Genomic DNA, 141,583 nt, shown 5'->3' on the forward strand with positions numbered 1-141,583 from the left:
GAACAGATTATACAATCGGTAAGGTTTCTCTCTGAATAGTCTGAAAAAAAGATTCACCTTCTAAAGAAAACAATAAAGGAGTCTTATGATTTATATAAGTTCACAATAGATACCAATTTTCTTTTACATATTTGAAAAAATCGACAGAAGTGATTCTTAAATGATGTTCCATAGTTTGACATGCACCTTGAAGTCTGATATTGGACTGATATTGGATCTCCAGTCTACTGAGGGTGCTACCACCTTTGTTCACTTGCCTTCTCTGTAAGGAGGTATCATCGTTTGATCATTGTAGCCCTCGCTGTTATCTGCTAACAGCCTGTCAACAATGTTATTGGTTACACAAGAAAATACATATCTTGTGAGGTCATGAATTAAACCTTGATTTACTGAACAATGAAGAAAGACATTAGCATAGTTCATAGCAAATGAGATGGATGACATTTCGTATCACCAAAAACCATTTCAGTCTATTGATGGAGAGGTGACTACTCATACCACTGAATTAAGTGATGTGTTGATAAGTTGCTTGAAAGAAATCATCCCTATAAGCTGCTGACTTCTATAGGACTGATTACTACATCCTTATGCAATGTTACATATGGGGTGTGTTCGAAACGGAAGACAGCTGCCTGCTACCTCCCTCCCTACATAGAGAGCTGTCGCACTAGACATGACTTGTCAGATATCTTAACAGACAGTTGGTTTCGAATTCTCTATTTATGGCGCGGGAATCGTGCCTAAAACCTTCCGACCGTCCATCTGATCAACCAACCGATCGACCAACCGAACGTCATACCACCCGCCTTACTTACATGTATCAGAATAATTGCCTTTTTATAAGCAGCCTACATATACCTACATGAACTTACACGTATCCAACATGTGCCCAGAATTGTTGCAACATGTACTTATTCTGTTGGAACATGATGGATACATGTAGGCTTGTGTTGGAACATGAATACATGTAGGAACGCTGTACAATGTTGAAACTTCATTAAATGAACATTCATTAGTCTATTTGTGTCGTTATTAGTGAAAAGCTATTGCTATTGTTGCTTAAACTATTATGCGTAATAACCATCGGCAAAACAGGACTATAACCATCCGCGAGATATGAGAAATGCCATAGGCTGGCCTTACCACATTTTCTCTTTCTTACATCAATACGTTATGGAAGCATATGAGCCCACTTCAAATCTCCAAATATGTGATTATGTATCCTAGCCTATAGGCTAAGTTTAACAAAGTTTTATGGACAATATCCCTCGGACTGCAATTTGAATAGATTTTGCTGTGCTGTACTGTAAAAGTAGACGGCCATTTCTTAGAGTGCGCTTGAGATTAACATAGCCTAAATACTGTAATGTTGACACTAATAAAGATACGTTTATAAGTGGGCTAACAAATGAAAAGTGTTTTCAGCTGAAATGGCATGAAGGCTATATGTGGACCGACCTTTGAACAAAATATCAGCAGACAGAGAAGCCCTCAATGTAGCAATGCAGACTGTACCTGCTTATCCAACTGTGGGTCGCCAGTCGAACTGACAGGCTTATCATAAATTCGCATTTATTTCAATTTGGCTATAGGCTACGATTAAAGTTCCAATGTTCAAAACTAGGCCTACCTGCAATATGCTGTCGACACTAGTTAAGCACAATTTGTAGCCCTATTGGTCATGTTAAGCGTTACTTGCAATGTGAAAGTAAAATCTAAGACAGTAGAAAATCATGTTTTTAATTTAATTAAGTATTTAAACATAATTTTCTACTGTCTTAGATTTTAGACAAACAGACAAAATGCACCAAAAACAAAACCTCCGGAGAGGTAGCTACACATTTGTTGTTGCATGATAAAGCAATGAACGTGCTGGTAGGCGTTTGACATGACGTTTGATGGATCCACCGGATGGTAGGAAGGGAGGTTTTTGGCATCATTCCCGCGCTTTATCTATTTAGATAGCGACAATGTGTGGTGTCATCACGTCAACGTTGTCATGTGTGGTGTCATCACGTCAACGTTACGTCTGTACCTAAACATTCTATACTACGCTCGAAGATCTTTGGGTCCCTACCGTCAGACGTCCCGTCATTTTCCGACTGTCACCACCACTTTTTGTGTACCGGTACCGTCAGTATGGAGACTACGGTGACTGCCTTGGTCCTTCACCAGCTAATGGAGTTGGAAGAAGAGGAAACCCTCTGCAGACGAGCCCACCAGAGACGTCTCAAGATGCTAGCTGCGTATTGGCATCTGGCGAATATCGAGGTGAGCCCAGCGGCAACTTAAGCCAGAACATTAATGTGAACTCCTGAGGTAAAATAGCAGCTAGTGTAGCGGTAACAGACCCAGTGGCTAACGTTACCTAGTAGGTCAAATATATAGGCTATAGTCCTATGTAATTATGACCGCCGCGCAGCGAAGCGGCGGTCATATAGGTTTAGTCAGATTTTTTTCTTTTTCGCATGCCCAAATTTCCGTCAATGATTCCCGGGACACTGAAAGACCGGGGTACACGAAACTTGGTGGACATGTAACCCCACATGGATAGCATGGAACCATCGTTTTTCGTTTTGATCTGTAGCCCCCCCCGCTGAATTGGACCCCCCGAAAGGAGGGTAGGGCAGACACAGTTTTCTGTGAATATCTCGAAAACCGTAGGGTTTAGGAGGACCATTTTTTTTTGTATGTTGATCTCAAGGGGCCATGTCAACCCATTCCATAACCACTCATTTCATGTATAGCGCCACCTAGTTAAACACAAAAAAGTAAAAATGAGGTGGTGTAATTGAAGGTATCTGTGACCTAACATAGTCAAAACTGCACGAAATTGGAAGTGTAGGATCATTATGACACCCTCTGTATGCACGCCAAGTTTTGTGGAATTCCGTTCATGGGGGGCCACACAATAAATTAATTTATGTTACTATACACCAACTGGCCTGTAGGTGGCCGGAGACAGTTTTCTGTGAATATCTCGAGAACCGTAGGACCTAGGAGATCCACCTTTTTTTTGTATGTTGGTCTTAAGGGGGCATGTCAACCCATCCCATTACCACTTATTTCATGTATAGCGCCACCTAGTTAAAAATTAAAAAGCAAAAAATTAGGTGTTTTCATCTCAATATCTCTGGCTGACAAGGTCAAAACTGCACGAAATTAAAAGTGTAGGATCATTATGACACCCTCTGAATGCATGCCAAGTTTTGTGTACTTTCGTTCATGGGGGGCCTTACAATAAAATAATTTATGTGTACATTTAGTGACGTACACCAACAAGGATTCCCGGGACACTGAAAGACCGGGGTACACAAAACTTGGTGGGCATGTACCCCCACATGGATAGCATGGAACCGTCATTTTTCGTTTTCATCTGCAGCCCCCCCCGCTGGACTGGACCCCCCGAAAGGAGGGTAGGGCAGACACAGTTCTCTGTGAATCTTTTATGGTACTGTATGTTGGTCTCAAGGGCCCACATCAACCTGGCTCATAATCACTCATTTGTGATTTGCCCCCCCCCCCCCCCGGTAAAAAATGAAAATCAGTAGGATTAAAAGAAAGCCAAAATAAATATTCATCATCATCATCATGGCTGCATTTTAAGTATTGGCGAGAAGTAGTCGTTTGTCCACTAGATGGCGCATCGTTGCAGTGAGACGTAATTTTGTTGGAAGTTAAAAGTGGGTTGGAAAAAACAATGGACGCTTCATACAAGGACTGTAATTTACCGCAGCGAACATCTAATAAGGATAGGACGATGTTCACATGAAGTGTAATTCCCATTTCTTCTTGAAGCCGAAATAAATCTGAGGATGTTTATCGGACATGCTTGGTTTTTACTGCAGGTACGTTAATCTTGTAATATCAATAAGGACCTAGGTAATGTTACCGTTAGCGTTGATTGAGTGATGGAGGCATTTGATTTATTGCATTTGTAGAAAACTATAAATGCGGTTATACCAAGCAAATGTATGCTCACTGTTTGTATCTTTCGACTGTCATTTATTGCACGTGCTACAAAATCATTCTGTGCAATGGAAGATTTACCAACGTTACACCGGTCTGATACAGTTTTGCCTATACATGCGTGAGACTGAGACGCCTGTTTATTTTGTTTTAAGTGCGTGCAGGGTGTGAGAGGGGAATCGATGTGCTTTGATTACAGCTTGGTAGTTGTAGTCTGTGAAATTAAAAAGCACGTGTGTGTGAAGTATCCAAACAATGACACCTTCATTTCATTATGGCTGCTTTAGCAAAACATCTTAAGCTACTGTGTAGTGGGTCCCATTTAGAAGTGGCTACTTCATTCGCGCTTTCCTTGACTCATGGAGCTGCGTGAATGTTATTACAACTTTTCGCCACGATATGACAGTTTAAGTCCGCTTGATACTGTAAGGCGTAAGCCATTGGTTTCCAAAGGAGATTTTATTTGTGTCGCCAGCATAGCCTATTGACAATTTATGTTGTCAATAGGCCTACCTTATAATCCTACCTGTAGCTTAGGGAAGCTAACAGCTTTCTATTAGGATCTAGTTTGTTAGTTACCGTTTTGTCATAACTCCCTGATGCATTTTTGTATTTAGAATAGCCAGAGCGTGTATATCTCAATCGGAAAATTAAACAATATCGGGTGCCTATGGACTAGGCTGGGTGAACCCAGCCTGATCTGCCCGCTATTTATTTTTTGATTTCTTAAAAGATTGAGCTTGGTCTGATGAAAGCCAGACTAGCCATGGACCTCAGTTAAACAATGCAAGGGAACATGAATCAGCCTATATTTGCACTAACAATAACGGACAAAAGCTCTTCAACTTTGGCCCGTTAAAATGTGTATGAACAGTCTAGCGACGCATTTCATCAAGGCCCATTTGGACATGTCAGTTATTTGCACCACTGGTTAGATGTAAAACAGCATTTCGTTTCAGACTAGGCTACTGTTACTTAATTTGTGCATTAACAATAACGTTTCAGACTACTGTTACTTAATTTGTGCATTGACAATAAAGTATTACATGAACTAAAGATGACTAAAATCTTATGTAGAAGAAGAAACATTCACAAAAAATCCATCCATCCAAAAATGACCTTTGTTTTTGATAGCTGTTGAAAACGGCATGGAACTGACAGATGTTTTTGTTTAAAAATACATAAAAAATAAATAAATAAATAAATAACTTTATGCTGATACCTTTTGCTTTTCCCAAATACAATGTAGCCTACAGGTGTAAGTGACCTTTCATCAATCTGTGATGAACTGCCCTACTTGTGATTGTTTAGAGATTTTAAAGGTTTTATAACAATTCTACATCTTCTTTGGCTATTCTACAATCTATTCACCTTTTCAGCACCAGTAGGGTACTTTCTGTGCAGCCGCACACACACACTCAGGCATGCCAAACAAGCATACACAAAAGTTTCAAGAGTGGGGGATGGAGTAAAATATGGAGACAAATTGAAGTGTGATTTATTTTCGCGGAACGGATGTACAGGACTGAGCGGCGGTCATATTTTGTACCGCTATGCGGTACATCTAGTTATCGACATTAACAGTATATGAGCGTCTTTGCTAACGATACGCTAGATTTACGCCGTATGGCTATACTATAAACTGTTAATTGTGATGTTTCTGTAGGCTACTGCTTATTGAAGTCAATACTTGGTCGCTTTTAGCCAGAAAGCTCACTGATAAGTATACCACAAACATAGGCTACACTTAATCAGTAAAAAAAATGCAATAGAGGTATGTATAAAACACATTGGTGAAATGATGCAGTGATAGATAGTGATACAGTTATAGATTCAACTGAAGATAACAGACATGTTCACCATAATGGCTAGATACAGAAACAGATAGTAATGCACAAAGCACAACGTTGACTAAAGACATTTATTGACATCGATAAACATCGTTTACATCATTGATTTCATGCCATATTGTTTGCAGAGTCTCACGGTTTATGCCCAGATGAACCGGGCCGTGCCTATCCTCAGGCTCTTCTTTGACGAGGAGAAAGAAACCAGGCCAGACTTTAGGCTGAACAGGGCCTCCATCACAGGTCTGCTGGTGTTGCTGCAGCAGGAGCGTCATCATGGATGGGGTCCAGTGATTGAAGTCCTGGTGTTCTTGTTTTGGTTGGCCAGCGGGTCATACTATCGTATTGTATCCCGGGCATTCGATATGCCTAAGTCTACGGTGCACAATGTTGTGCACCGTGTCTGTGGGGCTATCGTGGCAGTGATGCCACGGGTTATCAGGGTGCCATCCACTGCAGAGGAGCTACAGGAAATATCTAACGGCTTTGCTAGGTTGGCTGAGCATGTGGTGTTCCGTAAGGCCATGGGAGCCATCGATGGCTGCCATATCCGTATCAAGGCCCCAGGAGAACCTCATGCACAGTGCTACAGAAACCGCAAGCTATTCACATCCTATCCATACCAGTAAATATAGGGGTAAACTTGTGTTTCTGTGTGGCATACATAGCATACTCAGATTGTATTTGCATACACACTTTGTCTGCTCTTCTTGGTGTGGTTTCGCACTGTGTGGTTATTCCTGTCTTGATGTGTGAGTGCTACAGTCCATTTCTGCAGTATAAAAACTGTTCTCAGATAGGGAGGGGTTCATTTGCGCCTCCAGCAGCATCAAGACAAACTAAAGACATGACGACCTTTTTCAAACTTCTGATCTTCATTTGCCTTCAGAATGGCGGTATGTAAGAGCAAAACATAAGAAAGAAAGAAATGTAACAACACATTTTATGGAGGTGTCCCACATTACTTAGTTTCTCTACATATGATATGATATGCAGTTTTCAACATGTGGTTTGTAGTAGATATTTGATTTCTTGTCTGCCTCTTGTAAAGGCTGTTTCAAAACAAGATGAGTTGGTACGAGATGATGTCTGGATTGCTATAAGGTAATGTGTTTCTCATCTGCTCTATGTTAGTCACAGCTCGAGTCATGAATGCTGAGAACCTAAAAGCTGCGCCAGAGCAGCTGCCTACAGTGGTATGTCACACATAAGTTTACCTTTTTCTAGATAATGTTACTTCTTTGTTATTATGAAACATGTGGGATACAATCTATGATATATGTTGACAGAAATAAACTATACAGTTTACTTGATATGACAGTGTATATGGATGTATACATTAAGTACAAATGTACAAATGTAATATTGTTGAAAATGTCTCATGTAATATTATTGAAAATAGGCCTATGCATCAAGACAATATTAATTGTGATGCTCACCATTGCTGACGTTTGAAGCCCACAAAACTTATCCTTTTACAGTATGTTTTGAAGCAATTTAAATACGATTAATCGCATCCTTATAATTACAATTGTATTATATTGAAACACTCCACTTCATACATCAGTGACAAATCTGCATGTAACATTTGGTTCACTTGGTTATTGAGCTCGTCTTAATTCTCAAACTACACATTAGAGCCACTAAAAACAAATTCCTTTATGCATGACTGTATTCCTCAGTCTCACTTCTGCTTTGCTGTAGTGTACAATAATGTATTTTTGGACTGATCATTTTTAAGTCTTTAACAAATCACTCTCAGTTTGTCACCAGAAATGACTGGGAAAAATCAGGGAACATGTTTTCAGCATGTGATTGTGAAAAGCATAATAATGTTGAAAAAGATTACACTGCAGTCACTTGCATTTCCAAGTAATTATGGAGATAATGCATAAGTAGACAGTGGTTATATTTTATTAACACTACTAATACTAATAGTTGATGGTCATATTCAAAATTAAGAGACCACTGCAAATTTGAACAGTATCTCAACAACTGTAGGATGACATCAGAAAAAATGTGCAGTGGTCTCTTAATGGTTTCCAGAGCTGTACCAGTATATTGATTAATTTAGACTATGACTTAAATGTATTCATATCATTAAAATGTATTAATATCTTGAGTCACTTTGAACAAGAGCGTCTGCTAAAAACTATAAACATTAACATAAACATATTTGTGTCTCTTCCGTAGACTATTGACACCTGTAAGACGTGCACTGAAATGTTTGAACTTCTGAAAGATCTTATGTCAGATCCTGGAGTTCAGGTAAAATGCAGCACCTTGACACACACACATCCTCTCATCCAGCAATAACAATATATCTTGTCAAAATGTGTACCTCCTCAAATATGCAAACAGTCTAACATCCCTAAGAGAACACACCTGTTTAAATAGTAGCCCTTGCAACACAGTTCCACTTGACAATGCATCAGATGACTTTTATCACTTTAAACTCACAAATACACAAAGGTCTTTATGTTCTTTGAAAATGGCTACTAATTGTCGTGTTTGTAGGAGGTGATCTGATAACAGGGCTTATCCCCAACTGGTGAAAAACGATAGAGTACTTTCAGGTTTGATTCTCAGAAAGCAGAAGTTTGAAGCCTTTCATGGGCTTTCACTTCTGTGGATCACTTCTCCATGCGTTATTGAAAGGTGGCTTGTGGCAGAAGTGATACCCTGGAGATTTACAGCAAAGCCCATGTATCTCATTTAGATTGATGCAGTAAGTGAAGCTGATGAGCGCAAACATGAATATTGTGCAAACAAGCTTTACCTCATGAATTGTTGCACACATGGTCCTTGTGTTTTTACTTGGTGCTAGTTGGGTTTTGTTATTCCACTTATTCATATGCAGAATTGGTACTTATTCATTTATTTATTTCAAGTCATATTGTAGTAACAATCAGGCCTATAGGTGGCGAGGTTTTTTCTTACACTCTTATTTCTTATCTTCTCTTATTCCATTACACGGTTGTGCAAGTTCTCAGGAAGTGAATATACTGTGGCGTGAATTAGCGTCGTAGCGTCACCAGAGTTCATCAGATGACCACCTCAGAATGTCCTCTCCTGTTCCCAGCCTCTCCAGACTTCCTCTCTCACAACACATTTACTTGTAGATAGATAGATAGATAGATAGATAGATAGATAGATAGATAGATAGATACTTTATTGATCCCCAAGGGCAAATTCAAAATAGCAGGCAGAATTCATCTGTATGTGTTTCCTGTCCTAACTTCACCCTGACTCCCTCTCTCCTTTAGGGGATGGTTAAGCACGACCTGGGTTTAATGTGTGAGGCGCTGCGTAAAGGTTTTGGTCCTGCATCAGAGAAAATCTGCAAGGATATGGTGGACAAAAACCTGCCTTTGGCCTTCTCTATCTTCGACAGTGTATTGGTGAGGTTTACATACAGTGATCTGCACCACACAGTTTTAAAACTGCATGCAGTACTGACAGTTTAGACACATACACACACACACACAAACGCACACACACACACACTACAAAAACCAGGGCTGCCTAAACAGCAAATCACATTCAATATAACACTGCACATCCATCAGTAAATCTTGAGTTTTGGTTTATTTTATTCTTTTACCTTTGTTCAAAACTATGCTTACAATTTAAAAGGAGTATTAACAATCATAGGACAGGGATAATACTCTGAGGACCAACAATCACAGACAGTCTGGGCTCTCTTACAGAAACCAGGTGTGCTCTGCTCTGCACTGGGGCTCTGCGTTGTCGAGGTAGAAAACGAGTTGCAAGGTCTGATGGCCAAACTTCAGACAGCTCTCAAATCTCCAGCTCTAGGGGTAAGAGCATCTCCATTATGTAAACTTTCACATCACACATTAACACAATGGTTATGTCTGTCTTGTCCCAGAAGTGACCTGTAAGCATTCTCAACTTTGCTCTGAGGCATAGCTCTAGCATCTTAATGTTACCACCATAACATCACACCACATCAGCATATTCTGATTACATCTCAAAAGGTCCTAATGATGTGTATTTTATGTTATACAACTTTGGTTTTGCAACTGTTGCGCAATATGGAATTCACAGATTTCACACCTGGTTTGTATGGTATCCGTAATACCAATACTGGTCATCTGATGCCTTTCCCTGGGTTCTCTCTCTCAGGTCAAGTCTGACCTTCAGTGTAAGTTCTGTGTCTATCTGATTGAGCTCCTGGAGGGACTCCTGCCTAAAGAGAAGACTGAGGTAACAAAAGCATAAACAATGTGTTCTTGCAAAGTGCAAAGCTCCTCAAAAACATATGGTGCTTATCAACTGAAATGTCTATAGAGAAAAGTTAGCTTATGAGCACACAGTAGGCTACACACAATTACATTGTCAGATTGCATGTTCATAGTGGTTTTGCTCATTTACCAACTTGTAAGTTGGGTGCTAAAAACTATAAAAGTATAGGTTTTGTATAGTCATCATGAACAATATTGTCTAGTAGACCACCTGACACATATGGTTCAAGCACTCCAGCTGTATTCATGCATCCCAACTGTTTTGTCACCTTGGTCCTTTGATGCATACAATAGAGTGTGTAGGTACTCACTGAAAATAGCTTAGAGTTATATTATCAGAATTGGTCTCTGCCTCTAATCCATGTGCTACGCTGTAAAGATGATAGACGATGGGAATAACTGCACTCTCCAGTGAGATGTGCTCATTTTCTCATCTCTTCCATGTCTCTGGCAGGAGGCTATTGCCCACATGCTGGACCAGGTGTGTCACCTCGTGCCCGCCGCATACAGGGACCAGTGTGTGGCCTTCATCGAGCTGTACAGTAAGAAACTGATTGAGCTTCTCCTGAATAAATCCAGCCCCCACACCATCTGCACCCTCATCCATCTCTGCAAGGGCATGGAGACAGCAATCACTGGTAAGGAAACGCACAGTCATCCACCCTGCTTTTACTATCAGGACACATGCTGCAGCTCTACTAAGGCCACAAAGCTTGCCGATGTGGGTCAGCAAAAAGCCCATTCATTCCTATGGGAACCTCACTGTCTGTAAAGAAATGCATTTCCTTGCATTGAACACTAGAGGGCATGCTATTTGGGCATTACGGATACCATACAAACCAGGTGTGAAATCTGTGAATTGCATATTGCGCAACAGTTGCAAAACCAAAGTTGTTTAGGCGGCTCATAAAAATGTAAAGGATTCCTCCTTCGCCCATGCTACACGTTTTCACCAAGCTTCATAAAAATCGGGCTTGTTGTTTTTGTGTAATCTTGCGCACATAAACACATGAACAGTATGTAACAATAGATCAGTAAGGTAAAGCAAGACCCTCATAGGCAGTGTGGATAGAGGTATATGACCCTTTCATATGGCCTATGACTTTAGTAGTGATGTGGGAATTGTTCTATTTTTACCTGCTTCCTGGAAATAAGTAATAATAATCTCCTCTATTTGTGGTTTAGGTGCTCACATGAGTGGCTATGCTTGTGCCATGAGCAGCTATCGGTGCCAGAACCTTCTGACTGCTATGGAGTGTGGGGTTCGTAAAAGGCTACTGTGTTTATAATTGAATTTCCTAAGATAAAGATTTTCTAAGATAAATGTGGTTTAAAACAAAAATTAAAAAGGCTACATTACATGTATTTTGTTGTTGTTTACAGGCAGTGGAATACTGTCAGAAATATGCCTGGTTGTAAAATCTCTGTGCATGGTAAGATGCAACTCTTGAATATTTTTTACTTTTTATACTCATATTCTATTTTATGCTGAGCATTTACCTGGTGTAAACAGTAATCTATATATTAAAATAGTTTTATTGGTTTAGAATGTCTGTTTTTTAATGTTTAATATTTTCTTTTGAGACAGCACGGATTAGGAGAAGACAGGCCTTAGAGGACTGCACCTCAGCTTTCTGTAGTTTCCTTTTCTTGGCTGTGGTCACCATGTGTCAATGTCAGTGATAGCAGCTCTGTACACAAGCCCATGGTGACCATAGCAACCTACAGACACACACCTACACAAATGGGACTGATATCATCAGATTGCTTTGTCACAGTCTGTCGTTTTTAATGTGTGAAAAGCATGCTTTTGGTTCAAGATTTTTGTGTAGTGAGATACCAGTGAAACTTGTAAAGCCATTCAATTTTAAACACTGTTTAAATACACATATAACCTTGAAACCAGAACATTGCAACATATTGTTTTTAAAGTCTTTAAATAAGATCACACCTAATGGCTGTGTCAGTGTTAGTCATGGACGCCAACCAGTCCACAAGTTATGTTTAGCAAATCAAAGCCATTCTAATTCCCTGAAGTCCTTGAATGCAAATGTTCACATACATTTTACTTATAAGAACAGCATATAAAACTGAGAACCCCACAGGCTTTCTTACGTGTTCTATACATGTCACACACACGTCATGTGTGTGATTAACTCTGTCTTTTCCTCTCCGCTATTGCCGTCATTTTTTATTGGTCAATCATACTGAAGGATTTGATTTGTACTTCGAATGATCTGTCCTAATAAATATTTTTCAAATAAAGATATGAGTTGTTTATGAATGCCTAAAATAAAGTGTTCCTTTATTTGCGATTAATACACCATGGCCTCTTCCCATTTCTTGAGAATGCTTTAGCACAAGAGAATATTGACCCAGCTCTGTGCCCCTTCAGAAGTTAGTGTCATACTGGTTTGTTTAGAATGTCTACACTGCATGAATACCTTTCTCTGAGAATATCATGTGTGTATAGCCAAGTATCATGCAGTGGTGTACAGCATATAAGTTTAAATGAAAACATATATATCACTATGTCCTCAATTACTATTTATTATTTTTAGTATTGTATTATTTATAACATTACCCTCAGAGAGATGACAGTTCTGTGTGGGGTTTTTTATGCAAGAAGCATACATCAGTGTGTACTATTATTCTAAGGACACCTAACCAACTTATAAACAGCTTAACTTTTAAATAAACAGCCCTTTTTCAAGTTCAGCTCAACAAGAGTGAGAAGAGTGAGTCTTGAATGCAGAGCAGAGGTATATCTAAACGCCCTGAAAAACGTTCCAGTGCACTGAAAAGATTGCTCCATGAAAACTACCACAATGCAGTGAGCATCAACCATCCACTTTATTTTTTTTAAGTTGTTAAATACCGACTGTGCAATACCTCTGGTGCCCAGTTCACTATATACTGATAAGAACTTGTGAACGTATTGACATTTACTAAAGGGGAGGTCAGAAAATGTGTAGAGCAAAGGAGAAGGCTGAAGCACGTTGAGCTTTGTTAAGGTATTCTTACACAAACATTCAGTTTCAGAATTCAGTTGAAGCAACCCTGTGTTGTAGGCCTTTGGTACAGCCAAGGGTCCTTGGGGTGACAGGGTCCCAACCAGGGTTGAGTTTGTTTACTGAAAGCATGGTTGAAAAAGTACCAAATCATTTTTTAATACTTCAGTTATGGTGATCTTTGCTCAGTGACACTTTTGGTAAATGTAGTCCAGTTCAGGAATCCTGTTGAATAGGTGGCTTATCCATTGTCCTATTATTGTGCATTTTCTTTATGGGTAAGACAGCATCAACATCCACTATACCTCCCTGACTGAAATAAAAAATAAAAATGAGTCATCATTACATATCATCACAGACTTGGACTTTAATTTGCCCAAGGCACAGTATTGAAACATAAAACTTTATTGAAAGGATACCCCCACCACACACACACACACACACACACACAAACATCCCACCCCCCACACACACATGATAGATTACTTCCCTGATTGATTGTATTAACATTCGAAAATGCAAAAGATTAGTCTAGGACCCAAAACGGGATGTGTTTCCTTAGCTTAGGGTCATTGCAGGCAAGTATTGCAGCCTCACACTGAGCAGAACTGAACAGAGAATTGAAAGCAGTGTGAATCTCCATTTCCTGTTTTTTATTCCTCAACCAATTCATTTTTTTTATTCAACTAGAAAATACTGTCCTATCCACACCATTCCCTGGTTACAGTTGCCTGGTCACACGAAGGTAGTATAGTGGCTAAGAAGCCGTTTGTATAGTAGCTTGAAAAGTTGTGAGTTCAATTCGTGACACCATTGTGCCCTTGAGCAAAGCACTTAACCCCAAGCTGCTCCAGGTAGTTTGGCCCTGTAGTTAATTGACATCTGTTAGTCGCTTTGGATTAAAGCGTCGACCAAAGAGATAAGGTTGTCAAATGAGCATTTTTTTCACCATTTCAAATCAGTGACTTTGGTTTGATACAATTCAGTGATATATTGTTTATTGGGGTCAAGCAGAAAACAATGCATAACCACCCACTGTTTCTACCTTTTCTTATAAGCAATTTTGCTTTTGCCATGGGAGTTTATGACAGCCCCTAGAGCCGTATGGTAAATTTGGCTCCCCCCTATGGAGGACAGGCCCATGATTTCTGTGTCTCAAGCACTTCAGCGTCACCATTTAAGTGTATCTGCTTCTCTCTTCTTCTTCTGATCTTCAAATTGGAACAATGTTTAATTTTTATGACTTAAAATATTTAGCCAGCCAGGTAAACATAAAACTGTGTCAGAATATGATGGAGTTTGAACATTAACACTGATAACAATATATTACAGGGAGACGTGTTGCATGAATGAGATATTGCCATACCCCATCCTTATCTTAACGTTCATCGTTTCTTTCGCTTGTATGGATGTATTGCAAAGTTCCTTAAAGACATACGGTGCTTATCAACTGAAATGTCAATAAAGAAATGCTAGCTTGTGAGCACACAGTACATTTTTCAGCACATTATTCATTTGCCAAACATTTTAGGTGTGTTCTGCTCTATAAAAACAGCCACTAGCAAGGTTTCCGAAAGTGGCTCATTTCCACATCAAACAGCAAGAAAAACTGAAGACATGTCGACCTTTTTCAACGTTCTGATTTTAATGTGCTTTCAGTATGCAGGTAAGAGGAATTAGGAGTTAAATTTAATTATATATACTTGGATTAATAGATTAATATCCTCACATATTTACTTGGCTCAAAATGTGGTATATCTTGCTTGATTTTCATTTGTATTTTTATTGTTTTTTACATTCTACATATGAAAGTCTTTTATTATCATTCTAACATATCCAGTGTAGTGTAATTATGTGTAATGTCTGGCCTTTTAAGTAACTTAAACCTCCACTCTCCATTAGTTCCAGCACAAGTCACGGATACGAATAACCTGAAGGCTGTCCCAGGACAGCTGCCACTGGTAATGTGTCTCCTAAAACGTATAGCATAAAGGATACAAATCATAGGAAGGTTTATTTTCTGGAAATAAACAATATTTGACGATATTGCTTGTCAAAAACTGATCAACAGTGTAAGTGAAAATATTTTATAAATTAGGCAATGGTAGCCAATTAAAGTTAAGTGAGATACTTTGTTTTACTCAATTGGGATTCATTAGTTGTTTTTTTTATGTGTAGATGCGCTACGTGGAGGTAAAAATGGGCTTGTTGAGAACACTTGCCATGTAGATCCACAGAATTTAGTTTCAAGAAAATCGGTCACATGATATACATGACTTTGCAAGCTCACATGTAGGCATTCGGTTGAGGTTTTGGAAGCACTTGCCTCGGTTCTCTAGAGTGTTGAAATTCACTTAAATATTGAATGAGTGACCAATCCGATAAATCTAACTGCATGATCAAAACCTGAAACAATCTGAATACAACTTGACCTTTGCTGACCTTATACCTTATGTATTTGTACAGGCAAAGTCCTGTGAGACATGCACCAAGTTATTTGACCTCTTGAAAGAACTGCTTGTGGATACTGAAGTTCAGGTAAAGTAAAGGACTTTAATGTAACCAAGATCCTCTCTTGATTATCTCAAGTGCATACATAACATTCACAATACATAAACTGTTAAAATGCACAAACAGCATAAAACACTCATATGGTCCACATGTCTGATTATATCTGTCTTTTTGTTTCCAATGTCACTTTACTGTGAACCCTCTTCACCTCAGGGCATGACAAAAAGTGACATGAACACCAAGTGTGAGAGGCTCCTTGGGTCTGGACGAGCTGAACTCTGCAAGCTGATGATGGACAAAAACCTTCCTGTGTTCTTCACTCTTGCTGACAAAGTCATAGTTAATAAACCATTTACTCTTTCCCCACTATTTTTCACAGCTCTACTAAAAGGGCATAACTCTTCGTAAGCAAAAACAATATGCTTACGAAGGCTGCTCTGTTGGTGATGCTGTGTGTTGCACATGATGTTGGTTGCTTTATTGGAGATCTTGGTTTTGTTGCGCTGGTGTTTTGGTTGGGCATTCAGGCTACTGGCAGTGCATGTGGTACTGTGATCGCTGCATCCTGGGTACAACATGTGACGTGTTTGCATTGTCGTTGTATCCATGTTGCGTAATGTTAAATAGACTTAGCTGTTGACTGAACACTGTGGTAAATCCCCTACCTACAGCACAATGAAAGGAATTAAACACCTCTCCAGTATATATCTGAAAAAGGACTACCACAAGTTAAAAAAAAAACATAGCCAGACAAACACTGAACCAAACACACACTAAAGCCAGAGGCCACCTCAGCACATTCAGAATGATCCCATGATAACTGCTTTAGAAAATGTCTTATAGTACAAATAGATTAAAGTACAATGCATCGTATCATTGTCTCTTCATGTAATGGGCATAAAAGGGCAGGAGCTTTTCTATAGACGTAAGAATGAGAGTGACTATAATGTGTTTTCTCACAGAAACCAGGTCATTTATGTTCTGCTCTTGGGTTCTGTGTGGACACAGAAAATGAGCTGCCAGGTCAAATGGCCCTTAAAGCACCATATTTTGCGGTAAGAGAAGTATATCTGATATGTACTGAATGCATTCTCATATTTTACTCCACCATCACCTTCATCCGCCATCTGAGTCTTGTCAGGTCCCAGCATCACTGATTCTGATTACTTAGTGATCCTTTATTGATGGATGTTTTTGCACCTGTCCTCTTGTGTCACTGCTCTGAGATTGGTGGAAATTGTTTGTCTCTCTCAGGACACCTTTGGCATCCAGTGTCTGTTCTGTACCCAATTGATTGGCAGCATTGAATCGTTCCTGCCCACAGACGAACTTGAGGTAACAAAAATAAAACGGGGGGGTATGCCAGAAAATCAAAAATCTAAGTTTGTTAATCCCGAGGTGTGGGGAAATTCTACACTTTTCATTCCAGTGACAAACCTGAACACAGACTGTAATGTAGCCCACTACTCATCTACAGTAAATATTGCCAATACTTTATTTTTACTACAGTACAGTTACAGTAAAAGCTGAAAATGAATTATAAAATCATGCTTAACTGTATTGTAAAGGATAAACATTTCCCCAGGAGCTATATGCTCTGCCCTGAATAGTGTATTTTCCATTTTTATGAAGTATCATGACTGCTCAGTAGTGTTTTCATTTTGACTGCACTGCTTTGTGAATGATCTGTTTAGTTTTGAACACAAATCAACATTTTTAAAGTGATTGATTTTGCAAGAACTGTCTGGTTTTGTGAATGTACATTGAGAAAGATGTTTTGGGTTTACAATTTTGACAAAAGGGTGGAAGGTTTAAAAAAAATGTGTTGTGGCAATTCGCCTTATTCACCCGGCGGCCAGAACGAGGGTACATGGTACACTTTCCATTACACTTCAGTCCAGCAGATGGTGGTAATGCACTCTGTTTTGCCAAAAAAAAACCTTACTGAAGGTTACTCTGGCAGGCTAGCGAACCCTTCTTTTTCTGTTTGGCAGTTTGCAGATGGAGTGCATTATCACCATCTGCTGGACTGAAGTGTGATGGCAAGTGTACCCTGTAGCCTCGTTCTGGCCGCCGGGTGAATAAGGCGAATTGTGAAAAACTGTAATGAGGACCTTAGCTACACCCTCTGTAGATCACAAATTCAAAATTGGTGCGGATGTGGGCTGGCTCACTTAATAGCACCAAGGTCCAAAGAATTCTGAGACGGCCAAAGTGGTGTTTGTTCCACACTGCGTGGTTTGCAATGTAATGCCTTAAAATACACAGGGATATTGAAGATGTTTATTTGTATTATTGGCTGAACTTTTTCCTTTGGTTTCTCTCTCAGGATGCTCTTACCATGGTGATGGACCTGGGGTGCAGTGTATTACCTGACTCCAGCAAGATGTTGTGTCAGACAGTAGTTGAAAAAGCCATCAAGACAGTGATGGAGCTGCTTATGTCCGTCCTGTCCCCAGACACCATCTGCAGCCTGCTCCAGCTCTGCACTGACTGATGGCAAGGTGGAGTTACCCATTATGGGTGAGCGACCACATACATCCCCCTGATCTGGTCGAGGACAACAAACAAACAAACAAACAAACACACACCTCCAACATAATGAGATAGAATGACAAATGAGCCATAAACGCAGATATTGGATATTATGACTTCAAGGTGAAAACATGAGAACATTAACCAGTAGGAACGACCAATTTGGCAAGGATATGCATTTAAATTGCTTATGTTTTCTTTTGCGAGATGTAATTTCTGTTGTTTAATGTCTATATTCAATCTTTTTCTAATCTGAGGCAGCATGGATATAGAGAAGACCGTTTCAAAACAACTCTTCAGTTCCCTGGCTTTCCCCCTTCACAGCATTCACTCGTTATCAAACTCAGTGACCACAGATCTGTACACAAGTGCCCTGGTACTGACATTATACCTTTAACATCCCCCTACTATTGTTGAGGTAGGCAACAGGCCTACAACAATCTTTGTAAAATCTTGTTCAGCCTCAATCAATCCTTGAAATGTTCAACACCAAAGAACCTTCAAGAGACAACACATTACTGGAAATGCACCCCCCACCTATGCTGAAATTCCATTTCTAGCTTGTATTATTCTCCCAATAAATTTGTATTCGCAAAGCACTGTTGAAATTGATTGCTATTATACTTTCTCAACCCCAGGGGGAGACCTTGCACATCAGATCACTGCCCAATGTGCTATGTAGTACTCCCAAGTCATGCTAGGATCAATTGTAAACTAGTAAGGCGTGTTCCATAGATCCATCATCTGACTTGTTATGCAGAACAAGCTGATAATCACAGTAAAACAGGTTCAAACCAGTCAGATGTTCTGGTATGCTGCAGTTGGAAGAAACTAGTGTGCATTCTACACCAACACTGGCTCTCTTGTTTAACACATTGATGCGCAGTTTGAAGACTACACTTATAGCCAAGATAGCCTCAATATCTGAACCCTTAAAGGACAAGACATGGATACTACTGTTAAATTATACCCAAGTGACATTCATATGTAGCAGTAAATTGTCAGTTATGTTAACTCCAACACATGGCATTCAATCTATTGGTCGGAAAAATGTCAGCTTGGACCACCCGCTCCAGTGTAGCAACGCCCCTGACGAGGCAAAACTGCTAAGCACAAAATACTTGAAACGAACAGAAATACCTCCTGTCAAGGACAAAGGTCATTTCCATAATCAGACCTCTAGTTGAACAGTCACTGATATCAAATGTGGAGTTCCGTGGTCAAAATGTTCAAGGTTTTAGCACATTTAATAAATACAAATAATAATAAAAAAATGTAAAAAAAAAACAGTAGGAGGAAAAACCTGAGAGGCATAAGTGGCAAAATAATTACAAATCAAAGCCAGAATCTCAAGGACAGACTTTTATTCAAATCACTTTGTGTGGGACATTACCACTTTAGGAATTCATGAGCTCTTTAGGGGAAAGGGGGGAGGGTGTACTAATGGCCCCATGTAAAGGTACATATTCACTGTAGGTGGGGGTTGGGAGGGGGGTGGGGTAGAAGGTCAAAATGAGATTGAGGAATTGGGGAGACGAGGGAGAGAGAGAGAAAAATAACAGAAAAAGGCACTTTTTTACTCTTTCGACGACCAGTCTGACACTCCCATCACTGGTTTGTAAAAAGGTCAAATGAGGAATATAAAAAGGAAGAGGCGGAGCCTCCCAGAGTCCCACATTGAGAGCATGTAAACGAGGCTGGTTTCTCTGTACAACACCAGCCAGACTTTTGCTTCTGTTCGCAAGACTGCAGGGAGACCCCGCCCAATAAAATACTCGTAAAAACAAACAAAACAATTGCGCACATGGTTATTCTCGGTCGTTTATAATTCTTATGTCGGTCAGATAAAAAGTAACAATGGTCAGAGCATTCTTCAGCGAGTGCTGGCCTGGGACAGAGCACCTCATGGCTTTTCTGTACAACACCATGAGAATGCCACAAGCGCAACACAAAGGAATGGGTGAACCCACAATTTCCAGGCAAAACGAGACAACAAAAGAGGTTTAAATCTGTTTTAATTTAACATTGACGGTAGAAAAGGCGGTTCCTCCCCACACAACAGGTCCCTGGCTTTTCTGTAGTACACCAAGGTCCAGGTGTTAGAGGTTGGCCACGCTATTACGAGTTTTTTTTTGTTGTTGTTGAATATTCCTTCAAGTAGTAAATTCAAGTTTTGGGCGAAGGCATTTTCCCTGAGCAGGCAGGCTGGAGGTGAGGTTTCTCTGTAGCTACACCCCACGCAGCCAAATGGACCGCTCAGGGGAGTGCTCTGCCGACGCCCGTGGTCGTACAGTACACCACACACAACGGAGCTACAGCGCCGCAGTTCTATGTGGATTCCTCGCCAAAAAGTCGGGAAAACACAGAGAAACTGGAGAGGTAGGGGTGGGGGTGGAGGGGGCGAGGGTAAACAAAGCCACATCTAAACCCTGCAAAAAGCCAGCCACCAAGGAGACGGGGACAAGGCGGTATTAGCAGCTTCTGACTTCTCTGTAACACGTCAGAAAAACGATGGCGCTTTTGCAGGGGAGAGAGTGACTTGAAAAAGGTGTCCATTTCTTAGAATAGGGTCAATTGGAGACAACAACCCGATTGCGGAGCTTCCGAGTTGCACCCAGGTGCATTCGACAAACGCTTTCACTCATAAGAGAAAGACGTGTGTGCGTGTGGGAGGGTTGCTTTGATCCCGTTTCAAAAATTCAATTCAATCTTTTTAAGCGAACCCAGACTTGTTCGTCTTCTTTTTAAGCAAAACGAATGGGCTTACAGCAGGCCTAGGGGCTTCAGCCAGCGATGCATAGCGTCTAATAAACAATCTTAGTCCTCTGTTGTGCCATCACTAGATCAGAAGGGGTTTGGTAGTAGGTTAGGGCGGTGGGGGTGATGGAGACAGGTCAATGGTAAAGCATAAAACTATACAGTACCAGGGCAAAGACTGGGGCGGGTTGGGGTGGGCACAATCATGGCAAAGGGTGATGGGGGAGAATTGGAGCCTGGGGTCATCAAAGCCAAATCAGCTCTTGGAGTGCAGAGAGACAGAATGACACAGTGTGGGGGGGGGGGGGGGGTGGTTATGCAAAGGAGATGGTGCATCTGGTTTTCCCCTCGCTCGTCTCCATTGGGCCGCCAGGGTTTCTCTGTAGTGCACACACCGGCGGCCCACAACACCAGGAGAGGAGAGGGGGGAAAGCGCAGAGGTTCTTTTGTATGATTGGGCTTTTTTTTTTTCAGTATTTGAGCTTCTTGGGCACCTCCCATGGGAATGAATCGCGGCCAAAGTGGCCATAGCAAGCGGTCTTCTGATAGATGGGTTTCTTCAGGTCCAGCTCTCTGGAACACACACACGTAAAAACCACATCAACAAGTTATGGTGAGTGGCAAACACAAGTTCTCAGGACCTATATATCTAGAGGTGTTCTTAACCAACTTTAAGTACACAATACATATTTGGCTTTACATTAATTGACAAAGGGCTTTAACTATGTAACTGATGTTATGGACTTGTCTAATGGCTAATCAGAAGACAGACTACCACAAGGAGGAGCCTAAATAATACCCATTTCTCTACAGTTGAAGAAAACGGCTCGCTTTCAGGTGTGGCTGAGACCCTTTCACACGCTTCCCCACCAAACACTGTCAAAAGGAATTTCTATTTCTATTCATTTACACATTTTCATTTTTAATTATTTTTTTTACATCTTGGAGTCTGACTACAATTAAATAAGGGATACTGTGTAAACATGTATTAAGATGTGTAACCCACGAGGGATGCATTTGGTTCTGTTAGAAAATAAGTCAACCTGGTTAGTTTGTAGTGCTGTTTGCTTTAGTCACAGACTAAAGTTTGTTTGGTTTGAGTCGATTCCACTATTGCCAAGCCCTCATGCTTTAGCTTGCTAGCTGTACTTAGCCTAAGTCTCCAAATATCTAATTTATTTTGTTCTTACTCTTAGCTTGTCTCACTACACACTCACAAGTTTCTAGAGTGTTGACATGGAACAGTTATTAAACTTTTCCGCCCGATCTATTTCATCAGTGTGCTGTTATTAAGTCACTTGCCAGCCACTCAGAAAAGACTAAGCCAGTTTTCGTTTCAAGGGGCTGTCAATTTCAGCCTTGTTAAACTTCCTACACCATATTCAACTAAAGAGCCAAGTGTCCACACAGGGCCAACAGGCCGCCGCAGATGGAGGCACGCTACCTGACGATAACCCCAGGCCGTAGATCAAAGTTCTTCTTGACGATGTCCAACAGCTCCCTCTCACTCTTCTGAGACGTGCCATAGTGGAAGATAGAGATGGACAGTGGGTGGGACACACCAATGGCATAAGACACCTGGGAATGGAAAGGCAACACAGTAAGGACATGGGCATTCATCTGGTGGAGAGAAGATTCAGGTTATTTTCTGGCCTAGGGTGCAGTTTCACAGAGTGCTGCCAACTCACAGGTCAAGTTAACAACACGTTTTTCCATTCTAGCTGCATTGTCAGCAATTTGCACCAAAGAATTTCACCCTGTTGTTTTTCTTGTGTGTTGCTAATCAACTTAATCACTGATCACTAATTGGCACCAGTCCAAGACTCACCTGGACCAGCACACGCTTGCACAGGTCTGCCTTCACCAGCGACTTGGCCACCCAGCGGGCAGCATATGCTGCGGAGCGGTCCACCTTGGTGTAGTCCTTCCCAGAGAAGGCCCCACCCCCATGAGCTCCCCAGCCCCCATAGGTGTCCACAATGATCTTACGGCCAGTCAGCCCCGCATCACCCTGAGAGACATGGGGCAGCCATTAACATACATGCATATATAAAAGGAACGATGCACAATGATCTTTAGGGCTGAAACGATTCATCGAATTACTCGAATACAAAAATTACTCGAGGCAAAAACCCTGCCTCGAAGCCTCGTTAAATTCCTATGACGCGCACTATACGCGCAGGGATCCGATTGTTCCACACGGACCGTTGTTCAGGAAGCACACCACTAGCGCGTGAATTGTGATACATTCTGAATTTAGCTGGCGCGATGGCGGAGTCAAGATATCCATAAATGGCAGAGAATGTCTAAAGTTTTCAAGTAAAGTTTTGGGATCATTACATACTCAAAAAAGAAAAGAACAAGCATCTGAACCTAAATATCCACTCCATGCTGTTTCACCAAGCGTCAATAAAGTAGGCTAGGCTATTTATCAATCTATCTTTTATCAGTATGTGATTTTAATCACACACTGTATTTGTAGCGACGTCGTGATTGCTTGTTTAGCTTTGATGTTTTTAAGTAAGTAAACTTATTCACGTTCAATTGCAAGACAGTATGCCTAAAAAAGAACCCCTCACACACATGCATGCACACTCATCTATCCTCACGCACCGCACGCGTGCACACACACACACACACAGGTTGCTAGGTTACCATAGCAAATAGGCTCACCCCAGAAATGATTTTTTAGTAGCCTAATGGTAAAATTATTTGTTAGTAGCCTAATGGTAGGCTATGTTTTAGTAGCCTAATGGTAAATGCTGCAGGTGTAGAAATCTACATAAAACAGATATGCATGTTGATGTCAGGTCTAGATTACAGCATGAAACTTGTTGTAGGCTACATATTAATACATTAAATTGCTTTCCCTCTTCTCCCTCCCAGCACTTCACAACATAGTATGGACAGCTTTGTTCGCCCAGCTAAGTCATGCACAAGAGGCTGCAATTTTACAGAGAGCATTTTGAACATTATTGATGGCACTGGCACAATTGATGGCACTGGCACTTAAAAACACTAAATGGGTAAATTGCAATAAATGGGCTTAGTTTTGTAGCCTAATCTTAGAGTTAGAATAAATACCTCTGTGCCAATTGCTTGATCATTTTACAGCTATGTCATTTTCGTTATGCATTGTGTTTTGGTTGTTTAAAAATGCAACAAAAAAAATTATCCGATTAATCGATCGATAAAGTGCTAGATTAATCGATTACAAAAAGAATCGATAGCTGCAGCCCTAATGATCTTTAAAAAAAAAACAACTCAGAAATAACCCACATTGTTTGATAATCCCTCAACATGAACCAGTAGGACAAATGCTGTTGAAAATGCCTTTCCAAAATTCGGAAACTTATAGGGTCCTTCGCCAAACATCTCCATATTAGGCAATAAAACAAACAAACAGCAAGTCGTTACCTGTGGGCCCCCGATGACGAAGCGGCCGCTGGGCTGCAGGTGGTAGACGGTGTCCTCGTCCAGGTAGGCGCTGGGCACCACGGCCTTGACCACCTTCTCCTTCAGCATGTCGCGCATCTCCTCCAGGCACACGCCCTCGTCGTGCTGCACCGACACCACCACTGTGTGCACGCGCACCGGCAGCATGGCGCCGCGGTCCTGCCGGTACTGCACGGTCACCTGCAAGACACACAAGACCACAGTTCACCATGTGGACAGCTACAAGCTAGTGAGATTCCTGAATGTTCTAATGACAGTTGGTCATCACACATAAACAAAAGAGGAGTTTGGTTCCAAAACGCTATATCCACCATGATTTTTCATAAATCATTTATTTTCATTTTGTTTTCCTAGTAATTTTAGTGGACATGTGATTGAATAAAGATAAATCAAATAACAAATGCCCAATCAAAACAGAACTGCAATTTTATTGATATTACCTGAAATACACAATTAAATAACATGACTTATTAATGTTTTCAAAAATGGATTTATAGCATTTTGGAACCAAACTCTTAATATTTTCTTAGCGGTGTGAGTGTGTACAAATGTGTTTATCACTGCACACAAACCTGGGTTTTGGAGTCGGGCCTCAGCCAAGGCAGGGTGCCATTGCGCCGCAGCTCAGCGATCTTGGCATTCAGCTTGTGGGCGAGGATGATTGTGAGGGGCATGCACTCCTCCGTCTCATTGGTCGCATAGCCAAACATCAGACCCTGGAAAACATGCCATGTTAGTTTACATTTGATCACAAAACCATGGTAACGATGGACAAAGATTTAAGTCTATCAAATGCACCTAACATTATTCTCACTTAAATAATAAATGCTACTATAAATATGCAAGAATAATGTTCAGTCCATGTGTTTGAGACTCAAGACTTTGCCCTTCTTTCAAAGTAAGGTCAAGTCTGTGTAGGTCAGATTTTCACCTGGTCACCGGCTCCAACGTCCTCCTCACTGCGATCCAGGTGGACCCCCTGTGCAATATCAGGAGACTGCTGCTCCAAGGCCACCAGCACATTACAGGTCTTATAATCAAAGCCTAGACATACAAGCATTTGCAATAGGCATACAGTTCAGTTTTAACATTTTCATCTCCAGACAGTTTTTGCGAGCACAAAGATTCTATTAATTTGCAAATGTGTGAATTGTTTAACCAATCATAAAATTTAAGGTCATCTCTGCAAACCACTTTCCCGTACTGATAAAGGCAATAGGATAAAACTGTCTGTCAATACTTTCAAAGTAATAGAAACCTTCCAGTAAAAGTGTTATTTAGCTCCATAAAAACATGCACTTATGCCATGGTGTTTTCCAATAAAAAAAATTAAAAAACAGAGTGAAGAAAGTAGTCCTGCACCGAATATGGCTTTAGTATGATTACAGTTTGTGTTTCAAACCAGTCTAGAATAATCTGTACAGTAATTATATCGCTACGGCAGTGATCTTATTTCAGGCAAGGTCCTATTTCAGACACATGAGTGCCTCGTGAGTCACGTCACAGTTCCCAAAGAAGGTTAAGTATTATAACTGATCCACCCCAACTGTTATAAGCAGTCTTCATAGATCCTGGTGAATCAGAAAGGAATGTGCATCTGCATGAGAGGACAAAGTACTCTTCTGCATGTGCCTTCTTTCCAAACAGGAGGGAAGTTACAGGATGAGGATCACAGCGGTCTATAAGTGGTTTACAAATATAAATATATCTTAAAATATATAGCTACAAAATATTAAGCTAAAAAAAAAAAGATGTATAAATATAATGTATTGCCAGTTTTGTGATTCTCTTAAAACCTTTGGAAGAGTCATCATAGCCAATGTTCTTGATGGTGTCCCTGACAATCTTCTGGTAGTCCAAAGTGGCACGGGATGTCACTTCTCCTGCCAGCAGAATCATGCCAGTCTTGGCAACAGTCTCTGGGAAAGGGAAGACCCAGCGGCAGAGTAAGTGAAATGTAGATGGTGTGTATGTGTGTGTGTGTGTGTGTGTGTGTGTGTGTGTGTGGGGGGGGGGGGGGGGTGGGGTGGGGGTGGCTGGGGTGAAGCCTGTAATAGGACACTCACCACATGCTACTTTGGCATCAGGGTCCTGTTTGAGGTGGGCGTCAAGCACGGCATCGCTGATCTGGTCGCATATCTTGTCTGCAGAAACCACAGCAACCAGGCAGAAGACAGCAAGAACAGAACCAGTGATTAGCATATTAACAGTTATTTGTGCAATAACCTTCCCATTCAGGTTGCTAATTGCTTACATAATAGCATTCCTCTGCCAACCACACGTTGTGAGCACAACAGGAATCTTGGTCTTGGCTAACGACATTGCATTAAGACAACTGACAATGGTGACACTGGCATGTGCCAATAAAGTCTGTACTCTCTGGAATAGCCCAACAATAACGACAACGTGACAGACATACAATTGACACCATATAATGAGGTAACTGGTAGCTCTGTTGCGTGTTCCAATTTCTGTCAATTTGTTTATAATTACTTTGCTACAGCAATATCCGACCCGTGTGGCCAGGCAAAAAACGCAGTGTTGGGATATCCTGTTGGTACTGTAGAACTGCCGCCACAGGATAAGAGGGAGTCCTATATTTAGGCCAGAGGTAAGCCAAGATTAACAGATACAATACCCCTCCTCAAGCACAGCCACAGAGGATGTTGATACTGAGCTCCTTTCATTCATGCGCATTAACCCACCACGAGCGTTTCATTGTGATACAGACGCTGCAGTTCTTTTCATTTCGAATTCTACTAACGGAAATGTAAATCAGTCTGCCTACAATTTCGTCATCTACCGGTTACTGCGTGTTAACCTTACTTAACGTTACAGTTTCTTGACACCATCAAAGCTAGACACCGCAAATTAACGCGAGTTAAATTAAATATACGACTGGTTAATGCACCTACACGGTAGACTTGCTACACGTACATTAACGTAGCTGACCCAATTCTTACATTGCAAGACGATGATTGGATTGCATCCAGGTATTACCGGCTGCGGTGAAATACGGCAACTACCGAGGAAAGCTTGCCAAGCTACCTGGCTAGCGTATATGGCTAAGTGGATAAACATTAGCCTACATTCTCTGCGTCGCTATCTGTCTGAGCTAACATTGGAGTACATGTGTGATCCGCCGTTGTGATGCATACGTACGCACCACATATAAATAACCAAAACACACAAGTTACGGTCGAGGGTATAGGTATAGGAAGCACCACAATGCATTATTAGTGTTAAACGCCAGATCTATTATTACTGCTATGACAGTGTTGATTAGAAGTGCGTGGACAGCAACAATTCAAGGAAGGCGGGCCCGTGGCCTACCTACCTACACATGAATTAGCCTAGTCGCCGAACACCAGCACCTCGTGTGGCCTGATTATCCCCGCGTGTTAGCAGGCCTACTAAATCATTCTTACTACCACTAAATTGACATAATTTCTAGACTAACAAGTAATTTATCAATAACCGTCTTGATATTTTGTGCATGCAAAGCTGCCTTTGAGAAAGCCCCACGTTAGTTTGCAACAAGCCTTTGCATGCTAGCTTTCAAGTTAGCTAGCATTAGTAGGCGAACATGACCTTGTTCCGACACCTTGTTTGCTGGGCAAAATCGTTGTAAAATGAAATTTTATTAGGTATATCGACTTAAGGTAAACTCGCTAATGTCACTAACCTGGATGTCCTTCTCCGACAGACTCAGAAGTAAAAAGAAAACAGTCTTCATCGATGAGTGAATTATGGAAACCGTTCATTTGTCCGTTCATCTTCGGAGAACAACGTTATACAGCTATCTAATAGTACAGACGTTTGCGGTGATTGTCTTCTGTAGCTAACTTATTTTACGCAAGGTGTGTGAATTCTTGTTTCTTGACCACAGATTTCGAAGACGTATAAACTGGTGACTTCTAGAGTATTCGTTCACTCCCCGTGGTATGTTAGCCCTACCTCACACTCCGCCAGTTATATACTCGGTTGGCTGGTGAAATCGGTAACGTTAGCTGTATGTCCCGCCCCTACACATAACGTTACGCAGTCGATGGTGATCCCCTAGTTTTTTCAATGCATAACATTGTAGCCTATTGTGAATTCATCCTTAACAGTTTGCTTGAATGACCAATTTTCACGTGAGCATCTTGATAGTGGCTGCGTTAATTTGTTTCACAATTTGTATGAAGCTCTCCATTATTCTTGATATCTTTAGACAACTGAAGGAAAGCTTTAGCCAACAGATTGAATGGTGTGATTAATGTGGACCCGTGGATAAGCCCCCTAGTCACTCTACTGATTGCTTTTCTTTTGCTGTATAGGCTATGAAGGAATAAGAGAGCTTGTGACCAAAAAGGCCAGACCCACGCAATTCTCTAAGATTAAATAACTTCAAAGTGGAATTGAGCCTAGGCAGCACCACAGCACTCATGTAGGCTACAATATTTCCAAACATTTGAGGTAGCCTATTATTTGCGTGTGATTACATGCTCTCCTCTCCTCTGGTGTTGTGAATGCCTTGGATATGATATTGGATAACTAATCTTATTGTCAGTAAATTCTCTGAGTAACTTCCCTACCAGCATGGGTCTAATCAACTCAGTTTTTAGAGTGCTATTGTAAAACAAAATGAAAATATGCTGATATGCATCTCTCTCTGTTGGCCTACTATGTGTGCAATTTATTGTAGAGCCTGGTCTCAGCTCAACCGTTGACATGGGCTCCTTAGTTGTGGGTTTGTTTAACTCCACTTCATCCCTTGCCTGTTGATCTAATTGGAACAGCTTTCAGAACAGTTTAATAGATTCCCTTATGATTGTAGGCGATACCAGTGAACCGCTTTTGACAATGATGAGGATTAAAGTAACCATGTAAAGTTAACACCCAATTGCTCAATTCTATCATGTGTTTTTTGTTCACAGTTTGTGCCGAAGTCATGCAGAGTGCATGACAACCTCTCTCAAAAGGTCAAAGTCTGTATCACAAACAGCTGTCAGTCATTGGCCTTTTGCTCCATTCAGTGCCCTCCCTGCATTGCCATCCTCTGTTTTGATTGGAAGTTTGTCATGCTGGAAACTGCTGAAAATTATGTGCAATTATGAAATAAGTTTGTTATGCAGGGTGCATATTGTTTTTTAGATACTGTATTTATGCATGTCAGACTAATCCAAACATCCATATAGAGAAATCTGAGATGGTTGCTCATTTTGACTCCCTCATCATGCAGTGCTGGTAATTTTACTACAATAACTTAAAACCATTGGATCAAATCCCCTTGATCTTTAGATGGCCCATGCATTGTTTACCCTCATACAGCAGCAAGTATTCCTCTGGTCTGACCAATTAAGAAGAACTGCCCATGCAGGTTCAGTCACTCAACTCTTTCTGTGGTTGTACTTTCAGGCTTGCAAATACAATTAGGTAAATCAGATGTATTTCTTCATAATGTTAAAATCCCCAGATACACAATTAAACAACATTAAATCACTTCAAGTTTCCATGTGAAGAATTAACCAGTCCATTTGACCCAAAGTACACAATGTCCTCCTGAAAAATGTGTGCAACACTAAGTACTCTCAAAGGTGATTACATAGTAGCAGTATCATATGTGCACAATAGGTTGTTGGAAACGGCAATATTCAGTGTTAATTATTGGCTGTGCAGGTTGATATTGCTAAACCATTGACATAATTCATTGTCTTATATGATGTATGTTTGACTTGTGAATAAATGTGACTATTCTAGTTATGAAAGTTACCATGAGGTGATATAAAGAATTTACATGTACTTGCATGTACAACTACCGCCCCGCCCCCACCCTGCTGTTTCTTAATTCATGTACCCCAAAACCCTCCCATCAGTATTACCAAACAAATTACTTAATGCATCTCTAGACCATGTGACTTCCCTCTGTCTCTTCTCAGCCTATGAGAACATTGCTATTCTTTCATAATATTCAAAGATTCAAAAAGCTTTATTGTCTAATGTCTATGCTGCCATGTTAGAACATGTTCTTTTGATTGAAGGCAGAGTGTGTGTGATGTGTCAGTTGCATGAGTTTTGTATTTGTATCGCATTGGGAATGAAGGATTTGTTGTGTAAGGACTTTTTAGCCAGAGGCACTCTGAACCTTCTTCCTGATGGTAATAGCTCAAAACTTGGAGGAGGGGATGGGAGGCATCCTGGATAATGAAGTTGGATTTTCTTTCCACTGCTTGTTTATAAAGATCAGATGGCTGTTTTTGTGGAATGCCTATGATCTTAACGGCTTGCCTGGCTATCCTAGCCAGCTTTCACTTGCATTTGTTTGGTAGGAAGCTGTACCAAGATGTGATGTTGAAAGCGATCTATCAGGATAGAATGACCTGTCTCACTTAAAATCCTTTAAGCCTTCTGAGGAGACACATGAACTGTTGGGCCTTTTTTTTAATTGTGTCAACATGCGTTCCTTTATGGGTATATTCAATTAAGTAGTAAGAAAGTATTTATTTATATAGTGTTTTCTAGCACAATGGGAAAAAAGTCCATGGGCAATGCCGATTCTCTTGGAGTGACACAGGGCACTGTGGGCACACTATTACCTCCATGTGGATTTTGATCTGCTGTGCCAACCAGACCTTTCATATCCGTTTTTATCCAAGGGTTTCATAATTCAATGTAACCCATGGATTTGGTTTTTGGACTTGTCTATCCGGCTGACAGTGATGTTACAAGAACATTCAAACCTGTTAAACCTGACATTGACATAAGGGTTTTTGACACATACACAATTATCCTTGTACATCCTTATCCTTGGTGACGAGATATTCTGACATGCAGTTACACAACAATTTTACCAATACATTAAAGGCACAGTCAGCGATTTCAAGCTCTGAAGCTCATAACATTTTCTGTCACATTCCGCAAAACATCTCATAATCTGCTAGCTGCCCATCCTGTGAATCATGGGCGTAGATTTAGGGTGGGACGCTAAGGACTAGTCCTAATCAAAATTTTAAGATGACAAAATTGTCCCCACCAATATTTTAGCGAACTTATTTGTACTGCTGATCATTCCGACAGCCAGCACGACAATACAAGAAACGTCAGGGTTATCTGACACTCACACTGTAACAAGATTCTGTGATTTTCACAGCATCACTGCTGTTTTTGAGAAAAATGTGTACTGTATTTGTGAATACAGTATGTTGCTGTAGTTTCGCTATGAATTATGGTCAAAAATGGTCAAACTACAGTAATAAAAATTTGCTGCGAATCATAACATAAATCATTTCTTTTACTGTCTATGATCATAACACAGTAATAAATCTGACTCCTCCCTCACTTGTCAGCTTTTTGAAAAATTTGAAAAAACATGGCGGAAAATCAGTTGGGGTTTTCTGTTTTCTTTTTGCACATAAATACAAAGTTAAGCTCCCAGATAGCAAGGTGATATTATGTTGATTTTCCATCCAAATCATCATTTTGAAAAGATATTGAAAAGTCATGGATTTATGGTTTACTGGGAAATTTTGACGTGGTGATTGAAACGTGCACCGCGCGACGACGTTTGAACTGTCCGGCGGCGGGAGATCATTTTTGAGCAACAGTTCAGTCAGTCAGACCAACGGTGTCAAGTTCGCAGCTCCACCTTAATGGTAAGCAAGCATTTATTTATGTAACGTTAATGTTTCATTGTGAAATTGTACTACATTAAATTCGGGCATGTGTACAGTCTATGTACGTTGTACTGTCTAACTTACAAACTCATCCATGCTTGTTGGATCAACTAAGTAAGTAACGTTAGGCTAGCTATCATAGTTGCTGTTGCTGTGAAGGTGGCATTAACGTTAATGTTTTATGTTACGTTAACGTTTTGGCAGTCTCATTTATATTAGGCCTACCTTAGTTCTCAGTAAGTTACAGTTTATTATATTCATATAATTTATATAAAACATTCGCTAGTAGTGCTAGGCCTAGTATGTTACTGTCACAATGTTAGGCTGAAGATGATGTGCTGCTGGTTAACGTTAACGTGGAGGTTTAGCTGCTACCAGCTAACTTATGTAACGTTAACTCATCGTAATCAGTACATATCTCTACGTGTTGCTGCAAGCAAACATCATCAATGAGCTCACCCAGCTGGCTAACGTTAGCAGCTAAATATACCTTGCGAAACTGAGTTATGCTAACACCATCTTCAGCCTGGCATTTTGACAGTAAACTCAAAAAACATACAGTATATATATAAATGATTATTCTAAAGTTTCACTTGTAAGTAGCCTTCAGTTTCAGTTGAAATTGTTATCTAACACTGTTTATCTTTTTTTCTTCTATTTCTGCTAGGTGCTGCTTCACTCTGTTACTGGTGGTGGATCAGGCTGACTGCAACCGTTGGTCTAACGTTTCGCAGCACAGGAAAATTTCTAAACGGGAAAAAGTGAATAAATGTACTTGCTTTTCAAACTGATAACAAGTTGTTAATGGTTATTTATGCAAGTTTGTGTAGCCTAAACCATACCTAGGCCTAGTCAAATTTATCCTGGCTGTAGATAAAGCAGGATATGAATTTCCCAAAATTACTGTATATAATATCACAGCACTGGTATTACTACTGTACTAAGTTACAGTATGATCCATAAGTACTGTGATTAAAAATACGGTAGACAATTCAATACTGTATACATTACAGCACTGGTAGTACTACTGTAGTTTGCATTTACAGTATCAGGCATAGGTACTGTGATTTCATATACAGTAGGTGTACTGTAGAGTGAAATACAGCAACTTGCTGGTTATTTGCTGCCAGCAAGTCGGTGTAAATTTTACGTTAAACTTTTTGGCTACGCATGGAGAATGCCAATGCACAGGCTACTTTGCAGTGGCAGTCAAGCGAGCAGGTGTGTCAACGACAACTGTAAGTTACCAGGGCTGTCTGCCAATACATACCCCATAAAAGGCCAAAGTAAAACATTTTGATATTGAATTTGACTGACAGAGCTTTCAATTCGGCAGCCATGGCCTACTGGTTAGCGCTTCGGACTTGTAACCGGAGGGTTGGCGATTCGAACCCCGACCCCTCATTGCTACCCAAGCGCTGCTGTTGTTGCAGGCAGCTCACTGCGCCGGGATTAGTGTGTGCTTCACCTCACTGTGTGCTGAGTGTTTCATTAATTCACGGATTGGGATAAATGCAGAGATTAAAATATACTTATACTTACAATTAACCACATTATAATCAATAGGCCAAAATCATAATTGTGTATCTGCCAAATTTCGTAATTCAAGTCCAGTGTAGAGCTGAATAAGAAAATCATAAGGCTGTATATCTTGAACTTCCAGTATGTGAGAAACTTGACTTGCCTTAATATCTCCAACCTCAAGTATGCAGCTAATAAGGAAATATAATTGTTATTTAATTAAACAAGGTGAACTTCTCCCCACTGTGCAATGCAGAAAAGGATGCTACAAGGAAGGGAATTCAAACACACTCAACACCTTACCATCTATTGATGTCATTGTGGTTCATTGAGATATCTGACATTTTTTCTGTTAATTGGCTTGGATACAAAAGGACATTGTTGCCTTTGTCGGTGTCCTTGTGAACTTGCACAGGTAACCTTGCTCATCTTTACTTGCGTACGACTTCACACCAGTGCTTCAGGGCAGCCGTGGCCTACTGGTTCGCTTCGGACTTGTGACCGGAGGGTTGCCGGTTCAAACCCCGATCAGTAGGCACGGCTGAAGTGCCCTTCAGCAAGACACCTAACCCCTCCCTGCTCCCTGAGCGCCGCTGTTGTTGCAGGCAGCTCACTGCGCCGTGATTAGTGGGTACCTCACTGTGTGCTGAGTGTGTTTCACTAATTCACAGATTGGGATAAATGCAGAGACCAAATTTCCCTCACGGGATCAAAAGAGTATTTATACTTATACTTATACTTCAGACCAGAGCTGATGCTTCAGCAAAGGCCGTCACTGAAAAGCTGTGAATGTCGTTGAACACAGCTGTTTTCACATTAGCTGATTGCGATAAACATTAACCATTGTTGCCTAATTACCAATTATTCATCAAGTATCTACTTTTTTTAGTGTTTTTCACATAGTATGTTGCAGTATTTTTAAAATACAAAAATACACACCAATAAAGTATTTTGATACAAAATACAGAGCCATTTCCTTCAACCCAATAAAATAAAAATTACAAAATACTATTTTGTATTTGAAATACATATTACATGTTTCAGAAATCTTGACATGTCTAAGTTTTGGGTTGCAATATACAGGTAGTGGGCTCTCTGTTAATTTTAATGAGTAGGCCTAAGCCTAAAGTTACAGCATTTCTATCACAATTGACCAGACTTTGACCTTTGGTCTGCTTTTAACAAAATTCTGGCTATGATTGTTCCTTGTATTGCATCATGAGCCATCACTGTGCCTATTGCATTCTACTGTTGTTAGCCTTAAGCCTAGCTCAGTCATTATGTTATACCACATCACCCTCCTTTAGAAGTGCAATGAGCTGCATTGAGCATAATAAACTGCATTTAGAATTCCAAATTCATATTTCTAGATATTTTGGTGAAAGTAACTCAAAAGTAATACAATAGTAGTGTAATGCCTTACAATTCAGATACATATTATAATGTAACAAATTATTTTGAAATGACAGTAATGAGTAATACATAATACGATTTTGAAGTAAATTGCCCAACACTGATGACAACCATCACTTTCTATGTATGTCTGTGTTTGTGTGTGTGTGTGTGTGTGGAGGGTCAATCAAATTCTGATTGCCACTGATGTGAATGATCTCACAAATCACACAAACCAAGTCAAGTTTTAAAAAAATCGCATAAGTATCGAAATTTAGATTCTTCACTTAGTATTGGTATTGAAACACTAATGTTGGTATTGTGACAACAGGAGTTGGGGATGTGTCCCCACCAAAGCTGAGACCAAACCTACGCCCTTGCTGTGAATACACCATATAAAAAAAATGGTGTCTGTAGGCAGCCCAGGCTCCAAAAGCTGGAAACAATTAAAATGGGGGCAACCTTTTTGTGGAGTTTCTTTGGGAATACTGAAGGGTAAATTGTTGGTCCTTGGTTAAAATAAAATGTACTGTTTTGGACAAAACATTTTTAAAAACGTATTAATAAAGGTATTACATGTAAGACTTACAATTGGCCTAGAAATAGCAAGAAGAGAAGTAATCATTTTGATGTAATGTGATATATCTGCTTTTTACTGCATCCATAACTCTTTGAATATTTATTATCTGAATACTCATTACCTTACTTTATTATTTTTTTATGCAGCCTATTCTCTATTCATGATTAGGCCTCAGTGACTGTAAAGTCCCTTGAGGCAATACTCACTGGCAGTAATGCTGTACATAGACATAGGACTACAATGACTCTTAATAAAACATGAAACCTCAAGTAAAGTCTTTGCATAGGACCTTTTGCAATATGCCTTCTGTCTGGAGATGTTTATGTAGAAAACGTGCCTTAACTATACCAAGCACAAAACACCATGGTTTTCTGTCTGACAATTTTGTGCAGGATTGCAGTAATTTATGTAGCTCTGTTTGTATCTGTGTTCTACACGTGTCACAGAGCTGTAAATGATTTCACAAATACACTTTCCACTTTCTTACTTTACTTTGCCAAGTCAAGGTCAAAACACAAAGATCACTGGTCAGTGGTCATTTTATTTGGCTGTGTACACAGTCCTTCTCCATTGAACACTTAACACATCTGCCCCCAGAGTGTAATGCCTGATGCACACAAGTCACAAAACTGCCACATAAAAGCCATACCTAACCCAAACAGGCACAGAGAGTGTATATAGCCACATTCTAACACAAATGAGCACAAATCTGAGGTGGTCAGGTTACGACATATCTACAGTTGTACATTCAGCCTCAGTGATCACATCCACTCCTATAGAAGGCTGTTAGTTAGGGAGAAGTACTGTGTTTCAGTAAAGCAGGGCACTGTTGCCTATGTTAACATATATTACCATGACACATGACTAGAACAAATAGATGCTCTTTACACTTTTAAAACAGAACACTTTTAAAACAGAAACTCTCTCAAACACACATGTACATGTATACACACACACACACACACACACGGATTCAGTGTCCACATATGGTCGTAGGTGCTGAACATACTTAATATCAAGTGCCATGAATTGCTGAAAGTATGTCATCAATCAGTAGTCCTGAAGCAAAGTTTTCCACATTTGTTGAAGAAATCTCCAACTCTTTTTCATTGTACGACATTCAGATAAATTGGTTTGAATGCTTGTGGGCATTCAGACTGAAAGTATACCACAACGCCTAAACAATATGACCACACCAGACACTGGGCAACACTACCGCACTAGAGAAGCCTTGCTGTCCCTGGGTCAGGATCAGCAGCAGAGGTCCCCTACAGGCCTTAAGCCTCTCCAAAGGAAAAAAATATATACTCTCTAAATATATTGCACATATATTTAATTTGCGTAGTAGAAAAAATATATAGCAATATATTTGAAACCGACATGGGAAGTACAGTTAGCATGAGCATGTTTTGCAGTCTGAGTGCTGGAAAGGCTGGGGATGGGGATTGGGATTGGGGGAGGGGGGGGGTGCAGAGGCTCCCATCATAAGCCTGCGTCTGCAGCTGGACCAGGGTGGACCTGGGCCGGCCCCAGCATGGCCACGATGAGTGCCTCCGGGGTGGTGACCGTGCCGCCGCGGGGGGACAGGGGGCTGCGTGGGCTCAGGGGGCTGATGGGCGAGCAGGGGGAGGGGGAGCTGTCCTGGCACACCAGCCGCTCCTTCTTGGAGGTGCAGGAGGAGGAGGAGGCGGACGAGGAGCCGGAGGTGCGGGGGGCGCGCGGCGAGGGGCTCCGCGTGTGGGAGTCGCGGGGCCGCGGGCACAGGCTGAGGCTCTGCAGGGCGGGCAGCGGCGAGGCGGCGGAGAGGGTGGCAGCTGACCGCGGCGGTGGCACAGCGGGGCTGCGACTGCGCTGCCGGCGCTGGTGGTGGGAGCGCTTGCCCGAGCGCGTCCCCGGGCTGGGGCTGCGCGAGGAGCTGGGGGCCAGCAGCACCAGTGTGCTGTCATCCTCGGAGCTCTCGTCCGAGCTCTCGGAGTGGGCTGCAGGCACCGGGGCTGGCGGGCTCACCACAGGCAGGTGCACCTGCAAGCGGGCGGGAGGGGCGTGAATGACACAACAGGAAGCACCTGCACTGCTCTTCAAGGTCATGGAAGTACCTTTAGGGCTGATCCATGGCCTACACAAGCTACGTAGACGCCAACGCATCGAGCTACGCAAGGAGGGTCAGATGCATACTTGCGTAGCAAAATGTGTCGCCCAAATTTTTGTAATTTTTGCATGCATTTCTGATGAGTAGCTTGTGCAGACTATGAGAAGGCTCTTCAAAACGTGCATGAGTCTTGCATTTGCAACTGCATCCGCATAGCTTGCGTAGACTATGAAGCGAACCTTAAGTTGCCGATAACATAAACAGGCTTCGAAAATTCAAGTAACAATATTCAACAATTTGACACTCCTTTGGGTAATGGTACATGGTCAAATGAACACACCTTTCAGCTCCATTAGCCATTCAGGGGATATGGTCCAAGGCAAACCAATATGCAAAAATACAGTATAAGGAAAGCTTTCACACAACACATTGCCAACTCAACCAAAGACAGAGGCTGTATCAGTGCCAGCTCTGCTGTTGGTGATGTACTGTTAATGACAGGTGTGTTTATCTGTGTTCTGTGTCTGTGTTTATTCAGAAAGTTGGGAATGATAGGTATGCTTATCTGTCCATGACTATATACCCAAAACTTTAATTTAAAGATGATACCAGGACTAGTTGCACACTGTCTCTTTCAATACAGCAACTCCTATCCTGCATGTATTACTTCCACCCATGAGACACATCTGGAGTTTGTTTAAAGCATGTTTTCTTTATCTGCCCATAATGTAGCTTCTGTTTGAAGAATGAATATGCCTATGGCAATGGCAGATCCTGTCCACACCCTTTTTTCAAATATTCTGTTGACATTCTTTATCTGTGCCAGGAAAGCTGGCAGAGGATGCATCCAGGCGGACATGGGGTATCAGAGGCTGGCACTCAAAATGGGGCACAACAAATGTGTGACTGCCATCCAAGTTAAACAAAATGCCAAGTGTGTATTTAAGCCAGCAGGAAACGGTTTTGAAGAATGACGCACAACTCTGCAGATTAAAGATATACATTTTGACTTTGTAACAGCTCAAACACATTTCCAAGTGTTCCTAGCTGTCGTCAAGAGAGCTGTGAAAATTACACATTAAAATGACCCCAAAAAGTACATTGCTGAAAATACTATGAAGTCATAAGTAATGGATGAGTTTTGTAAAAGACATAAGCACCACTTTTTTACATTATAAATCAAAGGGCTGAAATTACAGTACAACACCTGATGTAAAGCTGATGATAGATGGGGCAACGTTTTGAGCAATGTTGCTGGGCAATGTTCCTCAGTAAGTTCAAGTAGTTTAATGTCATGTACTCATAAAAGGAATTATAACTAATGAAATTCTTGTGCTCAAGAGCCACCTCAACATTGCTCAAAAAGCTGCCCTATGTATCATCAGCTTCAGAGTTCTTAATACTCAGATACTTGCTAATCTATGGTAGCTGTTTAGAAGTGAAATTTCTTAAGTAAGCGTGAAAAGTCGGTGACTGTATTGTCAAAGACTCAAGACTTGATCTGCAGGAGGAAACAGACAGGGCAAGGGTCATGACCTGGAAGGGCTCCGTCACTCCCACAATGCTGTTCATGTTGTGGCTATAGTAACCCAAGATGTATTCTCCGGCCTCCCTGGGCAGATCTTCCTCTGCAAAAGTTACCTGAACAGAAAACAAAAATGAGACGAGAGAGAAAGAAATTAACAAAAAAGAAATAAAAGAGAGAAGGAAATATTAAACACTGTTTTTCTTTATTATCTATTTTTTGATTGAATTCACTGCATCAACAATATATCTTGCATCAACTAAGATTCATACCTGAGGCAGATTATCAGACTTAGCCCACACATATGCCACATAGTCTTTGTGATGTTTGAACCCCACCTGAAAAGAGTAATATTACTGATGATAAAGTGTCATTTACTTTGTGATCATCTTGTGGAAAGAATTATGGTATGTTAGCATATCAGTATTATGGAATGTTAGCATATCAGTTCTGAACTATAAGCCCATGTACAATTTACTGTTCTTAACATAATACTATATACAATTGGTTTCCTTACATTTCCAAAAATTCCATTATTGAGTACAAGTCCTAATTTTGCTATGTGAAAATTAAGGCAATGCTTTTTTATTATTATTGTAGTTGTGTACAATGCTTCCACTGGCTAAGCATGCAGATAGACCCTGTTGTTGTCAATGTGTAGACTTCAACTAAAATCCAAATGTTTCTGTTTTTGCTGAAAACTGACACATACTGGTATCAGAGTGTATTGTTTCAAGAGCATAACCAGCTCACCATAACAACAAACTAAAACTCCAGATTAGGAGTTTTTCCACGTTGGGAGGATATTTTAATAAAAACATGAAAACCAGAGGTTTATTTGCACTGAGCCTTATACCTTATAGAGGCCCACCCAGTCCCAGGAGCTTCTCTGGAAGGCTGAGGCCACTTCAAATTGCACAGTAGCATCTGAGACTTTAGTCCACTCCTTCTCAACTTCAAGTGTTACTAAAGGCACATTGACCCTGAAGGGAAACTGCAGCAGAGACAGGGAGCAGAGAGGTGAGGCTAAAAGGAGTCATCATAAGGCTAAAAGGAGTCATCATGAGGGTAAAATGAGACACTGTCCTTTTGAATCAAACTCCTGAATCAAACTGATTCAGAGTTGAATAATGAGACAGACAGGTGACCTTCTGCTTGGTGTCATATAAAGTTATTGTTAGTGTCTGTAGCTATATATAAATATATTTTCTCACATGCAGAGAAAAGACGGCAGAAACGGGCTTGTGATCGCTGATGGTGAACCCCATGTGACTGCGGTAGGAGTGCTGTGTCACCCTGGTAACCCCGCCCAGCCAGGACGTCAGCCCGCGCTGCAGATTTGCATTGTGGGACGGCACTGGTGAACCAGTCCGACGAAGGCGCCACAGGATGCGGTCAGTCCATGCAGGCTTCCTCTTCTTAGCACTGTAAGCATGGGGAGGGAGAGATGTGAGCGGGAACAATGGCACATTTGTGTGGCGTCAAAAGTCCACAGATTTTGAACACCCTCATTGATGAAAGTAAAAAATAAATATAAAATCCCTTTCAAAATGCTTTCAAGTGAACAAGAGCAGTGAAGCAACTACAAACCCTCACCCCTTTCTTGCAATGTAAACAAAAGTAAAACCAAATTCTAGCATTTGGAATGCAGATGATCGTTTAGGAGGAAAAAGGGCTATGAACATTTGTATGAAAATGTGAAGAGTATGAGACCTCTAGTTTTCAAGTTAAATGAGCAGGGACCATAGACTGTATGCAGGAAAATAAACACCCCCCCCCCCCCCCCCCCACACACACACACACACACGTTGCCTATTCGAAGTGAAGGTAATAAATAATAAGGTACATGTTTATAGTCCATTTGTTAGTCACTTTGGATAAAAGTGTAAATTTACCTTGTGTCGTATGTATGAGTTCCCACATCAAACTTGTATGTCGGAGGGAAGTTGAGTGGACTCTCCATGAAACCTTCCAGAATAGGCTCACTGTTTTTGCCCATGTTGAGCTGAAGGGAAAATGTCAGCAGAAATGTTATTTCAAACAAACTGCAGTGATGCATTACACTAGTCTCCAGATAAACTACTAGGCACCTCTCAGATAATTGTCACTCTTGTCTCACATTGTCTTGCTATCTGGCAATCCTTCTAGTAATAATGCACTTTCAACATATCCCTGTATCCAATCAGGTTTGTAAGCACCCTAATGTTGAAAAGCAGCACTTAACATCAGTCCAGCAGGCTTCAGAATGTCCTACTTTTTCTGTGGGGTTGTGGAATTGCCAGTCTGCAGTGAATTAAGCGGACTTCATTCCTGCTCTGGCCTCACAGTTATCGCTTCAGTTGCTTGTGTGGATTAGGCCAGAGAATAGTGCCACACCTGCAGCGTTATCAACCAATCATGCTTTTTCGCATACCAGTCGTTCATCTTGTCTCTAATAACTGGAGGTTTACTCAGTTGCTGCCTGCTCAGAACCTATTTATCTCCCTCCAGGACAACTTGGCAGCTTTGTGAATGGGACATTCTACTGTCTGCTATTCCAATGGATACATGCCCATTATTAATCCTTGCCGATTTTAATATTCATTTGGATAACTCGTCTTCAGTCGACTTCCTTACTCTCCTCATTTAATATCACACATGTCCACAGTCCTCCTACTCACAAGGCTGGTGGTGGATAAATGTGAGACTGACAGCAACTAACACACTGGCTTCTGGCTTCCATTATACTCTTATTTCAAATGCATCTATTTTGTCTTTCCTCAATTATTATGAATTATGAATTAATCCTAATTAGGAATAGCATGAATAACCGTAGCATATTTACTTGACATGTCAGGCAGTTTTACCTCTAAAAGTATCAACATTGAGATTATATTTTTGTTTCTTTTAAGTGCTACAGCCAATTACCTTATTGAATTGCTGCCTCGTGTAATACACACTAAATAAGACTGCACTAATCACCGTAAGAAGAACTGTACTAATCATGAGGGAACCCCAATAGGCCCCTACAGAATTCTTCACTTGCTAATCTTGATAAGCCCTTTGGAGATTACTGTCATGGACATGAAGAAACTAGGGCAAAAGAGCCATGCAGGTATGTGTGAACATTATTGTTGCGATGATGTTTTGTTAACTGTTTACTAACTAAAGATGTTAAAGATTTCTGTAAGATGTCTTATCTGATATAACATCCATGTCTGTGCAAAAGTCTAAAAAGTAAAAACACTGAAATGATTAAATAATGTTTAAAGTTAACTTAATCAATTTAATCAATTCAGCCTGATGATAGTGCCCATAACCTCCCATAATACTTGCATATGCATAAAGAATGGGTTATTCAGCCAAAAAATACCTGCAGAAAAAAACACTCAATATGGAGTTCATGGTATAATGACCAGATTTTCATTTGGGGTGAATTTCCCCAAAGGTGCCTAGCTTTGAAATGTCAGCCTTGCCCTCCAGGCAGCTCAAAAGCTCATTTAAAAGAGATTTGGAGAATCTTAACAAAAATGTATTCAAGAGGCGAGGGTCTAATTTAAATAGCAGTATGGGTGCACCTGTCAGCAATCTGTCTAACATGAGGAATGTGCAGACATTGCCTGGACAACCCAACAATCTGCAAGTACAGACACAACCAAAAAAATCCTGTTAGGTGTCAGATTCTATCTAAATATATTTGGTCATCATTTCTGAAGACAGGAAAATTAAATTTGCTTTGCAATGCAACCTACAAAAAGTTATGGACAAAAAGTAAAAGCCTACAAAACACTACATTTCCCTCTCCAAAATAAGAATGATGGTCTTTTTTTACATGAGAACAAGTATAGATATGTCAAATTTTTACTATGATTAGAAACATAAACCTAACTATAACAAACACTTTTGTAATTGTACCTCTCTGCAACTTGCTGCTTTCTATCTATTTCAAAGCGCCTCTTGTTCTCCACCTAGTGGCTTGATATTGAACTGCAGCCTCTGAGGAAAAAGGAGATTGATGCATTGCACTGATATGACTGGAAATCCCTTACTGGAGACTGACCTGATCTCGCTCCCAGAGTAGAGACAGCTTACTGTTGTCAATGGCGCTCTTCACCACATGAATATCATAGTCTTCAATGCGGAAGTTCAGGTCACCAAACCAGAATACCACGCTGTTGACGAAAAAGACTTAGAGCTATTCACCACGTCCTATTGAATTTGTGTTATAACTCAGACTAAGTGTGAGTGTAATTTTAACTTAAGGCAAAACATGGTATTTTCTATGCATACAAAATATAATGTTTAATGTCTTGATGCTGGTCCCATTTGTTGGGATCGTATCTGATTTATCCAATTTTATTGTGCTGGGTTATGTCAATCCTGTTTCATCTACACACAACTGGTCTGCAGCGAACACAGGGCACTGCTAAACACCTTTAACCTTTAACCTTTGACTCTAACCATGCCCACTCCCAGCCACCCACTCATGGTCCAGCACCCCAGGTGCCGTGCCGCCCTCGAACTGCTGCTGGTGCAGGATGCTCTCAAAGTCCTCCATGCGCTGCTCCAGGTTCCTCATGTGTGCCGGCAAGTGGCAGTTCAGGAAGCAGACCGGGTGCCCAAACACCATCATCCGTGCACTCACTCCACCCTTGTTACCCTGGAAAAAGAACACATTTATTTATCTAGAGAAAAACACTGACTTCATGTATTATGTTACGGTGAATATACTGTATACATATATTTTCATATAATGCTGTTGCCTAAAGAAAAACCTGGATGGACATGTATTTGTATAAATGTATGTATGTATTTGTGTATGTATGTGCTCTAATAGACCTAACATTTATTTTCACATGATGTGGGTAAATGTTTAATCTCTAAAGCTGTTTATTACAGGCTTATTCTGTTCACACTTGTCAGTGGGTAAACTGTGTTAATTAAAAATAGAAGACAATTAAATGTAAGCATTATTAGTGGATTAGTAGAGGATGAGTGATTGTTCCACAGACAAAACCCCCACAGAGTAAAGTGTATTAATATCCCCCTGTTGAATTCATTAGCCTCTCTGCCTCTGTTTTCACTACAGTGATCAGTATGTTGTCACAGGTATTGTTTCTGACTATGAGCCATTTCAACACAGCACTTTTCAAAAACCTCAGCTTAATGGTTCTCATGAACATGAATTCAAAAGCATGTCTTATCAGCGACTAAGCAGTGTGCTATTACCTTTCTCTCCGGCTATTTGACTATTAAGTCATCCTGTCCATCCAATTTGATGGATAATTTTCACCCATTTATTCAATTTGGCTATTGTTATAGGCTCTCATATATAGAAGTCCCAATTGTTCAGATAATAGACTAAATTGTCAGTGAAAGTAAGAAGGCTGGACAAAAGTCTGGCATGACACACACACACACACACACACACACACACACCCAGTAGCCCCCCAGGCCTGTGCGCGTGCTCTGGGTCTGGACACCCCTCAGGAACGGCAGGTGGCAGAACTTGGAGAAGACCAGCAGCAGGACCCCCTGCATGCGCTGCGACGTCACCTACAGAAGATGACACACAACGAGTGACAAAGGTGGAGGTGAGATTCATGTTGATCTGTTTATCTTTAGTACTGTCCATGAAACAGACAAAGATTTATATATGTGAAATTAATGTATGTAAAGTTGTAACTGTAATCTATAAGGTAGTTATAGGAAGAACGGGTTGTTATAGGAAAAATGCGTAATTGCTAGGGCTGCGCAATTTGGGGGAAATATCTAATTGCACATTTTCTGACAGATATTGCAATTGCGATTTGCGATATGATTTGTAAATGTCAATGAATTGATTCAGTTCAATATTACAAATGTCTCTTCAATTAGTGCCACCCCTTATTGGTGAGCGCGCCCAGTGCACAAGAAGCACAGCACCCCCAACTGACTGTGAAGCTCACCAATCAGAATTTCTGTGCCCCTCACACACTACGCACACATCCACCAACCAGAAGTGGCAGTCAAGGAGGATGACATGAATCTAAAAGTCATAAATGTGACATAATTAACTGTGCACTATTATTTGTAGCCTTTGCGATTAGATTATTTGCTTTGGTTCATATTGCGATTGCGATAATTGTGCAGCAAAATTGTGCAACAAAAGGAAATGTCACAAGACATAACATAACACAGATTTTCTTCCAATATCCCAATTACACATGGAAGAGATTACTCTAAATGACATACATAAAGAATGTATTAATTACCCACACTGCAACAAGAGAAAGGAAAACACGTTATATGCTGCATTGCTTTGCATGACCACAGATAATAGAAGTTGGCTGTGATTTAAAAAGGGATTTGTGCTCCGTGAGGCCGTCAAATTTAGATTCCTTTCTGTTAGGACATGCTGCAAAGCAGTCAAGGTGCTTTGGGACTGAGCAGAGAATGGTGAAAGACTTCCGGACATTAAAGCCAGTGTGTCCTATTTATTTAGCCCCTTTCCCAGAACAGTGCGGAGCAAATTAACAGTTCAAGTCTGCTAATTAACATGTGTGCAGATGCCAGGCTGCTTTCCACATTCCACTGGGAACCCAAATCGAGACACAACATTATTATAGGAAAAAAATCGCTTAGCAACTAGATCAGTTAACTCTTCACTGACCAGCACATAACCAAAGCGACTGACGGTCTCCATGCACAGATCACTCCACTGGTCGGTGAACAGCACGTCTTTGAGACGCTTGTTGATCATCGAGTTCATTTCCTGTAGCCTAAAAATCACAGTGAGGAAAAAGCCAACAAGTGTTTATTCATATTTTTCAGTTTCCACTTTTATAACACCATAACTCATAACTTTATAAAAATGCTGTGCACCTTTGAATTCCACTTAATTTTCCTCTGGGAATTAATTAATTTAATTCCAAATTGGGAAATTAACGTCAGAGCTCTTTGCGCAAGAGATTGACTTAATGGGTATTTGTGTTACTAGGTTGACCAAACAGATGTCTCTAAACAAATTACACAAGCATTAGGAGCTATAGAGCACTGGTCGGCGTTTCTGTGAATCAAAAGGTAAACAGATGTTTGTTTTGCAGCCATGCTGGAGACTCACCCTACGATGAACATGTCTATATTCCCGCTGCTCAGATTTGGCCCAAATAAGGAAGTGATGTCGTCAGGAGGCACAGCCGATCCTACATTCCATGTGACGATATGGACCCTGTTCATGTGGAAATCTTATGATATGGTTAAGTGCAAGCATGCACACACACGCACACACACACTTAACAGAGATGAAGTGGGTTTCACAAACAAAAATGCAAACCAACCGGAAAAAAAGAGCCATTAAAAAGACTTTAAAAATAATCATTACTTGAAGAATGCACCAAAGTCCTTGACTGCAAACACAGATATAAACACAATGACTGGTCAACATGTATACACACAGCAAAATATTCTGCAGTGTTATGGGACCTGATTGCGTGAGGAACAGCCAGTAAGGAGTGTGTCTGGGAAATCTTCCAGGAGCACACATTCTGCCTCCAGTCTGTTGCCAGTATGACTCTCACACATAAACAGAGTTGTGTGCGTTGGTTGAGAGAGGAGCAGTACACAAGCACCAGTCGGCTATTATTATTCTGCTTTAACAGCCATAGCAACAGCAATTTCATGAACAAGTCCCTAGCTGCAGAGCTAGCTGTGGGGACCTGTTGTCATGGGGGTGTATGAGTTGAGGTGAGGCTCACCTGAAATCATCCGTGTCCATGCCAGCTTTGTCCGTCCTCCCCTTGGTGCCTTCTGAGAGCGCAGACACCGGTTCGGGACTGACCCTGAGCTGAGAGCTGAGGTATGACTGACCGGGTTTGGGCTGCGGACCAGGGGGAGGACTGATGCTGGGCTGGGCAGTCAGGTTTCTGGCTGGGGCGACCACTGCACTGGGCTGAGATGAGATGTGCGGGAATGCGGCGTTGCTCGGGGGAGGGATGAGAGCGGTCTGGGATGGGGACATCTGCTGCGGGCTCCTGTTGGCCTGCGGACTCCTGTTGGCCTGCGGACTCCTGTTGGCCTGCGGACTGCGGGAGCTCGGAGGGGCCAGGGGCTGCGAGGACTCCGGGGTCATCGGCGTGTGGCCCAGGGAGCCCAACGGGGACACTGAGGCCTTGGGCCTGGGGATGGACTCGGGGTTCTTAAGGGCCTTGCCGGCGGCCGAACCCGTCCCCAGGACCGTGGGCCGGGGACGACTGATGCTGACCGGAGGGGGCAGGCACAGCTCCGCACCTGCAACCTCAGCAGCCTCCGGGGAGAGCTGGATGGCTCTGGTGGCGGCCTGCTGCTGTGTCCTTGGGACGGGCGCAGGACAGAAGCTGGGTGGGGGCAGGCTGGAGAGCCCTGAGGCTGGAGACATGGCTACGCTGAAGGGGTCAGAGAGTCTCGTGGAGAACGAGCAGCTTTGGTTTGGCTGCATTGGATCCATCAACCTATAAAAGAGATAATAATGACAGGAGCATTATATATTAGGAATCGGACTTTGATGCATTTAGTACCAGTCTTCGATGCTGCACAATGCTCCAATGTGTTGCATGGTTATTAAATGTTATTATGGTGTGTGTTTTCTTTAGCTGTATATTTAGCTAAGGTTTCTCACCCGAATCTATTAGTTTAAGATGTACAGTGCATTCAGAGTCAAGTTTCCAAACCCTTTCAAATTTTCCACATACAGATTAATCTTAAAATAGATTGTTACATATTTAATTCTAGTTCTAAAAACATTTGAAGTGTTTTCATTATTAAAAATATAAGAGTGGAATACTGTTTGTAGGTTGACAAGAAAAAATGACTTTGGTCCATTGTAAAATGAGTCGCTTAACAAAATGTGGAAAACTTGAAAACGTCAGAAAACGTTACGAATACACAGTAGGTATTCTGCATCCTCTGGCATCAGTGACTGTATTGAAAGAGGACATGGAGACAATAAGCATCTGATCCGTCAGGGCTGGGCTGACAGATACAGAGATGAGATGAGCTGAGAGACGAGGCAGAGAGGACAGACAGTTTCTGATGGCAACAGCAGTACAGCACAGACTGAGCAACAGTTGCAGGCACATTCTCTAATCTCAAAAGGAGACGAAAGGCTTGTTTGTTTGCCCTTCAATCCCTCCCCCTTTGGGTCACAGCAGCACGTAGGCAGCCACTGTGTCCTGCAGACGGCGACTGAGACGGCGGCAGAGGACAGAGAGAGCCTGCCAAAGCAGCCTGTCACCCACCCACCCGACCCCTCCACACTCCCCCCACACCCCACCCCTCCTCCACCCCCGTGTGAGCTTGTCCCGCTCCCCTCTTCCGCAGCCGTCACTGCTGACATCAACACAATGCCAGCCGCCAGCAATCAGCCAAGATCAACTTTCTCTCCTCCGTCAGAAGACGAACGTGGTGCCCTCCCCTGTCCCTGATCTACTTTTCTGTTGCCAAGCAACGACTCTTTTTTCCCCAGCCCCCACCCTCCCCTCGGCCTGCCCTTCCTCCTCCAGTACATTCCAGAGTAGCTCTCCTTTGACCTCTGTCTAGAGGTGGAAGGTGATTGGGTGTATAGTTGGTCATACTGATGCCACACTATACCACACTGAAGGTTGTCTCCTTGTGAACCGGACCGGTCTTGTTACCTCCATGACAAACATACCAGGGAGGGGGAGAAGCTGAATTCACTAAATTAATTATATGGCATATCTGACACTGTTATGAAATACACAGGTGTAATGGGGCTGACGTCATACAAGATGCAGATCATACTAGAATTTGTAGCACAAGGAATTTTATATTTTTCCTGTATTTAATTGAAATCTCATTTTAATAATAATATAATGCCTTGACTGACAAAAATATATGTACTTAGTGCCATAAGACAATACAAGCAGTATTGGGTCAGATTACTTTGAAATGTATTCCATTAATGAGTACAGACTACATGCCAATTTTTGTAATCAGTAACGTAATCCTCTGGATTACAAAAATAATGGAAAAGGCCCTTGGCTCTGTGTGTGTTTGCGCGTGTGTTTTGGGGTGCAAGATGGCCTACTTGATAGGTAAAATACTTGTGTCCATTGTCTTCTATATTCTGTGTCCATTTACTCCAAATTGGGTCTATATTCATTTGACTATTAACTACACTGCATATTGACTGCATGATATAAAGTTACTATACTATTTTGTAATTTGTATTTTATTGAGTTGAAGAAAATGACTCTGTATTTCCTATCAAAATACTTTATGTATTTTTATATTTAAAAAATACTGCAAAATAATCTCTTTGAGACATCTGTGTGATGATGTCATAAAAGTGCAACTAGAGCCCGCTAATTATTTCAACCAAAATTCTGCCGCGTACACAGCTCATTCAGCATCATTACAGTACAGCAAAAAAATAAAAATGTATACCTTTTACCGTACATCAGTGGTTCTCAGTGTAAGGACCAGCAGGGTCCCAGAGTTAAACTAACATTGGGGTACCAAAGGATCTACTAAAAAGGGGACTACTACAACAGAGGGGACTGGTGGCCAAAGACCAAAGGGGTTTCCTCGGCTCTGATGTATCATCCTTGGGGGGACCTGGGGGAGCTCCCCCCGGAAAAAACTTTTGTATATTGTAATGCATCAATCTGGTGCACTTTGAAAAGAAATTCAGAGGTTGCTTAATTTTATCTATGGATGGACATAATTTGTGCTGTAGCATTTTGCGCTTCAGAATTTTAACCATGCACACACTGGTGGAATAGTTACGATGATACTGCAGTAAGTTCACAACCTCAAAGCATATGTGCTGAGTTTCACATTTCAGAAATGGTCAAAAATAGTGTACATTTCAGCACTCCATGAAATTATGCAGAAGTGGTCACCTGTGTTGTTCAGTTAGTTAATCTAAGATAAGCTAGTTATCTTGGTCATTGTAATGGCCATCTATACATGCTGTATCTTCTTTTTTCAGGATAGCCTGAGCTAACCATATCTGGAAAAGTATGATGTGATAATATTTGCATATGACTTATGTCAGGCTTTATATCAAGAAAAAAACATTGCGTCTCATTACTTTTTTTTCTTCATATTTTTGCATTAATGTTACTAGGAAGGCAAGGAAGCATTCCAGTAGATATATTCATATCTGTGTAAGTAAGATTGTCTGGAATCTGGCTGGCAATTAGAACTATGATAGTGGGATACTCTGTGGCTAAGTAATTAGCATTTACAAATTTACAAAAATCTATAGTTTACATTAAAATACAGTATAATTTCTTATTCTTCCCACCAAATGTCTGCGTCTAATTCAGCTTCAACCGTTTAACATAGAAACTTTGTTCAAACTTTACATCGTAGGTCTTGAAAAGGACACTTGAGGAATGTATTTTTCACTTTTGTAAACTTTATACTTTTTGAGATATTAACAAAAGACAAGCTTATTTTTCCACATAGACTTTGCAATGGCACTATGACATCACAATGGGCTAATTAACTTGAATTGCACCTGTATCAACTTCCAGCTGCTCAACTAGGATCCATCAAAGGGCCGGTTAAACGGATTGCACCTGTATTAACTGCTTTCTGCTCAACTAGGCCAACTCTCTCTGTGTCTCTCCATTCTACAAGGATATAAGGCACATTCAATCCAATTTTTTATCCATTCATCCTCTTCAAACCATTCACTCATCCACCCATTAAACTATCCTATCAACATCCATTTAACTTTCTGTCTATCAACATCCATTACACTATCTACATTTAAACTATATACTCTGTCTCAGGCTTTAAGCATACAATCTGGCTCTCTTAAGACTACAGATACTGTTCAACTATTTCCTCTGCCCACAACTGTTTCAAAATAAATGTCCTCACTACAATAATTCACTATTACATAATTTAACTATTTAAACTAGTCAACTAACTGTTCAGCCATTTCAACTGTCAGTTGTTATCAACTATGACTCCTGCCAACTGTTTCCTCTGCCCACAACTGTTTCCAAATAAAAGTTTGTTTTGCATTTTATGTTAATATACAGTATGTTTTGCATTTTCATGCACTGGTAATTTCCACGAAATTACATTTTCTAGTTGTGATATAGGGTTTGTCATGTTTTGAGTGAAGAGTTTGTGAGATATTTCACTGAGAGTATGTGTATCGGGTGTGCAGAATGCAAATATTATTACATTTCAATGTTCAATTTTCTCACAAACCATTTATCATAGCAACCTGGCGCTAATATGATTGGAAAGCTTAGATTCCGCTCATTCACATGATATGCTGTGTGATATGTAACAAGTGAGCCTACTCTATGAGCAATTAAGTTGAACTGGACTTGAGATTTTACTGGGGCATAGCAGTTCAGTATATGGGAACGTGTCCCAGTAAAAAGGTATTTACCGACTGGTTTGACACTAGGGAAAGTGTGAAGCCAATAAAATGAGTGAGTCTCATGGCCAATGCATGAGAGTTGGCAGCCCTGACCTGGTACACATGTAGCCCCCATTTCCCCTTTTAAACCCAAATTGCGTTTTCATGTCTAAACCTCACTCCTGATCCAGGTCATGGCGCTAATGTCTTGTGTTGATTTGCACACTCGCCCCGCAAACAGCAACACCTTGGAATTGGGAGTTGAGCGTGCTAACAATCGAGCTAGAAGCCCAGGCTGCTGGCACAATTAGCACAACTCTTAAGGCGTTGGGAAGGAAGTTAACATACACAACATACTGCACGGATATGTACCAGCTAGCTACAGTTACTCAACTGGAATAGGCCTCTAAGCAGACATTGGGGGGTGTCCTCATTTTGGCCAATTTGTCCTCACTTTCAGAGTCTGGTTGATGGTCACCCTTCTGCTACACTAGCACCCATGTAGCCTTAACGTCCCCTTTTAAACACAATTATGACTATCAACTGCTCATGTATTTCTGCACAGAACCACTCACAAGAAGTGGGAAAAATAAGTGTCCAAGTGTCCAGCTGGGTCGCGGTTGGTTGTGCTAAAAGGCAATAACCCCTTAAATTATGACATTATGAAATTATGCAAGTTTTCTGCAAATAAATGACAGATTGAGACTTACAAATATAACCATCAACATATTTAAGCCATCTTGCTGTGAAAAAAGATTGCAATTACAAAGCATGATTATCACACATAATGTGACCTGTGTTATTTGACTGAGGGGCCCTGTTTAGATATCAGGGTGAATAATATAACCTATGTTATATGATTGAGGGGCCCTATTAAGACATATCACATAACATAACCTATAATATTTGACTGAGGGGCCCTATTCCAATTTCAGTGCTGGAGAACATAGTAGTGACTTCACGCAGAGGCTTGGGCTTCAGGGATCCCTGAACACTTTGGCCCCTGGGCCTGTTAGGCCTATTCAGTAATCCATCCCTGCTCATACATTTGCCTGTTTAGAACTATTGAACTGTTTTGGAATTTCTGGTGTGTGATATTCTCTATGTACCTATGTACCTTATTCAAGTTTTAATAGTCTAATGCTTGGGATAAAAAAACTTATTTACAAAGTGATTTCATGCCCCCTTGAAAAAAGTATTTTGAGTGTTTTGAAGTACAAAAATACATAAGATAATACCAGTGTAACAATTTAGCATCTAATTTGGTGAGATGGACATTCTGTCACTCAATCAAGACACACACACACACACACATAACCGGAAAAAGCACACACATCCTGTATAGCATACAATTCAGTTTGAGTCCAAAGTTATGCATGAGTCTCAAGCTCAAGGTGGCATAATGTGATTCACCCTCATTTGGGTCAACCGTGCATTGCACAGCCATTCTTTATGGCTGCACTGTCACTGATATAGAATAGTTGATAAATATTATATACATTCTTATATTACATTCTATGTAATATTGTATGCACTCTATTCTATCGCATGATTTATGCTTTGTTTTAGTCCAGTTTCACACATATCACCGAAAGACCACTGTTATGCATAGCGCGTTATACTATGCTTTAACATTTCAATTGTTCTTTTATAGTAAACCAAGTCTGATATGATGGCAAACCATCCATGTGAGTCAGTCTAACCTTATCCTTGCCATGTAGCCTATATCAAGATTTTTGATTTCTTTGTTTCTCATTATTCTTATTATTCTTAGTCCTTAATCATAGGACAAGTGATTGGACCAGTTCACTTATGGTATTTTGAGTGTACTGTAAGTTTACATCCCTGCGGGTTAAAAGCTTTTGAAGCTTGTTGACCCTGGCTGAAGCTAATGTCCGAGGGTAATTAGTTTCTGTACAACTGACAAAATGGGATTAGCTTGAAAAGGCCGTTTCTCAAAAGAAGCTGGAGACACAGAGAGAAGAAGAAACAAAATAGTGGGGAAACTGAAATAAAAGACAAGTGGCCTGGCAATTTATTATTTTTATTTTTTTGCATACAAGAACATTAAGGTATTATGGAGGTCCATGATTAATCACAATTGGCTTTATTGACGGTTGTCAGGTTGGGGTCACAGATATATTTATTATTATATTAATTTATTTATTATTTGCAAACATCTGAAAGGATGCTGACGTCATTGTATTCACATCTGCACACACAGCCTGCATGGCTTTGAACATCAGAGAAACAGGATAAAAAAAAAAAAATCAAGATGCTAATACTATGTGAATCCCTACTACTTCCAGCTATCAGTTTGGCTCGTTTTAATAGATAGAAATTGGGCGGTTTGAGGTTGGCTACAACTGGTGGTGTCTAATGCAAAAGTCAACAGCCTATGTTTTTTGGATAACATATTTAATTTCATTTGCACAATGTGCAAATATGTTTCTGATCTTGGTTAATTATACAGTAGGCTAAAACAATAATGATACCTTAATTTTGTTCTCAAACGTCATTTGGCAATCCATTGCGTGCCACGCGTGTGCACACGTCATTACGATAGTTTGAGGTTACGGGTGGATGAACGAGGATGTGTAGGCTACTTCAGTAAAACTCCGAACAAGGAACTGTGACCTTTCACAGGGTAATTTTCAATATAACCACGATGGAAACTGAGTTTGTTTTAATCAGAAATACTGGACTGGTTAAATTACAGTCAGAGTGCGTCTCAAATATTTGCTCCTACAACTGAGAAAACGAGCAACCAAAACACAAGGTCATCTCAGCACATCATCGCTGGTCCCTCAGCACACGGGTGCAATTGTGTCAATAAAGAAATGTAAGGAAATTCTTCCCCTGGCCAAACTGCAAATACTGTGATCTAATAAAGAAATGATTGATGCTACGGTGAAACGAATAATCAGAAAATGTAGCCCATGCGATGTTTAAAGCAGGCAATATCTCGTGAATGCGACAGCGGACTACCTGAGTGCATCGTAATCAACCGAGTTAGGCTATCTATCCAAACCCCACATAAGTTATGTGTGCATATAACACTCGTGCGGTAGAGACTAGCCTAACTAAAATCTGCACGCTTCATAATGGCTTTTTTTATTTTTTATCTTACCTGTCCTGTCTCGCTCCACCGGTGCGATTGTCCCACTACAGAGGCGTCCACATCATGCAGCCTTGTACGGACGACCAAAAATCAGGAATGACAAACGATGTCAACCTGCGGACGCAGTTGAGCTTCACGTAACGTTAGTTATTGTCGTAAGTCTTCTTCAAACTGATGTCCACAAATCCAGTCGACATCTAAGAGTATAGATGTGATTTAATCCAAGCATTCATTTACCCGCTGCAATTGTAGCCTGAACCGGCATGTGGGGAATTAGAATTGCCCACGCGTGTCCTCCTGCAGAGTAGCCTAGAGCAGCGTCAGTTGGCTAGTGTCAGCTGAAGAAGTGTTTCAGCAGGATACCTTGACCCCCCTAAAAACAGCCTGATCTAATAAGCTTAATTCTTGCGCAGCACCAGAACAATTTTGCTGTCCTCTACGTGCACTGAATTCCCATACCTTGGGGACAGGCATGTCCATCAGTGTTTTGCTGCCTTCTCAGTTTTGGCTCACACTTTTATAGACAGATATATCAGGCATTATTCTACAACTAGTTTTGGCTAATGGTGTAGATATAACTCCTTTAGACACCTCTGTTTAAGAATGAATTTAACAGCTTCCATGAGTGAACATTTGGAAAAAACCTCCCACATAAAATGAATTGACGCAAACCATCTTCAACCCACACATTCTGTATCTGTTTCTTTTCTGCCTACATGTCTATTGGCACGAGCTAATCAGTCAGGTGGCTGTTGCTATGCTGAACCACTCAACCATCATAAAACCTTGCTGTAATTGACTGCATCATGGGCTACAGTGTCTTCAGAGGAGTTTGCGCGTCCAGATTCCCTGTAATCTCAGCAGCTCTGATGTCCATAATAAGAGTTTGGACTTGGTCTAAAACGGGACTGTTGTAGCTCTTAGAGAGAGGCCCCAGCATCACCATAAAAAGCCATTTACATGCTGCACGTCACAAAGTGAGATTCATTTACATGTGTAATCTTACAAGAATGCACTAATCCGGAGTACTGCCCAGCTGTTCCGTCCCAGCCAGCGCAGACACAAACACACTTGCATCATGCAGATACAACCATCAGATGCATTTCTGTGCATACACTGCACACACACACACACAACTACCCAGAATAATCATTCCCAAGAGACTCCAAATATGCACTCATACACACACGCAAGAAATACTGCCTCACTAAAGGTAGCATATCAAATGCATTTTATTTTTAAAACTCGACACAGTCAAGATCGCATTCTCATGAAAAATATCTTTTCCCTAACATTTCTCTCCTTCACCAGTGGTCAACTACTCTCCATGTAGTATCCATCTACGGGGTTTTCTTTTTGGTTTTGACCAGGCCCTTCTCCACCAGGCAGCGGTAGAACTCCTGGATGTAGGTGTACACACACTTCCAGTCTGGCTCCTTCATACGCAGGAGGTCATCCACGTCCAGCAAGGCAGGGCAGCCACCCAGCTTTCTGTAAGACCGACAGTCAAGAATAGATCACACACACACATTCAAAATATATAGTAAAATATGAATACACCAACACACAGACACACACATGCACGTTTGTGCACACAGCACACACACACACACACACACACACACACACAGTAAATGCAGATGCCCTTCATTGGTGAAAGACATACTGAACAGATTACATAAAGCTGAAAAGATAAGGATAAAGAAAATATTGGTGCAGGTACATTTACCAATGTGTGTGTGAGTATCTGTGTCTGTGCTTGCCGATCTGTGTGCTTACTCTGCAGTCTTGAAAGCCTTCTCGAAGTTGGCCTTGCGGTCATAAGGGTCAAGGGTACAGTACTCAAAGCCTTCTGGGAAAAAACGGTGTACTAGAGCGCAGAATGCCAAACCATCCGCCCAGCTGGACGAGAAGTTCTTGATACTAACACCCTTTGGGGCAAGCAAACATAAAACATTACTATGTGGATGTACATACATGCATGTGTGTGTGTGTGTGTGTGTGTGTGTGTGTGTGTGTGTGTCTTATATTCTTATGTGTGTGTCTTATATTTCAGAGATGATGTGGTTGCTGATTAAGGAGAATTCTGCTGATCTTGGTTTTGACATGTACCGTTGTATTTATTGGTACATTGTAAAAAAAGTCATGCCCAGATGATTAAAGCAAACGGCCTGTCAGACTTTACTACTGCCTGCCAGGTCAGTTGGACAATATTTCAGTGAGACTAGGAGAGAAATAGAGGAATCAAGGCAGATCAATAAAATAATAGAAATCTCTGGAATGGTACTATTTGGTGTGTTCTTTCACCTCAGTGCTATCTTCCTTGTGCGTATTTATATACAGACTTTTACTGTTTCACGACTGTTATCCCAACCTAGCTCTGAAAATAGACTGCAGACTTGCCTTTTTAAGTATCTACATTTCATATTCTATTTTTGTACTGTGAACTTTGATATGGCAGTAGCAGAGCTCTCAAGGTGAGTGGGAGAAGTGAGTTGAGATATGTTGAGAAATGTTTGGATAGGTGATACATACATTGAGCGGCACAGCATTACGTCCTTGCTCACCTCGTAGGGTTCTGTCTTAGCCCGGCACCAGTCCAGTAGCATCTGCTTGACGTGCTTGCTGTTGGGGACTGCAGCCTCCCCGAAACAGGGCTGAGCTGTTGGGCTGCCTGGACTGCATGTCCACATGGAACACAGGGCTTGAATCATGTCCACTATCTTGGGCTATTTTAATAATGTTAAAGACTAGTGACTGTATTAAAGAGGGAAATCAAAATGGGAATCAAGAAAAGAGTGGAAGAGTATCAAAACAAACATTGATAAACAGGATTACTGACCTGTCTGGTGATTTAGGGCCAGGGCGGGATGAGGAGGGTGCTGATGCTTTGCCTGTCATCTCTGCACACAACAGGAGATGAAGGGAGAGGAGTTTTGTTTGCGTCTAGTCACAGAGCCCTCATGTTTTGATGGTTGCTTATTACCCTAATTTGGTCATTAAAGCATATTGAATAATATTCCTCTTGTTCAACACTCAAGGTTGCCCAAATCGTACCTTTATAAATAATAATTTTGGAAAAAGGCATCAACGACTCTGCAAAACAAGATAAAAAATGTACTTTTCCCTTCACGGTGCTTGTTAATGATCCAGTGAGCGCTTTGCGTCTGAATGCGAAGTGTTTTGTGGGGCTTTGAAGGACTCACTCTGCTGTGGCTGCTGGGGAGAGCTGAGGCCATTAGCAGCCTTCTGGCCTTTATTCACACTCCCCGCCGGAGCGCCAGGACACACGCCCTGCTGACGCAAGTCCTTCTGCCTCGACCCACGCTCACGATCGCGCTGTTCTGGGTACAGGGCGAATGGAGAGATGGATAGAGGGAGAGAGGGAAGGAGAGAGAGAGGCAAAGAGATAGAGAGGGTCAAATATAGGGAGAGAGGGACACAGGAAGAGAAATAGATGGGGCAGTGGGATTAGAAGGACACAGGATGAGAGAACCATTAGATGAACAGGATAGAGAGATAGAGAGAAAGCAGGAGTAGAAAAGAGGAAGGGAGGGAGAGAAAGCAGGAGAGAGAGAGCAGGAGCAGGAGAGATGCTGACAGGAGTAAGTGATGATTCTCAGGAGTGTAATAGGCGAGCTGAAATTTGAAAGCATGTGAATAATAGTACAAGGCCAGCCAGCATTCCACACTCTCAAGGGGCAACAGCTCTCTGTTCTCTACTGATCACTTTGAGCTTCAAGGCCCAGAACTGATCCTATGTCTAATATATTTTGGTAATCTTCATAATATTGACCAATGTAAGTAGCAGATAAATTACTACAACATTATAAAATATAAATTGCTATTATAATGAGAATACATAATTCTTATAGTTGAAAAGTATTTTTAAAATGCTGGCTAAAGTGGTAGTGGTAATGTTCTAGGTAAAGTCATAGCAGCTGTAGTAGTATTAGTTATGATTCATTATTTTATTTCCAGCTTTGGCAGTACCTCGTTTCCTCTTTAGCAGGTCCCTCATTGCAGCACGAATCATTCGTCTCTGCTCAAAATCCTCAGTCTTGTCTAGCTGTCAGAAAACAGTGTACAGTTAATAAGAGCTTGTACATACTCGGTGAAACATTGGTCAGCCGTCAAGCCATGGAACTGTATGGCCGCTGCTGTCACATGGGAAACACTTGGCCGTGAAGCTGGGCCTGCACTCTATAGAGTCTTTGTGTCCACAAAATGGGAAATGGAGGTGTACAAATTCTAGTACATTCTGCCAATTGTTTTTCTTTTTTCGCTTTTGTAAGTAGGTTTATCTTCAGAAAGCATGTATGGACTAAATATTACAGTGTTTCACATTTGGAGAGGAGGTGTAGATTTGATTTGATTTTACTATATGCACATGTTGTGCATAAAAGTTATTAATTTACAGCATGAAAATATTAATCCATATAAAAAAAAGTGTTCAATTGCTAGATATGTCAGTGCACTTTTTTCAAATGGAAAAAAGGGTGGAATGTCTGCACACTTGCTCCCATCAGGAATTTTTTATGACTTTCACCAGTGTGTAACGTTTCGAGGTTACGCTCTTCATCAGATCTTTTTCACTCATTTCAATCAGCTATCATAAACCATAAAGCTATCGTGAACAAACAACAAGAGAGGTGCAAACAGTAATAACAGCAGATTAGTTATAAACGCAGTAATTCTCCTCAAGACAAACCACATGATGCTGAACACCGGGTGGTGCGAACAATCGCTGTTTGGTGAAGAGGATGTAGTGGCTTACCATGTCATTAAGGGTCTGTTCGTCATCGATGGCTGCAAGCTGTTCGCTGGTGAGTGGGCCACTGCGTGGGGCTGCCTGAGTGCCTGGTCCAGCCTCCATCGCCAGCTACAGCCAGGGCAGATGTCCAGTGGGAACAACAGGGATGGAAATGACATTCACAGATAAGAGCGCCATAATGTTATTTTGTCACAACACTGGATTATGTCACACTAGAAGGTACGTCAGTCTGATTGATGAAATGTAAAACAAGGTATAAAAAAAAGCATTGAACATAATAAACAGAAGATTAACAACAATTCAAAAACAACAGTAAACACAGTGAGATAAATCATGCCAATTCATATAGTCATAATCAGTACTGCAGACATTTAACAAAGATGTACATACTCAGTGTTGGGTCAGATTACTTTGAAATGTAATCCATTACTGAGTACAGACTACACACCGATTTTTGTAATCAGTGACGGAATCAATTGGATTACAATAATGTAACGTAATCTGATACTTTTGGGTTATTTTTGGATTACACAACTCTGTGTGTTTGCGAGTGTGTTTTGGGGAGCAAGATAGGGATACTTGATAGGGAAATGACTGGCATTGTGTCGTCTACATTCCGTGTCAATTCACTCCAAATTGGGTCTATCTTAATTTTCTATTAACTACACTGTATATTGACTGCATGATGTAAAGCTATATTATGTATTGAAAGACATAATCAAAATGTAATCAAGTAATCTTTGACAATGCAACTATAATCTTATTACACATTTTGTTTAATCTGGTCTGATTATAGTTAATTGTTTTTTTTTGTAATCTGATGACGTAATCCAGATCACATGTAATCCATTACTACCCAACCCTGTGTATGCATAGTACATCTACGCACTCACACTCAGACATCAGCCAAATAAATTAATAAATATATAACTAAATAAATAAAATCTATATAAAGGGTGCAGTCTAGAGTGCTGTAAGGAGTAATAGTGTCAGAATTTACATTTATATCTTATATGTGAATAGGTGAAACATAAAAGTGTCATGCTTATAATATATATGTTTGTTTGTAAAACATAAATATATTTCTTTGGCCTGTGTATGCATTCACACAGCCAATTCCACTCATCGGTTGTACCTCTCGGTCCAAGAATGTTGTTAATTTGTAAATCCAGATGGTGTGTCACACCTTCCACTCCTGAACTGGATTACACTCCTCTGTGAAGGGGAAGATCTCTATGAGATAATTTTTTCCATCAAATCTGGACAGGCTTACTGAAGCTCAACAAGTGAGAAGCCTGCATGGACTGAGATGTAACATACTGCTGCCCGACTCTGAACATAAATAGAACATGACATTTGTTGTAAAGCCTCCACTATCAGACCATTAATCTGAGCATAAACACAGAGCATGTTAGTTTGGACTGAAATAAACCATGCTCTCTGATGGATTGATACATCAACCAGAGTGTGACGTCACTCCTCTGCAGCTCACTGGGATATAGAGGGGGAAACAACTCAGGGGTTGAAAAACAGTGAGATTTACAACACAGTAAATATCTGAAATTACGTCCCCAAAATGAAATGAAATCCTAACAACGGTACAATATTAAGTACGTAAGTATATAAGCGTTATGCAAGTTAAGTTAAGTTATGCATCTCCATAGGAGGTCCAATGGTCAAACATTGTAGAAATTGTACCAGTAAAAATGTACAATTTACACTTTAATCAAAGCACTTCATGATGTACGTTTACTTTTCTGTTCAGATTACTTACAGTTTCGTAACACGGTCGTTCCATCTGATTTAACACAAAAAGATAGACGTGTTCTAACAGAATGAAGTAGAGATGGGGAAAGATGGATCCTGGAGTGACACTTACCAGTGGTGATGGTGTCCGCTTTACCTTCAGGAATGGTCAAGCTTGCTGTCCCTAAAAGTTCTGCGTGAACACAAGGGGGTTCAACCAGCTGTGCTGCCCTCTCCGCTCTCCTGCTTGGGAACTGGTCTAGGAGGCAGTTTTCCCCTCCTGAAACCACACCTCTCGTGACCTTGAGGGTCTGCAGCAGTCTCTCCCCAAACAAGTGAGACAGAAAAAGAGGCTCTTGGGAGGTGGAGAAAAGGGGGGTGAGGACAGTTCAACATGTTGAAGAAGAGGTTGTTCTGGCACTCGACCAGAGACATCTTCTTGTCCCCCTCCTCCCATCACTCCTTTAACTCTCACCCTCCTTCCCTCCCTCTCTCTCTCTCCCTCCTGTTCCATACCTTCATCTCTGCAAATAACAACTTTTTGCTTTTAGTGTTTCAAGATTTTTCTCAGTTCCCAGGCAAACATCTCGAAGTAAGGAACCAACGTGAAAGATAGGTACTAGTTTGTGCCTGTGAAATATAAATAGATATTTTATGTAATGACATAATATGTGCTCACGTGAGTGGGAGTGAGTGAGAGAGAGAGAGAGAGAGAGAGAAAAGTAAAGGGTCAGAGTCAACAGGCAGGGCAGACCGGGAGAACACGGCCTTATTAAGGCAAAAGGGGGGAAAGATGTTTCCTAGCGCCATCATCATGTTTACAGAAGCCAGAGCTGTTCTCCTGCACTGTTCCCCTTAGAAAGAAAAACATGTTCATTTGTGATTGGGACTGGGTCTCTAACTCTCTCTCTCACACACACAGTCTCCCACACTTAGGCTATGTAAGGCAAACCATATGAATAAATCAAACAGTGGAGTAGTGGCTCCTATCAGTGGTGATGGAAGGTCATTACCACTGACGGAACAGCTCTAGCTTTTACTTTGTCAGATCTATCTGTGTCTTTCCACTGTTATAAATTCAAAGGACAAACCCTTGCAAACAGAATGTCTTGGATATACACAACAGAAAGAAGTCTGTGCTTATATGGGTGAATTTGAACAACTGAATGACTTGGAGGAAAAATGACTTCCCTAAAACCATCCGTCTGCAAAAAACATGACAGGAGATCCCTCAAAGCCGATGCAGGCAGGCAAGAGAGCTCCACATTTGGAAGAGAAAAGCGAGCGGGTGCTATTTTTTACCCCGTGAGGCATCTGTAATTCTTCATGTATCGTTTTCAAATCAGTTCTAATAGCTGAACATGGGCAGCATAGTTTTATATTTTACTTCACTTGACATACCCCATACCGCATGACTGGACACTCATTAGGCGTCAGAGAGGACAGGGAGTGATTCAGTCAACGCTCAGTAAACCATTTCAATTTAATTTGCTGTTAGCACGTAATGAACTTTACTGTCCCAAGTAAGGACCATTTCAGGCAGGATTAGCTGTGGCAGTGGTCAGTGGCTAATTTACAGATTTATGTGTGGAAGTCTGGTGGTGGGGCCTGACTTATTTGGAATCATTAGTTTAAAGGTGGAGATGGCAAAGACTGATATAATCATATATATATATATATATATATATATATATATATATAAATAAATTTAATTTACTGAATTTGGCTTTGGTTAAGATGTGGCTGGCAACACACCCAGTGCATTTTATAACAGAAAAGCATTGTACTGAACCAACCTTAGTGAATAAGCATTCGACATTCATGAGGTCGATCAATAATTCTATTTTTTTTAGCAGCTTCACATTTCATCGGTTTGCCCATGCAATAACAAAGCCAGCTAAAGAAATTAATTATATATTGAATGTAAAATTTCAAGTCATTCAGGCCAACAGAAGGTGTGCTTTAGGTCCTCATTAGTCAGTACTCAGAGAATATAACTGGGATAAATCACATTATTTTGGCTGCTCTTAGGAGAGTTTTAAATGTCTCATTTCTTCTGATGGAATTAATGGGAGGGTGAGGTTAGAATTAGAACCAATAGCGCAACTTTAGTCTTTGTGCAAATGACAAAAATGGAGCAAGAATCTTTAGATTTCATGTCAAATCTCTAAGACCTTCAAAGACAATAACATGCAATAACATGTGGCTTGAGGAAACGTGTGTTGGATGTAACTGCAAACACAAAAACACCAGACAGAAGAAGGGTTCTTGAACCAGTATATTTAGCCAGCTTTTCATGATTGCAAAATACATAAATATAATTATTTACATCTAACATTTGACTGACATCAGACACCTCATATACACAGGAGCCTATTTTTTCCAATCAGGCGGTATTGTCTGAAATTCGTCAGTGCAATTTTGTGCTGCAACCCATTTTAGTTTATTATGATTTGCCTTGATGGCTTAATCAACTAAAAACAAAAATACAACAACAACAACAGCGTGACCAAAATGCTGTGTTCACAAATTGAGGTATATGAATTTTAACTGACAGTGATCACCCCACCAACAAGGTAAGTGTGTATACAGTGTTGCGGATGCGGCATCCGTTCTGATGTGTCGACCCTGCCTAGGACCTATTGCTGCTTATCCATGCAAAAGCCACAATGCTGTGCTTGTGAACAAAGACAGGAGGCTAATGTGAACAGTGATCGAGATCCTGAATGGGTGGCAATTCAAGTACAAGGTATGAAGTACACATTTGGGTAAATTAACACATAGTAAGTGATAATCCTCCTAAAAGAAGTGCCTTTTGGCTCGGTTTCCTGGATGAATGGAGCCATAGGGTTCTTCTATTAGGAAGTTGACCACTTTTTCTGGGAGAACTTATCCAGGTTTGCCACTAAACCCTGTATTTGCAATACGTGCCCTGATCACAGAAGAAAATGGAGTTTAAATGACAAGGAACCCCTATTGGCACATGTGAGGACTGGAGGGGCTTGCTTGGGTGACGACTGCTCGGACCTGAGAAAGCACTGGAAAAAGTGCTTCTAAACACTCTGACCGCTGCACTGACACGTGGAACAGTTATTTCTGCCACCTGCCCTCAGGACAAGAAAACAAGACTAGCTAGATGTCAGGAGAGCGTAAAGAGAGTGAAACATTGTGATCTTGTTCTGTACAGGATGGAGTAGATATGCGGTCTAAGAATTGTTACGTCACTTATTACAGAAATGCAATTATGCAATCCCCGTCTTCAAGACACTTTTTAAAAAAATTTAAAAAAAAAACGGAAAATTGGAGCAGATGAAGACAAGAGGCTGATTATTTTGTATGATCTGCTTGGTATGTGTACAAATGTGAAACTATATTTTTATGTGCAAAATCCGGTTTTCAATCGTTAATGTGTGACAAATTTGGTCCTCCTTCAAAACATTAAGAAAACCTGTTTTTCAACATTCTCTTAAAAGTATAGGTAGGCTATTTATCATGGTATTTGGATCTCATTGGAGGGTATTAGGACCAGACAGACCTTTGACAAGGTGGTAAAGAATAGTAAAAAACAAAAACAAATTAACATCCAAGACTTAGCGCACAGCTGTGCATATTTAGTCTAAGATAATGTACATTGTTTTTTTTATTTTTTGTCTTATGCGACTAGTAGGCACTGAGCATAAAAAGGGCAAATTACGTATCGTGATGATTTCTGTTTTATAACCACAGCTGTAAAGGAAGATGTCTTTTTCTGATTGCCATTAATGGTAAACATCTCCCCGCATACTTACATCATGAAAAAATAGCTAGGAATGATTGCAAGGATCAAAATGTACTCCTTGAATGTGCTGGACAGCACCTTGAGTACCTCCATCTTGAACTGCCTTTTCTAAAATGTCTGACATGAATTCTTCCAAATGCTTTCTAAATACACTGCTTGATTTACGTTGAGGGCCTTTAAAAGGACCAAAGTGCTCATTCCACCCAGCAGGGGGTGCCACAGCATACGTTCAGCACAGACTAACCTCAACGGAGCCGCAGTGCAAGAACCCTTAGAGAGACACTATTTCCTCCCAGTCAAAAATTACAAATTTCCACACACCAAAATTGGAGTGACTACTTATAATACTGCCTTTTGTTTAGGTCAGATATAACTCTTAATAACAATAAATAATTTAAAAGAAGTAACATTTTTTTTTTCCAATGACAATCAGCACCCATCTAGGCCATGAGAGGTAAGGCATGACGCAGGGTGGTGTTCGATGTCTCCTCTGAGGGAAGCGGAGGTGAGCCTCATTCTTGACTCCATTGGGAAGACTCAGTTTGAAAATGGAGCGAGACCCATGCGACACAGAACTATTAATAAAAGCCTGCGGGCAACAGAAACCCATTCAGTGCTCATGCTTCGTTCCAACGCCACTCAGCACTCAAACGCAAAAAGGGGCTGTTGAGTGTTTCTTCAGGGGTTGGGAAGTTCACTGACAGCAAGCACAGGTGTAACAGGTTACGATAAAGGGACAGGATAAACATGGCTGGCCTTTTAGATGAGAAATATGGACTCCTCGTTTTTTTCCCCCAAGGTTGATGGTTGTTCACATCAAAGGATGCTTGTACCTGCTGGTTGTCCACAGTCATTTAAAAAAAAACAATGCATACCAAACATCGGCAAGCATGATGTGTGCGTCAAACCACGTAATGAGGAACACGTCTCCAACTGTAAACAAAATCAAGACCAAAAAATAAATAAAAACAAAAAGAGTAATAAACAACCGCATGCTCATTTGACATATGGCCTCCCATACTGTCAGCTGCCTCAAGTTAACCTCCCCAGTAGTATGGGGAGGTTTGGTTGGAACAGTACCTCTAATTATACACAATGGCTTGGCATGTCTATTCCTGATGGACCAGTGTGTGTGGTGAAGGTGACTTTGGCCTAGAAAAGGCTGACTGACAGATAGTCAGACTAATCTTCTCCTGCCCAAAGGCGACCTTGGCACACCTACCTGGCACACGAGAGCCCTTTGAAAGCCGATATGCCCACCTGTGCTTTACATCAGCGGCCCCAGTCCCCCGTGAGAACTGATCTGATCACAGGAAGAGGAAGGATGAGTCAGTGAAAACATCATGACTCATCAGGGATGTAACCATCTCGCCTGTTCTCAGATCAGTTCACACATGAGCAAAGGGCCCAAGGCTATACAGCTGAGGAGTGTGAAGACCAGACTCATTTCCTTTTGTCTCAAAGTTCCTCTTTCTTGGTAAACATTGTGCCATTTTGCTTGCTGTCTTTCAACTGAAAAAGTGCGTCAAAATTCTCACTCCTGCCCATGTGGTGCATGCGAAAAAAGGTTAACAGGCAAAAGAAAAAAAAAAACCCCAAAACAAACAAAAAAGGAGTGCATGCTTGCTTCAGCCAATTTTCACAGTGGTATGAAGAGGACAAAGAGTGATATGAGCTCACCACCACTGAGCTCTCTCAGGCTTCTACACGCCCCTCTCTTGAGAAAGTGAGCAGGTTGGGGGGGGGGGGGGGGGGGGGGGGCGGTAGAGTGTACCTCTACTCTACAGTGGACACTTTTGCAAAAAGGCATCTCTATCTGCCAGTGTGCATCAATCTCAGTGCCTCTCAGGACTGACCTCGTCTCCCCTCACAGAGGACGATAATAAAATAAATAAAAGGTTGGCACAGTGAGGAGGTAAGGGGAGGGGTACAGGAAGGAGAAATAAAAAATAAAAAAAAGAGAGAGAGAGAGAGAGAGAGAGAGAGAGAGAGAGAGAGAGAGAGAGAGAGAGAGAGAGAGAGTTCTGAACGCTGTGTGTCTGTCCGTCTGTTTTCCGAGGCATGGAGACGCTTCTCGCCTTGGAGGTTCGTGATGCCCACCTGTGTCAGCATGTGCTCCACTGTGAGCATTCCACACTGTATCTTTCACCATCATTCCGCTTCTGACCGCCTCAGTCCAACTTGTCCTTGTTGCCATCTAAAGTCTCCTCCTTCACCTCTTGCCTCTCGACCTCTGACGTTCCATCCAAGTCGGGAGTCTCCGGTTCTGCTGCTGACTCCTCCTCAGATTGGCTCTCTGTCAGCAGGCTGGAGTCTTCATCCGGCACCCTTGAGCAGCAGTCCAGTAGTGGACGGACCATTCCATCCCTGTCCCTCTCCCCGTCCGCCTGGCTCTCCGTCTGCCGGGCGTGCCGCGCGTCCAGGTAGCCGGCGATGAACTCCGAGTGCTGGTAGATGAGCATGCCGGAGAGTGTGAGTGCGGCGCCGGCACAGCTGAGCGCCGACAGCTGGCTGTCGAAGAGCAGCTGCGAGAGCAGCAGGTTGCCCACCACGTTCAGGTTGCCCAGGATGTGCAGCGTGACGGCCGAGGTGAGCGTGATCACGCAGCAGCTGGCCAGGTTGTACAGCACTGAGCCCAGGCAGCTGAGCAGGATGAAGAGCCACAGGTGCCGGTCGTAGCTGAACGGCGACTCCAGGACGGCCCAGTTCTCCAGCGCCAGGGCTGCCACGATCAGGATGCAGAAGCTGGGGATAGACATGAGGTAGAGGAGGAAGACAGAGTTGATCTTCTCCTCCTGGAGTAGGATGCCTGGGGGGGGGGGGGGGGGGGTTAAATAAGACAAAATAAATAAACAGATAAACAAAGTATGAACAACAAAGTCATGCAAGATGAGAGAAAATAGGTTCATACGGTTGAGGTCGTCAGCAATTAATGTATAAATGCCTTGAGCCTGCTTGGAGTCCACATACAAGTAGATAATTTCTATATGCATAAAGCATGAGGATTTATGAGTGAACGAGAGCACTGTCAAAACTCGACACGTGCCGTGCCAAAGTGTGACACAGAAAGTAAACAACACCACCGGTCTTAATGATTCCAGGAGTGATCAAAAATAGAGCTGCGACACAGGACACTTTTGGGACCGACCTAGATGAGTATTTCAGTCTGGCACTGAGGGAGAAACAAGGGTGCTAATGAGTCAGATCACATGAGAAAACCCAACCCGAAGACATTCTGAACAACTCACCGAAAATGAACATGGATTGGGAAGTTGGAAAAGGTTGGAAAAACATACGGCTGTAATGATTAGGCTAGATTTGAATGGCTGCATTCAATGAGTCCTGCATAGGTATGGAAAGGGGGAAAAAAGGGACCGAATACGCCAGACTTAAACTTAATGTGATGTACTTTGTACCACCCACACACACACACACACACACTAGAAAACATCTTCATTACATAACTAATGAGGAACGAATGAGCCAAATGTCCTCAAGACTAAGAGTACAGAACACATTTCATTTGGTTACATTTACAGCTGGTATGTAAGTAGGCTAAATTATAAGTAGCAATTCATCAAGTTTAAATTTAGCTCCTAATCCCCTTAATCAATAGACCAGGCACACAAAGGGACAGATTTCACCAGTTCTCAGATTAGCTGGTTTTCACCTTAATGGGCTAGTATTATGTTGGCACACTAAATACCAGTTAGTTCTTATCATTAAATAAGAAGGCAGGAAAATATGACGTAGTTTGTGTGGAGTTTGATAACAGTCGAACATGATATTCAGCCAAATACATCTTTTAAGATGAGAAAACATCAGCGATATAACTGATAAAGACTTTCAGGAAGCACTATATTTGCCTTGAATAATAAACCACTTATTCAATCAAGAGTTCTCTCTCGCCCTCAGGATCCAAAACTCAGCCAAATTATTGTGCCATTTAAGATAATAAAGTCCAGCTGACACTCATTCTTGTAAGCAAGACGAAAACAAAACAACTTGTAGACAGCCTCCTTATGATCAGTGTTGGGCAAGTTACTTCAAAAGTGTAATGCATTATTTATTACCTGTTACAGTCATCTCAAAGTAATTTGTTACATTATAATATTACTGTCTTTGAATTGTAAGGCATTACACTACGTTTACATTACTTCACCAAAATAACAGGAAATATGGATTTGGTGTTCTCAATAGATCTCCATGTGTTCAATGCAGCTCATTACACGGCAGGAGGTGATGTGGTATGGCATAATGACTGAGATAGGCTTAAGGCTAACAAAAAAACAATATAATGGTTGCAGTAATGGCTCATGGGACAATGTAGGTAGGCCCCAAAGGCCAAAGGTCACTCACAACTTCATATAGTAAAATATAGCCATAGTGAAATTGTATGTTGACTTTAAATGGTTCTCATCATTGCTGGTTGCCTTTCCTTCCACTTACAGTGGTGTAGACTTAATGCAAATAGTTTGAGAATAATGGCTACGATCTTTGTCTGTAAAAGCAACATTTTAGTTATTCTTACTGCTTGAAATGAGAAGTATAGCCTAACCATGTTAGATCTGTGCATGAATGGCAGAGATAACTCAAATTCCCTTTCTACAGTCATCTAAACAAGGCAATCAAATTCCAGGACCAGCATAGATGACTTTTTTAATTCTTGGATAATCTTCTCTAGTGCCAATTGAGCATTTCTCAATTTTGGATTAAAAAGCAAAGTAACTTCAGTTACTGAGAATTGTACCGAGTAAAATATTACTGAAATTGTATTGGTAATGCCTTACATTACTGCATTACAGCAAAAACCAATGCATTACTGTAATTACATTACTTTTTTAATGCATTACTCCCAACACTGCTTATGATGCATCAACCTGTTAGTACTTTGCATTGGGCATAAATGCAAAAGACTGGAGAATGAATGAGCCTCGAAAACAAACATAGTAGGCAAGCGCTGCTGTTTGCCCACTAAGACAGCTGTAGGGATGACTCAGGGCTGCCACCGAAGTGTTCCAACTATGGACACGCTTACCACAGTGTGGGAAGTCACGGCAACAATTGGAAAGTAGCCTATGACGCGAGAAGTCAAAATTAGTTTCTGATGTCACTTTAGAGGTTGATAAAAGAATATATTTTATTAGAAAACGTGTTATCCTCCTCGACCCAAATGTGCACTCCCATTCCCATAAAAACCCCAGAGGGGGAGCAAATCCTTCTGTTACAACGTGTACCTAACACATGTTTTCATGATGACTAGATTACATCATGGTGTTTACAATATCACTAATGTGGACCAAGGGTGTACAACTGTCTGCATCATAATGTGATCGGTAAATGTTAGCTAATGAATTTATACTCACTCTGTTGAATGGACTTAACACCTCGTAGCATTGTGGCGGCGACAACGAAAAGGCAGCCCGTCTGGTCGAACTGGACCTCGCCCATAATGCTGAAAGAGGCTCCGAGGCAGATTGGCATCATAGCGGTGTATTTTATCATGTGGTGTTGTTTTCCGAGGATCAGAGTAGATATGGCCAACGTGAAAATTGGTGTGGTCGTATAGATCATCTGTGCGAAAGACAACTGGACATAGTTGAGCCCCACGTTCCCAAACGCGATGCTTGCACAAAAAGTTAAACTCAGTAGGAACACCTTGAACTTTGCGCTGGCTGTCAAGTCCTGCTCGCCGACTCCTCGGTGACGGATGACTTTCAGCTTGATCAGCCCGTAGTCCACCACTATTGCGGTGAGCATGTGCAGTGCTGACAGAAGCAGAGGATACCTGAAGTTGTACACGGCAAATATCCATTTGTTTAAGCTGGATATGGTCGTGCCCGTCACGAGCCACACGAAGACAGCGGATAAAAGGTGCAGCATCTGGGGTGGTGTCGTCCCATTGTCCCGCCGAGTCGCCTCACTTTTAGAGAGGCCATCAGTCCTGATCATGTTCTTTGCATCTTTGCGTCTGTAAGGTAAACACATCCTAAGTTCGTATCGCAAAAACAGTACATTCATTTCGTAAAGATATGGCGTGATCAAAAAATAATAGGCAGCTGTCGGTCGCTCTGATTTCCTATAGTTACTGTAACTTTATCATCCACTAATGACTCAAGTTAATAACATATCGTTTCAATCTTTACGAAGGGAGACCGCTTTACGAAGGGAGACCGCTTTTCCTGTTTTGAGAGCTGCTGTTGCTATGTTTTCCCTCCCTGTAACAGCAGACACGTGTTACTGTGTGTGTGCAACAGCAAGGCGCTGTTTTATAACTTGTTCCCACCAGTAATTTTGTCTGGGCAGGCGCGCAATGACGACTGGATACTAGGAAAATTACTGGTCTTTCCCACTCGCTCCACGACTTCTCTCCTGATTGGTTCAGTTCAACATTGTTGACCAACATTCTCAAATGCACTCGGTCTAAAACAGTCACACATATGGATATCTATTATAGGCAAGCTATGAACCCACTGCCCTAGTAACGTAGGCTAACGGTAGGAAATACACTTGTTTTCAATGACGTCGCCTGAAATAGACGGACAGGAACCCGGGCCGTGCGCTCTACTGTCTTTAATAAAGGCTTCGTGTTTTGGCTCGTGATTCCTACTTTGCAGGCTGGCTAGCATAGCTAGTTAGCGGTAGCCAACTAACACAATTAAAAAGATTATTGTTTGTAGGCCTGTAGCGATTCGTTTAACTTAGCAATTTATGCCGAGTCTCGGAGTGATTACACAACACAAACAAAGACAGACAGAAAACAATCATCATTCTTCGAAGAACATATGTTTTAATAGTAACGTTTAGGGCCTGCTTGTACTCACACTTAAAGGATTTCAAGCTTGAGCTGTATCACTATTATTCAGCCAAAGTTCTGACGCAGGGAATAACGTTACCCTGCCTGCCTGCCTGCCTGCCTGGGAGCTAGCACACCATTAGCTGGCTAATACTACAATGACGGGCCCAGTGAACTTGGTTCTTTCCTACAGCCCATCACATGTTTCTCTGTAAATCAGCTGTCAGTAAATAGCGCCTAAGCTGTTTTCTTTCAGAGGTCACGAGAAACGATCGGCTGCCTAAATCGGGATACAAACCCAGACTGCAACCCATGAAAACAGACACCGGTCGGTCGGTGTTCAACCAGACAGTCAATTGACAGCGCCGCAAGACAAACATACTTCACAGCAAAGTACAGAAAACTAGCATACAAAACTATTCACCATGTAATTTTTATCGCGACATTACCTCTCTTATGCTCTTCTGTGTTCGGAACACCTTCACGTGCATTCATCAGCCTTTGTCGATGTCTCTCCACTGCCCTCGCAATCTCAATTGTTGCCAGATCAGCTGTGCTATGCGTAGTCTGCGTAACGTCACCGCGATCACATCCTGTGAAGCCCATCATCACCGACTCTGACCACTCTGACCCTGCACCATATGACAAACGTAGGTCAGCTACGAGGACAAAGTTCACAGATGTAAATATTTACACGTATGATGTACGTTATCAGTTAAAATATTAAGCAGATAATGTGGTTGGGAAGGAAAGTCATATAATCCCGCATTTTTGTCCGCTCGTGAAAAAAAAAACGGTCTCTGTGAATGAGAAATCCACAAACGTCGGACCGAGCCGCAATTCCATCCAGTCAAAAGTAAAAAAGGTAATAATAATAATAATAATAATAACTAGATGTACCGCTCTGCCATAAAATATGACTGCTGCCCAGTCCAGCACATTTTTTCCACAAAAATAAATCACGCTGAAAGGCCTAAAAGATTCTAACTGTCTCACTAAATTGCATTATCCACACTCAATTCTCACTGGTATCTGCTAGACAACAAGTACCAAAACATGATTAGTTCATAGATTTCACATGTAAAATTCATTTTATACAACCCCACCCCCATCTTGCCTGTTCATAATTCTGAGAAATTCTTGAATTGTGTGCATGTGTGCGTGTACACGTTTATGTTTATGTGTGTGGGTGTGTGTGTGTGTGCGTGCTTGTGTGTTTGCCTGCGTATGTGTGTTTGTGCATGTGCATGCATGCGTACATATGTCTACTGTGTGAGTATGTGTCATACGTATGATTACTGTGAATGTATGTGTGTGTGTGTGTATCTGTTTATGCACATGTGTGCACATGGAATGGGTTAACATGACCCCTGGAGGCAAACATATGGAAAAAAATGGTCATCCTAGGCCATCCAATCCTTGACGGAAATTTGGACATGTAAAAAAGAAAAGAAGAAAAAATGCGGCGGTCATAATAATATTTGCCTGGGTGTGGCTTCAACCAATGAAGGGGTTTTAATTAGCCTACAGTGGGCAATATTTTCCCTCCTGGAAAATAAACAGGTGATTGCTTATGACAAAAGGCTATTTGTGCCAACAAATATTTATTTTTTGACCTGGTTTGGGTGTGTAGGACAAGGCTACAGCTGAAACATATCTGACAGGTTAGTTGGGTTCCGTCCCATTTAGTGATTAGGCCTAAACATGTTCATGCTAAAGATGTTCAGAAGTAAAAAAAGACCTTTGTTGTGCTATGGTCTTCAAAAAAAATTGGAATCTGCCAGGAGATGCAACATGTGGTATGGGCCTACTTCAAATCAGTGGGCACCATGGCAGTATAATACTATAGCCTGACATTAAATAGATATTAAAATAAGCCATAGACATAGGCTACATCCCAAGTCATGCTCACTGCACCAGTCTGTGTGTGGGAAATGAGTAATAACATCTTCAAAGGCCAATTGGCTTTTCACAAGCACCCCAGCTTCTTATCTTTTGATGTTTGTAAAGGTCAAAATGGGTTGCTTTATCAGGTTTAGTGTGCAAACATACAAAATACCTCATCGGCCACTGCCAGCTCTTCGCTTCAATATGTCTCAAGTGGCCTAAACAGAAAACGTTTTCATGAGAACACAGTGTCCCATAGCAGTGGTAGCAGTGATAAAGGACAGGGTGTACAGCATACTGTGCACCAGAACACGGTCAAGCCCGGCCCACAAGCAGAAGCATAGGCCTACTGTCATTTCTTATTATTCTCATCAGTACCCCAGCCATAGACAGCATGAGATTGTGTTTTTAAATTAACTTTATGGTTGTAAAAGAATATGCCTAGTGTTGACTGATGTAACCTACTGACTCACTGTTAAGGTTTCCTCTGTGTATACAAGCCTCTTACTAGGCTACAGACAGCAAGTGCACAAGGGCTTATGTAAATTGATACAGGCCTACAGATTTTTCAAACAGTATTTGAATTTGAACTTTGTGACCTACCATGTAGTCTATTTGGCATGCAAATGTATGCTATTTGCATTACAGCAATTACAATAGGCTTCCAGTGCTACATGTTAGTTTGGATAGGTAGTTGAGGTTTTCTCTTTCATTTTGTAAATGTAGAAACCTTTACCTGAATGTTACACTGTAATATTACTTACAGGGATTGTCAGGGTGTGTCAAATTAGTTTTTGTTGGTTGAGAAAACCACCCAACTTCACATTTTTAAGTCAAACTGTATGGTGAACGCCACTCTTGTGTCTGCATCATACTGTGCATCCGAAAGTGAAAGCCGGCATGGCTTTTCCTTGCAAAATTGTATGGTGAATATAGGTTACCTGGATGTGGGTCTGTGAGACCGTTCTCCACCGGCATAGCCAGCACTAACCCCATGACACAGCTTGCATACTGTACTACAAAGGTGTAATAACATTTACATAAGAAAGCAAAACGCAAAGGTTGGGTAGCAATAATGCTTCTAGTCAGAGTTGTGAGGTGAGCATCAATGACTACCTATCACTATTGACCTTATTCAGAATAAGACAATATTACAATTATGGGGTTTACATGAGTTGTTGATAAAATATCCAATTCATTTTCCCGTTTACATGTAACACAGCATAGTCTGATTATTACTAGCAAAAATGGTGGATAGTGCAAAAGTTTCTGCACAGAAAATTCTAATAGGACGTTAGTCAGTTGATAAGTGTGTTCATAGTTTTGGCCTATAGATTTGGTATGGCATTTGTATGACATCTCAGATAGACACAAACGTGAGAGAACAAACTGAAGGCATCTGTATGTGTAAAGCATGTGATAATTTACTGATGATTCCCCAAGTCAAATGTTTCCAGAGAAACATGCAGTAACTAAAGAGTCAAGTTCCTCAAGAGTGGTGCAGCTCAAAGAATCTCTGTTCCCATTATTATGAATAGCCTGCTATTTCTCAAAGTGGAGGATTGGTGTGCCAGCCTCTGACACTGGTTGATTTTTATGCTACAATAGTCTTGAGAAACTGGGGATAAATTATTTTGTTTCAATGCAACAAGTGATCATACACACTCAAGTACACAAACATTTTTCATAATTTACATTTACAGAAATGTCATTGATTGTATGTTTCTCAAACACAGGAATGAGGCATGTTTTTTCTTACAGATCTAGATCAAATTAATTCACCTAGATAAACTTCATATTAAACACTTTCTTTTCTGAAGCCTGGGGTTCAGACTTAATCAAACGTAATTCCATTACATGTCAGACGTCATTTAATAATTCACGTGAAGTGTTATAAATGTAAATAACTGAAGATGCTGAATCACAGTGTGTTTTTTTCCAGCTGTGTTACTTCACCCAAAACAGTTCATATGTGTTGCAGCAACACAGATGATATACTAATGCAAATGTTGTTGCAGGCAGAAAATTGCACAATTGCATCCATATATGATGTGAAAACATTCTTATATCAAACTGGATATGAGGATGTCTTTAACACTGACATGAGAGCTAGAATCTGAGAAGCGCTGACACTCCAGGAACTGCGTCGGCAGGTTTAGGCACTCACCCATTCTAGACTCTCAATGAACTGCTTCACGCAGCGCATGTGTGCCGCCTGTACTGTGTTTCGGTTCCAGTGATTTCAGTGTTTAAGTAAAGTGCTCACGGCTGGCGTCTACAACTTATTTTCATGCAATATTGTTTTTTGTCACACACACAAATGAAAAAAAAAGAACACAGCATACACACGCACACACTCACGCACGCACACACACCTCACCTCACCTCACCTCACTTCACTTCACTTCACCACACCACACCAAACCATACACACTTTGTGTTTGTACAGACTGATCTCAAGACAGAGCTTTTCTTTTGTACAGACAGAGCTCATGAAAGAAAAAAACAACAACACAGTCTGTTCTCAGATGTTTTTAAATGTGTTTTGTTTTGTTTTGTTACGCGCACTTATGTGTCATGTCGAACACACCCACGCAGGCCCAGCATCAGCTCTCTGTGGCCTTGCTGTCCGAGTAACTCCATGACCGCTCGCTGCACGTACTGGCTCCCCCTAAAAGATCTTGGGGCACTGGCTCCAGTCCTGGCTCTCTTTGGCCTCCCAGTAGCCTCCACGGTACACATAGCTGCTGTTCCCGTTGTCAGGGTCTGACCTCTTCTCAAACCACAGGGGCTGGTAACTGTCGATGTCTCGGCCTAAGGGCACAAGAGCAGGGTGGGCAATCAGACAACCTTGACCTTGAGGACCTTGACTGGATCTGAGTGGGATCTGCTCATGGATGGATGGATGGATGGATGAATACCAATAGATAGACAGACAGACAGTCAGACCGACAGACCGGCAGACAGACAGACAGACAGACAGACAGATAGATAGATAGATAGATAGATAGATAACTTTATTAATTCCTAAAGGTTTCAACAGGAAGAGGACAACTGGGACTTCTGGAAAGGTCTCTCTTATGCCCCCCCTCCAGAGCGATGATAGCCTCCCTCCCTCACCCCCTTCTCACCTTCCTCCAGCGCGATGGCAGTCTGCGCTTCCCTCTTGCGTCGATCCAGCCTCTGAGACTCCTCCAGACGCTGCTTGTGGGCGTTGGCCTCGTCCCAGAGCCCCTCCTCCATCAGGCGCTGGTCGGGGCGGAGCCGGCTGTCCGTCGGGGCCACGGCATCCTCGGGCTCGTTCAGAGTCAGTGCCAGCGACGAGAAGTAGTGCATGTTCTCCGCGTTATCTCTGGAAAGAGCGATAGAGTGTAGTGTAACGTAAACAATACAAGAGGAGAGTAATATGAAGGGTCTGCTACAGCTGGTACTCTCTCTGGACAGAACATGAATGCAAGTTGTTACATAATGTAATGCAATCAATGGACGCCAGCAATAAATGTAGTTTTTCAATCATCCGCCATGATCATTTGTAGACTTAATGTCCTCCATTAACATTAATGAGAACTACATTGGATTCCTGCTTACGGCAGTGGGTATTTCTTCCACAGTAGTTTAGCAGGAAGGGTCTGGTAGACGGTCTTCTGCCGAACGTCAGGGCCCCCACAGCCGCCGCCACTGCTGTCAACTATCTTGGCACACTCCATCTTATCGTCCCACGTGCCGGACAGTATGTAGTGGGCTGCGTCCTCACTGTCCATCACGACCCCCGTCACCTGAAAGACAGGAAGGAGGAGAGAGAGAGAGAGAGAGAGAGACTGAAAAAAAGTCATACTAATGTCTGCTATCTTTATCTTTATTAAATGTTGCAGACACTTTTACCCAAAGCGACTTACAGAAGTCAATTAGTTGCAGGACCAGACTCCCTGGAGCAGCTCAGGGTTAAGTGCCTTGCTCAAGGGAACAATGATGGCAGTAACTTTTCAGACTGCTTCATGTCGGCCCCTTCACCACTATGTTACCACAATCCCCTAATAACATGATGCTGTTTCCACAACTCGCTCCATTAATTTCCCCAGGGCTATTCTCAGTATTGAATGCCAAGTGAGAGGATGACATTGTTAGTCAGAGCTGGGCAGTTAGAGGTGGATATCTTAACCAGGAGACAGAAGCACATGTACACACACTTGCATTCAGATCCAGACACAACAACTATAGCTGTTTTTGGCCTGAGGGGAAGTGAGGTTTGGGGACCTCTGTCATGTTAGGAATGCATACTGCTGGCTGAGTGGTAGATCTGCATTCTGTAGCACTTGCTGATTTTTTTTCTGAGAGGGCTGCACTGTCAGACTGTTTTTTAAACCCGAATGTTCTATTATGAAATGTCTTTAATAGTTTAGTGTTGTGGTACTTGATGCAGTACTGCCATCTGATGGTGTGAAGGTATAATCATATGTGTCTGTCTCTCACACACACACACACACACACACACAAACACTCACACACACAAACACTCACTCACCTTGCGAGGGGAATCCCGGGAGAAATAACTGTAGGGGGAGAACTTCAGATGGCAAGTGTCCTTCGTCCGACGATTGACTATTTCAATGTCCCCAGACTGAAAACCAAAGACAAGTCATAAAAAAGCTGTGTGAAGAAAAATCAGCAAATGCATGTGATTTGCATGTGATTTGGAAACAACCTCTATGCGTTCAGTACAGCTCTTTTACAGCTCAGCTTTTAACTTATTAACTCAACAACCAAAGAGAATGTCAGTAATATAACTGTAATGCATAGAAAATATTTATTTGCTTATAAAATCACACAAATATATATATATATTTGTTTGTGGTTGAAGATACCATTGCTTTCCTCTTTATGTTACTGTTACATGTCAAATTTCAGCAGTGCACAACATTAAGCACAATTGTAGTAGCTGGTGCCCTTCCTAAAAATACTTAACTGTTCCAGTCCCAGTGCATTATAATTAAGCATGATTAATACACAATAATATATAATATCTCTCCAGGGATAAGTAAGCTGGTGGTTGAAGTGCTGCATGTACTGGGCCAATGAGAAAGCTCATCACTAACAGCATGAGCTCATCAACAAAACAGCATGAGCTCAAGCAGACCACAAGGGGGAGCTGTGTGAAAAACAATCGCTGTAGACAGATGGCGATGAAGTGAATCAGGGCCCATAGTGACAGAATATTCTACATGCGCATGCAACTACACACAGACAATGTTGCCAACCCATGCTGTCTTGCTCATGCACTACACACTCTCACACACACAGACACACACACATATGGAGGCACATGCACATTCTGGGAAGAAAGGCTTACTTGGTCGATCCAAAGCTTCCCCACGATGATGTTATGCACTGTGGAGGTGACCTTGCCCCAGACATAGTGGTTACCACTGGAGTGGAACTGCAGATGGATGTAGCCTGGAGTCCGGCAGATGAACAGAGAGGACAATTAATAAAAGCTCCAAAACACATTGTCTCGAAATACTGAATACAGGACCCACAGCTTACATCACACAGCAATGTACTTGTTCTAAAGTACACTCAAAGCACCTTTACAGCATTCTGGCATCAAAGTACACCAGCTATATATATCCACAGAATAGCCACCATATATATCAACTAAATGAATCCATTAAAGCAGCGGTCCCCAACCACCGGGGCGCGGCCTAACCGGGCCGTAGCCTACAACAAGAGTTTAAAAAAAATGCATGCAAACTAAATAAACTCAATTTAATTTGCAATAATGTCACATTCGCAATAATACCCACTGACGATGGTGAGCCAGATACCTCAAAGAAAAAGAAGGGGTCATTCAATACGAAATATGACGAGTCATATTTAAAATATGGTTTCGCAGAGACCGGTGACTCGCATGCACCAAGTCCTTTATGTGTGGTATTTGGCGATAAGTTGTCAAACGAAGCAATGAAACCATCAAAGATAATTCGACATCTAGAGTCCAAGCATCCTACACTTAAAGACAAACCCCTTGAGTTCTTTGAGCGTAAGAAACGCGAGCAAGAAGGACAAAAAACTAGTGCGTAAAGCAACCACATCGGTGAACGTGGCTGCGCTAAAAGCCTCATAGTGGCTAGTCGGATTTCTAAATCTAAGAAGCCCTTTCCTATTGGGGAAGAGTTCATTCTGCCTGCTGGTAAAGGCATGTGCAATGAACTCCTTGGGGAGGCTGCAGCTAAAAAAATAGCTCAGGTACTGCTTTCTGCAAGCACTGTCCATAGGCGAATTGATGATCTGTCAGAGGATATCGAGGCACAGTTGTTAGAGGGTGAATGGGTCACCGTGGTACGCTATCCAAGTTGGTTGGTTGCAGGTCACCGGCCAGAGTGTTTGAGTTGCGAGAGCCGCTGCAGAGATTTCTTACAGAAAAAAAGTCACCGTTAGCTGCACATTTTAGTGATGAGGGCTGGGTGTCAAAACTCGCTTACCTGTGTGACATATTCGGGTTGCTTAATGACCTCAACCTGTCACTGCAGGGGAGAATGACGACTGTCTTTAAACTGGCAGATAAAGTCGCTGCATTTAAAGCCAAGCTTGATTTGTGGGTACGACGAGTGGATCGGGGTGTATTTCATATGTTTCAAACAGTAGTGGGGGTTTTGGGAGAGACTGAGAGAGAGGGTGTCACTGTCTTCCATCACCCCCAGATGGAACCTTCTTGTTGCAGGGAAACAAGCACAGGGCTCCCACTGATTATATTCGTAATGCACGTTTAGTTCCCATGTTTTGTTACCATATTTTGTTAAGCATGTTCACACATGATAGATGTAGCTTCAAGTTGTTCAATTTTCATAGTTCATATTTTTCAATTCAAGTTCATATTTTTCACATTTTTAAGAGTTCGTTACCTTCACTGTTCATACATAACTGGAGCTAGTTCTTTTCAAGTAATGCATGCCCAACACAGAACATCGAACCCCCCCCCCACCGGTCCGTGAAAAAAAAATGGGAATCAAACCGGTCCATGGTACATAAAAGGTTGGGGACTCCTGCATTAAAGCACTAACCTCGTGGCATGACAGAGATGTATTTCCCACGGAACTTGCTGTCGATGGTGATATCCTGCCACAGGGTCCAGCCCCGCTGGGACATCACATGATGGGCCGCCGCCGGGGGGTGGTGGCTCACCTGCAGAGGAGCCCATCAGCTAAAGGTCATCACCAGCACGAGCATCACTCACTCACACACACACTCACACACACACACACACACACCATCCATCCACCATCTCATCCATCACAAGTCCTTGAGATAACTTTCATTCAAACACTAACACTAAGTAATAAATTATGATGGTATAGTACACAATAAAAAAGGGGATTTTGACATCTCACTATGTTTCTGTGTGAGAGGAGAGCATTTGTTTGCATATTTTGTGTGCACATGAGAGAGCATTGTGTTTACATGTGTATGACCAAACATGCTTGTGTGGTTGTATATGCATACGACTTAGCATATGAGTTTTTTCCCCTACACCTGGATGTGCACACTCTCTGACCTGCTCGCAGAGGGAGCGGTAGCCGTAGTCCTCCAGGCGGTCCAGCTCATAGGTCTCCCCCAGCAGCGGGTTGAAGGGCTTGCCGGTGCGGTGCACTGTGGTGGAGTAGGAGGAGACAGAGAAGGCCGCCACCAGGCACATCTGCTCCAGAGACGTGGAGCAGTGGGCAGCCCGGTCCAGCAGCTCCGAGTACTCCAGGTCCTCCGTCAGACGCTGGAGCATGGACAGGGGCTCGTTGAAGTTCACCTGGACAGGACAAAGGGTACTATACTGTTTGAAACAGGACAAAGGGTACGATACTGTTTGAAACAGGACAAAGGGTACTATACTGTTTGAAACAGGACAAAGGGTACTATACTGTTTGAAACAGGACAAAGGGTACGATACTGTTTGAAACAGGACAAAGGGTACTATACTGTTTGAAACAGGACAAAGGGTACGATACTGTTTGAAACAGGACAAAGGGTACGATACTGTTTGAAACAGGACAAAGGGTACTATACTGTTTGAAACAAAAAAGGAAAAGAAATACCTTACCATACTTTGTTGTAGGTACATTTACTGTAGACTAGAAAAAACCTTTTCTATGTTCAACTGTATACATATTCTAGACATGCATATAGCACGTATTAAAAATGTATTGCAGACCTGACATTCATCTGGTAGAAGAGAGACTCGCACACATTCACTTACACAAAGAGAGAGAGAGAGAGAGCGCAGGATGCTTACGGGCATGGGGATTTTGGACAGCTCCTTGCCGATGCAGTTCTTCATGATGCTCCATAGGTTGAGGGAGTAGTTGGGCTTGTCAGGGATGCGGGTCCGTCGGGCTCTGCGCAGCTGGCCTGAGTCAGAGGAGTTCTGCACAAACACACACATACACATACAAACACACACACACACACACACACACAAGCTGACATTACACAACAGCTAAGGCTCCACACTGGTGGAGGGCTTGTCTGGATTTACAGTACAGTACAGTTGCTCTGGATTGCAGTGCTTTGTCTACTATATTTAGCATGTGAACTCGCCTCTTACGTGAGGACAATACACCATCACCAGACTCAGGAAATAAAAGCTTGAGCAGGTAGAGCTAGTGTGTGTGTTTATGATCAAGAGCTAGTGTGTGTGTTTATGATCAAGAGCTAGTGTGTGTGTTTATGATCAAGAGGTAGTGTGTGTGTTTATGATCAAGAGCTAGTGTGTGTGTTTATGATCAAGTGCTAGTGTGTGTGTTTATGATCAAGAGCTAGTGTGTGTGTTTATGATCAAGAGCTAGTGTGTGTGTTTATGATCAAGAGGTAGTGTGTGTGTTTATGATCAAGAGGTAGTGTGTGTGTTTATGATCAAGAGGTAGTGTGTGTGTTTATGATCAAGAGGTAGTGTGTGTGTTTATGATCAAGTGAGGGTGCCACTCACATGCTCTTGACTCCAGTCGGTAACCAACCCACCACTCATGCTCTGGCCGCTACTTGAAAGTCTGTGATGGGACACACACAGTTTAGTGGAGTAGCAGAGTATAATACACACACACACAGGCATACACACACACACACACACACACACACACACACACACACAAACACACACACACACACAAACACACACACACTCCCACCTAAATGCTGAAAGCAGTCAGGCGGGAAATTATGTTTTAATTCAGTAATGCCCTTGAGGTTCAGCAAAAGACTGCTGTGTAGCCTGTAATACGGTCCCACTTGTAAAAGCTTTACAGTCTACAAGGTCTGAGCTGACTTGCTCTTTTGCTGTTAGGCTGATGCTTGTATTCAGGTTATTTATGGGTACATTTAGCGGTCATTGTTTCTTCCTGTTCTTTCGAAGACACAGGTCCACTCTGACGGTTCTAGGTTCTTGCCCCTCTGACCCACCTGTGCTTGTTGTGCTCTGGCGAGGTCACTGTGATGAAGGCGGGAGAGTCCTCCATGGCATCAAAGAACTCTGTGTTCTCATCCTCGTCACTCTCATCCCCCTCAGCCCCCTCTGGGAAACACACACACACACACATTCAACAGTAGTGGAGCACAGTCAAACAGTGTGTGTGTGTGTGTGTGTGTGTGTGTGGTTTCACACCCTAGGGGTACAAGGTCACAGTCCTCATTAGTGCCTCTGCCCATAAGCCATCTGGACTTGTCAATTCAGGTCATTCCTGATATGTAGAAATAATGAGCAAAAACAGCTGGCCAAACGCATGGTTGCATTTTATATGGTTTATGTATTTATGGTTGAATACACCTCTTCTGGGCCGAGTGTGGCTAGGAAGCTGTACTTGTGTGTGTGTGTGTGTGTGTGTATGTGTGTGTGTCCTCTACCTGCGTGTGGGTTGGGCGCCTCCCTCCACGCCCGCTCCAGGCAGTTGTGTTGCTTTGCCAGCTGCTCAATGGTTTCCTCCAGGTGGTGGCGCTGTTCCCTCTCGTGCTGCAGAATTCTCTGCCACCGCCGGCTCTGCAACTCCGCTAGGTCCAGGAAGTCCCGGCATGCCTACGGGAGCCGCGCCAGGCGGACAGGAAGGAAGAAGCAGCCTTAATCACGCTCACGTTCCAAACGCTCAGGTAGAAATTAATGCATTTGGCCCAAATTAAAAATGATGGGGAATGCTTCCGCTGAAATTTTGGCACTCTGGGAACTGAAGTCATGGTAACAGATGGCGCGCCACGCGAGAATATCTCCCTCTCAGCCACATTTCAGCCACCTTTAGGATGATTCACCAATGCTCTTGGCATCTACAACATCCAATGGACAAAATTCTACTTGTTTTTATTCATTTTCATTGGACACTGTGCATTGTAACTGGTACACCCTCGTTCAAAAAATAATTGAAACAAGTAGAAAAAAAGCATCCATTTCTCCAGAACAAGAAATTGTACCTGTAAGAGGAAAACAATTCCAGGAGACAATAATGTGTTTATTTCAGGAAAGTAAAAAAGTGTGTACTTTAGCAGGGATTTAAAGGAGAAAGGAATGCACATTAGCTCTTCCTCAGATCTTAGACTAGCTGTGAACTCCTTTCAAGTAATTTGTACAAGGGAGTAGTGTTACAAAATAATCCTTTGCAACACAGTTGATTAACAACACTTCACCGTAACCGAATAAACAACAGTATGCCCTTGTTGATTAATTGTACGTTGAATCTAGTAGCAGTACTCAGTGCTTACTGCACTAAGCCTCCTTGGAACTTTTGCCACCAAAAAGTCCTACATAGCCAACTCTGTTCCGAAGTCTATGGACAGAAGCACTGTACATAATGCAGAATTGCGGCAGGGTAGGGTCAGTTGAGGGCATGGAGCTAAGGTTAGTTCATCAAGCCTGTGGCATTACACTCACATTGACCATAGCATTGCAGGTGATGCGGAAGAGGGCGGCGCGCTCGTTGACGGCCTTGAGCTTGTCACTAGAGCCTTCGGTGGCAGTGTGGAACTCCTCGTACTCTCCCAGCGAGCGCTGGAGGGCGGTGCCGTGCTTGCCGATGAGCTCGTTGCACGTGCTCAGGTCCTCGAGCTTGCTGGCGAGCGTCTTGAGAGCGCCTTGCGTCAGGGTGCGCTCGGCCTGCGAGACGGGACCCTCATCGCCAGAGTCGTCTGTGGCCAGAGGGGGCAGAGGCAACAGCGTTCAGAATGTCATAAAATATGAAGTAGAGCAACTGACACACAAGATTTACTGTGATATAAAAAAAACGCTGTTAGTTCGATTAGAAGATGATTTAGGGAGTCAATGCACAGGACAATTGAATCAAGCACCATTTAATTTGGTGTAGAGCAGACCTCTGATGGAGTATCAGATTAAATGCCATACTGAAGGTCAGAGAAGTTTGTATTCACTGTACATTGTGTTAACCAACTTGCATCATTGTATAAAACAGAGAAAGCTGGAGAATTCACAAAAGCAGGCAATAACGTTTAGGTGAAGGCACTTCAACATACACTTTGTCTATATATATATATACATGTGTAGAGATTGAAGCCTGCTTAGAGAAACATCACTATACTGCAGTAAACACAATTATACAGATATGTGGGACAAAAAAGCAAAGACACAAGATGGAGGAATGTCTGAGTTGGGAAGCAGGAGCAGAAAACCACCATGTTACTGTCTGCTCTCATTCAAGCAGCAGACCCCCAACACCCCCCACCCCATTGAGCACCAATTCTGTGAATGAAACACGGTTGCCTTGGAGACGCAATCCCACGCAATCAGCAGGCTGGCCTATTTTTAGCTGCAGCGGGACAGGGTGAAAAAAATGACGCATTTCAGCCCCCCCCCCCCCCCTCCCTTCCTCTGCTTTCCTTAGGAGTCTGCAAGAGCACAGCAATCACTAGCAAGTACAGCACACACTGAGAGGAAAGGGAGAGAGAGAAATCCAAAACAACCTTGGACACCAGACATTTTACACAATACAATCAGAGTATAGAGCCAGAGCTGCAAGCTCCCCATTAGAACTGCAGGGTGATACACCAGCTGTGGAGTGGCACTACCCACATGACTCACTTTGCCATGGTGGGAAGTGAACACAAACAACTTCACAGGTGAAATTCTGCCTCTATCTCTTTCTCTCGCACACACACACGCACACACACAGGCGCGCGCGCGCACAGACACACACGCACACACAGAACACACACACTAATAATGCTCTTGAATACTGATCAGTATGAATCATGCCAGAGAACTGTAGTCTTGCTCTCTCTGCCCATTTAAAACAAACCGAATGCTACTGGAGATGAGTAGAGTGCCACTGGACACTTAACCTGCAGTTAGTGTACGAGTCACTGACCTGGAGGATGGACATCAGCTGAACATGGCATCAAATGATGCCTTCACATAGTCTTTCCATTGTGTAACAGAGTACAGTGCCTATCAGACATCAGACCACCACCTGGATCCCGCAGACCTGGATCATATAACAATGAACACTATTGTTTTTACTAATGCGGGCCTCTGCATTTGGGAGCAGAGGTGTTGATCTACATGAACACACACACACACACACACACACACCACTGAAACAACAATATGGAAAATCAAGTACTCCAGTTTCAGTTGGCCAAATCGACCAGCACTCAACATGACAGCTAAAATTTATATTGATGACATTTTTAGACTGATGGCATCAAAAAGTACCTTGTTTAACAACCACCGATTAATTATAACTTTCAACTTTCCCAACAAAATCTCATCAGCTAGCTTGGTGAGCTTAAAGCAAGAATTGAGGGGGACTTTGCAACCTAACGACATCAGAGAGAAATAAAACACAATCTGGGAAAGTGGATTAGTGTGGTCTTAGAGGAAGAAGATTAAAAACAGACACAGAGACAGCAAGAGTGATGCAGAAAACAACAGCGTATTCAAAGCTGCCACAGTGGTCCTGTGACCCAAATCTGGCAAAGGAAAGGCGCCGTCATGGACGAGCGTCTCTACGCACTCGCTGTGTTTCACACCAGCAGTGTCTGAGGTGTCTCAGGTCCGCCCAGCGCTCAGACCTTGAACCTGGCCAGTGTCTCAATGAGAGCAGTGCGAAAATTAATCTGGCAGGAGATGAATCATGCCTGTGGTGTGGTCTGTATGTTTGAGGGGAGTGAGAGAGAGAGAGAGAGAGAGAGAGAGAGAGAGAGAGAGCGGGATGGGGGGAAAAGAGAGGGAGAAAGAAGAAAGAGAGAGAGAGAGATGGAGGGGGGAGAAGAGAGAGGGAGAAAGAGGAAAGAGAGAGAGAGAGCGGGATGGCTGTTGATTTACACAGTGATGTCAAGATTGAAAAACACATTACTGATGAGAGCTCTCACCTTCCTGAACCTGACTGGGGTAGCTGTATGAGTCATCTCTGACTAAACTACAGTAGCCTTTGCTAACAGAAACTGAGAAAACCGAGACAGAGAAAATGTCTATGGAAAGACATATAGGGAAACATGGAAAGAGGAAAGGCATAGTCTTAATCCATAAAAAATGGACAGATAGATAGATGCTGTTATTTTCATGATACAACTTAGCGGATAATACATGGGAGTGATTGCTGATGTTGGCTCCTGCTGACCAGACTATCCACTTTATCACAACAAATCCAATTAGCACATGGCCCTTTTCTCAATCCTCCATTCACACCCCTAAATACACACAAAGAAACACATGGTCAGGTTACATTCACAAACTCCCAGAGCTGCAGCCACAAACCTTGAATTTTGCAGTACTTACAATAGCTCTTGCTGTTCTGCCTCATCTCTGTGGGGCTATGTAGGTAAAGGCTAGTGTTTAAATACTCCCTAATGAAACAATAGGAGTCCTGTTCAGCACCAGCCCGGCAAGCCAGAGGACTGTAGACGTAATGGCATAACTGCAAAAACAGCACAGCCTGTCTTCATTGTGCTGTGCAGCTCCCTAAGCTGCAGCATGGTCACAGGGAATGTTAAACCACCTAAATAGGTTCTCACCCCCTTCAAATCCTGCTGAGTGACTTAACTGTAATTACTAAATGTATTTTGCCAGAGAAAAGAGCCAGGAGTGGTTGGCTGAAGGAGGCAGTAAAACAGAAACAATGTGGAGACACACAAGCTCAGAATCAAACCAAATAAACACACATGTTCTGTACTGGTACATACTCTCATAGAGGACACTGTCCGCTACCCTCTCACTGTCCTCTGTGTGAGTTTGTACTAACACAGAAAATGTGCATTCATTTGACAGGATTGTGATATAAAACCATCTATTAACCAACATGTTGTCTTGACTATAAAATGATTTGGTATTGACAACATCTTTAATGCATGTACAACCAATGGCACTGGTTTGTTGACACACACACACACACACACACACACACACACACACACACAAAACACAATTAATCAACATATTCCCACAGTAGAAATGGAATGTTTCGAGCACAACAGTCAATCATCTTGAAAATAATTAATTCATCCCATGTACATTTATTCCAGCTACTATTATTTTTTTAATGATGTGGCCCTACAGAGTATTTCTCCTTCTGCTGTAACAGAAAAGGAAAACATCCAATGTGTGCTGACTACACATACACACCCACAAACCAAACCAGAGACCTCCTTCATGACTATCCAAATGAAAAAAAGAAACAAATACTCACGAGAGAGGATCCTTGTGGCTTTCTGTACAAACACTGGAGAATCTGATGAATGAATGGGTGGAGGAATGCTTTCTCTCTTTTCCTCCCGTACTCTCTATCTTTTACTCTCTCCTTCTTGCTCTTGCTCACTCACTCACTGCCGCCTCCTCCTCCTCTCCCTCCCTCCCTCCCTCTCTCGCTCCCTTTCTCCAGTCACCTTCATCTGCCCCTTGTCTATGTGCCTCTCATTCACAAGCACTCTCTCGCCACCCACCATTCCAGCTCCTAGTGTTTTCCGTCATCATGAAAGAGGTGGAGTTTGGTGCACAAGGGGGCTATTTTAATATAGCATACATACAACATCATAATTCATAGATGATCAGTGTGAGATATGTGAGAGAAAAATAAGAACAACAGCAAGACAGAGGAGAGAGAGAGAGCAAAATACAGGGCAATGGAGATGTAGGGAGAAATAGTAGGATGACCGATGGGTGAGGACATAACACAAACAATGAAGTCAAAATATGGCTCTGATTGGTCTGCTGTTTTGGTAGTGGACACCGTCATGAAATATAAATTCATGTCATTGACTCCCACTGGCTTAACATCAGGAAACTGTCACCCTGATTGTCTGACACAATCCAAGCAAATTCAATGACAAACAAAAGATAAATGTCACCATCAGGAAGCTTAAAATATAACTACCAAATATGTTGACTATAGGGTGTGCAAAGTAAAATTTGGCTTTATGACACTATGTTCTATGTGTGCAGAATCTGAGGGTGAGATATAAACACGTCGCTAGAGCACCTCCCTGTGTTGGACAGAGGAACTGACACAAGATTAATCCAACAACCAAAAGGAATTGCTATTCCTCCCGTTTTCTTCCTGCATCTAAAAATAATGTCTGCTTCCGGAGTCAAGGTTAGAATAGATTATGGTTGCCGCATACATGCATATCTGTTACAGCAGTATTCCTGTGATATACAAGGTTGCCTTAAAAGGGCAAATAGAACCTTAGATGCATGAGTCAGGAACAGAATATTGGCTGCGTCATTCCTCCAAGTGGTGCCATACAAAAATAGAACGTCCCTGACTGTAATACCATTGATGTCCTTGATCTTCTGTGTTATTTCTGCTCAACCGTTCAATTGTGGTTTTCACTTGTTTCTTGACATTTACAAGATAGATGGCCGCTGGAACGGTCACTTATCCATGACAACACAAAAGCCAAGGTTTCACTCACCTGAGTGGTGCATCATGTGAGTGGTGTTGGCTTTGGCCTGCTGGAGGGCAGAGATCCAACGCTGACACTCCCCTTCAGAGCTGGCCTTCAGGTAGTAGCTCCGACCACCACTGCTAAGCACCAGATGGCAGTGGTCGCCCACCTCGATGTGCGTTGTGGCCAGGCTAAGGGTGCCACGACAGGTGTGTGCCATGTCCGCCTGAGTCCTATAGGACAGGGCGTGCACGCGCACAAACACACACCAGGGAAAAGAGGCATCTAACTAGTACTACTTCTACAGACACACAAAAGCATAAAGTTACTTTCTAGGAAAGGGAGTTAAGCGATTGCTTGCCATCTCAGTTGCCTGCATGCATGCACACAAGTGTACACAACAAGCATGCACACACAGAGACACATAAATAAAAATAAATATATAACAAAAAAATAAATAAAAATGTATTTATAAAATATATGCTTATGGACATAGGCCAAGGTCCAAGCCACCACACACACACAACCATTACTCTCAACATGATATTGTTACTGAATATAATTAGTATTATTAGGCTATATACATAAAATGTCTGTGGCAGCAATCATCCATCTATGACCAGTCTGGGTCACGGCCACATGTTCTGTAAATAACTGTTACTAGAGTAGGCTATGCTTGAAAAGCAGACATTCATTTAAAAAAGAAAACTATAGAACATGGCTTGGGGATTGCCCTTTATGCTCAGACGTCACTAGGCTATGCAACTTTGTTACTGCCTGTGCATTCATTTCTTAACGTCAAATCGCCTAGTCAAGGTTGCATACTAACAATAAAGGACTGCTGTAGCAGTCCCTGTGTTTATTTAAATACATTATATTAACAATAGCCCAAATCATTAGTGACCTTTAAGAAATGTTCGCTAGCAAGCTATCCCTAAACTTGACAGAATATTACTATGTTACTAGCATAGCACTGGAATAGCTTTTCAGCTATCCTACCTGTAGTATGACAGCAGGCCGTTGCTAAGGACGAACCACCGCCGCTGATAACCCTTCAGATAATTGGTCCACTTGAAGAGCCATCCTTTGTGGGTCCCCGGCACCTGAACTTGTGTCCCTGAGGAGGTAGGGGATGGCAGCAAGCTCATCCCTGGTTCGCACATTTTTAAATGATACTAGCTAACAAAATGTAGCCAGCAGTGAGTGGATGCAACCGTTTAGTGAGGTGGTGCTGTTCCCTCACCAACTGCCTAGCTGCGGGGAACACCTGCTTCACGTTATTCCTTGGTTTATTTCAGGGATGCCAGACTGAGCAGGGCTGACTCATCGAGGGAGTCAAATAGACAGAAGAATGCCTGCTCCTGCCCCATCCTGCATCCTTTGGTTTGACAGGAGGGTGGAGCCTTTAGCTAGTATGATGGAACATTTATGGGACTAGGGAACACGCTATGACGGAGTTCGAAAACGTCGTGAAGTACACAGTGACGACGGCGCACTTAAAATGACGTGCGATCAAATCTGAAGTGATACGAGTCTTCCTAGCAAAAATCCTGTTACAAAAATACCGAAATATATGAGCTAATGCATTTAATGGAAAACTCCACGAACTCCGCATTCCTTCTCTCTGAAGTACTCCCTTTATCGCTGAAGTTTGCAGACTGCAGCACCGAATTACCCAATAAATTAATAATGGGTTAGGGTGGTGTTTTAATTACCGCACAGTACCACTGCAATTACTGTCGAAGAACAGATGATGGCAGTGCATTCAAGTCTAGGTGCTATAGGAAGGTACATGACCCGTCACTAGAGGGCCTGTGAACTCGCTAATCGACTAATGCACATTCATACCTCAACAAATGCTGCTGCTGAGGACACACACTATAGTCTATACACTTCCCATTCCATCTCACTCCGTTTGCACAGGAAACCCAGACATTTGACCTGCCAGTCCCATGAAATGTACATTAGTTAGCTCTGGGCTTAGAATTACCAAGGCATAAATAATTCAGGGCCAAGTAATGAACATCCACAAGATTGGATGTCAAAAAAAAAAAAAAAAAAAAAAATCGGGACAACATGAACTACTTACGCACACAAGAGACAAGCCGTGCAAACTAGGATCACTGGGCCCATTTAAAAAGGAATCATATGACCTGAACCGTGTGTGATGGTGCATGTGCTCAAAATGTTATGCAACAGCTTTACTTATCTCCTCACATGAGCTGATGTTTTGTGAGACAGAACTTGCTCAAGGGCTACACTTAAAAGCCATCTTTACAGAATTCCACACAATTATTAATGGCATACTCTTGTACGTTTCTACAAGACATCTGCGAGCGTAGTCTGAAAGGCATTATTTTTTAGAATTGTTACTCAGAACCCTAAATCAGGAGTATTATCCCTAACACTCATACATGCGTTTGTTTTTGGACCATACAAAGGGGAACTCAAAAGTAGACAATCCAAATTTATGTTTGTCATTTATTGAACATTTTTGTACATTGGAGATGGGTGAAGAGAATGGTGGATAAAGATTAAAAAAATTGCTTGGGACAAGTTCCACAAAATACATCTCCCAGAAATCTGATTTTGCAGTCGAAATAGCATGCATCTGCCACTGGTTTTACTAGACGTTCTGCACAAACATAAAAAGACAAAAACTAAGAAACTTTAAAAAAGAAAAACATAAAATACAAAAAGGTCACTGTAGACTAGCTGCTGAGCTGACAGTTCCCATACTAACACCTGATATAAATATGGAATTGTGTGACTTAAAATCACTTAGAAGGGCAAATCCTGTGAGGATTTTTACAAGCGTGGATTCTTCAGTAGGGTCTGTCCCTTCGCTCCTGGCGATGCTCTCCTCTGTGAAGACAAATAAAAGGTTGTCAAAATAAAGTAAAGTAAAGATGGCACCTAAACACCACTTGAGATTCAATGACCTACTTGTGCTGGCTTGTCACCAAGCACAATAACTAATGCTCAGGATAAACACAAATCAGTTTGGGCTATTACTATATTATAGACCATTTGTATATTACATTATACAATGGTCCTTCTGCTCTCAGACTGTCAAGTTACATATTAGATCCAGTTTTACCAAAGGTCACACTCACTTCATGTCCATCATCTTGCCAGGTGGTCCCATGCCTCGCCTTCCGCGGCCACCCATGTCATCCATGGGAGGTCCCCCTCGCCCCCTGGGGCCACCGAAGCCACCCCGGTCCATGCCACGACCGCCGCGGAATCCTCCAGGACCACCGCGATCACCTCCTCTGCCTCCCCGGAAGCCACCTGGACCTCCAGGACCACCAGGTCCTCCAGGTCCCCCGCGGTCCATGCCTCGACCCCCTCTCATGCCAGGGCCACCACGGCCACGATCACCCCCTGACAGGAAGAACCACAACAGGTAAGGACTAACATAACATTCCCAGAATTTCACTCAATCACAGTCTGGGCGATTAACTTTCAGTTTAAACCTGATGCCATTGAAATACATGTCTGACCTTGACAGACCAGAAAATTTACGCCATGGCAGACACCCACAGCCACATCCAATTGCTTCAGCATGACTATGGCCAAATGTAATGAGTGGATCTGGCAGATTGAGGCAGTCTGTGCAGGGCTCTACAGTGCGCCCATTTCACTCGCACATGCGAGTAAAAATGATGGTGTGTGAGTGCAAAAAAAATATTTAGGCGCACTGGTACGAATGACTTCCAACCATGTCAATGTTTGTCTACAAAATACACCGCAACATCGAGAAACATTACTGGTGCAAACCATAGAATCACGTCGCGAATGCAGCATAAAAACTACACCTCCCATCAACGTTAGCAGTTTCGCGTTGTGACTCGCTAGTAGTCGCTCCTATCAAATCCATGAGTGTGCAGAAAAAGCGGAAAAGTTAGACTAGCCAGCCAAGATGCAAAGATTGAAGAAATTAGTTCTTCTATCCACCGAATTCATCGGATATAGGAGGAACAGGATGAGATTCTGAGAATGCAGTGAGAGAAGGAAAGGTAACCCAACATGCCTTTTAGCCCAGTTGACATATTTGCTGCAATATGCAAAATATAGCTGTAGCGAACAGGCACAAAAGTAGCCTCCTGTAATACTCCCATTTTATTCAAAGGTAGAACGCTACTGACAACTCCAGGCTTCCACGCATGCTTGTTTGTTTACACTGAATACAAGCTGAAGTGCAAAACGAAAGTAGGTGTTTGAAAAATAAATAATTAAATATATATATTACATACACTTGATAGCCTATGTTGGGTTTTGTGGAAGAAAAAAATGGACCGTTGTAGTATTAGGCAGTATGTAGTCAGATAGGTCACCATGGGCATATTTGGATTAGCTACAGATGGATTCACAAATAAATAAATTAGCCTACATTTGGCAGGATACTTGATATACAGGCTAAATGCAAATATGACAATGTATTATATTATTTTACATTAACAAAATGTAGGAAAATAGAACAGACTTAAAATAAAGTAGGCACTGATCTTTAAAATCCTGTTTCCTGTAGCCTAAATGTTGTCAGTCATTCTTAATATTCGCACTGGCATGTACAGAACTGACTGTGCGCCCAAATTTTTGTCTGTGCTCCTAAATTTTTTAACTTGGGCGCACAAGTGCTCCTGGGAAAAAAATGTTAGTGTAGAGACCTGCTGTGTATGTGCCTCAGACAGAGGGAGAGTGACTCACCTGGAGGTGCGAAAGGAGGGGGTCCAAAGCCCTCTGGTTTCGGGGCTTTGCACTGATTGCACTCAGTTCTCCACGCAAAGTTCTGGTTGCCGCAGCCCCTACAACAGCAAACGCACATCATTAGATCCTAGAACTCAAATCATTCACATGTTGGGTTTTTTTTTTTTTATGTGGTAGAGACATGGAATAGTTGCTTACGCATTGGGGCACTGCCAGTCTCCAGCTCTGGGCTGCATGTTCCCACCAGTGGGACCACCACGTCCCATACCCCTTGGGCCCCCTCGGGGCATAAAACCGCCACGGTCCCCACCACGTCCCATGCCACCACGGCCCATCATTGCTGCAGGAGAAAAAAAAAAAAGAAATATTCAATGACTGCCTAGCTTCTTTCAACTGTGACAATAGAACAGTCTTGAATGACTTCAGAGAACTGAGAGAAATGATTATAATCACTTGAACAAGAATTGTGTGTAAATCACTATAGATTAATAAAAAAAGACTAGGTTTTCCATCCCAATCTCACCTCCGCGTCCCATCATGCCTCCCCTGCCGTCCCTCATGGGCATCTGCATTCCCATGCCCATCATGGGCTTCCTGCGCGCCATAGACACCTTCAACCGTTTGCCTTGGAAGTCCTTTCCTGCAGATACAGAAACGGTGCATGAAAAAGGTCAGTAAGAGGGCACTGCAATTTGGTCAGCAAGAGTTTTGAATATAAAGCAAATAATAATAAAATAATGTGTTAAATAGCTTACCGTCAAACCACTCCACTGCAGCTTTGGCAGAAGGAGGTTCCTCATAGGACAGAGTAGCATCTCCTTTGTTTTTGCCAGAGTCCTTGTCTTTGTAGAGGTTAATGGCGGGTAGACCAGTGCGCTTGTTTATCTACAAGAACAAGCCACAAATTCAAATCCCAATATCTCCAAAAACAGCTCCAACACCACAGGTGACAAAATGTATGAGGGCACCAATTCCAGAACCCCACCACCCTTACCCTGATGATGCCACTGTGCTTGAAGAACTCTGCCATTTCTTCCAGAGTAGCGCCCTCAGTCAGGCCTGTGATGTAGATGGTGCTGTTCTCAGAGTCATCCTGCTCTTCAGGTCGGCCTGCACACAAACAGCAAAGTGGAATGAGTGTCATTCAGGCTGCGGCTTACGGCAATTACTGTTAAAAATACAAGTGTAACTTGCTAATGGAACTTTAACAGATGTAACGATTGCACATACCCATGTCTGAGTCGAATCCTGGTGTCCCAACGAGCAGGAGGAAGATGGATGGAGAGAAAGAAAAGCGACGTTAGTTTGCATGCCTGCTTTGCCCAGTAACCTGACACAACTGGTGCTCTACAGCTCCTGAACCAACATTAACCCAAGGCACTCTCCTCTTAATCTGCACTTTCAAAAACGATATTACCATGAATGTCGTGCCCTTGACATTTTGAGAAAATGCAAATGTTCAGTTAGGATCTACGCATGAGATGACTACAAAAGAATCCCATTTTCATGTGCCATAGTTCTAGCAAGTAAATGCAGAAATAAAAAAAAAAAATATATGGTTTGAGACCCATTTGACAACCAGAACCAAAAAAAATGGAATCCATACCAGAATTCTGATAATGTGAATTATTATAATGAACAGAGGAACAGACTACATGAGTGAAGCTTTGTTAACCAGTAAAATGTTTGGTTGTTTTTTTTCCTGTAGTTTTTCCTTCTCCTTTTTTGAATGTCATAGGTGTCTGAACTCAAACACACCGTGTAATTTTGCATACCACTTCCATTAAACACTGAGGTCAATATGTGCTAGAACCCCTTAGTGAAAAGACAAGACTACTGGCCAGCAGTAGTTTTCTTAAAAACATGTTTTTTTTTTTGTTTTTTAAACCCCCTGAACTAGTACAATACCCACACAGTCAGTGATGGAAAAAAACAAATAATCAGTTTTCAATTCTAGTGTATGCTCTTGGAACTCATTTAAACTTACCACCGGGCTTACTGAAGCCACCTCTGTCTCCAGTGATGCTGGGGGGGGAGTAAGCGAAGATATGAAGGCGATATCCCTTTAAACAGCCACTTCTGGACCACAATGATTGGTAGGGGACTGATGCGACCACACTTCTAACACTAAACCCCCCCAAAACCAGGGCCTAGGCTTAATTCCCCCACTCCAATTATCTGACACTTAATATCACAAATATACTGGGATGGGGTAGTTGGGTTTGTGCTCACTTCACCACGGCCCTGGGCTTGACCCTTTTTACATACATGTTTGTCATCAGGTGGCGGCTGAACAGTTCTGGGGTTATGTCTATGTTTGTAAGGAAAAGGGTAAGGGCAGTCTTTATTACCAAAGGGGGTGGATTATCCCCCTACACTTCTCTTTTACAGAATAGATGAGTTGGAATTGTTTCAGAAGCAGCTCTACTAGCTTCGTATCACCGGCAGAGAAGCATTAGACATGGTGCTACTGCACGCAGCACAACAGCAGAAACACCTGCTGCTGTGTGCTACGGGCCTAAGAGGGATGTGTTAACATTGTGTTACTGAGCAACACACTTCAATACATGTCAGCTGCTTCTGAAACAATTGGCGTACACAAAGCTGTTACATGCAGTTAATCCAAATGAAACACAATTCAATACACCATTTCCTTTGGTCTTACAGAATGTCTCAGCAGAAATAACAAAGTATAAGTGGTGTTTGTAGGAAAGTCCCAAAAAAGATAGTTACATTGTGTTTTTTCCTTTCATAAACAAAAACAAATTATTTTTATAAATGTTATTTGTTATTTAACCACACTTTTTTGTACACCTTTCTTCACTTTAAATGTTGTCCCCTCTTTCTCAATAGGCTGCCGGCCCACACTCAAACTGAGCTGTGGTACTTGTAAAAGTATAGACGTGTTTACATGGCTCTCACTTTGTTACCTGTAGCATATAAATGCGACAAAGCATGTTAAAGAAAAATGTTCAGAATGACACTTCACAAAAAGACAAGCAATCCAGTTCATGTAAAATTTAAATCCACAGTTCAGAAAAATATGTTGCTGTACCCCTAACCTATGTCAGGGGATAAGGAAGGTGAATGCAGTGGATAAGATAGCCCATGTACCAAACCATAGACATAATCCCTTAATAATAATTCCTAAACCCAAAATTAATATAACTCTGTAAATTAACATACACTACACATTTCCTGTATAAACATCCAAGACATGGTGAATTTATAATACTATGCCAAAAACGTTCAATTTTACACCACCACAGCATTCACCTTCAAAAGCAACTCTTAAAGTTAAAATGTGTAAAACGCATAACCATACCCCACTGAATCCTGAAAGACCATCAACTACGAATTATAAATATAGTTTAGATCAAAACGTGTACCCCCAAAAAAAGGACCTCAGTTTAGTTCACTCCCACCCATGATGTGAAAAATGTAGAATTTGAGTGGGTAAAAACAATTTCTAGACCTTTGAAAACACAAGACGATATGTCCTCTGAGTGTTCTGCTTGATTCTACACATTTTGTTTACCTTAAGTACCATTACTTCGGGTATTGAGATTCTACAAATAAACAGGTTTCACATAAGCCACCAAGTTGTAAATCTAACCAAAGACCCCAAAAAGTATTTTTGCAATCAAGAGGGGTATACTACGAAACGAGGGTACTGGCTTACCCAGGTAACTTCAGGAGTTGCTGCTGATCTCAAAACAATGTCACTTCAGAAGCAATACATGCAGTGAAGGGTTCTTTTGGAGATCGGCAGTTACTCCCAAAGTTACTAGGGTAAACCAGTAACCTCGCTCAGTAGTATACCTCAGTAGCACATGAAATTTGGCCTATTTTGTGGGCACTGGTCAACCTAACAAATTAACTGCCGCTTTAGGAGCAGTGACTTATTTGCACAAGCAGCTCCTACACACTCCTCTTGTGAACACCCTTCACTTGGTGAAAAAAACTCATTGAAGATGTTGTATGCACTAACCAAGAACAAAAAAACTGAAGTTATTTTTTTTTTTTTAAAAAGAAAGAAAAAAAACCTCCCATCCCACTAATGCAACTCAATACCAAGTCTACCATCTTACCTTTAGCCATACTAGGGCAGGGCTGAGAGCAACAAACCCAACAGCTCATAAGAGATTTAACAATGGGGTGTCTAAGCTAACTCATTTTGATGAGTAGATTGGAAAAACTTAAAATACTGTTTACTGTAATCTAAAAAGACAAATCCAATTTGTCTGTCACTTTAATTAATACATTTTGTGATGAACGGGAACGTTTGCCCTCAGCCCCAAGTGATGGCTTCACACAGCACCTTTGGGAGAAAAAGTGATGAAGAGGCTGAGAGGGTCAGACGAGCACTTACCCCATGCCTCCTCGGTTCATGGCCCCTCGCATGCCGGGCGCTCCGCCGCGCATCATCCCGCGGTCAAACCCCCCGCGGCCTCGGCCCCGGGACTCCCCCCCACCCATGCCGCGGCCCTCCCCATAGCCACCAGGGTCCGCACCCGAGTAGCCACCTCCGCCCATCCCGTTGCTGTGATCCTGCCTGTAATTACCTGGGGGGGGGGGGACAGGACAGCTTTTAGTCAATCCTTCCAGGTACTAACTACTACAACTAACACAAACAAAAACATCCAACTTTGCTAGTAATGAGCTTACTGTATTGGCTTGGTGGTTTGTACTCAGTCTGCTGGCCATAACCTCCTGCTGCGCCGCCCTGCTGACCGTACTGACTGGCGGGTGGCTGGCCGTAGGAGCCAGCAGGCGGGGCATAAGAGGGGGGGGCCTGCTGTGTTGGCGGAGGGGCCTGCTGCTGCTGGTAGCCTCCGTGCTGGCCGTAAGAGGTCTGCTGGGCGTAGCCGCCTTGCTGGGGCTGCTGGGAGTAGGAGCCCTGTGGGGGCTGCTGGGAGTAGGAGCTCTGGTCGTAGCTGGACGGCTGCTGGCTGCTAGCGCCGTAACTACAGAGAGAAAGCATGATATACCATGTCACTCAGTACACAATCAACTTGGGAAGCGTTTGACCAAGAGAAAAAAAATAAAGGCATGCCAGCAAGAGCAAGCTTGTTTTTGACTGCCAAAGCACACACTTGTGTGTGAGATGTGAAAGTCAAAGGACCAAAACAATTCCAGACAGAGGAAATAAGCACAGTCCGTTTTTTTTTTTTTTTTGCTACTAACGTAACTTAGAACCATTAAATTCAGACGGACCTGGGAGGTGCTGTCGAAGCTGGCTGCTGGCCATATGCAGGATAAGCCTGCTGGCCTCCATACCCAGACTGGGCACCATAGCTGGGCTGGCTGCTGTTGGTGGTAGTGGAGGCAGAAGCGGAATCGTAGCCTGCGGTTCCGTAGGATGGCACTGGCTGACCATAACCCTGGGGAGCAGCAGGAGTGGCATTGTATGCAGCTGAGGAGAAACAGTTTTAGAAATTCAAATAGTGTTTCACCAAACTTAAGAGAAACATGAAACACAAGGAACTTTTTACTCTTTCATTTGTCAGTGACCGCTCAGATCGATAGTTAACTCCTGAGCAATTAACTATGCATTTAAACAAACTCCTCTATTATATGAAGAGTCCTACAGAGGAGAAGGCACTTACCGGTAGCTGGTGGCTGCTGTCCATATGAGGACCCATATGCCTGTTGGGAGTAGGCACTCGAAGTGTTGCCTGCCGGCGGGTAGGCCGATTCAGCAGGCTGGCTGTAGGAGCTGTAGCCCTGCTGTTGGCCATAAGCCTGCTGGCAAAAAAAATGCCTCCGTCAATATAACAGCCAAAACCTTAATTTAATATAAAAATAGGCCACTTTTGAAGTTCATAGGATCAGAAAGGCATCATGAGTAACTCACCTGTGTGGTCTGCCCATAAGGCTGAGAGGGCTGGGCCCCATAAGACCCATACCTTGAACAAAAACATATTACCAAAAAAGTTAGCATATATGCATCAGCAAAAAGTTTCAATGAGGGTAAGATGTTTTGCAATACAATAGGTTACTATCCAAAATATAAACACATTACAAAATACTTAAGAAACTTCACTTGAATAAAGTGGGTAAGCATACTAACCCTTGCTGGCCTGCAGGCTGACCATAGGAACTGTAATCTGAAACCGAAAAAGCAGTCAATAATTAAGTCTCCATATTGTCCACACTCCACAAACAAACACATTCACTTGACTGAAGAAAAAAAAACATTTTTCAGGGAAACTTGGGACAACTAGTCGGGTTATAGCGAAATGTAGCCAGTTGCCACAAGGAAACACTGCAGCACCCGATGAATTCGGAGAACTTCGCTTAATTAATTTAAGAAACTAGACGACAAAGAAAAAAAAAAAATATATATATATATATATATATATATATATATATATATATATATATATATATATATATATATATATATATATATATATATCAATGCTACGACTGAGCGCAATCTTGCGCCCCAAGCCAGACTACATGGCCGGGGCCTCCAACCCTCTTGTACGGAAGAAGTCACGTGTTCGCCCGCCATTTCAGTTTAAAACAACAAGACGCCGTCCGTCAAGCCACAATTATAATATATTTATTTTGTGGATGCATTTAGTACTTTAAATGGTTATACGCATGAGTTCAATAAGAATGGGAATACAAAAGTGTTTACAATGTAAGCCTGAAATAGTGCCGTTCTTAAAGAATGAGTTCTTCGTCTGTCGAAGGATCACCCTCGTGTAGCCTTCGTTACCAGTTACCTAAATCAACCGGCTAATGCAGCTAACGTTAGCTGGCTAGCTCAAGCAGCGTAGAATTTTTGCTAATCGATAACAAACACCGCCGTCTAACGTCTTGGCGAAGTTACCCCATGTGACTAGATTATAACATTTTAAACGGGATCTCGCGTAGTCTTTGCTGAACCCAAAAATGCACCATTTACTTGGACGCGAAGCTGATATATCTTTAGAATGTTACAACCGGCAGTATCCGGTAAGCTAACAAGTAGGTTACCGTTAGCCTGGCGTTCCAATGGCTACAAGGCTGTGGTTACCCCATCCCCCATTCCATACGTAGTACTATGCAACCGACTAGCATTAGCTCGCTTACAAATAAAATGGACAAACACAACTGCATACTTGATTTGCACGACACAATGCGTAAAACGCAACTCAGACAGGGCAGTTACAGATATATTTCTGACATAAAGTGGAAGAAATAGGCAAAAACATGCACATAACAGCCTCACTGTTCTTACCTGCAGCAGACGCCATTTCGCGTGATGTCTGAATGCCACAACCAACTTAGCTAACAACGCGAAGGGTGCGCATGCGTAGTACTTTCTTGGAATGTACCAATTTGATCCATTATAAATACGTCTGAATTTCTTTTCATGTTTAGGTGTTCCTTATAAGCTATACAGTTATCAGAAGATATTATTTCAATAGCATTAACACATACACATATCAGCAATAGCCTTATGGCCACTGACAGCGGAAGTGAATAACATCAATTAGCTCGTTACAATGGCATATGCCAGATGGAAATGGGGGGGGTATTGAAATTAATTAGTAGGCCTATGGTTGAAAAAAAGGTAGGCAGGTAGTGGATTATCTCCTTACAATAGCACCCGTCAGTGGGTGGAACATAGGCCTACTAGGTAGCAAGTGAATATTCTGTCGTCGAAATTCATGTGTTGGAAACTAAAATAACATAGGGATGTGAGCAACTTTGAGAGCCAAATTGTGATGCTAGACAGGGTCTGAACATCTCCAAATCTGCACCTTTTATAGATAGATAGATAGGCCTACTTTATTGATCCCCAAGGGGAAATTCAAGAATGTTCCTGGGATGTTCCTAGTCTGCAGTAACCTACCAAGCGGGCACCTTGATCATCAATTTGGACTAAAGAATTAGTCCAGGTTTTGACAACCATGTTGCATCTAATTGTATATAGGGGATTATCAACAAAAAAGGGCCTAATCGTTATGCGGTGGATAGAAGCACTAATATTGGTACAGACACTCTTTATGATGTATCTCATCATTTGAGAAGGGGTGCCCGAAATGTCTGGTTCATTAGGTCATTTTTTAAGGGAAAATCCAAGATGGCTGCCTAAAACAACCCAAGGATAATAAAACATTACATAGTTGGGCATCATGGTTTATTCTGCTACTTTATTATTTTACATTTGATATATATAGAGATGGTTAACAAATAATATGTGCAAGTAAACCCATGAAAATAATCTTACATGCCTTTTATACAGCTTTAAAAGGGGGGAAAACAGGCTTAAAATGGTCAGAATGACATGGCTCCCCAAATGAATCCTCATCTGAGAAGTTAATTATTTGTGTAGGCATAACATAAATATTTTTTAAAACTTTTGGAAGAATCACTTAATAATTTTCAAAAGACAGTTTATTGCTAAAATGTCCACATGAGCAGAGATCAAGCCCTAAATAGGGACACAACTCATTGACTAAATGTTATGGCAGTGTTAGCGTTAGCATTAACCAATGTAGAACCACTAGCTGGGTTCCAATTATCAAGCTAAATCTAGGCAAACAAAGGCATCCCTAGGCTAATTGTGTCCCCATCACCTGGGGTGCGTATTTGTGAATCTGTGGGGCTTCCTGGGGGGTATTGTACCGTTATTTCAGGAATAACATTAGAAGCTACAAAGATTTGATTTGTACTACAGTAACGATAGCCAGCTAGTATTTAGCTGTGCAGTATGTACATTGATGATACCTTGACGTGCTAGTGAGAGAACTAACAGCCTGGGCTTTGAGCTCAATTACTAGCACGCTCGCCTCCCGATCCAAGGTGCTAGAGAGCAAATATACATTCAGCCAGCTCAAAAAGCGCAAAAAATATATGCTCTGTCTTCCAGAGTATACACTACAATTCCAGCTGTTACTTGTCAACCAAAGGCCATCTTAGTGCCAAAAGTTAACCAAACCAATACCTGTGGTGAACTTAGCATGGGCAATAACAGAGGAGGAAAAGTGGGGTGAGCAAGCAATCAAACTGATGCTTCACTTCAGCCAGAACTGTCTGACCCACCTGCTATAAACTCACTCCTTCCTCTCTTTCATGAAAAAGCTGCCAGCTTTGCCATGGTAAGACATGGTATGAATGTTGTAAAACAATTGGAGGAGCACCTAAATTCCGGCCAGGTCCCAGTTATGGCATTTGACCAACCACTATATACATTTACAAAAATGGTTCAGTGGAGTGATCCAGACTGTTATGGAGAGTGGTTTGTGATGCTTGGTGGGTTACACATAGAGATGGCTCTATGTAACACAATCGGATAACTTTTAGATGGAAGTAGTTTAACAACTGCACTATGTGATAATGGGGTGATAATCTCTGGAACAGCAGACTCCTTCTAAAGGGTTGGCTGCATGGAAACCATTTCCAGAAGTAAAGGATGCCTTCATTGCTATGACAGCAAATCCTTTTCAACTACTTAGCCAGGAATCAAACATGTTTGCATTGCTGGAGAAGTACACGGATCTTGAAAAAGTCAATGATCTCAGGAAGGACCCGGGGACGAAATGAAATGTTTGCGTAAAAGTCTAGTGGGGCTACATACCCACCAAATTTCATGTACCCTGGTGGTTCGGTGTCCCGGGTATCAATGACCAAAAATTCAGGAAGTAGATGACGGGAAAAATTCTTGAATTGTGTGCATGTGTGCGTGTACAAGTTTATGTTTATGTGTGTGGGTGTGTGTTTGTGTGTGTGTATGTGCGTGCTTGTGTGTTTGCCTGCGTATGTGTGTTTGTGCATGTGCATGCATGCGTACATATGTCTACTGTGTGAGTGTGTCATACGTATGATTACTGTAAATGTATGTGTGTGCGTGTGTATCTGTTTATGCACATGTGTGCACATGGAATGGGTTAACATGACCCCTGGAGGCAAACATACGGAAAAAATTGGTCATCCTAGGCCCTACAGTTCTCAAGATATTCACAGAGAACTGTGTCTGCCCTACCCTCCTTTCGGGGGGTCCAGTCCAGAGGGGGGGCTACAGATCAAAACGAAAAATGACGGTTCCATGCTATCCATGTGGGGGTACATGCCCACCAAGTTTTGTGTACCCCGGTCTTTCAGTGTCCCGGGAATCCTTGTTGGTGTACGTCACTAAATGTACACATACATTATTAACATAGTCAAAACTGCACGAAATTGGAAGTGTAGGATCATTATGACACCCTCTGTATGCACGCCAAGTTTTGTGGAATTCCGTTCATGGGGGGCCACACAGTAAATTAATTTATGTTACTATACCCCAACTGGCCTGTAGGTGGCCGGAGACAGTTTTCTGTGAATATCTCGAGAACCGTAGGGCCTAGGAGGTCCACCTTTTTTATGTATGTTGGTCTTAAGGGGGCATGTCAACCCATCCCATTACCACTTATTTCATGTATAGCGCCACCTAGTTAAAAATTAAAAAGCAAAAAATTAGGTGTTTTCATCACAATATCTCTGGCTGACAAGGTCAAAACTGCACGAAATTAAAAGTGTAGGATCATTATGACACCCTCCGAATGCATGCCAAGTTTTGTGTACTTTCGTTCATGGGGGGCCTTACAATAAAATAATTTATGTGTACATTTAGTGACGTACACCAACAAGGATTCCCGGGACACTGAAAGACCGGGGTACACAAAACTTGGTGGGCATGTACCCCCACATGGATAGCATGGAACCGTAATTTTTCGTTTTGATCTGTAGCCCCCACGCTGAACTGGACCCCCCGAAAGGAGGGTAGGGCAGACACAGTTCTCTGTGAATATCTTGAGAACTGTAGGGCCTAGGATGACCATTTTTTTCCGTATGTTTGCCTCCAGAGGTCATGTTAACCCATTTCATGTGCACACATGTGCACAAACAGATACACACACACACACACACACACATACATTCACAGTAATCATACGTATGACACATACTCACACAGTAGACATATGTACGCTTGCATGCACAGGCACATACGCAGGCACACACACACAAGCACGTACACACACACACACACACACACACACACACACACACCCACACACATAACATAAACATAACACAAACAATCAAGAATTTCTCAGAATTATGAACAGGCAAGATGGAGGTGGGGTTGTATAAAATGAATTTTACATGTGAAATCTATGAACTAATCATGTTTTGGTACTTGTTGTCTAGCAGATACCAGTGAGAATTGAGTGTGGATAATGCAATTTAGTGAGACAGTTAGAATCATATAGGCCTTTCAGCGTGATTTCTTTTTGTGGAAAAAATGTGCTGGACTGGGCGGCGGTCATATTTTGTACCGCTCTGCGGTACATCTAGTTATTTGTGGTTTAACGCTTAGGTTAGAAGATTATAGTTTCAACAAGCTAAATCTCTGGGTAGTGTGGTCATACAGTTTCTTATGAGTGTAGCTACACCAGACACGTAACTGAAGCATTCCGTTCGCGTTGCGTCTTCTGCAACAATTAGCTTCCAAAAGGTCTAATCAATGGAAGTAGCTACACCTGGCGCGTGGCCTGTAGGCTACGTTAAAATAGACCATTCCTCTAATGGATTTTACCAGAGCCCTTCCTATTAGACATTCTCTGATTTTACATGTCGTGAACAGAACACTTCAGTTACGTGCCTGGTGTAGCTTCCTGTAATATAGGTTAGCCTAGGCCTAGCTTGTGCCCTTTTCATGCATGCTAACGTGAAGAATATGAACATGCTATTTTGTAACAGTCGTTAGGTGGAAAAGTTTGTTTGTACTTACAGCCTGTGAGCTGGTGGTCGATCGTCGTGACGTACAGGTCCAGGTTTTCAGAACATCGATGCAAAACAACTGTAGGCAGGCACAGTGAGTGTGGTCGAAATGATTGGAACACAGAACTAATGTTGCACTATACTTCGTTGGTGGTGTTCCAACGATAAATTCCAACCATTTCTTTCTCAACTCTTCTTTCTAAGGCAAGACATGCAACATTGATGTGTTATTGCCACAAATAACACAGGCACGAATTTGCTCCGCCATGTTAGCAACTTGCTGTTAGCTCCTACTAACTGCAGAGAGACAATCTCCTGGCCAAAATCTTCCTGTCTTCCTGTGGGCGGTCACAAGTCAAGGTGGGCGAGGCCATGAATAATTGTTTTCCCTGCGGCGTCACAGGGAAGGGCTTTTTCTGATTCGCTTGTTTTACCGTGTATTTTCTTTCATTGGCTAATGCGGGCAATGGGGGTAGAAGATAATTTTCACGTGCAGCATGCATATGCAACTTGGAGTGAGCTATAGTATTTAGAAAGGAACAAGTATTAAACGGTTTCTCGGTGAATGAGACCTTTAAATGTATGTTTTTTATGAGGTCTGCCTGAGGTGCTTGAGTGTCTGTGTTTATAGTATCCTTGAGACAATTGGTGGATATATAGATAGCCATAGTGTAGCCGTATTGTCTGCTTAAAACAGAGACATATCTATAAGACACTTCATGCTTTTAGGAGGTTGTTTGAAATAGCTGCCAATTGTGTGGATAGGCAGTGCAGCCTTTTTCAATTTCTTTAAAAATTCACTTCCCGTTTGAGATTTCTTGGAGTAATCTTCCAGGAGGAACGTAGGATCACCCAAGGGACATATATCAAATTTCAAGCTTTTAGGAGGTTGTTTAGGTCAGGGGTTCCCAAACTTGTCCACGACAAGGCCCCCCAAATACCACTCGGTTCTGGCCAAGGACCCCCTTGATGTGTTATTACCGTATTTTCCGGACTATAAGTCACACTTTTTTTCATAGTTTGACTGGTCCTGCGACTCAGGTGCAACATATATATATATATATGTTTTTTTCACATGACACATTTTTTGACTGGTGCGACTTATACTCCGGTGCGACCTATAGTCCGGAAAATACGGTAAACCCATCGACAATACTACGGCAAATGTAAAAATACATTAAGTTAATCCTAATAATTATTTTAGTCACAAGCACTTCGCGATGGAGCATACAGTGTGTAAAAATTGCATTTGGGGCTTTCTGCTATATGTGAGCTATCACTCTACTATTATTCCCAGTCATTATCATGGAAAATATAATGTTCAGATGTTCAGATATGCGACAAATTATTATAATGGCATTATATAACAAGCCTCATAGTAATAGGTATATTTTCAATTTTTAAAATGTTGCTTTTATTTTTCCTTCCAACTTGCTGAGGCCCTCCTGGCACCCCCTCACGGCCCCCACTTTGAAAACCACTGGTTTAGGTGGCCTCTGAATCAGCTGTCAATTATATGGGTGGCCATTTTGAATTTCTTCAAAATCTCACTTCCTGTTTGAGATATGTTTGGTCACCCCTTCTATGATGTCTTAGGGTCACCCAAGGAATATTGAAGCTTTTAAGAGGTTGTTTAGGTGGTGATTGAATTAGCTGTCAATTTTGTGGCGGGGAGCGCAGCATTTGTCAGTTTCTTTACAAAGACTTCCTGTTTGAGATATTTTTGGACACCCCTTCTAGGATGTCTTAGGATCACCCAAAAAACATACATACCAAATGTCAAGCTTTTAAGACGTTGTTTAGGTAGTGTTTGAATCAGCTGCCAATTTTGTGGCGGGGAGCGCAGCATTTTTCAATTTTATTAAAAACTCACTTCCTGTTTGAGATATTTTTGGGCACCCCTTCTAGGATGTCTTAGGATCACCCAAGGAAAAAACATACCAAATTTCAAGCTTTTAAGAGGTTGTTTAGATGGCGTTTGACTCAGCTACCAATTTTGTGGCGGGGAGCATGGCATTTTTCAATTTCTTTAAAAAGTCACTTCCTGTTTGAGATATTTTGGGCACCCCTTCTAGGATGTCTTAGGATCCCCCAAGGAACAAACATACCAAATGTCAAGCTTTTAAGAGGTTGTTGTTTTCTACACTGTTTTATTGTAGTTTAACATTTTGCATCTCATAAAATTATTATGCCTGTCAATGAAGCTAATTTAAATATGTAATACCTTATGAGTTTAGCTCCCTCCTGACCCATTAGGGCTCATGCTAGTCAGTGAACCAGCACTTTTAGGACACTGGCTAGTGCGTTCAGCGCCCAGTTCCTTTTTTGTGTGTTTGTAATTGAGTGTGTGCAGAGTGTGTGGTTGTTTTTGTGTATATGTGTTTTGTGTGTGTACGTCGTGTGTTTGTGTATGTAGGTGTGTTTGTATGTGTGGGTGCATGTGTGTGAGGGTGTGTGTACTGTATGTGTGTTTATGTGTTTGTGTGCGTGTCGTGTGTGTATGTGTGTGTGTGTTTACGTGTCTTTGTGTGTGTGTGTCTTTATGTATGTGTACATAAATAAATAAAATCAGGGAACCACCTACTCTTTGCGATAAGTGCCATGTGATCTTTAACAAGCATGGTGAGTCAGGACCTCAATTTAACATTGATGCAAAGGAAAACATCTCCTGCAGTACAGTGTCCCTGTCACTGCAATAGGACATTGGGATTGATATTTGTTTGGTGGCTTTTGGCCACAGGGAAGAGTGCAACCTACTGGCCAGCCACCAACACCACTTCCAGCAGGAACCTACTCTTCCAAGGAGGTTTCTTATCCAAGTACTAACTAAGCCTGCTTAGCTTCAGTAATTCAGCAAAGTCAGGGTATGTGTATAAGTAAGTACATATACTCTTTTGATCCCGTGAGGGAAATTTGGTCTCTGCATTTATCCCAATCCGTGAATTAAAAAAAGGGTCATCCTAGGCCCTACGGTTCATGAACGAAAGTCTGCGAAACTTGGCATGCATTCAGAACAGAGGGTGTCATAATGATCATACACTTTCAATTTTGTGCAGTTTTGACCATGTAATACCTCATTTTTACTTTTTTGTTTTTAACTAGGTGGCGCTATACATGAAATGAGTGGTTATGGAATGGGTTGACATGGCCCCTTAAGATCAACATACAAAAAAAGTTGGTCCTCCTAAACCCTACGGTTCTCAAGATATTCACAGAAAACTGTGTCTGCCCTACCCTCCTTTCGGGGGGTCCAGTCCAGCGGGGGGCCTACAGATCAAAACAAAAAATGATTCTTCCATGCTATCCTTGTGGGGTTACATGCCCACCGAGTTTCGTGCACCCCGGTCTTTCAGTGTCCCGGGAATCCTTGACGGAAAATTGGCCATGCAAGAAAAAGAAAAAAAAAATTCTGACTAAACCTATATGACCGCTGCGCGGCGGTCATAACAATGCAACTGAGCTCAGCTGGTATTCTGTCAATGGAATTGAAATTTCTAGTGACCCCAAAATGTTGACATGAGATTGAGCATGTCAAATTTCATGATGTTTGAACCTTAGCTTTATATCACAATATTGGTGCAATCTTGTTTTGTTGGCTGACTTTTTTTGGCTGTTGGTAGGCATTTTATTCAAGATTAAACCTTAGCAGGTGTGAACAAATAATGGCAAGTGCAGCGCCCTCTATGGACTAAATTTGATCAGATTGCATCCAGAGAATGTACGTCATTACCAACCGTCCCGTATTTCCGACCTATTACGTGTGTCACTTAATATAATTTTTTATACAAACCAAGACAGCGGATTTCTAAAGAAACACAAGCACCCACACCATAAGTGTATCTAAATTAGCTATGTACCAAAGATTACATTTACAGTGACTTGAAGAGCTGTAAACAGTGTTTTAAGGGCTTCTACACACAGTTGCGTTCCGTCAACGCATGCCAGTGGGTGTTTCCGACGGTAGCTATGCAAATGACTTAAGGTATAACTGTAATTTCATTGGCTGGTGCCGTCTGTTGTTCGCTTGTTCGTAATTCGATTTGCTGGTGCCGTTCGTCGGTTTCATAATAATAATAAATAATAATAGAATTTATTTATATAGCACTTTTCAAGCACAAAACCACTGCATGTGGATGTGCACATGTGAACCTGTACATTAAAGCAATTAAAGCAAACTATTGAGAGATCCTAAAAGGCACCTATAGCCATTCACAAGGGGACACAGCCTGAACATTTGATCAAAACAAAAATGTATACAGCTTGTCCACTTAGCCTAGTTGATGTAGCCTTCCTAAAACCATTGGGCCAGCTGTATCTGTTCAGCTGTAATTGAAATTAAAGAGTAGGCCCAGAGCCCTATAGGCCTAGATTAAGTGTTCAGCTGCATTGTCAATTAAAACCTGATCAGAGGCTTGGTCACGGGTCTCATTTTAATTGGTGGTAATTGAGAAGGCCTATTTATAAGCTACTGAAAGAGTTGTGAGAGCAAGGTCAGTACAGCGCACTAGTTGTGGCCAACCACGTTCATAGAAATGGGGCTTAAAACAAACAGGGGAGTTGTTTTATTTTTGTGTCTCGTATTTCTTTACATTGGCCAAACATGTGGTATAACCCTTGAAATAGTGCAAAGAGATGAGATGCATCTTGAAAAAAGGTCTGCGAATATTCACACTGGGACAATTACTTTTGGCACAGGTGATATTTCACTGGGTCAAAATCTGGAATATGAGAGACGATATATTGGACGAGAAACTGCAGACGGTGGCTCTGTTAACATCCAAGCCGATGACCCAGGACTGGTGGGTGGACAAAGCGGTATTGATGACTATAGGGCCTGGCATCGTATGCAACCAGATTTATTATGTACTAATGACCTCATGAAGTTCTCGGCACAAGGCCCTGGGTGCTATTCACTCCAGTTAGACAGAGGTAAGAAAAGAATCGGATAACTTGTTTTGTTTTGCAGTGTACACGATAACTCTGATCTTGGTAGCCTAATTCAGCTGATTCCTGGCAACCTTCTCATTTGTGGTGTTTGCATCAGTAACTTGAGACCAGATACTCTTTTTTTTTTCTTTTTTTCTATTTAACAGGTGGCAAGCCTCTCTCGCTAACCCAGCTACCACAAGACTGTGGCTACTCTGTGACAAGGACTGCGGTGGGCCTTGTGTTTCTCGCCTCTCTTGATGGTTGTGATATTGTAAAACAGGTAGGCTATAGTTTTCATGGGACATCAGAGAGGAATGGTTATTAATTTCCATCAGAGTGGGAGTAATGTTAGTCCATAGAGATGCCATCAATCACTACTAAAGGATTTCATCCCTTATAAATGCCTTACTTTTGACCTTAAATATAATTATGCCCTTCTATAATTAAGTAGCTTTTCAGTAGAAATGTGTGTAGATTAAGGCGCAAATCCTGAGTTTACCCCGTTTGTGATTTCCTCCTTAACCCTAATTCAGGAATCCCTGAAATAACACCTTAAAATAAAATTAAGATACTTCAATTGTCCTTGATCACAACAAATAAAGGGTAGCCTTACGCTACACTTTAAATGTAAAGCATTTTAAGGTCTAATGAAGGGCCTATTTTACAAATTAAGGGGCACTTAATGAAGCGGTTTTGGCATGTTTTCAGGGGTGATTTGAGGTAAATTTGAGTGCATCACGTTTTGTAGTGAATCAACAACAAAACCAAGAGAATGCAGTAAATTTAAGTCATGATTTCTTTTTTTTTTGGTCTGTCTTGCAGCCACTTGTTGGTGACTCATTTGTAAAAGTAGGCCTGTTAAAATCCTTGGTTTGCTTGTTTATACTATTTTAACATAAGGTAATGTTGGATAAAGTTTCCTTTGCTATACCAGAAAGTTTTAGTGTTGTCTGCATGGAGCAAGCTCATTTAATAGTCTCTTGATGTATTCTGTTGCCCTGTTCAGGCTTTTTTTGTTGGCACACATTTAATGAATTGATTTCAGTAGCTTGAATTTACAGTTAAGCTTTCCTGGGTGAAGTCCAATCGACTCACCACAGGGGTGGAAGCACAATATTTCTTCGTCTTAGTGTAACGTGTGTGGTGTGGTGCATCCCCCATATTGGGTCTAATGGTGAACATGGTAATAATTACCTACCATTTGGTTTCTTGCAAACAGAAATGCGTGTGAGCGTAGGAAGGGCAAAAGGGCCCCAAGCAATTTAGCTTTTTAATTTATGTGGGACAATTTTGTTGAGCTTGGTGTATGACTGCATTGTTTTCTGTCTTCCACCAGGGCAATAGCCACTTGCTGCAGATGTTGTGGCAAGGCAATCCAGTAACCCTCTCCTGCCCTGTGTCAAGCTCAGACCAAGTCTCTCCAGTTTTATCTACTACTCCAGCTCCAACTACCGAAGCACCTTCTACAGCTGCCAAGATTCCTCCACAGTATCAACAGTGGCCGTATCCCTCCTTTGGAGGCTACTACCCCCCTTTAATGCCGGTGCAGACTCCCCCTCAAACTACAGAAGCACCTCCCACAGCTGCCGACCTTCCTCCACAGAATCAACAGTGGCCGTATCCCTCCTTTGGAGACTACTACCCCCCTTTAATGCCGGTGCAGACTCCCCCTCAAACTACAGAAGCACCTCCCACAGCTGCCAACCTTCCTCCACAGAATCAACAGTGGACGTATCCCTCCTTTGGAGGCTACTACCCCCCTTTAATGCCGGTGCAGACTCCCCCTCAAACTACAGAAGCACCTGCTACAGCTGCCAAGATTCCTCCACAGTATCAACAGTGGATGTATCCCTCCTTTGGAGACTACTACCCCCCTTTAATGCCGGTGCAGACTCCCCCTCAAACTACAGAAGCACCTCCCACAGCTGCCGACCTTCCTCCACAGAATCAACAGTGGCCGTATCCCTCCTTTGGAGACTACTACCCCCCTTTAATGCCGGTGCAGACTCCCCCTCAAACCACAGAAGCACCTCCCACAGCTGCCAACCTTCCTCCACAGAATCAACAGTGGACGTATCCCTCCTTTGGAGGCTACTACCCCCCTTTAATGCCGGTGCAGACTCCCCCTCAAACTACCGAAGCACCTGCTACAGCTGCCAAGATTCCTCCACAGTATCAACAGTGGATGTATCCCTCCTTTGGAGACTACTACCCCCCTTTAATGCCGGTGCAGACTCTCCCTCAAACTACAGAAGCACCTCCCACAGCTGCCAACCTTCCTCCACAGAATCAACAGTGGACGTATCCCTCCTTTGGAGACTACTACCCCCCTTTAATGCCGGTGCAGACTCCCCCTCAAACTACAGAAGCACCTCCCACAGCTGCCAACCTTCCTCCACAGAATCAACAGTGGACGTATCCCTCCTTTGGAGGCTACTACCCCCCTTTAATGCCGGTGCAGACTCTCCCTCAAACTACAGAAGCACCTCCCACAGCTGCCAACCTTCCTCCACAGAATCAACAGTGGATGCATCCATACTTTGGAGGCTATTACCCCCCTTTAATGCCTGTGAAGGCTTAAACCACTGTTGCACCAACTACAGAAGTACCTTCTACAGCTGTTCCACAGAATCAATGAACCACTTATTACGAGTGCCATCAGTACCTTTTCAACAGCACCCCAAAACGGATGCCCTACTCCAAAGCTTTTACTTTGTAACTCCTCAGTCTCTCTATTCTTATATGTGTTATGTAATGCATATATTAAAAGTGTATTTGGAATTAAGTTGTCAGAGTTTATTTGTTCAAGCTACTTGTCATGAGGGGCGGTACTGAAGACTTGCTCATGATTTAGCCAAAATTAGAAGTTTAAAGTTCTACTGCCATATTGCTAATGTGTGTCTGCATGTGCTTGCACAATAATAGAGATCAAGGTTTTAACACAATCCAGGTTGAAGTCTGTTTCTACTCAATGTGCCACAGGCAGGGGTAAGTTAAAATAGTGAGGTGTGTGTGTTTTTCCTACGTCAGTCACAGTATCACTATCTCTAATTGTTTCTGTAAGTATGTTAAATGAGGGAATATAAATGTACACTACCGGTCAAAGGTTTGTGGTCACTTAGAAATTTCCACTGCAGACAGAACACCAACTGAGAACTGTTGTGTTTAATCAGGGCAGCAGTTTTCAGAATGGATTGTGCTTACATAATTGCAAAAGGGTTCTAGACTGAAAAAAATGGCTGATCTTTAATGCAATATATACATTGCCCATTACCAGCAACAATCATTTTAAAAGGCTAACGGAACATTGGTGAACCATTTTGCAATTATGTAAGCACATAATGTAATCTGAAAACTGCTGCCCTGATTATAAACTAGATGTACCGCAGAGCAGTACAAAATATGACCGCCGCCTAGTCAAGCACATTTTTTCCACAAAAATAAGTCGCTCTTGTCAAATTGTGTTCATTTCCTGCTTTGTTCCTTTTTTGTGTGTTTGTAATTGAGTGTGTGCAGAGTGTGTGGTTGATTTTGCGTTTGTGTTTGTGTGTATGTATGTGTACATAAAGAAACTCAGGGAACCACCTACTCTTTGCGATAAGTGCCATGTGATCTTTAACAAGCATGGTGAGTCAGGACCTCAATTTAACATTCATGCAAAGGAAAACATCTCCTGCAGTACAGTGTCCCTGTCACTGCAATAGGACATTGGGATTGATATTTGTTTGGTGGCTTTTGGCCACAGGGAAGAGTGCCACCTACTGGCCAGCCACCAACACCACTTCCAGCAGGAACCTACTCTTCCAAGGTGGTTTCTTATCCAAGTACTAACTAAGCCTGCTTAGCTTCAGTAATTCAGCAAAGTCAGGGTATGTGTATAAGTAAGTGTATATATACTCTTTTGATCCCGTGAGGGAAATTTGGTCTCTGCATTTATCTGAATTAGTGAAACACACACAGCACACAGTGTACACACAGTGAGGTGAAGCACACACTAATCCCGGCGCAGTGAGCTGCCTGCATCAACAGCGGCGCTCGGGGAGCAGTGAGGGGTTAGTTGCCTTGCTCAAGGGCACTTCAGCCGTGCCTACTGGTCGGGGTAAGAACCTGCAACTCTCCGGTTACAGGTCCGAAGTGCTAACCAGTAGGCCACGGCTGTATGTGTCATACGTATGATTACTGTGAACGCATGTATGTGTGTGAATATCTGTTCGTGCATATGGGTTAACATGACCACTGGCAAACTGATGCAAAAAAATGGTCATCCTAGGCCCTACAGTTCCCCGCATGAACGAAAGTCCACGAAACTTGGCATGCATTCAGAGCAGAGGGTGTCATAATGATCATACACTTTCAATTTTGTGCAGTTTTGACCATGTAATACCTCATTTTTACTTTTTTGTTTTCAACTAGGTGGCGCTATACATGAAATGAGTGGTAATGGAATGGGTTGACATGGCCCCTTAAGATCAACATACAAAAAAAGGTGGTCCTCCTAAACCCTACGGTTCTCGAGATATTCACAGAAAACTGTGTCCGCCCTACCCTCCTTTCGGGTGGTCCAGTCCAGCGGGGGGGCTACAGATCAAAACAAAAAATGATGCTTTCATGCTATCCTTGTCGGGTTACATGCCCACCGAGTTTCGTGCACCCCAGTCTTTCAGTGTCCCGGGAATCCTTGACGGAAAATTGGCCATGCAAGAAAAAGAAAAGAAAAATCTGACTAAACCTATAAGACCGCCGCTTCGCTGCGCGGCGGTCATAACAATGCAACTGAGCTCAGCTGGTATTCTGTCAATGGAATTGAAATTTCTAGTGACCCCAAAATGTTGACATGAGATTGAGCATGTCAAATTTCATGATGTTTGAACCTTAGCTTTATATCACAATATTGGTGCAATCTTGTTTTGTTGGCTGACTTTTTATTGGTCAAAATTTGATCAGATTGCATCCAGAGAATGTACTTCATTACCAACCGTCCCGTATTTCCAACCTATTAGGTGTGTCACTTAATATACATTTTTATACAAACCAAGACAGCAGATTTCTAAAGAAACACAAGCACCCACACCATAAGTGTATCTAAATTAGCTATGTACCAAAGATTACATTTACAGTGACTTGAAGAGCTGTAAACAGTGTTGTAAGGGCTTCTACACACAGTTGCGTCCGTCAACGCATGTCAATGGGTGTTTCCGACGGTAGCTATGCATATGACTTAAGGTATAACTGTAATTTGATTGGCTGGTGCCATCTGTTGTTCGCTTGTTCGTAATTCGATTTGCTGGTGCCGTTCGTCGGTTTCATAATAATAATAAATAATAATAGAATTTATTTATATAGCACTTTTCAAGCACAAAACCACTGCATGTGGATGTGCACATGTGAACCTGTACATTAAGGCAAATAAAGCAAACTATTGAGAGATCCTAAAAGGCACCTATAGCCATTCACAAGGGGACACAGCCTGAACATTTGATCAAAACAAAAATGTATACAGCTTGTCCACTTAGCCTAGTTGATGTAGCCTTCCTAAAACCATTGGGCCAGCTGTATCTGTTCAGCTGTAATTGAAATTAAAGAGTAGGCCCAGAGCCCTATAGGCCTAGATTAAGTGTTCAGCTGCATTGTCAATTAAAACCTGATCAGAGGCTTGGTCACGGGTCTCATTTTAATTGGTGGTAATTGAGAAGGCCTATTTATAAGCTACTGAAAGAGTTGTGAGAGCAAGGTCAGTACAGCGCACTAATTGTGGCCAACCACGTTCATAGAAATGGGGCTTAAAACAAACAGGGGAGTTGTTTTATTTTTGTGTCTCGTATTTCTTTACATTGGCCAAACATGTGGTATAACCCTTGAAATAGTGCAAAGAGATGAGATGCATCTTGAAAAAAGGTCTGCGAATATTCACACTGGGACAATTACTTTTGGCACAGGTGATATTTCACTGGGTCAAAATCTGGAATATGAGAGACGATATATTGGACGAGAAACTGCAGACGGTGGCTCTGTTAACATCCAAGCCGATGACCCAGGACTGGTGGGTGGACAAAGCGGTATTGATGACTATAGGGCCTGGCATCGTATGCAACCAGATTTATTATGTACTAATGACCTCATGAAGTTCTCGGCACAAGGCCCTGGGTGCTATTCACTCCAGTTAGACAGAGGTAAGAAAAGAATCGGATAACTTGTTTTGTTTTGCAGTGTACACGATAACTCTGATCTTGGTAGCCTAATTCAGCTGATTCCTGGCAACCTTCTCATTTGTGGTGTTTGCATCAGTAACTTGAGACCAGATACTCTTTTTTTTTTTTCTTTTTTTCTATTTAACAGGTGGCAAGCCTCTCTCGCTAACCCAGCTACCACAAGACTGTGGCTACTCTGTGACAAGGACTGCGGTGGGCCTTGTGTTTCTCGCCTCTCTTGATGGTTGTGATATTGTAAAACAGGTAGGCTATAGTTTTCATGGGACATCAGAGAGGAATGGTTATTAATTTCCATCAGAGTGGGAGTAATGTTAGTCCATAGAGATGCCATCAATCACTACTAAAGGATTTCATCCCTTATAAATGCCTTACTTTTGACCTTAAATATAATTATGCCCTTCTATAATTAAGTAGCTTTTCAGTAGAAATGTGTGTAGATTAAGGCGCAAATCCTGAGTTTACCCCGTTTGTGATTTCCTCCTTAACCCTAATTCAGGAATCCCTGAAATAACACCTTAAAATAAAATTAAGATACTTCAATTGTCCTTGATCACAACAAATAAAGGGTAGCCTTACGCTACACTTTAAATGTAAAGCATTTTAAGGTCTAATGAAGGGCCTATTTTACAAATTAAGGGGCACTTAATGAAGCGGTTTTGGCATGTTTTCAGGGGTGATTTGAGGTAAATTTGAGTGCATCACGTTTTGTAGTGAATCAACAACAAAACCAAGAGAATGCAGTAAATTTAAGTCATGATTTCTTTTTTTTTTGGTCTGTCTTGCAGCCACTTGTTGGTGACTCATTTGTAAAAGTAGGCCTGTTAAAATCCTTGGTTTGCTTGTTTATACTATTTTAACATAAGGTAATGTTGGATAAAGTTTCCTTTGCTATACCAGAAAGTTTTAGTGTTGTCTGCATGGAGCAAGCTCATTTAATAGTCTCTTGATGTATTCTGTTGCCCTGTTCAGGCTTTTTTTGTTGGCACACATTTAATGAATTGATTTCAGTAGCTTGAATTTACAGTTAAGCTTTCCTGGGTGAAGTCCAATCGACTCACCACAGGGGTGGAAGCACAATATTTCTTCGTCTTAGTGTAACGTGTGTGGTGTGGTGCATCCCCCATATTGGGTCTAATGGTGAACATGGTAATAATTACCTACCATTTGGTTTCTTGCAAACAGAAATGCGTGTGAGCGTAGGAAGGGCAAAAGGGCCCCAAGCAATTTAGCTTTTTAATTTATGTGGGACAATTTTGTTGAGCTTGGTGTATGACTGCATTGTTTTCTGTCTTCCACCAGGGCAATAGCCACTTGCTGCAGATGTTGTGGCAAGGCAATCCAGTAACCCTCTCCTGCCCTGTGTCAAGCTCAGACCAAGTCTCTCCAGTTTTATCTACTACTCCAGCTCCAACTACCGAAGCACCTTCTACAGCTGCCAAGATTCCTCCACAGTATCAACAGTGGCCGTATCCCTCCTTTGGAGGCTACTACCCCCCTTTAATGCCGGTGCAGACTCCCCCTCAAAATACAGAAGCACCTCCCACAGCTGCCAACCTTCCTCCACAGAATCAACAGTGGACGTATCCCTCCTTTGGAGGCTACTACCCCCCTTTAATGCCGGTGCAGACTCCCCCTCAAACTACAGAAGCACCTGCTACAGCTGCCAAGATTCCTCCACAGTATCAACAGTGGATGTATCCCTCCTTTGGAGACTACTACCCCCCTTTAATGCCGGTGCAGACTCTCCCTCAAACTACAGAAGCACCTCCCACAGCTGCCAACCTTCCTCCACAGAATCAACAGTGGCCGTATCCCTCCTTTGGAGACTACTACCCCCCTTTAATGCCGGTGCAGACTCCCCCTCAAACTACAGAAGCACCTCCCACAGCTGCCAACCTTCCTCCACAGAATCAACAGTGGATGTATCCCTCCTTTGGAGACTACTACCCCCCTTTAATGCCGGTGCAGACTCTCCCTCAAACTACAGAAGCACCTCCCACAGCTGCCAACCTTCCTCCACAGAATCAACAGTGGACGTATCCCTCCTTTGGAGACTACTACCCCCCTTTAATGCCGGTGCAGACTCCCCCTCAAACTACAGAAGCACCTCCCACAGCTGCCAACCTTCCTCCACAGAATCAACAGTGGACGTATCCCTCCTTTGGAGGCTACTACCCCCCTTTAATGCCGGTGCAGACTCCCCCTCAAACTACAGAAGCACCTGCTACAGCTGCCAACCTTCCTCCACAGAATCAACAGTGGATGCATCCATACTTTGGAGGCTATTACCCCCCTTTAATGCCTGTGAAGGCTTAAACCACTGTTGCACCAACTACAGAAGTACCTTCTACAGCTGTTCCACAGAATCAATGAACCACTTATTACGAGTGCCATCAGTACCTTTTCAACAGCACCCCAAAACGGATGCCCTACTCCAAAGCTTTTACTTTGTAACTCCTCAGTCTCTCTATTCTTATATGTGTTATGTAATGCATATATTAAAAGTGTATTTGGAATTAAGTTGTCAGAGTTTATTTGTTCAAGCTACTTGTCATGAGGGGCGGTACTGAAGACTTGCTCATGATTTAGCCAAAATTAGAAGTTTAAAGTTCTACTGCCATATTGCTAATGTGTGTCTGCATGTGCTTGCACAATAATAGAGATCAAGGTTTTAACACAATCCAGGTTGAAGTCTGTTTCTACTCAATGTGCCACAGGCAGGGGTAAGTTAAAATAGTGAGGTGTGTGTGTTTTTCCTACGTCAGTCACAGTATCACTATCTCTAATTGTTTCTGTAAGTATGTTAAATGAGGGAATATAAATGTACACTACCGGTCAAAGGTTTGTGGTCACTTAGAAATTTCCACTGCAGACAGAACACCAACTGAGAACTGTTGTGTTTAATCAGGGCAGCAGTTTTCAGAATGGATTGTGCTTACATAATTGCAAAAGGGTTCTAGACTGAAAAAAATGGCTGATCTTTAATGCAATATATACATTGCCCATTACCAGCAACAATCATTTTAAAAGGCTAACGGAACATTGGTGAACCATTTTGCAATTATGTAAGCACATAATGTAATCTGAAAACTGCTGCCCTGATTATAAACTAGATGTACCGCAGAGCAGTACAAAATATGACCGCCGCCTAGTCAAGCACATTTTTTCCACAAAAATAAGTCGCTCTTGTCAAATTGTGTTCATTTCCTGCTTTGTTCCTTTTTTGTGTGTTTGTAATTGAGTGTGTGCAGAGTGTGTGGTTGATTTTGAGTTTGTGTTTGTGTTTGTGTGTATGTATGTGTACATAAAGAAACTCAGGGAACCACCTACTCTTTGCGATAAGTGCCATGTGATCTTTAACAAGCATGGTGAGTCAGGACCTCAATTTAACATTCATGCAAAGGAAAACATCTCCTGCAGTACAGTGTCCCTGTCACTGCAATAGGACATTGGGATTGATATTTGTTTGGTGGCTTTTGGCCACAGGGAAGAGTGCCACCTACTGGCCAGCCACCAACACCACTTCCAGCAGGAACCTACTCTTCCAAGGTGGTTTCTTATCCAAGTACTAACTAAGCCTGCTTAGCTTCAGTAATTCAGCAAAGTCAGGGTATGTGTATAAGTAAGTGTATATATACTCTTTTGATCCCGTGAGGGAAATTTGGTCTCTGCATTTATCTGAATTAGTGAAACACACACAGCACACAGTGTACACACAGTGAGGTGAAGCACACACTAATCCCGGCGCAGTGAGCTGCCTGCATCAACAGCGGCGCTCGGGGAGCAGTGAGGGGTTAGTTGCCTTGCTCAAGGGCACTTCAGCCGTGCCTACTGGTCGGGGTAAGAACCTGCAACTCTCCGGTTACAGGTCCGAAGTGCTAACCAGTAGGCCACGGCTGTATGTGTCATACGTATGATTACTGTGAACGCATGTATGTGTGTGAATATCTGTTCGTGCATATGGGTTAACATGACCACTGGCAAACTGATGCAAAAAAATGGTCATCCTAGGCCCTACAGTTCCCCGCATGAACGAAAGTCCACGAAACTTGGCATGCATTCAGAGCAGAGGGTGTCATAATGATCATACACTTTCAATTTTGTGCAGTTTTGACCATGTAATACCTCATTTTTACTTTTTTGTTTTCAACTAGGTGGCGCTATACATGAAATGAGTGGTAATGGAATGGGTTGACATGGCCCCTTAAGATCAACATACAAAAAAAGGTGGTCCTCCTAAACCCTACGGTTCTCGAGATATTCACAGAAAACTGTGTCCGCCCTACCCTCCTTTCGGGTGGTCCAGTCCAGCGGGGGGGCTACAGATCAAAACAAAAAATGATGCTTTCATGCTATCCTTGTCGGGTTACATGCCCACCGAGTTTCGTGCACCCCAGTCTTTCAGTGTCCCGGGAATCCTTGACGGAAAATTGGCCATGCAAGAAAAAGAAAAGAAAAATCTGACTAAACCTATAAGACCGCCGCTTCGCTGCGCGGCGGTCATAACAATGCAACTGAGCTCAGCTGGTATTCTGTCAATGGAATTGAAATTTCTAGTGACCCCAAAATGTTGACATGAGATTGAGCATGTCAAATTTCATGATGTTTGAACCTTAGCTTTATATCACAATATTGGTGCAATCTTGTTTTGTTGGCTGACTTTTTATTGGTCAAAATTTGATCAGATTGCATCCAGAGAATGTACTTCATTACCAACCGTCCCGTATTTCCAACCTATTAGGTGTGTCACTTAATATACATTTTTATACAAACCAAGACAGCAGATTTCTAAAGAAACACAAGCACCCACACCATAAGTGTATCTAAATTAGCTATGTACCAAAGATTACATTTACAGTGACTTGAAGAGCTGTAAACAGTGTTGTAAGGGCTTCTACACACAGTTGCGTCCGTCAACGCATGTCAATGGGTGTTTCCGACGGTAGCTATGCATATGACTTAAGGTATAACTGTAATTTGATTGGCTGGTGCCATCTGTTGTTCGCTTGTTCGTAATTCGATTTGCTGGTGCCGTTCGTCGGTTTCATAATAATAATAAATAATAATAGAATTTATTTATATAGCACTTTTCAAGCACAAAACCACTGCATGTGGATGTGCACATGTGAACCTGTACATTAAGGCAAATAAAGCAAACTATTGAGAGATCCTAAAAGGCACCTATAGCCATTCACAAGGGGACACAGCCTGAACATTTGATCAAAACAAAAATGTATACAGCTTGTCCACTTAGCCTAGTTGATGTAGCCTTCCTAAAACCATTGGGCCAGCTGTATCTGTTCAGCTGTAATTGAAATTAAAGAGTAGGCCCAGAGCCCTATAGGCCTAGATTAAGTGTTCAGCTGCATTGTCAATTAAAACCTGATCAGAGGCTTGGTCACGGGTCTCATTTTAATTGGTGGTAATTGAGAAGGCCTATTTATAAGCTACTGAAAGAGTTGTGAGAGCAAGGTCAGTACAGCGCACTAGTTGTGGCCAACCACGTTCATAGAAATGGGGCTTAAAACAAACAGGGGAGTTGTTTTATTTTTGTGTCTCGTATTTCTTTACATTGGCCAAACATGTGGTATAACCCTTGAAATAGTGCAAAGAGATGAGATGCATCTTGAAAAAAGGTCTGCGAATATTCACACTGGGACAATTACTTTTGGCACAGGTGATATTTCACTGGGTCAAAATCTGGAATATGAGAGACGATATATTGGACGAGAAACTGCAGACGGTGGCTCTGTTAACATCCAAGCCGATGACCCAGGACTGGTGGGTGGACAAAGCGGTATTGATGACTATAGGGCCTGGCATCGTATGCAACCAGATTTATTATGTACTAATGACCTCATGAAGTTCTCGGCACAAGGCCCTGGGTGCTATTCACTCCAGTTAGACAGAGGTAAGAAAAGAATCGGATAACTTGTTTTGTTTTGCAGTGTACACGATAACTCTGATCTTGGTAGCCTAATTCAGCTGATTCCTGGCAACCTTCTCATTTGTGGTGTTTGCATCAGTAACTTGAGACCAGATACTCTTTTTTTTTTTCTTTTTTTCTATTTAACAGGTGGCAAGCCTCTCTCGCTAACCCAGCTACCACAAGACTGTGGCTACTCTGTGACAAGGACTGCGGTGGGCCTTGTGTTTCTCGCCTCTCTTGATGGTTGTGATATTGTAAAACAGGTAGGCTATAGTTTTCATGGGACATCAGAGAGGAATGGTTATTAATTTCCATCAGAGTGGGAGTAATGTTAGTCCATAGAGATGCCATCAATCACTACTAAAGGATTTCATCCCTTATAAATGCCTTACTTTTGACCTTAAATATAATTATGCCCTTCTATAATTAAGTAGCTTTTCAGTAGAAATGTGTGTAGATTAAGGCGCAAATCCTGAGTTTACCCCGTTTGTGATTTCCTCCTTAACCCTAATTCAGGAATCCCTGAAATAACACCTTAAAATAAAATTAAGATACTTCAATTGTCCTTGATCACAACAAATAAAGGGTAGCCTTACGCTACACTTTAAATGTAAAGCATTTTAAGGTCTAATGAAGGGCCTATTTTACAAATTAAGGGGCACTTAATGAAGCGGTTTTGGCATGTTTTCAGGGGTGATTTGAGGTAAATTTGAGTGCATCACGTTTTGTAGTGAATCAACAACAAAACCAAGAGAATGCAGTAAATTTAAGTCATGATTTCTTTTTTTTTTGGTCTGTCTTGCAGCCACTTGTTGGTGACTCATTTGTAAAAGTAGGCCTGTTAAAATCCTTGGTTTGCTTGTTTATACTATTTTAACATAAGGTAATGTTGGATAAAGTTTCCTTTGCTATACCAGAAAGTTTTAGTGTTGTCTGCATGGAGCAAGCTCATTTAATAGTCTCTTGATGTATTCTGTTGCCCTGTTCAGGCTTTTTTTGTTGGCACACATTTAATGAATTGATTTCAGTAGCTTGAATTTACAGTTAAGCTTTCCTGGGTGAAGTCCAATCGACTCACCACAGGGGTGGAAGCACAATATTTCTTCGTCTTAGTGTAACGTGTGTGGTGTGGTGCATCCCCCATATTGGGTCTAATGGTGAACATGGTAATAATTACCTACCATTTGGTTTCTTGCAAACAGAAATGCGTGTGAGCGTAGGAAGGGCAAAAGGGCCCCAAGCAATTTAGCTTTTTAATTTATGTGGGACAATTTTGTTGAGCTTGGTGTATGACTGCATTGTTTTCTGTCTTCCACCAGGGCAATAGCCACTTGCTGCAGATGTTGTGGCAAGGCAATCCAGTAACCCTCTCCTGCCCTGTGTCAAGCTCAGACCAAGTCTCTCCAGTTTTATCTACTACTCCAGCTCCAACTACCGAAGCACCTTCTACAGCTGCCAAGATTCCTCCACAGTATCAACAGTGGCCGTATCCCTCCTTTGGAGGCTACTACCCCCCTTTAATGCCGGTGCAGACTCCCCCTCAAAATACAGAAGCACCTCCCACAGCTGCCAACCTTCCTCCACAGAATCAACAGTGGACGTATCCCTCCTTTGGAGGCTACTACCCCCCTTTAATGCCGGTGCAGACTCCCCCTCAAACTACAGAAGCACCTGCTACAGCTGCCAAGATTCCTCCACAGTATCAACAGTGGATGTATCCCTCCTTTGGAGACTACTACCCCCCTTTAATGCCGGTGCAGACTCTCCCTCAAACTACAGAAGCACCTCCCACAGCTGCCAACCTTCCTCCACAGAATCAACAGTGGCCGTATCCCTCCTTTGGAGACTACTACCCCCCTTTAATGCCGGTGCAGACTCCCCCTCAAACTACAGAAGCACCTCCCACAGCTGCCAACCTTCCTCCACAGAATCAACAGTGGATGTATCCCTCCTTTGGAGACTACTACCCCCCTTTAATGCCGGTGCAGACTCTCCCTCAAACTACAGAAGCACCTCCCACAGCTGCCAACCTTCCTCCACAGAATCAACAGTGGACGTATCCCTCCTTTGGAGACTACTACCCCCCTTTAATGCCGGTGCAGACTCCCCCTCAAACTACAGAAGCACCTCCCACAGCTGCCAACCTTCCTCCACAGAATCAACAGTGGACGTATCCCTCCTTTGGAGGCTACTACCCCCCTTTAATGCCGGTGCAGACTCCCCCTCAAACTACAGAAGCACCTGCTACAGCTGCCAAGATTCCTCCACAGTATCAACAGTGGATGTATCCCTCCTTTGGAGACTACTACCCCCCTTTAATGCCGGTGCAGACTCTCCCTCAAACTACAGAAGCACCTCCCACAGCTGCCAACCTTCCTCCACAGAATCAACAGTGGACGTATCCCTCCTTTGGAGACTACTACCCCCCTTTAATGCCGGTGCAGACTCCCCCTCAAACTACAGAAGCACCTCCCACAGCTGCCAACCTTCCTCCACAGAATCAACAGTGGATGCATCCATACTTTGGAGGCTATTACCCCCCTTTAATGCCTGTGAAGGCTTAAACCACTGTTGCACCAACTACAGAAGTACCTTCTACAGCTGTTCCACAGAATCAATGAACCACTTATTACGAGTGCCATCAGTACCTTTTCAACAGCACCCCAAAACGGATGCCCTACTCCAAAGCTTTTACTTTGTAACTCCTCAGTCTCTCTATTCTTATATGTGTTATGTAATGCATATATTAAAAGTGTATTTGGAATTAAGTTGTCAGAGTTTATTTGTTCAAGCTACTTGTCATGAGGGGCGGTACTGAAGACTTGCTCATGATTTAGCCAAAATTAGAAGTTTAAAGTTCTATTGCCATATTGCTAATGTGTGTCTGCATGTGCTTGCACAATAATAGAGATCAAGGTTTTAACACAATCCAGGTTGAAGTCTGTTTCTACTCAATGTGCCACAGGCAGGGGTAAGTTAAAATAGTGAGGTGTGTGTGTTTTTCCTACGTCAGTCACAGTATCACTATCTCTAATTGTTTCTGTAAGTATGTTAAATGAGGGAATATAAATGTACACTACCGGTCAAAGGTTTGTGGTCACTTAGAAATTTCCACTGCAGACAGAACACCAACTGAGAACTGTTGTGTTTAATCAGGGCAGCAGTTTTCAGAATGGATTGTGCTTACATAATTGCAAAAGGGTTCTAGACTGAAAAAAATGGCTGATCTTTAATGCAATATATACATTGCCCATTACCAGCAACAATCATTTTAAAAGGCTAACGGAACATTGGTGAACCATTTTGCAATTATGTAAGCACATAATGTAATCTGAAAACTGCTGCCCTGATTATAAACTAGATGTACCGCAGAGCAGTACAAAATATGACCGCCGCCTAGTCAAGCACATTTTTTCCACAAAAATAAGTCGCTCTTGTCAAATTGTGTTCATTTCCTGCTTTGTTCCTTTTTTGTGTGTTTGTAATTGAGTGTGTGCAGAGTGTGTGGTTGATTTTGAGTTTGTGTTTGTGTTTGTGTGTATGTATGTGTACATAAAGAAACTCAGGGAACCACCTACTCTTTGCGATAAGTGCCATGTGATCTTTAACAAGCATGGTGAGTCAGGACCTCAATTTAACATTCATGCAAAGGAAAACATCTCCTGCAGTACAGTGTCCCTGTCACTGCAATAGGACATTGGGATTGATATTTGTTTGGTGGCTTTTGGCCACAGGGAAGAGTGCCACCTACTGGCCAGCCACCAACACCACTTCCAGCAGGAACCTACTCTTCCAAGGTGGTTTCTTATCCAAGTACTAACTAAGCCTGCTTAGCTTCAGTAATTCAGCAAAGTCAGGGTATGTGTATAAGTAAGTGTATATATACTCTTTTGATCCCGTGAGGGAAATTTGGTCTCTGCATTTATCTGAATTAGTGAAACACACACAGCACACAGTGTACACACAGTGAGGTGAAGCACACACTAATCCCGGCGCAGTGAGCTGCCTGCATCAACAGCGGCGCTCGGGGAGCAGTGAGGGGTTAGTTGCCTTGCTCAAGGGCACTTCAGCCGTGCCTACTGGTCGGGGTAAGAACCTGCAACTCTCCGGTTACAGGTCCGAAGTGCTAACCAGTAGGCCACGGCTGTATGTGTCATACGTATGATTACTGTGAACGCATGTATGTGTGTGAATATCTGTTCGTGCATATGGGTTAACATGACCACTGGCAAACTGATGCAAAAAAATGGTCATCCTAGGCCCTACAGTTCCCCGCATGAACGAAAGTCCACGAAACTTGGCATGCATTCAGAGCAGAGGGTGTCATAATGATCATACACTTTCAATTTTGTGCAGTTTTGACCATGTAATACCTCATTTTTACTTTTTTGTTTTCAACTAGGTGGCGCTATACATGAAATGAGTGGTAATGGAATGGGTTGACATGGCCCCTTAAGATCAACATACAAAAAAAGGTGGTCCTCCTAAACCCTACGGTTCTCGAGATATTCACAGAAAACTGTGTCCGCCCTACCCTCCTTTCGGGTGGTCCAGTCCAGCGGGGGGGCTACAGATCAAAACAAAAAATGATGCTTTCATGCTATCCTTGTCGGGTTACATGCCCACCGAGTTTCGTGCACCCCAGTCTTTCAGTGTCCCGGGAATCCTTGACGGAAAATTGGCCATGCAAGAAAAAGAAAAGAAAAATCTGACTAAACCTATAAGACCGCCGCTTCGCTGCGCGGCGGTCATAACAATGCAACTGAGCTCAGCTGGTATTCTGTCAATGGAATTGAAATTTCTAGTGACCCCAAAATGTTGACATGAGATTGAGCATGTCAAATTTCATGATGTTTGAACCTTAGCTTTATATCACAATATTGGTGCAATCTTGTTTTGTTGGCTGACTTTTTATTGGTCAAAATTTGATCAGATTGCATCCAGAGAATGTACTTCATTACCAACCGTCCCGTATTTCCAACCTATTAGGTGTGTCACTTAATATACATTTTTATACAAACCAAGACAGCAGATTTCTAAAGAAACACAAGCACCCACACCATAAGTGTATCTAAATTAGCTATGTACCAAAGATTACATTTACAGTGACTTGAAGAGCTGTAAACAGTGTTGTAAGGGCTTCTACACACAGTTGCGTCCGTCAACGCATGTCAATGGGTGTTTCCGACGGTAGCTATGCATATGACTTAAGGTATAACTGTAATTTGATTGGCTGGTGCCATCTGTTGTTCGCTTGTTCGTAATTCGATTTGCTGGTGCCGTTCGTCGGTTTCATAATAATAATAAATAATAATAGAATTTATTTATATAGCACTTTTCAAGCACAAAACCACTGCATGTGGATGTGCACATGTGAACCTGTACATTAAGGCAAATAAAGCAAACTATTGAGAGATCCTAAAAGGCACCTATAGCCATTCACAAGGGGACACAGCCTGAACATTTGATCAAAACAAAAATGTATACAGCTTGTCCACTTAGCCTAGTTGATGTAGCCTTCCTAAAACCATTGGGCCAGCTGTATCTGTTCAGCTGTAATTGAAATTAAAGAGTAGGCCCAGAGCCCTATAGGCCTAGATTAAGTGTTCAGCTGCATTGTCAATTAAAACCTGATCAGAGGCTTGGTCACGGGTCTCATTTTAATTGGTGGTAATTGAGAAGGCCTATTTATAAGCTACTGAAAGAGTTGTGAGAGCAAGGTCAGTACAGCGCACTAGTTGTGGCCAACCACGTTCATAGAAATGGGGCTTAAAACAAACAGGGGAGTTGTTTTATTTTTGTGTCTCGTATTTCTTTACATTGGCCAAACATGTGGTATAACCCTTGAAATAGTGCAAAGAGATGAGATGCATCTTGAAAAAAGGTCTGCGAATATTCACACTGGGACAATTACTTTTGGCACAGGTGATATTTCACTGGGTCAAAATCTGGAATATGAGAGACGATATATTGGACGAGAAACTGCAGACGGTGGCTCTGTTAACATCCAAGCCGATGACCCAGGACTGGTGGGTGGACAAAGCGGTATTGATGACTATAGGGCCTGGCATCGTATGCAACCAGATTTATTATGTACTAATGACCTCATGAAGTTCTCGGCACAAGGCCCTGGGTGCTATTCACTCCAGTTAGACAGAGGTAAGAAAAGAATCGGATAACTTGTTTTGTTTTGCAGTGTACACGATAACGCTGATCTTGGTAGCCTAATTCAGCTGATTCCTGGCAACCTTCTCATTTGTGGTGTTTGCATCAGTAACTTGAGACCAGATACTCTTTTTTTTTTTCTTTTTTTCTATTTAACAGGTGGCAAGCCTCTCTCGCTAACCCAGCTACCACAAGACTGTGGCTACTCTGTGACAAGGACTGCGGTGGGCCTTGTGTTTCTCGCCTCTCTTGATGGTTGTGATATTGTAAAACAGGTAGGCTATAGTTTTCATGGGACATCAGAGAGGAATGGTTATTAATTTCCATCAGAGTGGGAGTAATGTTAGTCCATAGAGATGCCATCAATCACTACTAAAGGATTTCATCCCTTATAAATGCCTTACTTTTGACCTTAAATATAATTATGCCCTTCTATAATTAAGTAGCTTTTCAGTAGAAATGTGTGTAGATTAAGGCGCAAATCCTGAGTTTACCCCGTTTGTGATTTCCTCCTTAACCCTAATTCAGGAATCCCTGAAATAACACCTTAAAATAAAATTAAGATACTTCAATTGTCCTTGATCACAACAAATAAAGGGTAGCCTTACGCTACACTTTAAATGTAAAGCATTTTAAGGTCTAATGAAGGGCCTATTTTACAAATTAAGGGGCACTTAATGAAGCGGTTTTGGCATGTTTTCAGGGGTGATTTGAGGTAAATTTGAGTGCATCACGTTTTGTAGTGAATCAACAACAAAACCAAGAGAATGCAGTAAATTTAAGTCATGATTTCTTTTTTTTTTGGTCTGTCTTGCAGCCACTTGTTGGTGACTCATTTGTAAAAGTAGGCCTGTTAAAATCCTTGGTTTGCTTGTTTATACTATTTTAACATAAGGTAATGTTGGATAAAGTTTCCTTTGCTATACCAGAAAGTTTTAGTGTTGTCTGCATGGAGCAAGCTCATTTAATAGTCTCTTGATGTATTCTGTTGCCCTGTTCAGGCTTTTTTTGTTGGCACACATTTAATGAATTGATTTCAGTAGCTTGAATTTACAGTTAAGCTTTCCTGGGTGAAGTCCAATCGACTCACCACAGGGGTGGAAGCACAATATTTCTTCGTCTTAGTGTAACGTGTGTGGTGTGGTGTATCCCCCATATTGGGTCTAATGGTGAACATGGTAATAATTACCTACCATTTGGTTTCTTGCAAACAGAAATGCGTGTGAGCGTAGGAAGGGCAAAAGGGCCCCAAGCAATTTAGCTTTTTAATTTATGTGGGACAATTTTGTTGAGCTTGGTGTATGACTGCATTGTTTTCTGTCTTCCACCAGGGCAATAGCCACTTGCTGCAGATGTTGTGGCAAGGCAATCCAGTAACCCTCTCCTGCCCTGTGTCAAGCTCAGACCAAGTCTCTCCAGTTTTATCTACTACTCCAGCTCCAACTACCGAAGCACCTTCTACAGCTGCCAAGATTCCTCCACAGTATCAACAGTGGCCGTATCCCTCCTTTGGAGGCTACTACCCCCCTTTAATGCCGGTGCAGACTCCCCCTCAAAATACAGAAGCACCTCCCACAGCTGCCAACCTTCCTCCACAGAATCAACAGTGGACGTATCCCTCCTTTGGAGGCTACTACCCCCCTTTAATGCCGGTGCAGACTCCCCCTCAAACTACAGAAGCACCTGCTACAGCTGCCAAGATTCCTCCACAGTATCAACAGTGGATGTATCCCTCCTTTGGAGACTACTACCCCCCTTTAATGCCGGTGCAGACTCTCCCTCAAACTACAGAAGCACCTCCCACAGCTGCCAACCTTCCTCCACAGAATCAACAGTGGCCGTATCCCTCCTTTGGAGACTACTACCCCCCTTTAATGCCGGTGCAGACTCCCCCTCAAACTACAGAAGCACCTCCCACAGCTGCCAACCTTCCTCCACAGAATCAACAGTGGATGTATCCCTCCTTTGGAGACTACTACCCCCCTTTAATGCCGGTGCAGACTCTCCCTCAAACTACAGAAGCACCTCCCACAGCTGCCAACCTTCCTCCACAGAATCAACAGTGGACGTATCCCTCCTTTGGAGACTACTACCCCCCTTTAATGCCGGTGCAGACTCTCCCTCAAACTACAGAAGCACCTCCCACAGCTGCCAACCTTCCTCCACAGAATCAACAGTGGACGTATCCCTCCTTTGGAGACTACTACCCCCCTTTAATGCCGGTGCAGACTCCCCCTCAAACTACAGAAGCACCTCCCACAGCTGCCAACCTTCCTCCACAGAATCAACAGTGGACGTATCCCTCCTTTGGAGGCTACTACCCCCCTTTAATGCCGGTGCAGACTCCCCCTCAAACTACAGAAGCACCTGCTACAGCTGCCAAGATTCCTCCACAGTATCAACAGTGGATGTATCCCTCCTTTGGAGACTACTACCCCCCTTTAATGCCGGTGCAGACTCTCCCTCAAACTACAGAAGCACCTCCCACAGCTGCCAACCTTCCTCCACAGAATCAACAGTGGACGTATCCCTCCTTTGGAGACTACTACCCCCCTTTAATGCCGGTGCAGACTCCCCCTCAAACTACAGAAGCACCTCCCACAGCTGCCAACCTTCCTCCACAGAATCAACAGTGGATGCATCCATACTTTGGAGGCTATTACCCCCCTTTAATGCCTGTGAAGGCTTAAACCACTGTTGCACCAACTACAGAAGTACCTTCTACAGCTGTTCCACAGAATCAATGAACCACTTATTACGAGTGCCATCAGTACCTTTTCAACAGCACCCCAAAACGGATGCCCTACTCCAAAGCTTTTACTTTGTAACTCCTCAGTCTCTCTATTCTTATATGTGTTATGTAATGCATATATTAAAAGTGTATTTGGAATTAAGTTGTCAGAGTTTATTTGTTCAAGCTACTTGTCATGAGGGGCGGTACTGAAGACTTGCTCATGATTTAGCCAAAATTAGAAGTTTAAAGTTCTATTGCCATATTGCTAATGTGTGTCTGCATGTGCTTGCACAATAATAGAGATCAAGGTTTTAACACAATCCAGGTTGAAGTCTGTTTCTACTCAATGTGCCACAGGCAGGGGTAAGTTAAAATAGTGAGGTGTGTGTGTTTTTCCTACGTCAGTCACAGTATCACTATCTCTAATTGTTTCTGTAAGTATGTTAAATGAGGGAATATAAATGTACACTACCGGTCAAAGGTTTGTGGTCACTTAGAAATTTCCACTGCAGACAGAACACCAACTGAGAACTGTTGTGTTTAATCAGGGCAGCAGTTTTCAGAATGGATTGTGCTTACATAATTGCAAAAGGGTTCTAGACTGAAAAAAATGGCTGATCTTTAATGCAATATATACATTGCCCATTACCAGCAACAATCATTTTAAAAGGCTAACGGAACATTGGTGAACCATTTTGCAATTATGTAAGCACATAATGTAATCTGAAAACTGCTGCCCTGATTATAAACTAGATGTACCGCAGAGCAGTACAAAATATGACCGCCGCCTAGTCAAGCACATTTTTTCCACAAAAATAAGTCGCTCTTGTCAAATTGTGTTCATTTCCTGCTTTGTTCCTTTTTTGTGTGTTTGTAATTGAGTGTGTGCAGAGTGTGTGGTTGATTTTGAGTTTGTGTTTGTGTTTGTGTGTATGTATGTGTACATAAAGAAACTCAGGGAACCACCTACTCTTTGCGATAAGTGCCATGTGATCTTTAACAAGCATGGTGAGTCAGGACCTCAATTTAACATTCATGCAAAGGAAAACATCTCCTGCAGTACAGTGTCCCTGTCACTGCAATAGGACATTGGGATTGATATTTGTTTGGTGGCTTTTGGCCACAGGGAAGAGTGCCACCTACTGGCCAGCCACCAACACCACTTCCAGCAGGAACCTACTCTTCCAAGGTGGTTTCTTATCCAAGTACTAACTAAGCCTGCTTAGCTTCAGTAATTCAGCAAAGTCAGGGTATGTGTATAAGTAAGTGTATATATACTCTTTTGATCCCGTGAGGGAAATTTGGTCTCTGCATTTATCTGAATTAGTGAAACACACACAGCACACAGTGTACACACAGTGAGGTGAAGCACACACTAATCCCGGCGCAGTGAGCTGCCTGCATCAACAGCGGCGCTCGGGGAGCAGTGAGGGGTTAGTTGCCTTGCTCAAGGGCACTTCAGCCGTGCCTACTGGTCGGGGTAAGAACCTGCAACTCTCCGGTTACAGGTCCGAAGTGCTAACCAGTAGGCCACGGCTGTATGTGTCATACGTATGATTACTGTGAACGCATGTATGTGTGTGAATATCTGTTCGTGCATATGGGTTAACATGACCACTGGCAAACTGATGCAAAAAAATGGTCATCCTAGGCCCTACAGTTCCCCGCATGAACGAAAGTCCACGAAACTTGGCATGCATTCAGAGCAGAGGGTGTCATAATGATCATACACTTTCAATTTTGTGCAGTTTTGACCATGTAATACCTCATTTTTACTTTTTTGTTTTCAACTAGGTGGCGCTATACATGAAATGAGTGGTAATGGAATGGGTTGACATGGCCCCTTAAGATCAACATACAAAAAAAGGTGGTCCTCCTAAACCCTACGGTTCTCGAGATATTCACAGAAAACTGTGTCCGCCCTACCCTCCTTTCGGGTGGTCCAGTCCAGCGGGGGGGCTACAGATCAAAACAAAAAATGATGCTTTCATGCTATCCTTGTCGGGTTACATGCCCACCGAGTTTCGTGCACCCCAGTCTTTCAGTGTCCCGGGAATCCTTGACGGAAAATTGGCCATGCAAGAAAAAGAAAAGAAAAATCTGACTAAACCTATAAGACCGCCGCTTCGCTGCGCGGCGGTCATAACAATGCAACTGAGCTCAGCTGGTATTCTGTCAATGGAATTGAAATTTCTAGTGACCCCAAAATGTTGACATGAGATTGAGCATGTCAAATTTCATGATGTTTGAACCTTAGCTTTATATCACAATATTGGTGCAATCTTGTTTTGTTGGCTGACTTTTTATTGGTCAAAATTTGATCAGATTGCATCCAGAGAATGTACTTCATTACCAACCGTCCCGTATTTCCAACCTATTAGGTGTGTCACTTAATATACATTTTTATACAAACCAAGACAGCAGATTTCTAAAGAAACACAAGCACCCACACCATAAGTGTATCTAAATTAGCTATGTACCAAAGATTACATTTACAGTGACTTGAAGAGCTGTAAACAGTGTTGTAAGGGCTTCTACACACAGTTGCGTCCGTCAACGCATGTCAATGGGTGTTTCCGACGGTAGCTATGCATATGACTTAAGGTATAACTGTAATTTGATTGGCTGGTGCCATCTGTTGTTCGCTTGTTCGTAATTCGATTTGCTGGTGCCGTTCGTCGGTTTCATAATAATAATAAATAATAATAGAATTTATTTATATAGCACTTTTCAAGCACAAAACCACTGCATGTGGATGTGCACATGTGAACCTGTACATTAAGGCAAATAAAGCAAACTATTGAGAGATCCTAAAAGGCACCTATAGCCATTCACAAGGGGACACAGCCTGAACATTTGATCAAAACAAAAATGTATACAGCTTGTCCACTTAGCCTAGTTGATGTAGCCTTCCTAAAACCATTGGGCCAGCTGTATCTGTTCAGCTGTAATTGAAATTAAAGAGTAGGCCCAGAGCCCTATAGGCCTAGATTAAGTGTTCAGCTGCATTGTCAATTAAAACCTGATCAGAGGCTTGGTCACGGGTCTCATTTTAATTGGTGGTAATTGAGAAGGCCTATTTATAAGCTACTGAAAGAGTTGTGAGAGCAAGGTCAGTACAGCGCACTAGTTGTGGCCAACCACGTTCATAGAAATGGGGCTTAAAACAAACAGGGGAGTTGTTTTATTTTTGTGTCTCGTATTTCTTTACATTGGCCAAACATGTGGTATAACCCTTGAAATAGTGCAAAGAGATGAGATGCATCTTGAAAAAAGGTCTGCGAATATTCACACTGGGACAATTACTTTTGGCACAGGTGATATTTCACTGGGTCAAAATCTGGAATATGAGAGACGATATATTGGACGAGAAACTGCAGACGGTGGCTCTGTTAACATCCAAGCCGATGACCCAGGACTGGTGGGTGGACAAAGCGGTATTGATGACTATAGGGCCTGGCATCGTATGCAACCAGATTTATTATGTACTAATGACCTCATGAAGTTCTCGGCACAAGGCCCTGGGTGCTATTCACTCCAGTTAGACAGAGGTAAGAAAAGAATCGGATAACTTGTTTTGTTTTGCAGTGTACACGATAACTCTGATCTTGGTAGCCTAATTCAGCTGATTCCTGGCAACCTTCTCATTTGTGGTGTTTGCATCAGTAACTTGAGACCAGATACTCTTTTTTTTTTTCTTTTTTTCTATTTAACAGGTGGCAAGCCTCTCTCGCTAACCCAGCTACCACAAGACTGTGGCTACTCTGTGACAAGGACTGCGGTGGGCCTTGTGTTTCTCGCCTCTCTTGATGGTTGTGATATTGTAAAACAGGTAGGCTATAGTTTTCATGGGACATCAGAGAGGAATGGTTATTAATTTCCATCAGAGTGGGAGTAATGTTAGTCCATAGAGATGCCATCAATCACTACTAAAGGATTTCATCCCTTATAAATGCCTTACTTTTGACCTTAAATATAATTATGCCCTTCTATAATTAAGTAGCTTTTCAGTAGAAATGTGTGTAGATTAAGGCGCAAATCCTGAGTTTACCCCGTTTGTGATTTCCTCCTTAACCCTAATTCAGGAATCCCTGAAATAACACCTTAAAATAAAATTAAGATACTTCAATTGTCCTTGATCACAACAAATAAAGGGTAGCCTTACGCTACACTTTAAATGTAAAGCATTTTAAGGTCTAATGAAGGGCCTATTTTACAAATTAAGGGGCACTTAATGAAGCGGTTTTGGCATGTTTTCAGGGGTGATTTGAGGTAAATTTGAGTGCATCACGTTTTGTAGTGAATCAACAACAAAACCAAGAGAATGCAGTAAATTTAAGTCATGATTTCTTTTTTTTTTGGTCTGTCTTGCAGCCACTTGTTGGTGACTCATTTGTAAAAGTAGGCCTGTTAAAATCCTTGGTTTGCTTGTTTATACTATTTTAACATAAGGTAATGTTGGATAAAGTTTCCTTTGCTATACCAGAAAGTTTTAGTGTTGTCTGCATGGAGCAAGCTCATTTAATAGTCTCTTGATGTATTCTGTTGCCCTGTTCAGGCTTTTTTTGTTGGCACACATTTAATGAATTGATTTCAGTAGCTTGAATTTACAGTTAAGCTTTCCTGGGTGAAGTCCAATCGACTCACCACAGGGGTGGAAGCACAATATTTCTTCGTCTTAGTGTAACGTGTGTGGTGTGGTGCATCCCCCATATTGGGTCTAATGGTGAACATGGTAATAATTACCTACCATTTGGTTTCTTGCAAACAGAAATGCGTGTGAGCGTAGGAAGGGCAAAAGGGCCCCAAGCAATTTAGCTTTTTAATTTATGTGGGACAATTTTGTTGAGCTTGGTGTATGACTGCATTGTTTTCTGTCTTCCACCAGGGCAATAGCCACTTGCTGCAGATGTTGTGGCAAGGCAATCCAGTAACCCTCTCCTGCCCTGTGTCAAGCTCAGACCAAGTCTCTCCAGTTTTATCTACTACTCCAGCTCCAACTACCGAAGCACCTTCTACAGCTGCCAAGATTCCTCCACAGTATCAACAGTGGCCGTATCCCTCCTTTGGAGGCTACTACCCCCCTTTAATGCCGGTGCAGACTCCCCCTCAAAATACAGAAGCACCTCCCACAGCTGCCAACCTTCCTCCACAGAATCAACAGTGGACGTATCCCTCCTTTGGAGGCTACTACCCCCCTTTAATGCCGGTGCAGACTCCCCCTCAAACTACAGAAGCACCTGCTACAGCTGCCAAGATTCCTCCACAGTATCAACAGTGGATGTATCCCTCCTTTGGAGACTACTACCCCCCTTTAATGCCGGTGCAGACTCCCCCTCAAACTACAGAAGCACCTCCCACAGCTGCCGACCTTCCTCCACAGAATCAACAGTGGCCGTATCCCTCCTTTGGAGACTACTACCCCCCTTTAATGCCGGTGCAGACTCCCCCTCAAACTACAGAAGCACCTCCCACAGCTGCCAACCTTCCTCCACAGAATCAACAGTGGACGTATCCCTCCTTTGGAGGCTACTACCCCCCTTTAATGCCGGTGCAGACTCCCCCTCAAACTACAGAAGCACCTGCTACAGCTGCCAAGATTCCTCCACAGTATCAACAGTGGATGTATCCCTCCTTTGGAGACTACTACCCCCCTTTAATGCCGGTGCAGACTCCCCCTCAAACTACAGAAGCACCTCCCACAGCTGCCAACCTTCCTCCACAGAATCAACAGTGGATGTATCCCTCCTTTGGAGACTACTACCCCCCTTTAATGCCGGTGCAGACTCTCCCTCAAACTACAGAAGCACCTCCCACAGCTGCCAACCTTCCTCCACAGAATCAACAGTGGACGTATCCCTCCTTTGGAGACTACTACCCCCCTTTAATGCCGGTGCAGACTCCCCCTCAAACTACAGAAGCACCTCCCACAGCTGCCAACCTTCCTCCACAGAATCAACAGTGGATGCATCCATACTTTGGAGGCTATTACCCCCCTTTAATGCCTGTGAAGGCTTAAACCACTGTTGCACCAACTACAGAAGTACCTTCTACAGCTGTTCCACAGAATCAATGAACCACTTATTACGAGTGCCATCAGTACCTTTTCAACAGCACCCCAAAACGGATGCCCTACTCCAAAGCTTTTACTTTGTAACTCCTCAGTCTCTCTATTCTTATATGTGTTATGTAATGCATATATTAAAAGTGTATTTGGAATTAAGTTGTCAGAGTTTATTTGTTCAAGCTACTTGTCATGAGGGGCGGTACTGAAGACTTGCTCATGATTTAGCCAAAATTAGAAGTTTAAAGTTCTACTGCCATATTGCTAATGTGTGTCTGCATGTGCTTGCACAATAATAGAGATCAAGGTTTTAACACAATCCAGGTTGAAGTCTGTTTCTACTCAATGTGCCACAGGCAGGGGTAAGTTAAAATAGTGAGGTGTGTGTGTTTTTCCTACGTCAGTCACAGTATCACTATCTCTAATTGTTTCTGTAAGTATGTTAAATGAGGGAATATAAATGTACACTACCGGTCAAAGGTTTGTGGTCACTTAGAAATTTCCACTGCAGACAGAACACCAACTGAGAACTGTTGTGTTTAATCAGGGCAGCAGTTTTCAGAATGGATTGTGCTTACATAATTGCAAAAGGGTTCTAGACTGAAAAAAATGGCTGATCTTTAATGCAATATATACATTGCCCATTACCAGCAACAATCATTTTAAAAGGCTAACGGAACATTGGTGAACCATTTTGCAATTATGTAAGCACATAATGTAATCTGAAAACTGCTGCCCTGATTATAAACTAGATGTACCGCAGAGCAGTACAAAATATGACCGCCGCCTAGTCAAGCACATTTTTTCCACAAAAATAAGTCGCTCTTGTCAAATTGTGTTCATTTCCTGCTTTGTTCCTTTTTTGTGTGTTTGTAATTGAGTGTGTGCAGAGTGTGTGGTTGATTTTGAGTTTGTGTTTGTGTTTGTGTGTATGTATGTGTACATAAAGAAACTCAGGGAACCACCTACTCTTTGCGATAAGTGCCATGTGATCTTTAACAAGCATGGTGAGTCAGGACCTCAATTTAACATTCATGCAAAGGAAAACATCTCCTGCAGTACAGTGTCCCTGTCACTGCAATAGGACATTGGGATTGATATTTGTTTGGTGGCTTTTGGCCACAGGGAAGAGTGCCACCTACTGGCCAGCCACCAACACCACTTCCAGCAGGAACCTACTCTTCCAAGGTGGTTTCTTATCCAAGTACTAACTAAGCCTGCTTAGCTTCAGTAATTCAGCAAAGTCAGGGTATGTGTATAAGTAAGTGTATATATACTCTTTTGATCCCGTGAGGGAAATTTGGTCTCTGCATTTATCTGAATTAGTGAAACACACACAGCACACAGTGTACACACAGTGAGGTGAAGCACACACTAATCCCGGCGCAGTGAGCTGCCTGCATCAACAGCGGCGCTCGGGGAGCAGTGAGGGGTTAGTTGCCTTGCTCAAGGGCACTTCAGCCGTGCCTACTGGTCGGGGTAAGAACCTGCAACTCTCCGGTTACAGGTCCGAAGTGCTAACCAGTAGGCCACGGCTGTATGTGTCATACGTATGATTACTGTGAACGCATGTATGTGTGTGAATATCTGTTCGTGCATATGGGTTAACATGACCACTGGCAAACTGATGCAAAAAAATGGTCATCCTAGGCCCTACAGTTCCCCGCATGAACGAAAGTCCACGAAACTTGGCATGCATTCAGAGCAGAGGGTGTCATAATGATCATACACTTTCAATTTTGTGCAGTTTTGACCATGTAATACCTCATTTTTACTTTTTTGTTTTCAACTAGGTGGCGCTATACATGAAATGAGTGGTAATGGAATGGGTTGACATGGCCCCTTAAGATCAACATACAAAAAAAGGTGGTCCTCCTAAACCCTACGGTTCTCGAGATATTCACAGAAAACTGTGTCCGCCCTACCCTCCTTTCGGGTGGTCCAGTCCAGCGGGGGGGCTACAGATCAAAACAAAAAATGATGCTTTCATGCTATCCTTGTCGGGTTACATGCCCACCGAGTTTCGTGCACCCCAGTCTTTCAGTGTCCCGGGAATCCTTGACGGAAAATTGGCCATGCAAGAAAAAGAAAAGAAAAATCTGACTAAACCTATAAGACCGCCGCTTCGCTGCGCGGCGGTCATAACAATGCAACTGAGCTCAGCTGGTATTCTGTCAATGGAATTGAAATTTCTAGTGACCCCAAAATGTTGACATGAGATTGAGCATGTCAAATTTCATGATGTTTGAACCTTAGCTTTATATCACAATATTGGTGCAATCTTGTTTTGTTGGCTGACTTTTTATTGGTCAAAATTTGATCAGATTGCATCCAGAGAATGTACTTCATTACCAACCGTCCCGTATTTCCAACCTATTAGGTGTGTCACTTAATATACATTTTTATACAAACCAAGACAGCAGATTTCTAAAGAAACACAAGCACCCACACCATAAGTGTATCTAAATTAGCTATGTACCAAAGATTACATTTACAGTGACTTGAAGAGCTGTAAACAGTGTTGTAAGGGCTTCTACACACAGTTGCGTCCGTCAACGCATGTCAATGGGTGTTTCCGACGGTAGCTATGCATATGACTTAAGGTATAACTGTAATTTGATTGGCTGGTGCCATCTGTTGTTCGCTTGTTCGTAATTCGATTTGCTGGTGCCGTTCGTCGGTTTCATAATAATAATAAATAATAATAGAATTTATTTATATAGCACTTTTCAAGCACAAAACCACTGCATGTGGATGTGCACATGTGAACCTGTACATTAAGGCAAATAAAGCAAACTATTGAGAGATCCTAAAAGGCACCTATAGCCATTCACAAGGGGACACAGCCTGAACATTTGATCAAAACAAAAATGTATACAGCTTGTCCACTTAGCCTAGTTGATGTAGCCTTCCTAAAACCATTGGGCCAGCTGTATCTGTTCAGCTGTAATTGAAATTAAAGAGTAGGCCCAGAGCCCTATAGGCCTAGATTAAGTGTTCAGCTGCATTGTCAATTAAAACCTGATCAGAGGCTTGGTCACGGGTCTCATTTTAATTGGTGGTAATTGAGAAGGCCTATTTATAAGCTACTGAAAGAGTTGTGAGAGCAAGGTCAGTACAGCGCACTAGTTGTGGCCAACCACGTTCATAGAAATGGGGCTTAAAACAAACAGGGGAGTTGTTTTATTTTTGTGTCTCGTATTTCTTTACATTGGCCAAACATGTGGTATAACCCTTGAAATAGTGCAAAGAGATGAGATGCATCTTGAAAAAAGGTCTGCGAATATTCACACTGGGACAATTACTTTTGGCACAGGTGATATTTCACTGGGTCAAAATCTGGAATATGAGAGACGATATATTGGACGAGAAACTGCAGACGGTGGCTCTGTTAACATCCAAGCCGATGACCCAGGACTGGTGGGTGGACAAAGCGGTATTGATGACTATAGGGCCTGGCATCGTATGCAACCAGATTTATTATGTACTAATGACCTCATGAAGTTCTCGGCACAAGGCCCTGGGTGCTATTCACTCCAGTTAGACAGAGGTAAGAAAAGAATCGGATAACTTGTTTTGTTTTGCAGTGTACACGATAACTCTGATCTTGGTAGCCTAATTCAGCTGATTCCTGGCAACCTTCTCATTTGTGGTG

At 42.2% G+C, this 141,583-nt stretch overlaps 11 protein-coding genes across 18 annotated transcripts in view; 5 read left to right on the plus strand and 6 right to left on the minus strand.

Moving 5' to 3' along the window:
• The first annotated feature begins 1,767 nt into the window (after window positions 1-1,767).
• Window positions 1,768-6,445, plus strand: LOC121690203. Its single transcript, XM_042070630.1, has 2 exons — window positions 1,768-2,271; window positions 5,948-6,445. Exons 1-2 carry the CDS (start codon window positions 2,140-2,142, stop codon window positions 6,443-6,445), a joined length of 630 nt encoding a protein of 209 aa, XP_041926564.1. The 5' UTR covers window positions 1,768-2,139.
• A 119-nt stretch (window positions 6,446-6,564) lies between these two features.
• LOC121690404 (prosaposin-like) lies at window positions 6,565-12,349 on the plus strand. The gene is made up of 10 exons (XM_042070932.1): window positions 6,565-6,712; window positions 6,951-7,012; window positions 8,010-8,084; window positions 9,083-9,217; window positions 9,527-9,637; window positions 9,966-10,046; window positions 10,539-10,722; window positions 11,270-11,346; window positions 11,468-11,517; window positions 11,673-12,349. Exons 1-9 carry the CDS (start codon window positions 6,565-6,567, stop codon window positions 11,501-11,503), a joined length of 909 nt encoding a protein of 302 aa, XP_041926866.1. The 3' UTR covers window positions 11,504-11,517; window positions 11,673-12,349.
• A 7,139-nt stretch (window positions 12,350-19,488) lies between these two features.
• On the minus strand, window positions 19,489-28,345 carry mat2aa (methionine adenosyltransferase II, alpha a). Its single transcript, XM_042070931.1, has 9 exons — window positions 28,040-28,345; window positions 26,421-26,498; window positions 26,151-26,273; window positions 25,286-25,398; window positions 24,927-25,070; window positions 24,316-24,534; window positions 22,727-22,909; window positions 22,343-22,476; window positions 19,489-21,471 (listed from the first exon to the last, which is right to left on the minus strand). The coding sequence occupies exons 1-9, from the start codon at window positions 28,128-28,130 to the stop codon at window positions 21,369-21,371; spliced, it is 1,188 nt and encodes a 395-aa protein (XP_041926865.1). The 5' UTR covers window positions 28,131-28,345; the 3' UTR covers window positions 19,489-21,368.
• Window positions 28,346-36,023: 7,678 nt separating this feature from the next.
• LOC121690400 (phosphatidylinositol 4,5-bisphosphate 5-phosphatase A) lies at window positions 36,024-55,711 on the minus strand. Its single transcript, XM_042070928.1, has 13 exons — window positions 54,593-55,711; window positions 46,832-47,563; window positions 46,198-46,305; window positions 45,748-45,856; window positions 44,535-44,651; window positions 43,580-43,755; window positions 43,156-43,267; window positions 41,012-41,121; window positions 40,331-40,541; window positions 39,973-40,110; window positions 39,389-39,454; window positions 39,128-39,232; window positions 36,024-37,524 (listed from the first exon to the last, which is right to left on the minus strand). Exons 2-13 carry the CDS (start codon window positions 47,557-47,559, stop codon window positions 36,985-36,987), a joined length of 2,520 nt encoding a protein of 839 aa, XP_041926862.1. The 5' UTR covers window positions 47,560-47,563; window positions 54,593-55,711; the 3' UTR covers window positions 36,024-36,984.
• An 86-nt stretch (window positions 55,712-55,797) lies between these two features.
• Window positions 55,798-62,728, minus strand: smtna (smoothelin a). 3 transcript variants are annotated; one of them, XM_042070936.1, is made up of 9 exons: window positions 61,237-62,728; window positions 60,493-60,572; window positions 59,361-59,494; window positions 58,577-58,652; window positions 57,790-57,927; window positions 57,426-57,486; window positions 57,151-57,262; window positions 56,363-56,514; window positions 55,798-56,074 (listed from the first exon to the last, which is right to left on the minus strand). In XM_042070936.1, the coding sequence occupies exons 3-9, from the start codon at window positions 59,457-59,459 to the stop codon at window positions 55,924-55,926; spliced, it is 789 nt and encodes a 262-aa protein (XP_041926870.1). In that variant the 5' UTR covers window positions 59,460-59,494; window positions 60,493-60,572; window positions 61,237-62,728; the 3' UTR covers window positions 55,798-55,923. The 3 variants fall into 3 exon arrangements, with proteins under 3 accessions (XP_041926870.1, XP_041926868.1, XP_041926869.1); XM_042070934.1 differs by having other exon boundaries at window positions 59,361-59,465; window positions 61,237-62,725; XM_042070935.1 differs by having other exon boundaries at window positions 59,361-59,465; window positions 60,493-62,725.
• Window positions 62,729-63,363: 635 nt separating this feature from the next.
• On the minus strand, window positions 63,364-72,275 carry slc35e4 (solute carrier family 35 member E4). Of its 2 annotated transcripts, XM_042070930.1 has the most exons (3): window positions 72,127-72,275; window positions 70,248-70,852; window positions 63,364-67,690 (listed from the first exon to the last, which is right to left on the minus strand). In XM_042070930.1, exons 2-3 carry the CDS (start codon window positions 70,831-70,833, stop codon window positions 67,053-67,055), a joined length of 1,224 nt encoding a protein of 407 aa, XP_041926864.1. In that variant the 5' UTR covers window positions 70,834-70,852; window positions 72,127-72,275; the 3' UTR covers window positions 63,364-67,052. The 2 variants fall into 2 exon arrangements, with proteins under 2 accessions (XP_041926864.1, XP_041926863.1); XM_042070929.1 differs by lacking the exon at window positions 72,127-72,275 and having other exon boundaries at window positions 70,248-71,140.
• A 3,806-nt stretch (window positions 72,276-76,081) lies between these two features.
• Window positions 76,082-90,873, minus strand: LOC121690336 (oxysterol-binding protein 2-like). 3 transcript variants are annotated; one of them, XM_042070826.1, is made up of 15 exons: window positions 90,666-90,873; window positions 90,422-90,572; window positions 89,450-89,655; window positions 84,459-84,712; window positions 83,447-83,615; window positions 83,006-83,117; window positions 82,536-82,596; window positions 81,843-81,974; window positions 81,114-81,359; window positions 80,623-80,743; window positions 78,912-79,015; window positions 78,087-78,182; window positions 77,153-77,340; window positions 76,696-76,916; window positions 76,082-76,378 (listed from the first exon to the last, which is right to left on the minus strand). In XM_042070826.1, exons 2-15 carry the CDS (start codon window positions 90,568-90,570, stop codon window positions 76,236-76,238), a joined length of 2,202 nt encoding a protein of 733 aa, XP_041926760.1. In that variant the 5' UTR covers window positions 90,571-90,572; window positions 90,666-90,873; the 3' UTR covers window positions 76,082-76,235. The 3 variants fall into 3 exon arrangements, with proteins under 3 accessions (XP_041926760.1, XP_041926761.1, XP_041926759.1); XM_042070827.1 differs by having other exon boundaries at window positions 90,422-90,539; window positions 90,666-90,872; XM_042070825.1 differs by having other exon boundaries at window positions 90,422-90,873.
• Window positions 90,874-91,885: 1,012 nt separating this feature from the next.
• ewsr1a (EWS RNA-binding protein 1a) lies at window positions 91,886-101,471 on the minus strand. Of its 2 annotated transcripts, none has more exons than XM_042069816.1 (16): window positions 101,370-101,471; window positions 100,209-100,245; window positions 99,993-100,044; window positions 99,745-99,880; window positions 99,353-99,551; window positions 98,804-99,102; window positions 98,508-98,700; window positions 96,123-96,160; window positions 95,366-95,383; window positions 95,130-95,245; window positions 94,891-95,020; window positions 94,659-94,775; window positions 94,334-94,475; window positions 94,136-94,233; window positions 92,539-92,809; window positions 91,886-92,287 (listed from the first exon to the last, which is right to left on the minus strand). In XM_042069816.1, exons 1-16 carry the CDS (start codon window positions 101,383-101,385, stop codon window positions 92,248-92,250), a joined length of 1,902 nt encoding a protein of 633 aa, XP_041925750.1. In that variant the 5' UTR covers window positions 101,386-101,471; the 3' UTR covers window positions 91,886-92,247. The 2 variants fall into 2 exon arrangements, with proteins under 2 accessions (XP_041925750.1, XP_041925749.1); XM_042069815.1 differs by having other exon boundaries at window positions 99,745-99,883.
• An 8,895-nt stretch (window positions 101,472-110,366) lies between these two features.
• Window positions 110,367-113,608, plus strand: LOC121690466 (extensin-like). 2 transcript variants are annotated; one of them, XM_042071049.1, is made up of 4 exons: window positions 110,367-110,827; window positions 110,992-111,107; window positions 112,164-112,917; window positions 113,146-113,608. In XM_042071049.1, the coding sequence occupies exons 1-4, from the start codon at window positions 110,431-110,433 to the stop codon at window positions 113,406-113,408; spliced, it is 1,530 nt and encodes a 509-aa protein (XP_041926983.1). In that variant the 5' UTR covers window positions 110,367-110,430; the 3' UTR covers window positions 113,409-113,608. The 2 variants fall into 2 exon arrangements, with proteins under 2 accessions (XP_041926983.1, XP_041926982.1); XM_042071048.1 differs by having other exon boundaries at window positions 110,368-110,827; window positions 112,164-113,608.
• A 21,347-nt stretch (window positions 113,609-134,955) lies between these two features.
• On the plus strand, window positions 134,956-138,242 carry LOC121690204 (leucine-rich repeat extensin-like protein 2). Its single transcript, XM_042070631.1, has 5 exons — window positions 134,956-135,415; window positions 135,581-135,696; window positions 136,753-137,375; window positions 137,490-137,685; window positions 138,228-138,242. Exons 1-5 carry the CDS (start codon window positions 135,019-135,021, stop codon window positions 138,240-138,242), a joined length of 1,347 nt encoding a protein of 448 aa, XP_041926565.1. The 5' UTR covers window positions 134,956-135,018.
• Window positions 138,243-141,019: 2,777 nt separating this feature from the next.
• LOC121690205 (mucin-2-like) overlaps window positions 141,020-141,583 on the plus strand; it is a 3,172-nt gene continuing 2,608 nt past the window's right edge. The window contains exon 1 of the mRNA XM_042070632.1: window positions 141,020-141,478. Coding sequence (XP_041926566.1) covers window positions 141,082-141,478 — 397 coding nt within the window. The 5' untranslated portion in view covers window positions 141,020-141,081. The remainder of the gene's footprint in view (window positions 141,479-141,583) is intronic.

Source organism: Alosa sapidissima, chromosome 18, assembly GCF_018492685.1.
Source record: "Alosa sapidissima isolate fAloSap1 chromosome 18, fAloSap1.pri, whole genome shotgun sequence".
NCBI lineage: Eukaryota > Metazoa > Chordata > Actinopteri > Clupeiformes > Clupeidae > Alosa > Alosa sapidissima.

What these genes read in the sequence shown, in the direction of transcription:
- LOC121690203 (XM_042070630.1), top strand. Translation starts at nt 2,140, where the DNA reads ATGGAGACTACGGTGACTGCCTTGGTCCTTCACCAGCTAATGGAGTTG. An exon ending in GGCATCTGGCGAATATCGAG is followed by an intron (nt 2,272 to 5,947) that starts GTGAGCCCAGCG and finishes TATTGTTTGCAG; the next exon opens with AGTCTCACGGTTTATGCCCA.
- LOC121690404 (XM_042070932.1), top strand. Translation starts at nt 6,565, where the DNA reads ATGTGTGAGTGCTACAGTCCATTTCTGCAGTATAAAAACTGTTCTCAG. An exon ending in CATTTGCCTTCAGAATGGCG is followed by an intron (nt 6,713 to 6,950) that starts GTATGTAAGAGC and finishes GCTCTATGTTAG; the next exon opens with TCACAGCTCGAGTCATGAAT. An exon ending in TCAAATCTCCAGCTCTAGGG is followed by an intron (nt 9,638 to 9,965) that starts GTAAGAGCATCT and finishes TCTCTCTCTCAG; the next exon opens with GTCAAGTCTGACCTTCAGTG.
- mat2aa (XM_042070931.1), bottom strand. Translation starts at nt 28,130, where the DNA reads ATGAACGGACAAATGAACGGTTTCCATAATTCACTCATCGATGAAGAC. An exon ending in GGCCCGACTCCAAAACCCAG is followed by an intron (nt 24,535 to 24,926) that starts GTTTGTGTGCAG and finishes TGTGTCTTGCAG; the next exon opens with GTGACCGTGCAGTACCGGCA. An exon ending in TCGTCATCGGGGGCCCACAG is followed by an intron (nt 22,910 to 24,315) that starts GTAACGACTTGC and finishes CATGTCTCTCAG; the next exon opens with GGTGATGCGGGGCTGACTGG.
- LOC121690400 (XM_042070928.1), bottom strand. Translation starts at nt 47,559, where the DNA reads ATGGATCCAATGCAGCCAAACCAAAGCTGCTCGTTCTCCACGAGACTC. An exon ending in ATAGACATGTTCATCGTAGG is followed by an intron (nt 45,857 to 46,197) that starts GTGAGTCTCCAG and finishes TGTGATTTTTAG; the next exon opens with GCTACAGGAAATGAACTCGA. An exon ending in TACTCTGGGAGCGAGATCAG is followed by an intron (nt 41,122 to 43,155) that starts GTCAGTCTCCAG and finishes TTTTCCCTTCAG; the next exon opens with CTCAACATGGGCAAAAACAG.
- smtna (XM_042070936.1), bottom strand. Translation starts at nt 59,459, where the DNA reads ATGGAGGCTGGACCAGGCACTCAGGCAGCCCCACGCAGTGGCCCACTC. An exon ending in AACAGACCCTTAATGACATG is followed by an intron (nt 58,653 to 59,360) that starts GTAAGCCACTAC and finishes GTTTTCTGACAG; the next exon opens with CTAGACAAGACTGAGGATTT. An exon ending in CCTGCTAAAGAGGAAACGAG is followed by an intron (nt 57,928 to 58,576) that starts GTACTGCCAAAG and finishes CCCTGTACCCAG; the next exon opens with AACAGCGCGATCGTGAGCGT.
- slc35e4 (XM_042070929.1), bottom strand. Translation starts at nt 70,902, where the DNA reads ATGAATGTACTGTTTTTGCGATACGAACTTAGGATGTGTTTACCTTAC. An exon ending in TGTTAAGTCCATTCAACAGA is followed by an intron (nt 67,691 to 70,247) that starts GTGAGTATAAAT and finishes CCCCCCCCCCAG; the next exon opens with GCATCCTACTCCAGGAGGAG.
- LOC121690336 (XM_042070825.1), bottom strand. Translation starts at nt 90,585, where the DNA reads ATGTGCGAACCAGGGATGAGCTTGCTGCCATCCCCTACCTCCTCAGGG. An exon ending in CCCGGGATTCCCCTCGCAAG is followed by an intron (nt 77,341 to 78,086) that starts GTGAGTGAGTGT and finishes CCTGTCTTTCAG; the next exon opens with GTGACGGGGGTCGTGATGGA. An exon ending in TGGAAGAAATACCCACTGCC is followed by an intron (nt 76,917 to 77,152) that starts GTAAGCAGGAAT and finishes CGCTCTTTCCAG; the next exon opens with AGATAACGCGGAGAACATGC.
- ewsr1a (XM_042069815.1), bottom strand. An exon ending in GCTTCGACAGCACCTCCCAG is followed by an intron (nt 99,103 to 99,352) that starts GTCCGTCTGAAT and finishes TTCTCTCTGTAG; the next exon opens with TTACGGCGCTAGCAGCCAGC. An exon ending in AGCACAGTGGCATCATCAGG is followed by an intron (nt 95,021 to 95,129) that starts GTAAGGGTGGTG and finishes TTGTTCTTGTAG; the next exon opens with ATAAACAAGCGCACTGGTCT.
- LOC121690466 (XM_042071048.1), top strand. Translation starts at nt 110,431, where the DNA reads ATGGGGCTTAAAACAAACAGGGGAGTTGTTTTATTTTTGTGTCTCGTA. An exon ending in TTCACTCCAGTTAGACAGAG is followed by an intron (nt 110,828 to 110,991) that starts GTAAGAAAAGAA and finishes TCTATTTAACAG; the next exon opens with GTGGCAAGCCTCTCTCGCTA. An exon ending in GTTGTGATATTGTAAAACAG is followed by an intron (nt 111,108 to 112,163) that starts GTAGGCTATAGT and finishes GTCTTCCACCAG; the next exon opens with GGCAATAGCCACTTGCTGCA.
- LOC121690204 (XM_042070631.1), top strand. Translation starts at nt 135,019, where the DNA reads ATGGGGCTTAAAACAAACAGGGGAGTTGTTTTATTTTTGTGTCTCGTA. An exon ending in TTCACTCCAGTTAGACAGAG is followed by an intron (nt 135,416 to 135,580) that starts GTAAGAAAAGAA and finishes TCTATTTAACAG; the next exon opens with GTGGCAAGCCTCTCTCGCTA. An exon ending in GTTGTGATATTGTAAAACAG is followed by an intron (nt 135,697 to 136,752) that starts GTAGGCTATAGT and finishes GTCTTCCACCAG; the next exon opens with GGCAATAGCCACTTGCTGCA.